General features: G+C 45.7%; 9 protein-coding genes and 3 long non-coding RNA genes across 22 annotated transcripts; 3 read left to right on the plus strand and 9 right to left on the minus strand.

Annotated features, from left to right (window-relative positions):
• Nucleotides 1–12,521: 12,521 nt before the first annotated feature.
• Nucleotides 12,522–14,172, minus strand: LOC133628828 (homeobox protein Hox-B1-like). The gene is made up of 2 exons (XM_062018456.1): nt 13,575–14,172; nt 12,522–12,847 (listed from the first exon to the last, which is right to left on the minus strand). Exons 1-2 carry the CDS (start codon nt 14,170–14,172, stop codon nt 12,522–12,524), a joined length of 924 nt encoding a protein of 307 aa, XP_061874440.1.
• Nucleotides 14,173–21,062: 6,890 nt separating this feature from the next.
• LOC133628829 (uncharacterized) lies at nt 21,063–23,226 on the plus strand. Its single transcript, XR_009820872.1, has 3 exons — nt 21,063–21,186; nt 21,519–21,827; nt 22,494–23,226. It is a non-coding gene; the product is annotated as an uncharacterized LOC133628829 (long non-coding RNA).
• HOXB2 (homeobox B2) lies at nt 23,095–25,893 on the minus strand. The gene is made up of 2 exons (XM_062018455.1): nt 25,355–25,893; nt 23,095–24,242 (listed from the first exon to the last, which is right to left on the minus strand). The coding sequence occupies exons 1-2, from the start codon at nt 25,740–25,742 to the stop codon at nt 23,629–23,631; spliced, it is 1,002 nt and encodes a 333-aa protein (XP_061874439.1). The 5' UTR covers nt 25,743–25,893; the 3' UTR covers nt 23,095–23,628.
• Nucleotides 25,894–30,555: 4,662 nt separating this feature from the next.
• On the minus strand, nt 30,556–70,813 carry HOXB3 (homeobox B3). 2 transcript variants are annotated; one of them, XM_062017237.1, is made up of 5 exons: nt 70,754–70,813; nt 53,388–53,627; nt 38,749–38,805; nt 32,559–33,112; nt 30,556–31,498 (listed from the first exon to the last, which is right to left on the minus strand). In XM_062017237.1, exons 4-5 carry the CDS (start codon nt 32,992–32,994, stop codon nt 30,735–30,737), a joined length of 1,200 nt encoding a protein of 399 aa, XP_061873221.1. In that variant the 5' UTR covers nt 32,995–33,112; nt 38,749–38,805; nt 53,388–53,627; nt 70,754–70,813; the 3' UTR covers nt 30,556–30,734. The 2 variants fall into 2 exon arrangements, with proteins under 2 accessions (XP_061873221.1, XP_061873220.1); XM_062017236.1 differs by having other exon boundaries at nt 30,556–31,501.
• On the minus strand, nt 55,547–70,789 carry LOC104552762 (homeobox protein Hox-B4). Of its 3 annotated transcripts, none has more exons than XM_062017238.1 (3): nt 70,754–70,789; nt 57,494–57,920; nt 55,547–56,696 (listed from the first exon to the last, which is right to left on the minus strand). In XM_062017238.1, the coding sequence occupies exons 2-3, from the start codon at nt 57,912–57,914 to the stop codon at nt 56,380–56,382; spliced, it is 738 nt and encodes a 245-aa protein (XP_061873222.1). In that variant the 5' UTR covers nt 57,915–57,920; nt 70,754–70,789; the 3' UTR covers nt 55,547–56,379. The 3 variants fall into 3 exon arrangements, with proteins under 3 accessions (XP_061873222.1, XP_061873224.1, XP_061873223.1); XM_062017240.1 differs by lacking the exon at nt 70,754–70,789 and adding an exon at nt 61,351–61,426; XM_062017239.1 differs by lacking the exon at nt 70,754–70,789 and adding an exon at nt 58,026–58,145.
• Nucleotides 70,814–71,229: 416 nt separating the features above from the next.
• LOC133628833 (uncharacterized) lies at nt 71,230–93,619 on the plus strand. 4 transcript variants are annotated; one of them, XR_009820874.1, is made up of 7 exons: nt 71,230–71,273; nt 81,013–81,159; nt 81,723–82,033; nt 84,511–84,624; nt 86,161–86,445; nt 89,171–89,279; nt 89,625–89,818. It is a non-coding gene; the product is annotated as an uncharacterized LOC133628833 (long non-coding RNA). The 4 variants fall into 4 exon arrangements; XR_009820873.1 differs by lacking the exon at nt 84,511–84,624; XR_009820876.1 differs by lacking the exons at nt 84,511–84,624; nt 89,171–89,279; nt 89,625–89,818 and adding an exon at nt 92,005–93,619.
• On the minus strand, nt 72,086–74,838 carry HOXB5 (homeobox B5). Its single transcript, XM_062018594.1, has 2 exons — nt 74,184–74,838; nt 72,086–73,244 (listed from the first exon to the last, which is right to left on the minus strand). The coding sequence occupies exons 1-2, from the start codon at nt 74,731–74,733 to the stop codon at nt 72,997–72,999; spliced, it is 798 nt and encodes a 265-aa protein (XP_061874578.1). The 5' UTR covers nt 74,734–74,838; the 3' UTR covers nt 72,086–72,996.
• On the minus strand, nt 77,018–80,085 carry LOC104563278 (homeobox protein Hox-B6-like). Its single transcript, XM_062018512.1, has 2 exons — nt 79,418–80,085; nt 77,018–78,098 (listed from the first exon to the last, which is right to left on the minus strand). The coding sequence occupies exons 1-2, from the start codon at nt 79,824–79,826 to the stop codon at nt 77,839–77,841; spliced, it is 669 nt and encodes a 222-aa protein (XP_061874496.1). The 5' UTR covers nt 79,827–80,085; the 3' UTR covers nt 77,018–77,838.
• Nucleotides 90,125–95,223, minus strand: LOC104558275 (homeobox protein Hox-B7-like). 4 transcript variants are annotated; one of them, XM_062018516.1, is made up of 3 exons: nt 95,004–95,223; nt 93,271–93,553; nt 90,125–90,436 (listed from the first exon to the last, which is right to left on the minus strand). In XM_062018516.1, exons 1-3 carry the CDS (start codon nt 95,079–95,081, stop codon nt 90,183–90,185), a joined length of 615 nt encoding a protein of 204 aa, XP_061874500.1. In that variant the 5' UTR covers nt 95,082–95,223; the 3' UTR covers nt 90,125–90,182. The 4 variants fall into 4 exon arrangements, with proteins under 4 accessions (XP_061874500.1, XP_061874499.1, XP_061874497.1 ...); XM_062018515.1 differs by having other exon boundaries at nt 93,271–93,624; XM_062018513.1 differs by having other exon boundaries at nt 93,271–93,870; nt 95,004–95,082.
• A 659-nt stretch (nt 95,224–95,882) lies between these two features.
• Nucleotides 95,883–97,709, minus strand: LOC104556518 (homeobox protein Hox-B8). 2 transcript variants are annotated; one of them, XM_010200416.2, is made up of 2 exons: nt 97,289–97,709; nt 95,883–96,528 (listed from the first exon to the last, which is right to left on the minus strand). In XM_010200416.2, the coding sequence occupies exons 1-2, from the start codon at nt 97,707–97,709 to the stop codon at nt 96,224–96,226; spliced, it is 726 nt and encodes a 241-aa protein (XP_010198718.1). In that variant the 3' UTR covers nt 95,883–96,223. The 2 variants fall into 2 exon arrangements, with proteins under 2 accessions (XP_010198718.1, XP_010198717.1); XM_010200415.2 differs by having other exon boundaries at nt 95,883–96,531.
• Nucleotides 96,227–100,948, plus strand: LOC133628748 (uncharacterized). Its single transcript, XR_009820819.1, has 3 exons — nt 96,227–96,445; nt 98,912–99,020; nt 100,873–100,948. It is a non-coding gene; the product is annotated as an uncharacterized LOC133628748 (long non-coding RNA).
• A 5,763-nt stretch (nt 100,949–106,711) lies between these two features.
• On the minus strand, nt 106,712–110,886 carry LOC133628793 (homeobox protein Hox-B9-like). The gene is made up of 2 exons (XM_062018166.1): nt 110,379–110,886; nt 106,712–106,947 (listed from the first exon to the last, which is right to left on the minus strand). Exons 1-2 carry the CDS (start codon nt 110,884–110,886, stop codon nt 106,712–106,714), a joined length of 744 nt encoding a protein of 247 aa, XP_061874150.1.
• Nucleotides 110,887–138,809: the final 27,923 nt, after the last annotated feature.

Raw genomic sequence — 138,809 nt, forward strand, 5'->3', positions numbered from 1 at the left:
ATCCCTCCTATTTAATATCTTTTGGTCCCTTGAACACAAGAACCACTTGACCCTTTTGCATAAACTCCTGTTAGCCCCTGCCAGCTGGATCCCATGTCCCGCAGCATTCTGTACACCGGGGGGGTATCAAGCAGAGCACAGATCATCTGCTGACTGCTGGGCAGCTACTCACCCACTGGAGAGCAGAGTGTGCTTATCAGGATGCTGCACCTCCAGACACCAACAGCACAATGACAGCAAGACCTGCCTGTGAAATGAGGCCAAGATAGATGATGTATTGCCCTCATCCCTAACAGTGTGGCCCAGACAGAAACCAGGTGGAGGGGAGGGAGCCAGCACCTTCTGTAAACAGTTCCCTGTCTCAGCTGAAACAGCTTTAGGCTGAGATGCTGGATTAAGAAAGTGATTCTTGCCCTGGACAGAAAGTTAAAGGGCAGGGGTGATAATACACTGATGGCCAAAGGTGGTTGAGGGAACTTAGTCATTACTCAGCAGTGGTTCATTTGACCTGGCAGGAGAATATCTGATATCTAAACAGTTCCACTCATCCTGAAGCACTCAGAAACCGCTACACTAAATATTTGATGCCCTTGTTTGATAATGTTTATTTTGCTTTCTCCCCATCTGCATGAGGCTAATATGCTATGAGTGGGAAAAACATGGGGTAGCACATACCAGAGATAAAACACTAATGTGTGATCTTTTTTAAACAGAGATTTATGAGACATACTGTGAAGCTGACTAGGCAAAAAAGTAGGGAATTTACTACAGGGACAAGTTCTGCATTGGTCTGAATGCCATCAACAATGCATGATCTCCCAGCTCATCAACAGTGCATGATCTCCCAGCTCCTTTGTTTCTAAGAAACTTGTGCAAATCATGACACACTCAGTAGACTCATGATTTAGTAACAGGATTTTGATCTACCTTATCTGGACACCAATTTCTCCACTTCTGCATGAGTGAAAAGGAGAAGGCAAAAAGTGAATTTAAGTCACTCTCATTTCCCTGTATCTGAGATAGTTCTATAGCCCCTCTTCACTCACTGTGAGCTTAAATAGTTTTGATACAGTCATGGTTTCTAGGTCATCCACTGAAGAATGTGCTCCCTACTTGCATGAATGTGTAGTTGATTGGGTGATGCCAACCTATACCAAGAATCAGAGCACTTGAAATTCCAAGGGACAACCAGTATCTAGGTCGTAGTAATCTTCATCTAAGCTGGTTGCCCAAAAGTTCTTTACAATCAGCAGAGATCTAGTCAACAAAGTCAGTGAAATCTAGAAGGTAATACACCTGACCAACCATGACCTTCTCTAGAAAGAGACGGATGGTGCCCTGTACTGTGCTCTCTCTCCACACTACAATCCCAGCCATCAGAAAGGGAAGCCAGCCCAGACAGAGGTGATGTTGTAACAAACACCCACATTTAGTAAAGTGTCCCTTTACTAAAGCTGTCTGAGGCTACTAAAGAACACTACAAATTACAGATTTGTAATTTGATTAGTTCTGAATTCAAGAGGCTCTTACAGACCAGTTCCTGGAGGCTCTCTGGCTCTGCCAGCTTCTAGAACAGTTTGAACAGGAAGGACTCCAGTCATCTGACATACTCCAAAATCCTACAAGGCCCAACTAGCACTAAAATGAGAACCACAGTCTTCTCTCTGGTGAGAACTGACATTGTCTAATAGTTACTTCTGAGAAACAGAAATAGTGGGTTTCTTATGATTTTGTCTCTGTGCCTGAAAGAGAAATCTCCATTCACATCTTTTGCCTCAGTTTCCTTGTTTGTCAGGGATATGGTAAAATGCTGTTACACAGGCTGCCCTGTAACCATTGGCCCGTAGTTCCACATTCTCAGATTCATGTTTAAGAACTCTTTGTTAAAAGAAAGAGCTGTCTGTCACTTTCTAACAAAAAGTAAATAACAGAGGAGATCACGGTGCTGGTTCTATTACTCTTGATCTGAGACAAATCTGTTTTTATCTGCTGGGTTATTAGAAGCACACCTTTACTTGTGAAAGTTCAGGTGAAACTCGGATAAAAGCTGGAAAAGATGTGGGTTATAAGTATGTTTAAAATGTTATCTGTTCTTTCTCAAACATGTCTTTCCAGCTCAGGTATTTACATGCTGATAACCTTTTGGTCTCAATGGTGCTAGAGACTTCGTGCCTTGTATTTCAAAACTGATAAGAAATTGAAAGATGTGGAGCCTCCAAGAAACATTATGAAAAACAATCCTCCTCCTTTTCCCCACATTCCTTGGGTTACTGTGCTACGCCAAACACTGCATTTCTGGAAATTATTTACTGTAGAAAATCTTTTGCCCCAAAGAACATAGGAAGGAGATACAACTTCGAGGAGTGATGGAGAAGAGGAACCATAACTGCTTTTGTTATTCAGAGGTTTGGGCTTTGCTCTTCCTTTGATCTGCCACTCTTGTAGATTCCTTCCTATCAGAAGATCAAGGAGAAATTTTATCTTGCTGGGAGCCTTTGCCTGTGTGCTGTTGTTTTTTATTAAAATCTCTTTGCAGTAATATCAGGAGAAGTTCTGTGGCCATCTCTGTTTTGTCCTGTGGAAACTGAACAGGAAAAAACCCTCCATATTTTTGAGATTTTAAATAAGTGAGTGAGTAAATGCCCTTGGAATGCTTCCCCCTCAGCCTTTTTATGCTGTAATGTGGTCACACAGTAGAAGAAGATTCAGCCAAAAAGAAGAAATTTAGCAATGTTGTACGTTCCTGAGAGGAGGAAAGCAGGGGAATCTCGTGCTACTTCTTGACTTTTGCCAAGCTAGCAGATATTGAGAACAAACTTTCTCTGATGTTATATAAAATGAGTTTGGCAGATCTAAGGCTAAGCAGAGGTGTGGTTTTGCTGTAAAACGATAAACAAACAAGCAAAACCCATTGCAAGTGATAGAGAGCTGAGATCAAGTGAAGTACTGGCACTGGATTCCCGTTTCTCAAGGTCAGGAAGGGAAGGAGCCTTGCCATTCCTCACCATATGAATAAACACAATGGCTCCTTCTCCCAGGCCCCTCACTGGCACCTTCCATAAGCTTTCCATTTAGGGAACAAGAATGAGGAAACTATCAGGGGATCTGCAATTCTGAATTTACTGTCAGAAACACCAGCAGTTTAGATTTGATGTTGTTGACCTCTGATCACAGCCTCCAGCTTTTATGTTCAAGTAGCTGGTACAAGCTCCATTGTATGAATTGGGTTTAAAAGTTGTACAAAAATCTTCATAAGGAACAAAAGGTAGACTGTTAAGCTGTTAAGCTGTTGAAATGAAGCTAATACTGACCTGAAATATTCTGATCTTGGAGTGGCAGTCCAAAAGGCACTCTAATGCTTCACATGCATAAGATGTATTAGTTCAATGTACATGTATCGTCTTCTGTGCTTCCATAAATGTTTCTCCTCACTGAGAGATGATGAGCACCAAAGACACTTAATACCATGTGCTTCATCTGGAATACAGTCCAGCACAGCAGGGTACCGAGGCCTTGGCACAGAGACAGTTAAGCAAGCCAGATGAGGTTCCAGCCATACCTTTCATAGCCAAGATTGTGTAAGTGATTTATGTCCAGAGCTGATGATGACAGAAAAGTGCAGGCTAGCTAAAACAGGGCTCTTCTTGTATTTCATGTATGACTGGACAAAGCTTAACACAGCAGGGCAAAGACATGGCAGAAATTCAGGCCTAAATACTAAATACTCACTCTGCACCTCACTGGAGGACTGCAGAGCCAATGACATTTTCAAGCTCAGTGCTGTCTGCAATCCTCAGCTTCCTGCCCTCTGGCTCTGTCAGTGCTGTACAGCATCACCCAGCTGACCTCAGACCATCTTCATCATCTCTTCAGATGGACCACATTCAGACTGCCTTCAGGGAGTGCTCAGACCACCCTTCCTGCAGGCAAAACTTACTGCACCCTCACTTCCAGCACCAGAGCACTCACAGGCAGCTGGGAAGCAGTCCACACAGCCGTGCCCTCAGGACCAGATCCTGGTCCAGCATACCTGAGGGTCCTCACTTTTCTCCCAGCTGCAGAAGTTACTGCAAAGGGCAGAAGCCACTGGAGAAGGCCTGGCCAGCTGTGGTATCTCTGACATCTCTGACTATAAAGCACATGAAGGAGAAAGTGTCATCCCTTCACAGCACCCAGCAGAGTGGGAGCCTCACCCTCCTGGGAAACAGTGGGCACAGTACAAAAGCTTCTCTCAGGCTTTTTCTTCCTTCTTATTCTTATTATCTAGAGGGGAAAAAAATGCAAACCAACAAACAAACAGATATTTTATTTTTGATGGTATTATTTATGGGTTGTTTGGGGGTTTCGTGGTTTTTTGGTTTTTTTTTTTTTTTTTGATGGAACAGCAGAAGCAATACAAAATACACAAAGAATATCTGCTGATTTTCATGGCACTATCAATTTCTTCTCCAGCATGGAGAAGAGGCAGGGTATGGGTCAAGGGAAAAAAAGATTTACTCTTCCTTGATACACACAGCCTTGGCAACACGGTTGTGAATGTACTGAATTCATAATAAGCCATGCAAAAAAAACTCCCCTAGAAGACTTTATAACTTTGCAGGCAACCAGCCTCCATAATCAAGTCTTACAACACAGCTCACTACTTCATAAATTTGAAATAAATCATAAAAAGGGCATATTAAAATAATTTGTATCAGTAGGGACTGATTTAAAGCCCAGCTCCTCATCCATCAACGAGATGCTTTCATTTGCTAGTATATTTCTCCAAACTGCAGGAAAAGCTTCGCCAGATCCATTAATAATAAAGAGAAGAGAGCCTTCACTGAGCAAATGGACAAAGGGAAAGTGGAGAAATACTCTCATAAACTTCTTTTTCTTTACAAAATCCTCTCCAAAAATAATTATGAGAGACAAACGCCACCACGACTTTTGATCTTTTACTGAAGAATAATTTAGAACAATATTTAATGCATGAAAACAACTTTTGGGACTTTTGCCATTCAGCTCCAAGGGGATAATACAGTAAAGAGGGGAGTGGATAAGGAAAAAAAATCTGGAAGGTAGCGAACCCATCCGTTTCCCTGTGGGAAAGCTGGTGAATAAATTCCTTATCCTTTGGAAACCACAAAAGAACCGGAGAGGAGTGATGCAAAGGGAAGGACTTCCACTTTTTTTCCGGCTTTCCTCACCCTTTCGATTGAGCCGCAGTACATACTTGAGTCTGGCCGGAGAACAGCCCCGTCCCTGGGCGGAGCGGCCGGCGGGGCCGCGGCGCCCGGGGCCGGCGGAGCGGTGCGTCTCAGAGCCGAGGGAAAGCCCGGCTACTCCGGGACTCCGCCGCTGGCTTTCGTGCAAACTGCAGGGAAACAGAGAGAAGCTATAACCTGCCCTTCGGGTGGGCTCCTTGCTCAGAGGTATTGCTCCAAAACATGTTGTTTGCACACGCTTGTTTATCGTGTTTTATCAGAAGGTGCGGCATTGCCTTTGAAATGTGAGAGCCTTAAAACATCTCCAGCTGCTAGAAGGAGCTATATTTTCTTCACTCTGTCAGTCGGCGTTTAAATGTGAACTATCTCTAATCCTTCATTGGGAAAGATAATTAAAGTACCATTAGGGAAGCATTTTTTTATCGTATCTCTCTCTCTAATAAACGAGTGAGACTCGGAGTTTCCGCGCCGTGGGATGGGCTGAAACACCCGGTAAATCTTTGGCCATTGACACAGTAATGAGAGCAACAGGGATTCAAATCGGAAACTGCATTTCATGTCCTGCTCCGTTTCGTGCCAGCAATGCCAATATTTTCATGTGTTTCGGAATAACTCACACAGAGGAGAGTTTTGTAGTGGTAATTAAAAGTATTTTTAATTCCTTCCTTTCTCCAAAACATATTCGTGTATATCCGAGGTTAAAAGCCACTTCTCTGTTTAAGGGGAAAATATTCTCACCTATGTTATGGAAATTCCTTGGGAAAAGATTTTTGTTGGCGGTTTTGATCTTTTAGCTTGGCAAGACCAAAGAACTCTTTGAAGTCTCAGTAAAAGGTACTTTTTAGGATTTTGGGGGTTTAGACAAGAAATACCTTCTTTTCCCTTTTTTTGGTAGTGTTACCTTCTCTGTTTGCTGTAAGTGACATATTGCTTCCTTTCTGTAACCCCAGCTTCTCACTTTTGTCCCCACATGTAGCTCCATGACTCCGTGACACAACAAAAAGATTGTGAAGAGGTGGGCAGAAACATTGAAGACTCCAGGCATCCGCTGCAGACAAATGCAAAGAGAATGATTTGGGCAGAATTGATGAAGGAAGGAAGAAATTAAATAAAGATAGCCTGAAGTAAGATTTCCTCGAGGTAATATTTCACTGAGCAAACTCATAGGGAAAAGACCAGGAGAATCACATGAGATTTCCCACCCTCCCCTTCGGGTTTTTGTAGTTGTTTGATTTTCATGTTTTCCTGAGACCAAAAACGTTTGTGTTTTGCCACTTCATGAGGCTGTTTAATCAACAGAGGCTGTGATAACCTCCAGAATTTTATAGCCATTAACAAATCCATTAAATCTCATCGAATTAGCTTTATGGCCACTAAAAGAGAGCTCACCTTCCTCTCATCTGATTTTAAGAGCTACCTCACACTCGGTTGTTTGGCAGTCCTGTGTGAAAGGGCTGTACATGCACATTCTCATTGCTCTCAGAGATTTTTTGCCAAAGTATTAACAGGGCAGGATGTAAATACTCTACAAGGCTGTAGATCCTCAAACAAAAGTTCTTGCTATGGGCTCTGAGAACAAAACCTGCCCTCCCCAGGACCCCGCAGCTCTCAGGCAGGAGCTTGTACCCCAGAGTAGGACCTCAAATACTTTGGAAACACACAGGCTTTTTGCCAAGCCCACAAACAGACAGCAAGTGTCCAAAAGAAAAGTCTCGTTGCTTTTATCAGAGACCCAGTGCCCCAGACAAGGGCAACTTCAGTTGCCACCATATCCTTGAGACATCTAAGATCTCTAGGACTGTCCCCACAGTTGCCTCAGTCACCTCACAGAGTTGGCCACAGAACTGGCCCAGGTACTGGCCCAGTTGTTATCTGCTTTGGATTTCACTTGTGATTCTGTATTCTTTCCTTTTAAGGGAAAGGTGTTCAGGTTTTGAAATAAACTCCTCTGAAATATCTCTGTTTTGCATCAAATCTTGATTTGCTCCTCTGATGAAAACCTTTCAGAAAAGTCTTTTGTTATTGTTGCTGGGGCAGATTTCAGTTTGTTGTTACCTAAACCCGTCTCTTCTGTCATGGCTTCATGCAGAAACATATCAGTATTTATTTTGTTCAATTTAGGGCTAAATCCCATGCTGTTGTGTATACTTTTACTTATTAAAAATATATATTTCTATAATATAGAATATGTAATATGTATACATGCATTTTATGTTTTATATAGCTTCTTTTACTATATATACCTCCCCTTTCTACCCCTGCTGCAGTTTTTATGGTTGTACTGAGTTTACAGGATTGTACCTTGTCACACAGACTCCCTGGGCAGAGTAAATGTCCATGAACTATGCACCCTCCCGGAAGGTCTGACCTGTGCTCTCTGCACTGAAAAGCAGCTCCTGCCTTTCTTGGTGTGTCCTCCCTGGCCCAGTGCTTTTTCTTTTTTAACCTCAAATAATTTTTCAAAGTAGCCTCCTGGCTGGGAGTGCTGAGTGCTGGCCTTCACAAGGGCTGGCTGGGATGCAGAGACCCAGGATTGACCCCATCTCTGGTCCTCAGGCCAAACTGGGCCCATCTTTGGGTGAATTCATTTCAGGCTGAACTTTGTGTGAACCTGAGCCCGAGGGGAAGGGAACCCGACAGAGCAAGGCTGACAGAGGCAAGTTCTGAGCAAACCCATCAGCCTGAGTAAATATTGAACAAGTCCATGTGAAGGCTGAGGTTGAAATGGAGCTGTCAGACCAGTGTAAACTGAAAGGATAGGTGAGGCCTCTGAAGAGCAAGGAAACATTTCATACACTTACTTCTACAATTGTTCCTTCCACCCGAGCCCTTTGCCCTAGACCTCATTTCACCTGCCTGAGAGGCTAGAGCAACCCTGAAGCTGATGTACACTGAAATATCTGTTGGTGGAAGCAAAGGGCTGAGAGGCAGAGGGATGAGCAAGGGGACAGCACTGTGGGGTGGCCCTTTCAGTGTAATGAGCTGGGAGAATTACAACTTGCATCGAACATGAGAAAGCATATTGGAGATCCCCTCCTTAAATCCAGGTGACCTATGCAGCATCATTCGTGAAAAAGTGTAGTGTGTAATTGATACAAATACAGCTGAAATACTTTGTCTATAAATATACATAATCAAAATAAACCCATATATACTCAGCTCCCAGAACTTAGCCCAACAAACTGTGCAACAGTAAGGGTGCCTAAGGCTGTTGAGTGTGCAAGCTCCTCTGCCCAGGGGAGATTTGAAGGCAGCTATGCTCACCCAGTCTTTAGCACAGTTGCAGGTTATTTGCCTGGTTCTCTACCGGTTTTAAGAGTAAAAATGTGTTCATGTCAAAACACCGAGAAAACTTGGAAGGCATGAAAACTCCTCCTGGTTTGCTCGATTTTGGGTATGTTAACTCTCTTGACAGTGTGTCTAAGCAGGTGCATGGGCACCTTGCTGCCTTGGGGCTATGCACAGAAGACAGATAGAACTGTTGCAGTTCTGACTCATTTGTGGCATGTTGATCACATCTCACCTTGGTCCTGCTCTGACTTTGCTGGGAGCTGGGGAAGGGGTGGCCCCTGACAAATTTTAATGTGTGAAATAAGTTGGGAGAAAACCAGAAGGCTTCTTCCCCTCTTATTCTCCACTTCAAGGCATATCAAAGGCTTTTGGGGGCTGGTAATAACCCAACCTAGCCACAGTACAGCCATTGAAGGAGGAGGTTTTACCCTGGGACAGATACCCCCAGGAACACCTAACACCTTCAGTGCAAAGAGATTCTGGGAGCAGAGTTCATAGCAGCCAGCAAGGTGGAGTTGAATATAAGGAAGTAAGTCTTCAGGGTGTTTTGTGGGGTTTTTTTAACAGAATGTCCTCATTTCAGATCAAAAGGGCCTCACATTGTGAGAACAAATGCTTTAGAGAGAGGAGAAACATTTCACACCAAGGGATAAGGAGCAAATGGCCCTGGCAGGCCATGGCAGGCCAGAGTCCCAGGACTCTGGGTGTTCTTGCCTATGTCCTCCTCCTGCAGAGGGACAATAGGTCCAACACTGACTACCATTAATAATGCACATGGTTACATTTCTTTAACTGGGAGTTTCCCCTTCCTCTGAGATATTAACAGAAAAAATCTCTCCTAAGATGTGTCTCTGTGCAAGTGCACAGGTGGACTTGTCTAATTTTGCTGCTCATGAAAAATACCAGGGACTCGTAGTCAAACCTTCATGAAGAGATGGGAGTATACCAGATTATAAACAACCATGTCATTGTGGATCATTTATATGAGACAAAGGAGTGTGTGTAGGCCTCCTATTTGTGATAAAACCCAACTATGGAGGTAGGGCTGAGTCTCGACTGGGACTCGTGCTCACAGGTGTGCAAAGAGTGAATCGTGCCTCCTTCTGTGAAAGCATAGTTCAAGTCCCATATGAGTACATTAGTACCTGGGGGGTTCCAGTGGTGCCTTCTCTTTTATCTGCATCTCTGGGTATTGGGCAGACACAGATGTCCCTCACTGCCTCACAGGAGCATCTAAAACCAGTCAAGGGACTGCCAGCCACAAATGTCCTGGCGTGGCCTTTCCAGCCAGCTTCTGCTTCACAGCAGTGGGTTTCGGGGTCTTGAGACAAAAGGGAGCGTGAGAAACTTGGAAGGAGAGCAAGGAGGGGGATGAGATTAGCTGTGTGCAGTGATCGTTGTTGGAGCAACAGGGCTTGGCAGTGAGGGGAGCAAAGGGAGCAAACCGAGTGGGACTCCAGAGGGGGTTACATATGTAAGGGCACATCGGTATCGGCTCTGCTGACTCTTCCGGAGAGTCCTTTTGAGTTTCAAATGGGAGCTGGCAGCCTTTGTTGTGCCCGACACACAGACACAGCAGTACCCTCTTTTTTGTCCAGCCTTTCCGGCCGGCCTGGCGCTGCCCTCCTCACCTGGGGTGAGCGGGGCCCCGGCCCCTTCGCAGACGATGAAGGAGCAGGATAGAGCATAGAGACCGAGCTGGGGTTGAAAATGCTCGAAGTGAAGATCCACGGCCTTTCTGCAGCGCAACGCCCCGTTTCTATGAGACAGGTTAAATCATATAGGTTCAACGAAACCTATATGTTAGATCAAGCTTCCAACAGTTTATAAAGTCAATCTGTTTGCCTCTGATTTTTTTTCTCTCGTGATGCTTTGCAAACTGCTGGTGTAACAAAATCCTCTTTTCACCTTCCCCACCCCACCCCCCCCGCCCCGCCTTTTCCTTATCTCTGAGCTAATTGGACACTCAAAAATCTTTTCTTTTGAGAAAGGGAGGTGAATTAGATGAAGGAAGATGGTATCTCCGAGGAAGAGCGATGCTCTGTCACCTAGGGACCACCGGATGGTATGAGCTGGGCCCGAGCGGCGCAGGGCTCAGGCTGCCAGCTCCAGGCTGCACTGCAGCAGGTACTTTGCTCCTTCCTCGCCCCATTCACGCCCTCACCGAAAAGGTTTGCAAATTGGACGAAGACAGAACAATAGTTTCTCCTAGCAGCCCCTGTGTTTACTTGTTTAGAAATCCCAGAGGCGTTTCGAGGTAAAAAGGTCAGAGCCTCTCCCCTCCCTCCCGACCCTGGAACGGTTCTGGAGCGCCGGGCCGAGACGTGGACTTCATCGCTCCGCAACCTCTGGTGTTACTTGGACTGTGGAAAACGGTCTTTCAAGGGGATAACTTGGGAGGCTGAAGATAGGAAACCAAATTGACACATCGTTTTGTGTGGGATCAGCCTCACAGAACTGATCAGTATAAATGAGAAACCCGCTCTGCCCCCATCGCAGACCGCAAGTCCGCTCCAGTTAACGCTGCTGCTTCACTAATGCAGTTTTTGTTTCCGTGCCGGAAAGAGACGATTTTCTGCTCTCCCCAGGCCTCATGGCACTGTGCGATAACTCCACCTGGGCAGCTCTGCGTTTCTACCCTGTGCTGTAGGGGAGACTTGCTTTGAACGCTCCTGAAGCGGAGGCGAGCGCCGGACCCGATCCTGCCGTGCCAGAGGGTGCCGTAGGATACCAGCAGGAAGCGGGATCGGGTGTTTGCTTGGGGAGCTTTGGCAGCAACCGAAGACCTTTTCCTTCCTTCTCCTCCCCCCGAGCCCAGGCTCCCCCTCCCCGTGTCGCGCATTTCCCTGTCCATTCCGCTTAAAGTCGACAGGTCTTGAGCGTGGAAAAAGTAAACTTTATTAAACTGAGGTAGTTTCATTTCGAGATACAGAGCACGGGAAAGGGAGTGGTGGGGGAATGGGAGATTCCGATTAAGAAACCACTATTTTTTTTCTACTACTTTGTTCCCCAACAACAGTTGCCGTGATTTTCAGTTTGCCCTACCCCAAGGTTTCTCATGGGGAAGGGAAACAATTTAGCTGTGTTTAAATAATGTTTTGGTAGGACTCCGATAAGCCTAAGGAGGAGGGAAGGACACGACCAGAAACCATGCTACTTCTCTCCAAGACTTCAATCTATCGAGGTGGACAATAAATAGCAGCCAGTGCATCAGTGCCGAGGGGGACATAAGTTTCATGCCTCCCTCGCAGCCTTGCACCCCTTCACTTTCACGCCTCCTACAACAGTAACCGTAATCCAAAGTACCCTCGAGGTTAATCTTCATCTCTTTTCGTTTTCTCCGAGAGCCTCCCCCCACACCGTCAACAGTCACCGTGGCAGAGCGTGTAGAAAACCCTGTAAAGTAGTAATAGTGCAAAATGGTAGCAGAGGAGTTGCATTTTTTGCTTGGTGTTTGGGTCTTTGCAGAGGCCGCTAGCATCTGAGACACCTCTGATCTCGGTCCAAGATATACAGACAGCAAACAAAAGCGAAACAAAAACAACAATAACAACAAAAAGTTTTTACAGTCTCGTGAGCACGAAAAATACATCAAAATACGGGATTCTTGCAGGTAAAAATCGTTGTGCACATATTTAAGACGGGAGAAAACTAAGTTCGTTTTCAAGTTTCTGTAGTTGAAAGTGCAGTTCCTAAAGGGAGGAAAGAAGGGAGCGAGGATACGTCCCTGAGACAAACACCGATTGCTACGGATGTACGGGGACATGGCTGCTCCTTTGGAGTCCAGCGTTTTACAAAGGGTCTATAAATTAAGAAAGAAAAATGAGAGCGTGAGAACTGGTGTCAGACGTGTGGAGACGGCTGGAGCCAAAGGGACTAGCGTGGAGGGAAGCGTGGCCTTGTTTCCACGCTTGTGTGCGGGTGGGGCTGCTCGTGGGAGGTGCGTGTTCGTGCGTTTGTGCCCGTGGGGGTCTGCAGGAGGGCAGCCCCGGGCTTATCCCCGCGCCTCGGTGGAGACGCTTTTCAAGAGGAGATTGAGCTGGGGGAGGTCTCAGGTGAGGTGCAGTTGGACTGATCCGAAGCTTCACCCACTTCTTTTGCAGACTTGGAGGCAGCTGCAGGGGTGAGTCCTTCCTTCTCCCTCTTCTTCTGTTTCATCCGCCTGTTCTGGAACCAGATCTTGACTTGAGTTTCGTTGAGCTCCAGGGTGGCAGCTATCTCCACCCTCCGGGCTCGAGTGAGGTACTTATTAAAGTGAAACTCCTTCTCCAGCTCCGTCAGCTGCTTGGTGGTGAAGTTGGTGCGGATGGTGTTGGGCTGGCCCAGCAGTCCGTACTCCGACACTTTAGCTGTTAAGGAGCAAACATCAACGAGGCAGGAACAGACAAAACAATTACCTCACTACCCCCGTGGGGGTGTGGATGCAAGTTTCCCCCAACTCTGGTCCCCTCCTCTCCTGGGCACTCGTGCTCCCTCCCTCATCCTCGACTATCCCTGCTCCCCTCCCTCTCAAACCCAGGGGCATTTTCCCTGGAGGGAAAGACCATCCTGGGCTCTGCAGAGCCGCCTCCCTTGTAACCATTCCCCCCGTTTCTCTACAAAATGCCGTGAGATTTGAACGTGCGTGGGAAGGAGTGGAAGGGGAAGGCGACCGTGATAATGGTAGGGAGGAGGAGGGAAGACGGTGATTTAAGGAACATTGTGGAGAAGGAAGTTGAACAATAGCGGAGATGGAAGCCACGACAGTGGAAGAAACAGGAAGCCTGGAGCGTTTCCTATTCCACGATGGGCTTAAATCTCATTTGGCCTACGGGAAACTGAGTTCAGGGATCCTCCATCAGATGTACCTGGAAAATCGATCCAGCTTTTCCTCAGCGCTGAGCTGGTGTTTTTAAAAAAAACAACCAAAACCCAAAGAAAACCAATCCCATGTTCCCCAGGAAGATGAGCCTGGTCACTTTGGATCCAAACCCCTGGAAAGGCAATCTTCCCCTGCAGGGCTGGAAAGCTACCCCCACCTATCTCCTTCCCCATCGGGGACCGTCCCTCCCGCTGACTTGCGCTTCCCAAACTCACCTGTCTTGGGCGGGTTCCTCTTCACTTTCATCCAGTCGAAAGTCTGCGTGGCGCTGGGACACGGCTCGGAGGGGCACGCAGGGTCTTTGTCCTCGTTTAAAGAAGGCGAGAGGTTGCTGTAAACGCCGGGCAAGTAGCCGGGCTGCTCCTGCCCATAAAGGTGGTGTTGCTGGTACTGCCCAGCCGCCCCACAGTAGCTCTCTGCTAAGGAGCCGAGGCTGGATCCCGCGTTGGCGGAGCACCCGGTCGCTTGGAAGTACACACCGTCCGCATCCGGCTGGCCGAGGTAGAGCTGGTGGTGCCCGTAGCTGGGGCCGCAGGATGGGGCCGGGTACCCGGCGGCTGGGGCAGCACCCGTGAAAGGCACAGGGCGCCCGGAGGAGGGAGGCTGGTAGCCGGGGCTTTGCGAGGGCAGATGGGCGGCGGCAGCCGCGCTCCCTCCCACGCCAAAGCCCCCGTCGCCGTTAAAAGTGTCACTGACGGGGCTACCTGAGCAGGAGGGGAAGGAAGGGGAGCTTTGCTCTAAATGATGGTAGGCGCCCGTCCCACGGTTACAAATTGCATACTCTAAGAAGGAGTTCATCCTAGTATTGTCCATCTGCCACTGATGGAGGAGGGTCAGCCTGTTTTGGGGGGGATGCCTCCTGCCCTACAACCTTTAGATAGTATGTCAAAGCTGTAAAACTTCCGTCCATGCATCGCTGGCCCTCGAACCCCGCAGCCCTCCGCGGGGCCGGGGTGGGGGCAGGGGGAGGAGGCCAGGAGGTCCGCCCCTAGCCCAATGAGCGAGGGGCTTCTGAAGTTTGTCACATCTCTGAGCTCATCCATCAAGACCTTGACATTTGCATGACAAAGGGGTTTCAATCAAACCCTGCCCATCAATCTGATAACAACACGAATATGTCAAAATCTTTCCTCAAAGACTTTAAAAGAGAGGAGGGAGGTGGGGTGTGGGGAAGTGAAGAGGAAGAGGGGCTGGAGGAAGAATCCGAATTATTCACCACTGGTTTAAGTGCTAAAAGGCCCCCGAGTTATGCGATTAGGCAATTTCAGCAGAGCTTCCCCTTGCCCCAATTGAAAAAGATTTTCCCCAACCCTAGTTCCATTTGAGAAAAAGAAAGATGGAAGTAAAAGAAGTAGGGAGGTCTGTCTCCTCTATCCCCTCAAACACAAAATAATGCTCTTTTCTTCATTTCGAAACTTTTCCCTAAAAAAGTGACTTAAACATGTTTGACTTTCTCTGGGCTGAGGAGTCTGATAAAGAAGTATACTCTCCATGTGGTTTAATTTTGCCACACGGGCTTTGTGTCTAGGGCCAGTGTGGGTAAAAGCAATGTAATTAAATCACTATTCTAATGAGGCAATGAAATAAAGTTAGGAAGACAGAATGTCTTTTGTTGGAGAAGTACCATGCCCAGCTTAGCAGTTGGACGAATAGGACTAAAAATGATCCATGTGTCTGCTCACGTATCTTCTATCCACCCATTCACCCATGCACCTACACATTTGTTGCTGAAAACAGTACATATTTTAAGGGCTTTAACCAACGCTGGAACCTTCAGCTCTGCTTTTCCATGGTAAACTTTGGCGGGATCTTCTCCCGACCCTGTGTCAGGCTGGAGCTTTTCCCCCAGTAGAGCTCAGCTGATGAGTAGGTGGAAAGCCACTGGCTTCAGGCTGGCCACTCCACTGCTCGGAGAATGGGAACATAGGTAGGCAACATTTATTTACTTGTTAGCAGAAGGCAGACAAGAGCACCCAACAATATGACGCCCACAGTCATTTGTTACTTGTCAGGATATTTACTGGTTATTCAGCCTCTAAGAAGAACCAGGAGGACTCTCTTTTTTTTTTCCCTCGGGCCAAAAGTTCACTTTGAAAGGCATAAACATGTCCTTCAGTTGGGAAGTTTGACTGATGCAACACGTTGGAGTAATAATTGTTAAGAAACTGCAACACAGCAGCTATGGCATCAACCTTCCTCCTTCCTTTAACCTCCCCTAGAGAGAAAATGTGAGATTTAGCCAATTAAGAGTCTCTTCCTTCAGCAAAAACGAATAAGAAGAAAAGTATTTCTGGAGATCGGCTCCTATTTATTAATTTATTCTGCCGACTATGCTGATGCTGAAATATTCAATGAGAAAATCTTTCTTGGTTAGAAATGTTCTCTGAAACTCACTACTTCCTTTCCTGAGTAAAACAACCAAAAGTGATTATAAAGATTCGAAGCAATTCTCATGTTATCCCCCCTGTGAGAGAAATCGGTTTCTAATTTGATTCCAGGAGTCCTTTTTATATGTTGTTGCACTCGGGTTTAAAAGAATGTATTATATTTAAACGATGCTTACAGTAGACGATTTATGGGTGTAAACCAATTTTTTTAAAAGAATACGTGTTAATTTCTCCCTTGAATCAATGGGTTCGTACTATCTGATAATTTCCCACCACAATCTCCCTCCACTGTTATGTTAAGAGGATGCTTTATGTTCTTAAAAGATACCTAACTTCTGAGGTTCAGAATCAGCTCTGAGAGCTCACTGCTGAGGAGTTACAGAGGAAAGTGTCACTATTCGACTAAATCAAAGGTTAGACCTGCGACAGCCCCAGCGTGAAAGCACAGAGTTTCTTTGGTAGATGGGAAAATCGAACGGAACGGGATCAAAATTTTGGCTACGAAACGCAGCGAAGAGGGTGAAATGCGGTCCTGGGACTACTGGAGCCGCTCCAGCCCCTACTGGGGGGAAAGTGGAGATCCTGGTGAGTTGAGGGGTTGAGAGTGAAGACGGAGCCAAGGGGGGGATATGCGGAGCTGAAGTTACTTTGGCAAAGGCACTTTTTTTTTTTTTCTCTCTCTGTGCAGGTAACTGTCAGAGAAAGATGGGTTGTTGGAGTCTGTTTCCTTCTTTTAAGGGTCGCTGCCCTCCCGCTCCTCCCAGGCAATGCGGGGCCGTTTGCCATCTCTACTCTGAGTAACCCGCTCAGGCCCCTCACTTCTTACCTGCTGTTGGAGGGAGCCCGGGCAGCGAAACCCCAGGCAGATTTGGGGAAGTAGCAGGACAGAAGGTACCGCGTTCCCGGCAACCCCGAGGCTCCCCCGCCACCACTTCCCGGACATGCCAGGCTGACAGCCCCGGGCAGGGCCGGCAGGGTAGCTGCACTTCAGCTTACACTGTCCTCTGGCTCCTGTTTCGTTCCTCAAAGTTACAAGGTCCTCCCCAAAACGCATGGCTTGTGGCGACTGCGTGATATTTTCGAAAGCCACAGAGTCAACATGCATGCAGGCGTATTGGGAATCGCTTCCCCAAATTTTCTGCTTAGCCTTTTGCTCTGGATGGGATACTAAATGACTGCTGTTGTTGTTATTGGTTTTAACTCCTATTACAGAGAAGGTGTAAGACTGTTTCAGTACAGACCCTCATAACCGGCGGGAGAAAGAAATACTAAGTAACTGTTAATCAGTCACAGAGTGAGCCTAAATCTATCACCGGCACATATATTTCTTTAAAACCTCCTCTTTTGTCCGTAGTTGAGAGAGGGAAGCTGATCACAGAAGAGGTACATGTATAGACTCAAATTCTCAGAGCTCTGTCGTACAACCCCCACTCTACTCGAAATACTCACTTAACTTTTCATTAGATCTATTCCTTGATTTTCGCCCATGTGTTGAGAGAAACAATAGTTACCCCTACCCCTTAAACCACAGACGGCACCATTTTGGGGGTGCTGCTTTCACTCAATAGGATTTAAAACAAAATATCTGGAGACAGATGAGGCTAGAGAGTGAGCAGGGAAATTTAGAGTTCTTTGTTTCCCAGAAAAGACACTGCCACCCAGGAGCGGGCCGGATGATCCCTGGAAGCAGAGGAGACCACGTTCTGGGCCGGGTTTCTCACATGGCCTGGAGGTGCAGAGCTGCTCTCCTGCTCCCGAGAGCTGCTGCGGGCCCAGAGCGCTTCAGGAACCACCGTGTCTGAGCCCCAGACTTTAATTGAGGAGTGAATAAGAAATGAGGTGGGCAGCAGCAGCGTAACATCGTTTTCCCACGGAGTTCTCCGTGACAGGGGACGTCCCATGCCCACCAAAGATATCCCGCGCCCTTGGCCCCTCCACCCACCCCGAGGCAGAGGGACTTGGTCTGACAAAATCCGGGGCAGTTCATCGACTGGCTGTCCCTGGTTGGACCCATACTCACACCCCCTCAATCGCTAAATTAGCAAGATGGGACTTTTGCTCCTAGAGAAGACTACATGTTTTGTTCCAACAGGATGAAGACATCTTATTAAAATAAAGCTGGTCTTGAGGGCAGTTTCTGCCTTTTAGCGGCATAAAGAGGTTCAGCCAAACTCTTGGCCACAGCAGCCGGGAGAGAGGATAGAAAAGGGAGATCTCACCCTTCCCTAAAAGATGCTTGCTTCCAAACGACTCTTCTTTGCGGGAATACGTCTAGTAAAAAAAAAAAATCTCACCAGAGTTTTCAGCGCAGGAGACACAGAAGGAATGAGGTATTTTCAAAGGCTCCAGAGTGCCTAGATTCTTCAGATGCTTAATTTTGGAGTTAAATATAACTCTCTGCAGAGAAAGTTTGCGTCGTGCTTAATAACTGTCACTTCTGGCTCCCGACAGGATGGTTTATATGAAGCACTACTGACTCTGGGGTGCGCGTTTGGCGTCGTTATCACCAAAAAGAACTTGTCCCTAGAAATTGTCAGAGAAATTTATAGTGTCGACATGTGTCTCAGTTACATTGTAGCCTGCTAAGCTATATTTGGGGCTAAAAACTGGAGAGGAAAAAAAATAGTATATGGAAAAATGATTCAGAGTTTGGGAGTCCAAAGAAATTCAGAAAGAAGGCTTTTCATGAGTTACGAGCAGCGGCCAATCTCCAAGCTACAGAATAAATACGAGACAATTTAGATAAGATATAACCATTCTTATCTGCCGTTCTCGAGTGCAGGGCGGGCGCATCGTCGAGGACTGTCCAGCCCTGGTGGGGACCGGCTCCAGTGAGGTGCCCTGTGGCTGCCTGGCCGGGGACGGCCCACAGGTGGTCATCATCCACCCGCCTGTAGTGGGTGGAAGCTTTCTTAAGCGGGAAGAGAGACATGGTTTGTGTAGTTGATCTCTGGAACAATGTTTTGAGCACAAGATTTTGTGCGATATGCCTCTTTTGATACTTTCTCGTTTTCACAGTTGCACATATATCTTGATCCCCCCCTCCTTCCCCTGCACCAAAAGATCGAATTCCTCCTCCGATGGCTCTGGGGAACCTGTACTGTTTTCTTCTGAGCCACATCGACTATTCCTATGTGGTTCCCAGGGCACAGGTGTGTTCTGTTAAGATGGGTCGTTTCACTAATGAGGCTCATTCAAGCCTCTCTACTCGGTGAGAGTGGGAATGAGAGGTCTGTATCTGCTGCTCCCGTGTGCAGCAGTGCCCTTTCTCCTAGAGGATAGACGTCAGAGAGGCTCCTCATTCCGGCCGAATCCCGCTCCTGAAGGTCCTCACCTTCCCCAGGACAACACGGTGGCCCCGAGGGACCCTCACGCGGGCCCATCTGGCTCTGAGTTCAAGACGGCCTCGGGCATCTCCGAAAGCTGCAGGGTCGGGACTGAACCCGAGGGGTCTCAAACCCTTCGCATTTCATTCAGATCCAGCATCCGGCAGGCCTGGAATGGGCTAGCTCCACCTAAACCCACTAAGTCCATGAATTAATAACTTCATCAATGTTGTTAATATTAGTAGGTCAGCATTATTAAATATCAACCAGCGTTAGTTTAAACAGCATCCCGCTGGGACTGAGAATTAGATTCAGAGTTGCAGGTATTCTGAAGTTAGTTTCTCCAGACCCGGCTGTTTGTATTTTCACCTTTGATGGATATGAAGATGAAAAAAAAAATAACAGGCAACGCTGGGATACATGCGAGAAGTGCCAGGAGGACGAGCAGAAGGTCCACTCTGCCAATCCTTCCTTTGACAGTGGAGTATCAGGAGCATTCCCCAGGCTCCAGCAGCAGAGGACCGGGATGCACTGGAAGAGGATGCTACAGCTCACTTGGGAAACGGCCACGGGAGGGATATCCCGGGAACCCGGAGCCTGTCACCGGCAGCTCAGGAGAAAAGTCAGGACGAGTCCCCAGGAAAAATTAACTCTTCCGAACTCACCCTTCCAGGCTCGGCTCCTGCCTCGCTCCTCGCCTACATATCCTTCCCGGAAGTTTTTCCACCTTGAGCCTTCACATGACTCCAACCGGTGGGTTCAACATCTTCAGGGCTTCGAGTAGCTCGTTAGCAAACACCTCCCCAGACTAGATCAGCACAAGATAAATATTACTTTAACATCCTTACTACACGTGCGAGCCTATCTCATTTGCATATTTCTAGGTTAATAATCGTGAGGCAATTGCAGTGTTTTGACAACGATCAAGAGCTGAATGCACTTAATATGCTTAATATATGCCCTCCAGTTGCTCAGAACAGAAGGGCAGGGTTGCAAATATGCATTCCCCATTTGTTTGACATTTTGAAGAAGGTAAAGAATGGCTGAACTAATGGCGAATTCTTACAGTCATTCAATAATTTAGATTTTATTGAATATTCCCCTTCTTTCCTCCGACATTTCAGTCTTGCTAATTAGGACAAATAAGAAGGGGCCTGCTGTTAGCAAGGATAATAACTGGAGAGCTTCCATTTATTAAGTCACTTTCCATGGGTGTAGAATTGATCTGTGGCTGTGACTGGCATGCTTTCTAGACCTGCAGCAACTTTGAGAAGTCATTATGATCTGCAGCAAGGCCCTTGTTAGAGATCTGTATTGATAAGGTGTCAGGGTTTACACTGGGGGGGGTTCTCTGAAACCATTTCCACGCCCCCATCCCACTCTGGCACTTCCTCCTCTGGGTGGTGGGGAGGGGGATGCCTCCCCCTCCCAGCCCTAGGCAAGGGAGAACCTGCAGAGGCCGATGTCCTTCCTGTCCCCTCCCCCTGCCTCTCCCTTCGCCTCCTCCCTTCCGCATGGAAAGGGCGTGTGTTGTGGAAATCTGCTGCAAGCTCGATTTGCTGAAGGATATATCTCCGTGCACTTATTTTTAAGTTGAATAAGAAATTCTCTGCTCTGGAGAGGCAAAGCGGACGTGCAGCTGCATGATTCGAACCAGAGCGGTGGGAACGGGGCCAGGCGGAGCGGGACCAGGTGGGACCTCCGCCACTGCGAGCCCGGCACCGCCGCTCCGGCTCTGGGCTGTCCAGCAGCTCTCAGGGCTCTTGGTGTCGACCAGCCCCAACTATCTGATTCCCTGCTCCTGCCACCCCCCAGCAAGCCTGTGTTCAGGACTGAGAGGGGGAGGAGGCGAGAGGGGAAATATGTAAAGCAATGGAACAAATGGCGCTTTGATAGACAACGTCTGGCAGTGCCAACGCTGCTGCTGAGTATGTTCCAGAAGCCGGAGATATTAAATAAACTTAAAGATAATGAATAGCCTTCTGTGGTACTTGGGCTGTGCCGGAGCTTCCCCTTCCCCCTCCCGCATGGCTCTGGGACTAGCAGAGCGGAGGGGGATCGGTGGGAGAGGACAAACGCCGGGGGTGCAGTGGCTCCCAGGTTGGGTTGCAAAGGTAACTCGGCTGCAGGCAGTGCGAACAGCGGACTAGACGCTTCCTTTTATTTATAGGAAAGTGTTAAGTAATGTTCACTGTGTATTTTAATTGCAATTTACTTTGATTTTCAATATAAACCAACTCCTTCCCAGAGTGAGATGCTAGCAGGTTTGAAAGATCTGCTCGTCTGGTAGGGGAAAAGGCTGTCAATATTACTCTGAGTAAAAAGGTAGCTGTAAAATCAACCCCCCTTTTTTTTACAGCAGGAAGAGATAATCCAGATCTGAGAACTGCAATTTCGAAAACATCTGTCCAGGGTTTTCTTTATTTCGTTTTATTTGTTTTTACAGCCCTCAGTAGAAAGCTGGTCCTGCCTTGATGCTCTTAATTCGAAACAAAACACCAAGTGTCCACGCGGAAGTTTCCCGGGGACCTGACGGAAGGGAGTGGATGGGAAATACTGGGGTCTGATACCACACAGGCAAACTCTGAGAGCCAAGCAAACCTGCCAACGGCTCCGCTCTCTGCGGAGGGAGGTGACAGCCACCGGGAGAACTCCCGAAGGCCAGAGAGGCCCGTGGGCCGGAGAAGGCTGCGCTTTCTTCCGTCCTAACCTTAAAGAGAGGGGCTGGTGTCTACTGCTCGTCATGTCCGCTCCGGTATTCTCCGTTGCTCCCTGCGCCATTTTAAGGCCGCCTCTGCGAGTCCGTCTCCCTCCCGGCCCCAGCCGCTCGCCCCCTGCCCCACATCGCCCTCCCTTCCCTCTCCACGGCTTGCCTTTCCTCATTACTTTCGCACAAACCCCGCTTGAACGCTTACCAAATTTCTACCCTGTCTGAGGAAACACCAATGACTTAGTAAAGACGTAATATGATTTATTTTGGGTGTCACCGCGATTGATTCCTGCGCTGACCCCTTTTCATTCATAAGCCTCCCCTCCGTTCCCCCCCCTCCCCACTCCGCTCCTGATATATGAGTTTTATATTTAAAATTCCATCTTGCGAGGAAGCTTTCGTGAAGGGACCCTCCAGCCGGGCAGAGCCGCTCGAACCGCCGCGGAAAGCGATCACAGATTTATGAGGCCGGGAGGGCTGGCTTGTGCTGCTGGAAAAGAGGAGGGGGAAAAAAGAAAGGCCTCTTTCAGGCTAATCTCTCACCCCTCATCCTTCTAAAATGTTTATTTGTTGACCACGCTGCCGGCACGCACCGCCCTCCCAGGGTGGAGGTTTTGTACTTACTCAAAACCTCCCCTTTTCGCCTTTTTTGTTGTTGGGTTGTGGGTTTTTTGTCTTTTATTTTAAATTTGTGTGTATGTGCTTCCACAGGACCTTTAAAACAGCAATAACTGAGATGTCCCCGCTCTATGTTTCCTGCTGCGAGAGACGAGAGCAGGAGGAGAGGGCTGAAACCAAAGGCACAGCGCCCGCCCTGCCGAGCAGGGCTGAAGAAGAACGGGGGGGTGGGCGCGGGGACCGCGCGGTCCCGCTGCCCCGCAGCGCGAGCGCGGAATGTGCGGGTGCTCCGAGCGCTGCCTTTGTCTTGCTGTCTGTCTCTTTATCCGGCGGTTTCCTGACGAGAGAGATTTTTCTGTGACCAGAAAACACAACGGCGAATGGTAAAATGGGAAACAAATATCCTGCCTTGATTTAATAAAAAGTTAAATAATTAGAACCCAAGCTCAAGGAAAATGAGAACGGAACTGAATACAGCGAGTATTTCTGACTCCCGAAGCTTCTTGAAATGTTGTCTGGGAGCAATCCCCTTTGTTTCCTCTCTCAGTGCACACGAGGAGAGTATTAGGATATCGTTAGTGCAAAGTAGGAAAAAGGAAGGTGAATGATTTAGTAAAAAAAAAATCTCACATTTTCCGATTAAATATGTAGCAACACAAGTTTCTCGGTTTTATAAAGACATTTATTCACTCTATGAAAATAATGTACAATAAATAATTTGCCATTTGCTAATAAAGGATTTTAATAAATAATCTACATCTAAAACTTAAGAAGAGGAAGGAAAAATCCTCTATTTTTTATTTATTTATTAAACATTATTTTATTAAGAAACCTAAAAGTCTCGTTCTGATTCCTGAGAAAGTAGCTTGTAGGGTTTACAAATGTTTTCTCTTGGGGACTGATGTCTCTGGTGTGTGTATGAACTAGTGGGTGCTTTTTAAATAATAAATAAGGAAAAGACCTATAATTAAATACCTGCATTTAGCAAAACTCGGGCTGTTCTTTCACGTGAGCCTTCTGGAATAAATACTGGGAGGGGGATTCGGTTCCCACAGTGTGAGAAGCTTTAAAAGAAAGCATCTGGAGGGGTGGATGGGGTGATTGAATGAGAGATGGCTTGGGTTTCTTTTTGAGGGTGCACTTCCTCCCCCTTTTCAGGAGCTTGGGGGGGAGCTGGACGGGGCTGGTGCTCCTGGAAAGAGCAGAGGCGGCGAGGCGGGGGTGGCTATTAGAAATGTAAATGTTGCAAATCTATAGTACAAAGTGCGCTGGTAAAAAAGTCCAGGTCTTCCTCAGAGAAGTGAACGGGGCTTTCCAGGGAGCCCTGTAGACCAGGGGAAAGCCCCTCGGAGAGCTGCAGGCAGGACTCTGCCGAGAAGATGCTCAGTTCTGGCAGCAAAGGCGAGTCCCGGCTCCCGGGGTAGGCACGGTCCGAAAGGCCGGCGGCCCCGCCTGGCTCCCCCGCGAACTGTGGGCTCTCCGGTCCCTCACTCCCCGGCGCTTCGCTTCGGTGGGGTCCGCCGGGCATGGGGGCCGGCCCGGCAGCGGGACTGTCCTCAGCCTCCTCCGCCAGGTCGCTGCCCTCGTCCGGGTTGGGGTAGGCGAGGTCCCCGTCGAGGCTTTCTTTGTACTGGGTTTGCCTCTTGTGCTTCATCCGGCGGTTCTGGAACCAGACCTTCACTTGCCGCTCGGTGAGGTCGAGTAGAGCCGCGATCTCCACCCGACGGGGCCTGCAGAGGTATTTATTGAAGTGAAATTCTTTCTCCAGTTCCAGCAGCTGGGTGTTGGTGTAGGCGGTCCGGAGCCTCCTGGAACCGCTGGTGTCCGCCAGCCCCTGCGTGTCTTAAACACATACAAAACCGCGCGTTGCAAAGCGAGGGAGCGGGGGCCGGCGAAGGGTCGGGATCCATCCCCTCCCTGTTGCGGGCAGGGCAGAGCCGTGCCCTACGCTACAGAGCATGGGGTGGGGAAAGAAGCTAAGGGAGAAAACAAATGGTTAATTAAACTCTTCTCACTGTGGAAAAGGGTCGGAAATCACTCTCCAGTTCCCCTGCCCCAAGAAGGAGAAAGGATATTGTTCCCTGGCCTCTCTCTTTAGAAACCCTTCGTCTCTACCGCCTTCACAGATAAGGGTAATTGGACCCATTTCTCCCTTTTTCTTTTTTTCCCCTTTTGCCAGCAGTTCGGGGGCGCGGCTGCCGAGCTTTGATTTCACTATTTCGGTATTATCTGGCCAATGAGCTCCGATGTCCGACCTTCTCCTACCCTAGCAGTTACCGGTGCCATTAAAACACTTAAAACAGTGAGTTGTGCCTTAAACGTTCTGTCCCAGGGGAAGGAGCGTTCCTGGCCAGGGGTCCCCGGCCGATGTGTGTCTCGGAGGGATGGGGCTAGGGGAGGGTGTGATGCTGTATTTATTTTTGCAATAGCTGGGTCCAGCTATCCCTCTTTCTGTCTCTCCATCCTGCTAGTAGCAGGCCCCGCGTCACCCACTCGTCTTTCTCCCCCCCCCCCCCCCTTCACTTTTCTTTCCAGGTTTGAGGTTTGTTTTTTTTTAAGGGGGAAGAATTGTTGTTTTGCTGGGTGGTTTTTTTTTCCTCCCTGTAGGCTGTAAAAAAAAATAATAATCCAAGACTGGAAGGGCAAGTCAAGCAAATGGCTGCCAGGTCCCTCCACTGGAGTTCAGAAATAGCCCACTCTCCCCCGATTGCCTCGGCTCTGGCCAAAGTTACAGCAATTTGTGCTTTTATTTGCGGGGCAAATAGTCAGGAGAAATATCCCCCCCTGCCCGGCTGTATACCTTGCTTCGTTGTATTTTATTGAGTGACACAATTTCGGGGGGGTGGGGGAGTCGGGGCTGGGGTAGGGCTGCGATGGGGCGCGGGGGGATCGTTTATTATTCGGATCCTCTCCGATTTCAGCAAGCACCCCTTCACCCCCTCCTTAATACGAACCTGCAGGAGATCCTGCGGCAGCGATCGGCAGCGAAGATGATAGGGGGGAAGAGGAGGAAGAGGATGGAGCCTGGATAGCTTTCTTGGAGGATTTCTTCTCCTTCATCCAGGGGAATTCTGCTGCCAGGCGGCCGGGCTGTGCCACAGGCTGGGACTGGGGCTGGAGCAGGCCATGAGATGCTCTTTTTTGGCTCCTCGGTCTTCCCTGGCTGCTGGAACAAGGATTCAGGCTGAGGACGGTTTGCTCAAAAGGAGGAGGAATTAATGTCGAGTCCTTGATTGATGAAGTTTGAAATGTCTCCAGGACAGCGGGAAGAGACGTCAGGCACTCTGCGAGCGAAGGCTGGCTATTTATAAACCCGATCTCCCTCTCAAATTCAAAATTCATGGCTTTTCCAGGGCCTAGGGTTTAATAAGAGGGAGGGGGGAGAGGAAGGAGGGGGGGGAGGGAAAGGAGTCTGAGGGCCTCAGTTTTTACGGCAGTGATGATGATGGTTCTCGGGCTTTTTATAATTGTTATATTGCTGATAATACAGGCGTAGGGGGACCTTGCTCTATTAAACTCGAGACTGGGGCGAAATTGCAGCCAATTCCTGGTCACGTGGCCAGCCCTGGCCAATGGCAGCCGGGGCCCGGTGCCAAACGGAAGGCATTATTTTCTTTAATTGGTTTTAAAAAAAGACGGGAGAAGATCCCCAGAAAAGCCCTCACTCCCCCTTCTCCCCTCCCTGCCCGCTACCATCCCTCCTCGGCCGGCCGCTGCCTGCCCTGCCTGCCCGAGAGGATGGGGGACACCAGGCGTGGGAAAAGTGGCTTTGCACCCCCACCCCACCCCGAGGTGTCAGCCAGCAGCCAGGGAAATGCCGCCTCAGCCTCAGACGGGATTCGATCTCGGCTCTGGCAAGTGAGGACATAGAGGTGTAGAGGCTGCAGAGGTGTATTGCAGTGTCATATGTATATATATATCTACATACCGCAGAGCTTAGAAAGTTCAAGGCAGCAGGAGGTTTAGTCCGGAGGTTTACGTCTGACGCTGGATATGAGCACTGAGGAAGTCAAGTGAGCTTGCAAGCCAGGTATAACCGGCCTGATTTACATCGTTAAACTACTTTTAAAGCAATAGCCTAATCCTTCTGCTTCTAAAGCCAGACTTTAGGGATCTTTTGCACTTTCTTTAAAGGCAAATCCCCTTTTAATATCAAGGATATTTTTTAAATCCTGTTTGTTCCTTTCCATCTTTTCCCCCTCTCCCCTCAATAATCACTGCTACTTACAGAGTTTACCAAATAAATAAACTGAAAAGTCATTTCCCAGGAAGATTTTTTTTCCCCCCTTTTAAAGTGCCCGGATCCACACCAACCGTAAAGAAGTGAGAAACGATCAATCTTGTCCTCGAAAGACTTTTGACAGCTCAGCCTAGTTCACTCAGCAAACAAATTCTGCTTTTGCTAGGGAGTTACTTCAACTAAGAATTTTAAAGTTTAATCCAAAGTCCTAAATTCGGGAAATCTAGAAAGTAAAAAATTCAGACGGAAAAGGGAAAAAAAAAAAAAAAGCTGTTTGATGCAGACTGGAAACGTGTCTGGTTCCGAATTTGCTTGCTCGAGCTTCGTTTCTCCCATTTTGCAAGGGAGAGGGGCTGGCAAGCTACATTCTCCCAGGAAGAAGCCTGGAAACTTTTGTCAGTCCAAGCATCTGTGTGGGTGGTACGAGTTTTTGAGAAACACATAATAAATCTAAAGCTGAAGCCGAGACCGAAGCACAGTTTAGCAAAAAGGGGTGAAGAAAAAATTTAAAGAGAGTTTACAAAATCGAAGGGATTTTTCCCTAGCAGATCAGGACTGATGTAAAAATTAATAGCTTAGTTTACGATCATTTCTTGTTCGTTTGGATTCAAGTGGCATTTTAAGAGTCTCAGGCTTTGTCATGGAGCTGGTAGATTCTCCTTTTCGAGGAGCTGGAGAGCTGGGATGTAGCCTGAGAGTTTTGTATGTGAAAAAGAAACTCTTCCAAGCCGCTCTCAATGTTGTCACTGGTTTTGACAACAATAAAAATGCAACTGGGCGGGGGGGGGGGGGATATAAATAAAAGAAGGAATAGAAGAAGAAAGAATCTCTTGGGCAACGAGGGTTTTTTCCCCATGCACCATGTATTAGCATGAGGGGGAAAAAAATCATCTTCCTACTGAAGGGGAAAGACACCGCCTGATACGAATGAATTCCCAGGGTCAGTGAACGGTGGTGAAATGCAGAAATTGTGAGACAAGCCGGGGCCTGCCTCCTTAATGCAGCGGCGCAAATTACTGCCTGGACGTGAGGAGCTGTAGGAGAGGGAATCCAGCGACACACTGTGAGGGGCTGCCCTCTGAGCCTCCTTTTCCCCATTTTTCTGAAGGTTTCTGAACCTTCTTTTTCCCCATTTTAACCAGTCCCTAGGAATCTCCAACACCAATCCCGGCAACATGGCGACAAGGATGCGAGACAGGAAAATATATTCAATGAGAGGGAGGGGGGAAAAGCCAAGGAGAAGCCCAAGCCTGACTCAAGCTCTTGCTTCTTGAGTCAGTGCCCACCAGAGCCCGCACGCTTTTCTGCTTTTAAATTATAGCATCACCGAAAGTAAATGGCTCTCTGCATGGCTGGACATCACCCAGCCCCGTCCTGGGGAGAAAAACAAGCCTTGTCTTTCTGTTATACTGTTATTTATTATTGTGCCAAGGTTATAATTATTAACCTGGAACTTCATTTATTAAGAAAGATCAGAGCTGGAAAAAAACAATAGGAGATCATTTCTCATGTAAAGCTCTACCCAACCTTTCTGTATGCATAGGTTTACCCCAGCACCTATGGATGTCCCTAGCTGTACACATCAGTGTACAAAACATTGACACACGCACACAACCTTCCTGTGTCTACAGCCCAGTGCTGTTTTTCGGTACCTTTTAAGGCCTTTCCACCCTATTCTTCCGACAGCAAACAGAATTCCCCTCTTCTTTCCAGCGCAGGGACCTTCAGCTCTCAAGTGGCCCCAGCAGCAGAGCAGTTTGAGCCCGTCAAGCATCTAACCCTTTTCCAGAGCTATAAAACTTTTATTAGCCCTCACTGCTTTAATATAAGGTTTTTTTAGGGCTTTAGAGCGTAAAAGGCAAATTATTCACGGCATTATCCCATCTGCTTTTGCTGCTGGTGTGGGATGATTGTCTCTCACCTCCACTGATAATGTAACCTTTGGCGTCATCTTTTTCCCCTTTTAATAACAATTTTAGATGCCTGTGTTAGTTTGAAAGGTCTGTGGGTGTGTTTGCGTGCATCTATGTGCATACGTATGTATGTATACTAATTAACTACAGTAAGTAATTTAATTTCTCTTCACCTTTAAGGTCCTCGCACAGAAACTCTGGACCTTCTTTCTTTCTTTTCTTTCTTTCTTTCTCTTTCTTTCTTTCTTTCTTTCTTTCTTTCTTTCTTTCTTTCTTTCTTTCTTTCTTTCTTTCTTTCTTTTTTTGTGATTAATCCTTTTCCTTTGTTTTCATTCGCGGCCCAATGGCATCCCGGCCCCGGCGCCACGTGACCCCCCTTTGTGGCTGCGAGCGCAGGGACCGCGCGGGGCCGCGGAAGGGATGGCGGGTCCGTCGTTATCCCGAACCCTCGGGGGTTTCATCCCAAAAGGGGACTCAGCAGAGGATCCCCCCGACTCGTGTTCCGAAATATCTTGCGCATTGCTCTCCCTGCGCTCCTGTCGCTGTTTTCACTTCCACGTACTGTATTTCTGCCCTTAAATCCGACTGATAGGACAAGATAAAATTGGTAACAGAAAGTTTATTCAAGAATTGTTCGACAAACAACCCTTCAGCAAGGAAATAAAATAACTACTTTAAGAACAAAGAAAGATCTCCAAAGAGGAGGGAGGAGGTGGGAGGGAGGGATTAGCTATAGTTCTTCTAATTCAGGACTATACAATTACAGTCTGGTTCTGCACTCATGCCTCCAGTAGAACTAATTACATTATTCATAAGTACGAAGGTAACATAAAACTACTGGTCTTCCTAAATTACGATAACTAAAATAAGCTTGTTGTACGATGACAAGGAAACACAATGTCCTTTACAACAAGTAAATACTAAAAAAGTACAATTTGATTCTTTTTTCCTCATATAAATACATAATATTGGGGATAAATAATACAAAAAAGGAAAATATTTTAAACTGGCTATAACCAATAAATATATATGAATGTTCACCAGAACACACACCTATGAAGGACGTCTCGACTGAGCTGGACGAAAGCCCTTCAAAGTTGTTTTTATACCCATTATATGTAAACTCCAAGTGCAACAAAGATGTCCAGACAAGAAAGCATTAGCAAATACGAGAGATCCATTCACTTCTGCTTCGATTGGAGGACATTCCATTTGTTCAAATATACCCTGTTTCCACATAAGTTCAAGAGGAGAAAGAAGTATAGGACTTCTCAGTCTTAAGATTGCTTTTCTATTAACAAACCCTAAGAAAAATACCCCCACAGCAAAAAACCCCAGCGTTGTCAAACGGAGACGTCATGTCATCAGAGGCAAAGGTGGGAAAATATTCAGACCTGTTGACTCTTTCTTCCTGTCTTTGGACTGCTGTTACTGTTGGGGCAGGGGGGTTTAGGCATTTCAAAAAACGTTTTTTTATCGAATGTTTTGCAATGCTTAGACCTTTGTTATTCTTTTTTTAATTATTATTATTACTATTTTTGAGAGGGGAGGCAGGGACTGGAGAGGAAGAGTGTGAATCCCATGCATTGGCAGGTATGTATACTTGCAGACTGGTGGGAAGTTACTCGGCAAAAAGGATGCTCTTCCTCTAAAGACTGGAAAGGAAAGCACAAGGTTTCTCTTGAGATGGAGTTGGAGAGGAGGATACTTTTTGACACTGTCTTTTGATTGCATATGTATATAGGCATACATGTCTAAGTAGATGCAGATACATCAGTTGTAAAGATTTCTCTGGCTGAATATTCTCCTTTCCAGTGTCCAAGGATTATTGGTGATGATCTATGCTTGGTTTGGAAATGAGGGATACTGCTGCTTAAAATCTGCTAAGTTCCCACAAAACTACCCCAAATCTGTTTCAGAAGCATTTGTGTTGAAACAGGTATAGCTCTTCAGAGAAAGCACTGCTTTTGGCAGTGAATACTGAAACGGTTGGAAATTGTGCTTGATATAACCCACAAATAAGAATAGCAAGCACAACAACCTGGTAGAAATTGCCCTGTCAAAGAAAGAAAAAAAATAGCTCAACACAAAAGTTCCTGAAGATGATCCTGCCCTTTTCCCCTCTCCTATGCCCTGTGATGGGGTCCCATCTGCTTCACCTGAGCCTGTCCCTGCTCTCTATCACAGGTGGGTCAGCTTGGGCGCCTCTTGGATTCTGCCCTGAGAAGAAGTGTGGTGTGTAGAAAGGTCTGTGTAGGTGGGGTGAGTCTCACATGGTCCGTGGTGCTGGCTCGGAGGCATCTGCGGAGGCCCGTTGTAGTCCATGTTGGCAGCCTGGTGATGTTGCAGGTGATTGAGACCATAAAGGGATGGACCAGAGGTGGGCATAGAATCCACATAGTTACCTCCAACATAGACGGGGCTGCCCTGCATGCTGGGGGTCCCGTAGGCCACTCCATTCCCTTGTAAGACGTGGGGGTCATACTCGGGGGCCGTGTTGGCATATTTCTGTTGGGAGGGGCAGCCTTTGATGGGGTTTTGGTAGCTAGTTGACATGGCATAGGCATTTTGGTGGGGTTTATTGAAGGAAGGTGGCGAGGGGGCATCGTAGTTACTGCTCATGGTGTGCAAGGCGTTCATAAATCCAGCGGAAGATTGCATGGTCTGAGGCGGGCTGCCAGTGGGGGAAGGTCCTCCAGAAGAAGACCCCATGCCTTTTGACTTCTGATCTTTCTTATACTTCATTCTCCTGTTCTGGAACCAGATCTTGATCTGCCTCTCACTGAGGTTCAGCAGGTTGGCCATCTCCACGCGGCGGGGCCTGCACAGATAGCGGTTGAAGTGGAATTCCTTCTCCAGCTCCACCAGCTGAGCACTGGTGTAGGCTGTGCGGGCTCTCTTGGAGGCTGAGGAGCCTGGAGGGCTTTTCTCACCACTGCAGGTTTCTGCTGTCCACAAAATGAAATAAAAGATAATTACTTACATGCAGAAATTGAATGCATCGTTTCTTAATAAATCCTGGAACAGGCACAAGAGTTCGACCCCCCTCTTCCCTCACCCCTTTGCATTAGCCTGTACTCCATAATCATGTCATTTATTAAGAGTTCTGTTCTCCAAAGCTGCCCCTGGTTTATGAAAATTTGATCATGTCATGTACAAAAGGATTCCAGGGCCATTTATTTAGGAGTCGATTATTTCCAACAGATAATTTTGAGGAAATAATATTTGGCAGGGGGGCAGTCACCACAAAGCCAATTAATACTAACACGGGTCAGTGTTGGGAGGCATTTTGTTTGCCAAGGTACAAATGCACACATACACACATCTTGTCCACGCCTTGTGTTTGTATAACACAAACACTTTCATGTACCTTGTTAAACAGCAAATCACACTGGTACCTACCTTTTCATGAGATAAACATGTTTATAGCAGGTAAATTATACTGAAGTACTGTGAAATGTGCGCCAAAAAGTTTATATTAGTATATTTGTCAGTGTTGTTTTCATACTGATTTGGTTTTGTGGATTGTGCAAACAATGTGTCCGTATGCATGAAAGAATATGCATGTGTTTATGCATATGCTCTGTACATGAACACAGATACTCAGAGCACCATGTTCACTGCTGTGCCTGGAAGCAGGGAGGTGGCAAGAGAACAAGTACTTTACCTTAGCATCGCTAAGTAGAGCGATGGGAGTACACTTTTGTGTATCTGTATCTACACAGTCAGGCATCAGCTCTGTACAACCACCTGGTTGTATTTCCCTGTGGTGCTCTGGACATGTTTAAAAGAAACCAAGTGTACACCATCGGTGCTGCAGGATGGGCCAAGGCTTGCTCAGCCAGGCCAGAGCATGTGTCTAACATTCTTGGGATCATGTCCAACACCAGGATCCTTGCTGGACCCTTGCTACACCCCCTCCGTCCAAACAAGACTACTCCAGTTGGTGGTTTCATTAACTCATTGTTTAGTAAAGTGGAGGGTTAGAAAAGCAGAGCAGTGTACCTGTGCTAGGGGAGCTGTTTTTCTGTTTGGAGTTTTGCCTTGATTCTTTCATCCAGGGGAAAATCTGCTTGGTGAGACTGGCATTTGCACTGAGGTTGGCTTTGCTGGGGGCAGTTTTATTGCTCCCCGACTGGTTATTGCTGTTGCTACTGGTGCTGTTGGTGGCAGGGTTCGGGGTTGGTGAGACGGGGGGAGGTGGATGGTGCTCCTGGGGCAAACTTGGACGCATGCAGCTCCCATTCAGGTCTTTACTTTTTGCGTGTGGGGTTGTGTTGCCAAGAGACTGGAGGGAACAGGCAGACCTCTGGTAGTCGTTCTCCACATGAGAAGCTGCCTGGAAGGACTGTTGGGGACCCTCGTAGCTGAATCCATTGGCACTCCCGTAGGAGTAACCCCCAAAGAGTGTGGAGCTGTCGTAGTATGTTGTCTTCTGCATCTCTGGGACTCCCCAAAAGGATTTTTCCAGCTACCAGGGTCTTGACACCCCTATGGCAGAACATTGGCACCCGAAGGCCACGTGACAGGCCCTTTCCAGCTGTCTATTGGAAGCTGACCTGAAAGGTTAGGAGAAAACACACAATAATAGTACTGGTCCTATGAATCCATCTTGGGGCTTGAAAGGCCCATGACATGAATAGGGTTCCACAGAACAGGGCAAACAGATGCTTTGAGCAGATTTTGTCCTGTGTGCAGCCTAAGGAGGCTCAACAAATGTTACGATGCAAAAGTGTTGAGATGATTTTGGGGAGCCAGTTTTCCTGGTTAGTTGCATCTTTTTTCCCCTTAGAGGACAGGATGTATAACTACACACATACTCTGTAAGTACACGTGGTTTCACCTGTATATATCTATTTACTTCTATATTTATCTACAGACCTATATATACACACAACCATGTGTACACATATACTCCCATATACATGTGTACATGTGTGTGTTGTGTGTCTGTGTACATATCCACGTCCAGATAACACACATGTTAACATAAATATATGAATCTAGAACAAATAGTTGCTAGCTACGGGCATGAAAGCAATGAAAGTCTTGCTTTCTTAGCCCTGACTTATTCAAACCAAACCTTCACATGCATAAAGAACAGGAAGATGTTATACCATCTGAAATTAAAAGTCCGATAAGTTTGTTATAAGGCCTCTGTTCAGTATATTTGTTTTAAACTGAAAACAGCAAACAGTCAACATATTTTATCCAGGTAATGGTGTCCTGACACAGTTAGCTTCATTTGCTTTCTGCGCAGGAACTCACAGTTTCTGTGGAATTCAGTGCAAATATTTTAAGCAGATTTGAGCAGGGGCATGAATTCAAGAATGTGATTCCCTTGGCCTGTTTGTTAGCCTCTGCCTCTCTGGTAGCACAGGTTATGTTTTGAAAACATGCCTTTCCATTGCTTGTGCTGCATTGTACTCATCAGTTCTAAATCGAGAACTTCCAGTGGCAAGATGTGATTCCAAAACCAGCTTCATTGCTGTGTTGGTTTTTGTTTTGTTTTGTTTTTTGCCTTGGAAAACAAACACATCACCAGGCCATTTGCTCTTAACTTTCTGCCCCTTTGATTTTCCATAGTTCCTCCCTCCCTTAATCCAAGCTGAAAAAGTCAAAAAACCCAGTCCAAAGCTTCAGATTACAAAATGAAACCTTCCTCTTTCCTTTCTCTCCTTGGCCTTTTAATTTTTCTGTCTATCTTTCTTTCTTTTCTCAAAGCATAAACTTTCTCTGTGATAGAGTAGAAATACCCTTTAGAAATATGAAAGCTATCTGGACCTGAAAATAATCTGACATCTGAGGATCAATAATGTATTTTAAAAAGTCAGAGACTTCTCTCTGCAGCTCAGAGCTTGCAAAAAGCCACTGTGCATTTTGTTCTGGAATTGATACCCATTGTAAATTTAATTGTATCTCTTGTATATTTAATTTTATCTAGACTCTTTCATTCTCTAAAATAAAATAAAATAAACTCTACGGAGATAAAGTCTAATGTGATATTTCTAAGTACCGGGATTTAACAGAAGCCACAGCTCAACGATAAATAACAGCTTTTTTTTCCGTTCTCTAACTGCTGTGTTCTCATGGCACATCATATGAAACCTCCGTGCACTTCTAACACAACCTCAGACAACGCACCCACCAAGGGACTGCTTTGCTTTTTTTTTTACATGAATTAAATCCCGTATGCATTCCCAAATCCTTATTGTATCTTCCAAGGAGATGTATTATTGTCTACCGAGAGGATGATATCCTTGCTGGGAGTTATTCTCATTTGCTTTCCTCACCATGATAAATTTGTCTTATTAAAAAGTAGACTCCACTGCCCGAGCCGAGAAGCTGTGAATTAATTAACAAACAGCAGCGCCTTTATTATGAATAGATTTTGCTGAAAATCTCTACGAGGGCAGAGGTGGGAATTTCTCCAAGGCCTTGCTGTCTGGCATGAGGTGCTTAAAAAAACAACAACACCAAAACAAACCCAAAACAGAACTGATCACAGAGGTTCAATTAAAGCACCTAAAAATAACAGCGATGTTTTGATTTGGTTTGTTTTTTTAAAATGTCCATAAAATGAATTTACGATCCCCTTTGCCCAAAAGCTCAATCGCTTGTGGCTTCCACAGAAGATTTGCTTTGTACCTCATCTTTTAGCACCTCACAAATGCCGCTCATTTGTCTTTTTCCGAAGACGGCTGTAACCCTAATTATTTACTCCAAGGAATTGCTTTAAAAAAAAAAAAAAAAAAAAAAAATCTCAGGCGGAATAATAAATATTCGATTATCTCCTGTTCCAATTAAACCCGGGCAGGAACAGCGCTGCGTGTTTCATCACGCTCCAAGTTTCACTTTGCGAGGCATTAACATTTAAGCACCAACTCTTTGCCTGCAACTTTTGAGTGTGAGGATTTAGAGACGTGTTAAAAAAATAGTGATATCTCTAAAAAAAATATCGGTGGGAAGGTGCGAGAGGGAAATGGTTGCGGGTAAGAGGATGGTCGCGAAAAAAAATCCGTCAGCCGGGGAAAAAAATAGATGAAAACAGTGTAAGACAGAGGTATCCTCCTGTAAAGTCATCCCCTCCATGTTGAAACCCTAAATTCAAACCTGCCCGTGTTTATGAAGAAGAGCAGCGCCTTTCCCCTCCCCCCGCCCCCTCCTAAGGTACATTTCCCACAGTCGGCGACACCAAGCATAGCCCTGCTTTTAATTTAAATTATTATTAATAATAAATATTCCAAACATGCTCTTAACAATAGGTCGGCTGCTCAGAAAGAGCTCGAATCCCAGCGCTTGCCTTGCGCTGGGTATGCCTGGAAAATAAAGACACATTCCTAAAATTTCCCTTTTCCCTTCCCCCCACAACCGAACCCCAATCACAACCCCCCAGTTGTAAAGCAAGGGGGGGGGAGTGGGGGTGGAAAGGGCCCTGGATGAGGGCTGCAAAAGAGCCTCTGCGTGGAAGGAAGCTTAAAGCTTGTGAACTCTTCTTGAACCGAGATTGGAGTCATATGGTCATAAATCATTGGGACATATACTCCGCCATTCACAAAGTGATAGCCTATTTGAGTCCGGCTTACCTTAGTCTCTGACGAGCAAAGCACGGGCAGACATAATATATTTTCACATCCAGCATCCACGCAATCAATAAGCAAGGAATGACCCCCTTCCTTTCAAAACGGTAAAGGAATATACGAGAGAGGGGGGGGAAAAATCCAGCATATGCACGTATATATGTAAAAAAAAAAAAGCCAAAACAGAGGGGGAGGGGGCTCAGCCAGTGGAGCTTTCGGTTACGGCAGCTCAAATTGTCTCTGTCTCCGTTTGGGGAAGGGAAAAAAAAAAAAAATCAAGATGCTTTCCAGCTTCCAAGATGGGGAGAAAAGCTGAGGGCTTTGAATGGACAAACCCTGAGGTTGTGGTTGCCCTATAGACTGGTACGCGCTGCTCCCTGATAACAATGGCCTCTGCTTTACCACGGCAAGGGGGAAGAAGGGAAAGGAGAAGGCAAAAAAAAAAAAAAAGAAGAAAGAAAAGCTGAACACAACACCCCCCCCACCCCCCCCCCCACCCTTTTAACTATGCAATGCTTGGCTGGGATTAAAATAATAACGAAAAGAATCCAGGCTACGGGGGAAGTGGGGGGTGGCGACGAGGGGAATAAAGCGGAGGGAATATTTAAAAATAAAGATTTGGTTTGGATTACCGGGCAAAGACAGCAAGCCTCCCAAACAGCGTCACTAGTGAAAAATTATGCTAATTGCAGACGTGGTGGACAGAGGCCTAGGCAGAAAGATAGCAAAGCTTGCCTTTGATTCACGTGTTTAACAATTAGGTGTCAATTTATGCTAATAAACCGTTTCAACATAGTCATAGTCTCCCCCCCTCCCCTCCGCGGCGGCGAGTGCGGCTCTTTGAATCGCTGGTGTTTCTCCTTCCCTGGCCCTTCGCTGCGTTTGGCTCCTCGCAAACACCACCCACCCCAATGAAACCCCCTTTTCTGGACCCCGAAGAGGGGAGGAGGAGGGGGAAGGAGCCACCGGCCCTGGCGTTTGCAAGGATGGAGAGGAGGGAGAAATCTCGTGTGTTGCTGCAACTCTGCAGCACCGCGTAAGTTCGGCGTCAAGTTTGTGCGTCCCAAAGTCTGGGGGTTCCGCTCGCCCCTCGGCCTCCACCGGGGAGGAGATGTGTGGTTTGGTGAGGTGTTCAAGGTGCAAATCACCCCTGGGGGAGGCCAAAACAGTGAGATGTAGAACAATAAAGATGATTATTATTGCTGTTATTAATAAGGCCGTTATTGCTATGCAAGGCGCTGTCGCCAAGAAAGATTTATGCCTTTCTCCTCTCCCACGCGGTTGCCGAAAGCAGAAACTCGCCAAGATGCGTTTTAGGGAACGTCCGTGACGAGGAGGGGCTGGAGAGTGGGAGGAAGGCCGGATGAGGAATTTAGGTGTCTGCACTTTTTTCTTTCTTTCTTTCCTTCTTTTTTTTTTAAGTGCTACTTTTGTTTCCCTCAGCAATTATCTCCCCGCCTTGAATTCTGGCACTGGCTACTTTGGGTGAAGTGCTGACGGGGGGGGGATTCCCTCTAAGCAAAGCCAGAGAAAGAGGGACCCAAAGGCTCTTTGGACTTCACCGGGAAGGTATGGCCAGTTGGCGGGTGAGGGGAGAGGGGGTGTGCATCATTTTTTTTTCTGTGTGTATGTGATAGGTTGATAACTCTGAAAAGAAACAGAAAGGTGTCCAAGAAAGCGTTTGACTCCTGAGAGAACTTGCCCTCGGCCGGACAGCCCAGGTTTTCTGGATGGTGGACGAAGTCCTGTCCCAAAGACCACGGTGTTCGCAGCTATTGTCCTGTCCTCAGCCCTAAGCCCCAAGGCGGGAGGGTTTTAACCAGGGGACACCACTACTACAATGTAAAAAAATATATATATATTTTTTTTTTCCATCTCATCTGACTGTTTTATAAACTGCTCCAACATAAATCTTCTGGTACAAGACAGCTCCCATTTTGGAGCCCCGGCGTTGAAATTCTAGGGAAGGAAAATAGGAGGGGACTATTCTTCTAAAGACTTCTCTGTAGGTGAAGTACCGTACAGGTTTCTGAATATGGATCTCCACTGAGTCATTCGGAGTACCTAAGAAATCACAAGTACCTCGGATTCTGCAAGTAACTCTTCTGAAGTGCAAAATTTAGTTTTAACTTTTAACTAGCAGCCAAGAAACTCACTCCAACTTTCTTAAGAAGGTCGTCGCAGGTTTTTATCTCAAGCTCCTGCACACAGGGATCTTAGGCTCCAAAAACATATTTTCTTTGGTTGTAGCTTATTTTTCTTTAAAATGCAATTCCCTCTCACTCGTCACGAAATCAGCAGCAAATGTGGCGATCTGACTGGGTTTCCCTTCAAAGGGAGTACAGGAAATATCTTCCATTTCAAACACTCCCTCGAAGTTACGGCCATAAATCACAAAGTTTAAAGACAAGCCAGTAGCAAAATGAAAATACTCAGCTGAAATCCAGGGCAGCCATACTTACTCTGGGGTTGGAGGAGGGGAAAGAAAAGAAAGGAAAGGGGAAAAAAAGTCACGTTGGGTGACTTTAGGAAGGGAATGGCTCCAAGCCTGATGCCGAGAGTGATACGGAGACACACACGGACAGGGACCAGGTAGGACAGTCAGCAAAACTCACCAGTTCTCAGATGTCTGGTCCAGCAAATACGAGGCAGCGGTGGAGATAGGAGAAGAACTGGGGGGGAAAAAAAGTATGAAACTTCGGTCAGAAAAGCGTGGACAAGGGGATTCATCATAGGGAGGAAGCTTTGGGTGGGAATGGGGAGAAGATAGTCTCCGATGAACAAAAGCCCCAGCATTTCCTCCGAAATATTCCCCATCCAAACACCACAACACTTCCCGGGGCTGCTCGATCTCCTTCCATCGAGACCCCAAAATTCTCAGAAGAGGCGGGTGGCACCGGTTTTATTTCTGTAAATCTGATGCAATCCCTTGTCTCCCCAGTGTTTCTTTCCACCTTCTCTAGTGGAAACCCCCCGGCCAGGGTAACGCTTCGCCCCCTCTAGGTCTTGTGTTAGTGATGTGAACGGTTTGGAGTGAAGCGTGGGCGGTTTGTCCATGGCTGGTGGGGAACTCTGAATATCATACAATATATATATGTATATAGAGAAGGGTCTTGGTTAAATTCTGGTGGTAATTTCAGAGTTCAATGCTTTTATGACAGTAAATACGTGCAGTTAGTTAGCTCTGGGATCAACAACAGGGTAACAGTTTGGGAAATAGGATAGCAATATCCTGAAAGGTAGAAAAGCCTTTAGGACTCCATTCTGGGATTTTTTTTTTCTTATTTCTCCAATGTGTTCGGAGGATTGCCACGAAGAGGGGCAGAATGGAGATGCCTTGCAGCGTATGAGGACACCATTCACACAGTAGTGATATGGTACCAGAATTAACGGTGTCGAGACACAAACATTTTTAAAGCCACGCCGAGATTTATCACCGCAGCTTTGGCACGAAGGCCTCAGAAAGGGAGAAAGAAGGAGAGAAAGAAAAAGCAATCTCATTTAAAAATATTTTCGTTTTGGGAAACATTCAGTTGCTTTAATAATCCTGTTTCCGTTCTCTATGTTGATGTTATTAATCTCAAATAAAAATGTTCCCCTCACACCCCTGCTCTGCTTGTGACAACATCCCTGAGTCCATAAATCACCCGCGGATGCTTCGTGACCTTCTCCAGTCGGCGGCCTATAGCTGTATTTTTTATTAGTATTATTATTACATGCGCGCACGCTTTAATACACAGCTTTGGCAATATTCCACTGACATCACAGCCTTCCTCAGTTCCCTCTGTAGAGTACACACAGTGATTTGTAAAGAGGAAAAAGGAAAAATAATAATAAAAAAAAAAAAAAACAAGGAAAGAAACCAGCCTTTCTGCACAGTGAGCTCAGCAAAAGCAGGCTGAGTCTCGGTGAGATCCTCCCACGGCGGGTCCGGGAAAACGTGGGCAGCCCGAGAGGAGGTGGAGAAAAGAAGGAAAATCGCCTTTATTTGGAGTGGATGTGCCAGGGAGGAGGGAAAAGGGGAAACAAACACACAATCAAAAACAAGCCGGCGTAAATAACGGCTCCGGCAAGGAGGGCGAGGCGGAGTTTGGGAGTGTTTTTCTTTGTTTTTCGTTTATTCCCTCACAGTACAGTCAGAAAATAGATAGAGTGAGATTTTCTTCCTCCCCTCCCCCTCACAATGGTCTTCTTTGTTTTTGGGATGGGGTTTTTTTGTTTGTTTTTTCTCTGCTCTGCATTATTTTTCCTCGCAGAGGCGGTGCAGGTCCAGCCCGGCCCCTGCTCGCCCCACACCCGCCTATGGGCTCCTGCCCCCGAGCAGGGTGGGGGGAGCCGTGCAGCGCCCACCGTCTTCTCTGGCCTGGCTTCTCACCCTCCCTTGTCCCCTTTTTCGGTCTAAAGGTTTTCTCACTCAACAAGCAGAGAGTTCGAGGGAGGGAAGAGCTTCGAGGAGAAGTGGAAAATTATGGAGGGTCCCGGACCTTCTGAAACCCTGAACAGAAGCCAGTCGGGATAAGAAATCAAAATGAAACAGACCGAGCGGTGGGTTTGCCTTGACAGATCTTTTTCTCTCTCTGACCTTTGCTTAGAAAAGCAATAATTTACCAAGTTAATGATTCAGTGGAAGGGCTTTGAAATTGTCCCCAAAAAACCGAAACAAAACCAACACCCGGCTGGACACAGCTCCCAGCCTGCTGCCGGGTTGGGTCTCCCCAGCTCCACAGAGCTCGTGTCTCGCCGCTAAACCCTCTCCACACGCCAGGGAGGGGTGGGGTGTGGATGGGGAGGGAATGGGGGGAGGGGGCGTGGGGAGTGCGTGGGGGTGAGAGGAGGAGGCAGTTTGCGGTATCAGCGTGTTACAAATCGATATTTTCAGAGCAGCCCACCAGAGAGGGGCTGGAAATCACCACCCCCCCCATAACCAAATGCCAAAATAATAGCTTGAATTATGCACTCACGTGACTATGACACGTCAACCTTTTGCCCGTTTTATACAGAATTGGTCAATGGCTGGCTGCCCCCTCCAGTCCCACTAATTCCCCCATCAGCAAATTCCCCAAACTTCGTGGCAGGCGGGCGAGCGATACCCCCGGCTCCCTCCTACCTTCAGCTGCCTTTGGGGCTCTTTGGGCTGATTTTTAAATTTTTTTTTCCTTTCCTTTTTTTTTTTTTTTCATTCCCCCCCCCTTTTTACTTTTCCTCTTTTAACCTGAAGGCAAAAGAAGCAAATAAACACTAACGAGAAAAGCGCTCGCAAGCAGCCACCGCTCCCAAAGCCTCAGCGTCCGGACAAATGGCAAAGACGACGGAAACGGAGGGGGAAAAAGTAACGGGTTTGGAGAAAAGGGAAAACGGAGAGGGGCAGCGGGACAGTGACCAGAGGCCTAGGTTCCTCGTCACCTCGCCCCCTGGGCCCAGGCCCGGGCGGCTGTTGCTAGCCCCGCCACCAAGGACTCCTGTGCTCACGTCCAGGCTCCCTGTTTCTTCCCAATTTAACCGTCCTCCTCCTCCTCAAAAAAAAAAAAAAAAAAAAAGAAAAGTAAAAGAGAAAAGAAAAAAGAAAAAAAAAAAAAGAAAGGGAGGAGGGGAGAGGAATCAAAGTTTTTCTCCCACTGCCCTTCCCTCGCCTCCTGGGAGGACCAGGCACCCACACTACCACCGTGGCCGTTTCTCTGAGAAAAGTAAGGAATGTAGTTATTTTTTGCAATGATACTCGCCTGAATCCGGGCCCCGGCTGGCGCTGGAGAACGAGCTGGGCATGGGGAAGAAAGGGCTTGAGAGAAGAAATGAGTTCCATTTTACCTGCTTCCTTCTGATATTTCATAAAGACTAGCAATTTCTGAGGAGGGAACCTCAGGACAAGGAAAAAGAAGGGATTAGATTTCTCTATTTGGGGATGTTTACACAGGATATTTATCTCCTGTAGGGAACCATGCGGATACCACCGAGTCTCACATCCTCCCTGCACTGTGCATCCCTGCAAAAACCCACGAACACAAGCACATGCCCAAGCCATACCCTCTGCTAAAATCCTCCGTTACTGTAAGGGTATTCGCTCAGTCAGTCTCATCACCATATCAAAGGGCTCCCATCCATCCTCGGCTCTTAGTTAATTTTTAATTAGGCTGGAAAGCTTTGGGAACAGCAATGTTCAACGCTGCAGAAGACGTGATGGAAGCGGGGGGATTAAATCCTATTTCTAATTTTTCACATGGATCCAAGCAAGGCGGTGCAGACTCTGGCCAAAATGCACCTTGCTGCAACACACGTGTTTCTGACAGAAGTATCTAACCCCTATGCCTGCCAAACCCCGAGCAGAAGCCATAACCTGCCAAGGAGTATAACCTGAAGAAAAACAACTGTGCCGTGCTCAACGTCCCCAAAAGCCTCATCCTCGTGGTACTGGCTTTGCCCGCTGCTGCAGTGCCACAAAGAGAGTCGAGCTCTCAGATCCTCCTCCACACCCGGGATCAGACTCCCCACGATGGAAAAGAAGTTGTTTTTTAAGGAGGATGAAAGAAAGAAAAACTAGAAAGGTAGAAAAAATACTTCTGCCCTAAAACCTCCTGGCCCAAAACAGCAGCAGCAGGAGCATCAGCACGATATAGATCCATACAGCTACGTTTCAGAAAGTGTCCATTAATATCAATTTACTTCAATGAAAACTTTGGTTCTTCATGAAGTTGATGATTTATGATAAAATCAATTAAATTACAGCCACTGAGGGCCTGCGGTTTCTTCTCAAATTTCATTCACCAACAGATCAAGCACTTGGTGAAAAAAAATCGAGTTTAGCTAGAGGCGAGTAAAGAAAATTCTGAAGCTGAGGAAATTTAATGCAACGCAATTTTCAGGGAAAAAAAAAAAAACAAAACAAAAAACAAAACCCAAAACCAAAACGCCAAACCAACAGCCCAACCAACAACCCAGACACTTGAGTAGCTGAGTTACTGCTCTCTGCCAATATACTACCTCGCCTCGGGAAATATTAGACACTGAGTCAAAACTTTTCCAGTTTCACAATGCATGAGGATATTTTTAGAACTGGCAGCTTATCCCGAGAAGATATCATCTCGCTCGAAAGGGAAGTGGGCTAAAGGCGATCAGAGAGCACAACTACGTATAGATATATATTTAGAATAGTTTTCCAGGTTTAATTCGATTTCTCAAAGGTTTTGGATTTTTTATTATTCCTCCATACAAACAATTTTCTCACTCTTAAAACATACACCAGGTGTTCACGGGGGAGGAAGTGGGAAGGGGATTTGGGGTTTTTTTAGCCAGAATTTAATAGCATAGAAAATAACGCACCCAATATTCCCACACGAAATCTCGCCCTCCCAGCAGTTTCCCTTTCTACCCCAGAAACTGAATATGAGTGAAATGACCCATTTTCGAGGACACCACCCCCCCCGAGCCCAAACAAACCTTGAACCTTCAAAAAACCCTGATATTTTCATCTCAGACTTCACTAACAGCCACCTTTTATGCCCAATGTTTGCGTCCCACTCTTACCCATTTCAGTCAAATGCACTGGCCGGCTGAAGGTAAAGCAACTCAGTTAAACAGATGTTTGTTGGTCACATCTGTCCGTGGAGGGAAAATCCACTATGGACTTTACACAAAGCTTGGGAAATATTTTTTCTTTTCTTTTTCTTTTTTTTTTTTTTCTTTTTTCCCCCCCTTTTTCAAGGAGCCCTTGTAATTAGGGTCTGCTTCAAGTAAACAAAAAACTTTGTAAGGCCATAAATCACCATCACATACATTCTCTCGTTTAACATCGCGGTTTTCCAACGGGCTTTTGTAGTTTCTTTTTCAAACAAGAGAGAGGTGCTAAACCTTTAACAAATGTGTCCCGGACCAGTTCTGCGGGAAACGCGCCCTTGGAGAGCGGCGATTCACGGCCAGTCTAGGGTATGGAGCCTGCCAGGTCATTTTTACTCATCTTCAGCCTCCCTTATCCTGCTCCCGAGGCATCGATCAGCAGTTGTTACCACAGGAAAGTTAGCTAGGGAGCGGCGAAGCCTTCCAAAGCTTTCGGAGCAATTAATTTAACTCACAGCGTCAGAGGTGAGAAGGGAGGAAAAGTAGACATGAATTATCCTTTATTTTTTTTAACTTCTTACCTGTGATACTGTACGACCCAGGACTTCAAGAAGAAGGAGCGAAGACAGATCGGGGTGGTGCACGTTCACAACTGAAGCAGGCAAAATAAGGAGAAGAAACTACTTTATTGCACCCCAGTGGATCTTGCTGACAGCTTTCTCGGACGGTTTGGATATTTTTTTTTTCCCCCAAAGATGCTTTGAATTTTTTTTTTTGCGGGGGGGGGGGGGGGGGAGGTGTACTCGCTCGATTCAGCGGAACTGACTTGACGTGGAGAAAAATAGAAACTCTTCCAAACCAGCTTAAAGTACTGCAAGAACGCGGGTCCTGTTGCAGAAAGATATCGAGCAGAGGGGAATGAGATGGGGGTGTTGGTGGGGGGGAATTCCACTCACATTGCCCTTTAAAAAAAGAAGGGGAAAAAAAACCTCCAAAAACCTCCCCCCCCCCACCTCTCCTGAATCCTTGGTATCTGTCTGGAAAGCTGTTTCTCTTTATAAAGACTTAAAATGTTGCAAGACGGTTATAATACTGACTGACAAGGGGTGCCGGAGAGAAGGGAACCAAATGGATTCTGGTTTTTAGAGCCAGTAAGAATTGGCCAGCCTTCAATGTCAGGATTCAAAATTGATTCCATATGTCTGGTCCGGGGAAAGAGGAAAAACCGAAGGAAAGGAAGAAAGAGAGAGAAAGGAAGGGGGGGGGGGGGGGGGGGAAGAAAAGTTATGCAAAGCCCACCGGGTTTCTTTCTTTCTTTCTTTCTTTCTTTCTTTCTTTCTTTCTTTCTTTCACTCATAGCCTTCCTAGGTTGATACTCTGTCGTTACATTTTCAAGGAATGTTTTGGACTCTACGTTTGCAGCGCAGAGCAAGAGAGGTACCGGTAGCAACAAAACAGATCCCGGAGATTATTTTTGGACTGGGCTTTGTTGCGCGGCAAGAGGAAAGATGTGGCTGTGTGCCTGTGGAAGGGTGAAGCGTGACATGGCGACTCCCCAAAACCGGGAGAAACGGGAGGTAGGGGGCAAACCCTCCCCCCACACTAGCTGGGCACAGGCGAGCGGCTGGACCTGAAGACTGCCGATGGGCGCGCAGCCTCCGGGCCACAGAGGTGGTACCGACGAACCTGGGCCGATGGGACATGGGCTTGGAGGGGTGACCGCCAGTCCCTGTTCCAGTGTCCGTCCCCTCACCCTTCCCCCCAGAACCCAGAGGCTGCGAACTGCCATTCGTTGTTAATTTCACCGGGACATGCTCGGAAAGAATTTGACTCGAAGTTTTTCAGGCTTCTCTCCTCTGGGTACCACTGCCAATAAAGCACTGATACATTTCTCATTGAGTCAGATATCAAAAGGAAGTGAAACTGCAGCGAGTGGAGATTTCTCCTCAACCCTTCCCCTCATAACCATGTAAAAAATTAAATAATAAAGCGCCAAATCTCCACCACTGCCTCTGATTTATAGCCCTCCTTTTCAGCTGGGATGCTTAGGCTGGGGAAGTGTTGAAATGTAGTTGTTGCCTTTCAGTTCTTTCGTCCCTCTCCTCTCCTCTCCTCTCCTCTCCTCTCCTCTCCTCTCCTCTCCTCTCCTCTCCTCTCCTCTCCTCTCCTCTCCTCTCCTCTCCTCTCCTCTCCTCTCCTCTCCTCTCCTCTCCTCTCCTCTTCAAAGTAAACCGTCACCGTTGCCAAAATTTTGCCAGTCTAACCAAGAAGATACTGAACCCTTCCCTTTTTGTCCCAGCCTGCGGCTCGTGATCGCCTCCCTTGTTAAGTATGAAAATGAAGAGACATAATCAACACCAGCTCTGGGCCCCCGGTGCGGCTCCTGCAGCGAGGTGAATTTGGAGCTGATGCCGGCTTTCTCATGGGCTGAGCCCCTTCGCTGCCCGGGAGTGATGCTGGGAGCCAGACAGGTCAAACACTGCCTTACCTCCCTTTGCAAGGGCAAAAAAAACCGGTGCCCGCCCTATAGCAGCCTGTGCTCTCCGCCTTTCAGCGTCTCTCTACAGGTTTCCACTTTATCCCGCTCCGCTCCACTCCCTGATCTCCACACCTTGCAGTTCTCGCCTTCCACGATGCTTTGATCTTTAAATAACTCTCTCCTACTGCCTGCAATAAATTATGAATTAAGGTGCTGTTGACTCATATTTACAACGTTAATAGCTTCCTCTTTGGGAAAAGAGAGGGTAGGTCTGCTCGAGAGGGGAAGGGAGGGAGGATTCTTTGGGGATGAGATCTGATAAACACTGATTCGCAGCGCTGGAACTTCTGAAGGGCTGAGAGGGAAGGAAAAAAAGGCCTATGGCACAGCAACTATTGAAATAGTGCTTGCTCGAACTACTTGAAATAGCTCATTATCCCCTCCTGACTCTTGAACGTTATCTGTCGTTTTTAACTATAAGGCACAATAGCTGTTCGGTGGTTGTTTTTTTTTTTAAACCTCGGTTTCATCGAGTTAATAAAGAAATACAGCTTAAACGTGGTAAGGAACGATTTGCTCGTTACTTTTAGGCGTTACTTTTAGGTCTGGGAGAGGAACAAAACTTTTGAGCTGAGGTGAGCAGCGGCGGCGGGGCTGCGCGGAGAGTGCGCGGGAATTGCGCGGAGGATGCGTGGGAACTGCTTGGGACAGGGATTGCGGATCTCCTTTCCCAGCTCTAGACGAAACCAAGCTCTTTCCCTCGTGTCATAGCTAACCGCAGAGAGGAGAAACTTGGATTTTGGGGAGAATGCAGCTGACAGGAATGCGGATAGCAGAACCCCGAGGATTTGAGGCAGAAACAAGGACTTTGGGGGTGCACCGGAGTACTGATACCCTCTCATCCCAGATCCTGCAAGGAGGGAGGTTTTTCATCATCCAAGCCCCTCTGCCCCGATACTCTCCCAGATTGGGTCTAGGGTCCCGTCCCGGGTCTGAGTCCTATGCTGAGTCTGAGGTCCTCTCCAAGGTTGGAGACACTTCTCCCAAATTTTTGGATCCTATCGCTGTTATAAGGTGCCCTCCTGAGTCTGGATAACCTAATTGTGTTCTGCGTCTCTTAATGAATGTGTGGGACTCTTGTCCAGGATCTGAGATGCTATATCCTCTCTCCGGGATCTGGGGCTCTTACCCACAGTCATATTTAGAGGCTGGGCTCTGCTCCCGGGGTCGGGGCAGTGTCCTCAGCACGAAAGCTCGGCCAATACGACCCGGTAGCCCTCGGCCACCCCATCTCCTCCTGACATCTGATTATTAAGGGGCGACATTCGCACAAAGGCGTCTGGACTGGGGATAAATAAAGTCCCGGTATTGATTTAAAGGGGGCTGTCGCCCAGGGCGGAGGCTGCGGGGTGGCTCTCCTGCACAGAGCCTGCAGCCGCTCCTTGCCAAAGGCCAATTTCTCACGCCCAACATCCTAAGCCAAAAGCAAAAAAAAAAGAGAAACAATTAAAAAATCCCCATATAAAAAGAAACCAAAAATATCACCTAATAAAATGGGGGGAGATGGGGGGTGGCGAAGAGGGAAAGGGTCTGCAGCCGTTTGAAGGCGACAACTTCAATTAATACCAGAGCTGACAGAGAATGATGCCGTATTTCTGGCTCAGTCACCGTCCCTGGATCTCCCTTAATATTTAATGAAAGTCGCTGAGTTGCTCTAATTTTGCAACATAAAGGTTTACGGTAGCAGACAGAGTTAAATATCCCTGCTCGGGTGGTGTGGGACTTGGCTGGTGAACGGAGGGGAGGGGAGGGAAGGGGGAAAAGCGGTGAATTCTCACCCGAGAATCCGGTGCGAACATTTAATCTTTGCTCCTGTTGTCAGTTTTATTGACTTCTCTCATGTTGGAGCTTGTAAAATATTTAAAAACGCGATCTCCCCTTTCCTCTTTCGCTTTCAACACTCCCTGTTAGGACCAATTTGGTCCAGTTTGAGGATGGGAGGGGAGGGCAGTGCCTGACGCCTGACCTCCCATTTTCCGCGTAGGATGTGGTCCCCAGGCTGATGGCGACCCAGGTAGCGGTGCCCCTCTTTTTGGAACACACATCTTGTCTCCAAAGCTTTAGCTTCGCTACCCCATCTCCATGGGTTCAAAGAGATTTCCCTGTTACAGCTCGGTTGTATTTTACGTAGGAATCACTACAAAGATAACAGCTGCCGGCGAGGTTCCGCTGGTATTTCAGCCTATTTTCAGTGCTATTTCTCCTCAGGGCTATGCTTTTCCCGAGATTCGTAACAGGCCGAAAAAGAAGGACATTCCTTCGAGCCCCGTCCAAGACATTACCCTCTCTTTCTCCATCCACTGCCACTAAAGCCTTAGCAGTACCCAGGAGCTAGAAACCCACGCAAAGTTCTCTTGCTAGAAAAGCACCAGGAATTACTCGCATGGAGTTTCTTCCCCATTCTGCTGCTGTCGGCGGCGATCGAGACAACTCGTCGCGACTAGGGTCTCTCGGCAGCGTCCCAGTTCCCGTAGACCCCCATTGTTCTGGATTTGACTGGCAAATCCCCTTCCTGCCTGGAACCAGAGCCATCCCTCTCTCGGAGGCGGTTGCCTTGTAGCAAACACTGCTTTATTTTATTTTTCTGCATTTTAAGTCGGATTTCCGTGTCTGGTTTAAATGGAGGCATCTCCAGAAATTGCCTTGCTTGGCTAAAGCAACCTGTGCCTGTTCTCCAGTGAGAAGTCCCGCCAGGGATGGGGAGAAAATGAGTTATCGTTGATAAAGGGATGCTGCAGCTTAGGACTCGGAGCTGTAATTTCGATATTAAGGTCGTGCTCTTTTACTAGGTTTATATGCCAATGAGGCGTTCCCGGTTTACCAAATTTATACAAATCTCTCCTTAATTGGTAATCACAGATGCTGTAATTTAAGACCCCCAGCTACAGAGCTTTCATATTAGCTGCTGATCTATTACTGTAAATCGTCTGAAATAATCAACTCCAGGGAGTGGGGTAGAGAGAGATCCTCGCTCTAAAATATCATCGCTTGCACATCATTTTCACTCCAGAAATGATTTATCTTGGACACCACTATAAACAACACAACTCTCTCACAAACACACACACAATGGCAGCCGCACTGCTGCTGACATGTTTATTGTAATAAATCAAGAAAGGGGGAAGAAGGAAAAAAAAAAAAAAGAGAAGGTTGTGAGGAGGGAGAGGGAGAGGGAGAGAGAGGAATATCCCTAAAAATATCAATGAAATGCCTCGATGGGTATAAACACACATACCACCCTGTGAAGAGAAATGGGAGGAAATGAAGACGGCTATTTGTCACATTTTACGACAATAACATTAATAACAAACAATAAATTTACATGGACACATAGACACGCTAGGAATTGGGAAGCCCCTGCTACTTACAATAATCCAGCCCTCGGCGTGGCTTCGTGGTTCCTGAGAATTGTTTTATTGCAGCCTGCTCTCCCTCTCCCCTCTCCTCCTCTCCCCCTCTTTCTCGCTCTCCCTCTCGCTCTTTCTCTCTTTTTTTTTCCCCCTCAGCTATAGGCTTGTTTTTTAAAGGACAGTTGAATTTCACGTCAGACACAAGGAGACCATGTCTGCGATTTTCCTGACGAATACATATCTATTCTGCAACCTCTGCATTAATTATTTAATGAATCACGTGATGGGGAAGGGGGAAGGGGGTCTCGCCGTTTCATACTCAAAGGACCACTGTGACCTTCCACCGGAACAGTGTTTTTTTAAAGAAGTTTCCAACTGCACGAAGCTTTTCTAGGTGGACACTCCCCACACGGGACTGCCCGGCACGACCTGGGATGAGAAGTGATAGGGCATCCACCTCTGATCCGTTTCTCTATCAAAGGGCACGATTTTAGCTTTATTTCCCTAGCCACTCTCCTGGCTGGCTCTGAAAGCATTTAAACTCCTCTCTACACACCTCCTGAAGATTGGCTTTGTTGGACCTTGGTTCAGCTAAGCCACATCGTGCTTTTTTCTTCCCTGTTTTTTTTTCCCCTCTCCCCTCATTGAGATTTTTATTACAATCTTATAGTAAATAGCACAACTGTTGTAGAGCCTAAACCAGCTTAGAATATCTATACTCCCTATCTTCAAAAGCTCAGCTCTCCCTTCACTTCACTTCCAGGCCTTTTCTCCTAGCTGTTGTTATTGCTTGGCCAGCCTTCATTGAATTAAAAAAAAAATATATATCATTAAATGTTGACTCTGAAGAGAGCTGCCAAGTTATAAGGATCCTGGGGGAAAAAAAACCCCAACAACAACAACAAGAAACAAAGTCCCCCAAAACAGGAAAAAAATCAGCAAAGGAAGTCGCTGGGAACGGCCGTGGAGCCACCACTGATCTCCCCACGTCCACGGGGGAAAAAACCTTCACTCGGCGAAAGACAGTGAGGAGAGTCTAAAAGCCTCAGGACCATGTCCTAGCCCCTCGAGTCTTCCTGAGCCAAGGAGCACTCCAAAGCAGAGTCCTTCTCCCCACGAGCACAAGCACTCCAGTAACCCTACACTCCCCACCGGGATGGATACACCGGGAACCGAAATGCATCATCACCCCCCCGCGGGTAAAGTCTGGAGTGAGCTCGTTCTAAACGTGAAAATTCATTTTAAAAGCAGTTCCCCCTCCCCTCCTGGCTTTAAGCTGAGGCAAAGGGACCGTGAGGGCGGTCCGGGCTCCCCCTGGCCAGGAAGGAGGGAGCAGGGAAGTGCTTCGTTTTCAAAAGCTCTCGATTATTTCTGAATTGATTTTATCGAGTGAAAGTGGTTGTCGGTAGAGAGACGTTTGGTCAAGGTGTGAGAGGAAGTGGGGGAAAAATCTGATTTAAAGGGGCTTCCGTAGCTGTGGGGGAGGGGGTCCCACGAGAGAGAAAACTTCGCAGGGGGCGAGGGGCTTTTATGGGAACTTCAGGTCAATTCAGAAGCCACAACTTTCGCTTCACACAACCACTTCTTTTTTTGGTTTGTTTTGTTTGGGGTTTTTTTTTCACCTTATCCACAAAACGAACTGTCCGTGTGAACGGGGCCGGGGAAATAAATAAAAAAGTGAGGAGAGGGGGTAAGCAGCAGAGTCATCCTAGGCAGCAAACGGGGCAGATGCCCCCCCTCTGCACCTTCTATGACATTTTGGGGTCTGTTTCATGCAAAAGAAACACTCATTTCGTTTTGCTGTGTTCTTTTTTTTTGTTTTTTAAAGCCTCTAGTTCAAAGGGTGGGAAACGCGGCCATAAACGGCGGCTTCGCCTCCGAGGTGCCGTGATCAAAGCTGTTTTCTTTCTAAAGATAAAATGAACGTTTATATAGTGAGAAAGCGAGATTGATTTACGGATTTAAACCCGCCGTTCTTATTGCGGATCATAAATCTGTCACCGGGACTGAGAAACCCCCGACCCTGTCCCCCAGCACAGCAGCCTTTAAAACAACCCAGCACTATACTAGGGCAGCAACCACCCCAGTCCCCTATACTGGGCAGGACTGCACACCCCCACCACCAGTCCTTGCATATATATAGATAGATGTACATATATATATTTATTTTCCCTTCCTCTATACCCTTTCTCTCTAGTAACTACATCTAGAGTGGGGCTGGATTGTGTGATTTATCTCATACAGAAATCCTTTTTTAGTCTAATTTTGGGACCAAAAGGAAACAAAGGGGTTCAGCTGTTGACTGCTTGGGGAGCCTAGGATGAGAGTCCCGGATCAGGGATGCCGGGGAGAGGTCGCCCGAGCGTCCCTCTGCCCGGTGGGATCCCCCACGCCCCTCCGCGCAGCTCCGCGCCGGCAGCAGGCAGCTGGGCACAGAGAGGCTTTTGAGCACGGCGTGGACAGGGGCGAAGTGGGAGGAGGTGCGGGGGGAGGGGGGAGTGAAGAGGGACTCGCGGAAACAAAGGAATTTCTGAAAATAAAGGGCGAGATGAGACGCAGGCTGAGGGATGCAGCGGCGGGTCCGGGGCTTTGGCCCTTCGATAGGGCTTCAGGTTGCTTCCCCTCATATTATTTGTAAACAACACACAGCCTTCTCTGTGGAGGCAAATCCTTGCAGACACACATACACACATAAACATTCCTGTCCGTGCCTCTCTCTTCTGTTTCTTTCTTACAAAGAAGCAAACAATCAAGCAAACACAGAGGACTTTGCGAGTGAAATCAGAGGGGAAACCTTCTGGGCCCAGACTCAGAAACAGAACGATTAAATAGTGAGCAAACAAATAAATTCTTCCTTGAGTCCTCTCTCGGCTCCTTTTTCCCTCTAGCCTTTTCCTCCCGCTACTGGTTCCCCACTTCCACCACTCAAGACTGCGGTGAGGGCCGGGGTAGGCGAAACCCGCGCACGCACAGTTTTGCAGAGCTGCGGACTGAGCTGCTGCCCAGCTCAATGTCCAGCCTCGGCGGGGTCAAGGGGTTTGCGAGGTCAGTCCCCGGCTGCAATACCCAGCTAATCGCCTAGAAAACGTGTCCTCTGCGTGAACTCTATCCCCCGACCGGGACTTGCTAGAGCTGGATTTTGTCTGCCTAGTTTTCATCCTTTTCCTTCGGCAAGTTATTCCCGCATCACTCCCGGAACGGGGCAGCAGCTCCCCGAGAGCACCAGTACGGCCAGGACACGAACACTCGTGAGACACAGATACCCGGAACACTTGCACCCCCGGCACTCTGTCCACTTTGGAATATTCTGACAGTCCATTCCCCGAACCGGCCTGTGACTCGGACAGGGAGATCTCGCAAGGAAAAAACACACACAAAAAAACTAATAAAAAAAACAACAAAAGAGGAAAAACATTTTTACAAAAAGGAACCGTCAGAGTAGCTCCTTAATCCCCACACGAGAGTCCCCGCTGCTGTCCCACCGTTCTGCCCTGATCCCGCAGCAAAGCTCAGCGGGGCCGAGCCCCAAACACGCACAACTCCGAACCGAGGAAAAAAAAAAACTCCTCTCGCCACAAGCCACCCGCCTGTAAACTTTCTCTGCCAGTTCCCCTAGCTCGAAATAAAACGAGAAAACAGAACGAAAACCTCGCACAAGAATAAACGTGTTGTTTGTTTTTCTTTCTCTCTCTTTTTTTTTTTAAAGTTTCTTTTTTCTTTTGCTTTCCCCAGCTTTTTTTTTTTTTTTTTTTTTTTTTTTGGTGAAAGGAGGCAATAAACCGATCAGAAATGCATGCCAAGAGAGCAGCTCTGTTACCTGGTTCGCTCCCACATCCTCTTTCCAACGCCCCAGAGACGGCCCTCATGGTTTGGGTGGTTTCTTCCAAAGTGAGAGGTCTGGGGGAGGGGGTAGCTTGGGGGGGTTTTGGTTTTCTCCCCCAAAAATAAAACTTTCACCTTTACGATCCAGATTTTATTATTAATATTATTATTTCCCCTGAAGATTCTTGTAGGACTCCGGGTGCTTTTTTCCCAACAGACGGTCTGCGGAGATTTGCTGTTGAATAACAATGGGAAAAGGATAAGTATTTAAAGAAAAGAAGTGATTAATGATTTTCTGTATAATTCTCGCATTTTTCTTGGCTTCTGTCTGCTTATAATGGCTGTGAACTTTTAGATCCTATAGAAATCTTCTTTTCTCCCCCTTCTATCCTATTCATACTTTCCAGCTTTGATTTGCTTCTATAGACCCCGCATTCCTGGAAGCATATGCTTTTTAAAAAAACAGAGAACCATTTTTTGCCATTCTTAGGAGCACTATCTTGAAAATAACACCCTCTTTACAACCTCTGCAGATCAAAGAGAGAAACAGTAAAATAAAATGCAGAAACAACAACAAACTACCCCAACCTCAGCCTTTACAATAAAATGTAGCCCTTGCCTCCCTCCCTGGAAAACAAAACAAAACAAAACAAAACAAAACAAAACAACAATAACTTTAAAGGTTTGTTGTTACTACCTCTAAAAAATGCGATAGTTAACCAAAAATACACCCATAAATACATTTCTTCTACATCAGATCGTGTAACAGACATGTACCGTGTGACTACATAATAGTATTTTAAAATATTAAAATGTCAATAGAAGGAAAGATCTGAGATCCCTTTGTCTGAGTGGGGCAGGGGGCTTTGAGGGACAGTCTTTGCAAGGTGACAGCGCGGTGCTTCACCACAGCCGAAGGAACAACACACAAATATACTCGGCTTGAGATATTTCAAGCCCTGTCTTTGTTTCTGAATCATGTGGGGGAATATTTCAGCCCTGCCGGAGGAGATCTCGGAGAATTCCACGGACATTGAACAAATAAGCAAAAGCTTTTTTTTTTTTTTTTAAGGCAAATATAAGAAAATTACTATTTTCTTCAGCTGGTGCAGAGGTTTCCTGGCCCCCTGCACACAACAGTCTTTTATTTTTTATACTTCTAACATAGAACTGGAACGTTATTTCATCCTGAACAGTATTTTCGATACTTTCTATGAGAAAGAAAATGAAAATTAATACAAGAGCTGCGGCTCACAAAAGAAGCCATTTGTCTTCTTGATTATCTATTTGCTTGTCAGGCTATGAGCTATCGCAGGAGCCAGGTCTTTTGTAATATAAAAATACACAGAAAACCTGCAAACACCGAGAAACATCTGTGCAAAAATTAGACTCATTAATGCATTAACTACCTTGGAGAGGGAGATTTATTTATTTATTTATTTATTTTAAACCAGAACTCTCTAGAGAAATAAAAGGCTACTTCCATTTCTTACAGCAAAGCAAAGTGCTAATGACTACCTCTGTTTTGTTGGAGACCAGTTTGGGAAGAGCATATTAATATATGTTTAGAACAAATAAATCATCATATGTAAGGCTTAGCAGTACTTAAGGCTGATAGACCCTACTCAAACATCTTTTGTTTTCATTAGGGAGTTGAGGCTGTGCCATTGACAATAGAAATCCCTGGAAAAAGAAAAATAAAAAGAGAGAGAAAATTTTATTTTTTTTTAATCACCAGAACAAAAAGACAACACTCTCCAAACGAAAAATAACCACACAGGGTCAGATTCACAACGAGAAACTTTATTTCCAATTGCGCGCTTTTTTTTTTTTTTTTTTTTTTTTTAGTTTTTCTTTTTCACTGCTATTTACAGGTAACGCTGGACACCACGAAGAACAAAGGGAGGGGAGGGAGGCGGGCGAGGTGTCGGGGGGAGCCTCGTCAAGCTCCTGCCCCCCCATATCCCCATGCTCACCTCGCCGGCCGAAATTCACATTTTCAGTACAAAACTGAGTTGGACAGTGGGAGAGGAGCCCCCTTCCCCCATCCCTCCCCCCCCACACTCCCCCCAGGAGTGGGGGGAGTGAAGATATCTCTGTTTACCACCCAGTTTCTAACCTACATCCCCACTCTCCCCTCCCACCCCCCTCTTCCCAGATTCACAATTAACCTGCTGGCCTCAAAAAAAGAAAAAAAAAAAGTCAGGGGGGATCCTACATCCCTCCCCGTCCTCTCGCTTTCTTTGTCCATCACCCGCTTAATCTAGTTTTCCTTATTTTCTTTTTTTTTTTTTTTAATTTAAGGATGTCCACCACTCCATCCCCTCCCCACTCCCACGCATGACAAGCGCAGTGTCTGAGAGTCCCCCTGCCCCCGCTCCACCCGAGGGGTGATTTTGGTTGGGTTTGTTGGTTTTATCATCCCTAGTACAGCGGGGTGTACTAGAACCCGCCGCATCTTTGGGCTGGCTGGGCAGAAACTTTCCGTTTGCGGCTGGTAGGCGAGAAAAGAAAAAGAGGAGGAAAAAAAACCGGTGGGATGGGGGGGTGAGCTGTGGGGGGAGAAAATCCAGTTCGTCTTGAAGAAACTGAGCCTCATTTATTAAAGCGAGCGCTGGTTGTCGAGGTAATAGCAGACATAAGGTCCATCCTTTGTACGGGAGAGTAAACATGACAAATGGGGCAGAGCTTGGCGTGATTAAAGATGAAACAAGGATCCATCTTAGCCAAATCTGAAAACTACTATCTGCAGCCTTCTTTTAATGGAAGAGAGGCACAACAGCACGGCTCTGCTTTGTTGCAGCTGAGTCTCCCTCTGTTCCCTTTATAAATAAAGAGCTGCCCTCCTTCCCTCTCTTCTTGGAGCATTAAAAAAAAAATAAAATTACCATGTGTCTCCTACTCACACACAAACCTACACTCACAAACATGCACACTCCATCCATCCATCCATCCATCCATCCATCCATCCATCCATCCAAAGACAGTTATAGGCTGCTGGCTGGTCCATGCACTCGGGTTTGAGATCCTCCTTGTGGGATCTGTAGGCTGGCAGAGGAGCTGGCAGAATTAGACCTGATCTTGGTATTTGGTAACTTGTGATCTTTTTTCCATTTCATCCTCCTGTTCTGGAACCAGATTTTGATCTGGCGCTCGGAGAGGCAGAGGGAGTGAGCAATCTCGACCCTGCGCCTCCGGGTGAGATAGCGGTTATAGTGAAATTCCTTCTCCAGCTCCAGGACTTGCTGCCTGGTGTATGCTGTGCGGGAGCGTTTCGGTTCCCCTCCTGAGTAATTGGGGTTTACTGAACAAACACAAAGGAGGAAAGAGGAAAAAAAAAAAAAAGAAAAAAGAAAAAAAAAAGAAAAGAAAAAAAGAAGGAGGAAAAAAAAGAGCAGAAGTAGAATTACTGAGCTGTTCCTTTAATGGATCCTTCCCCTCCCCCCTATCCCCCCCAAAAGCATCACACATTCTTTTGATGGGGGGATATACTAGAAAAAATACTCCATGAACCTTCTAAAAATACACCCAGAGCCTAATTCCAAATCTCCACCTCCATCCTCCCTGCTTGACGTGTATTCCTGCAGAAAGGGTTTTATAAGGTCCCCCAGACATATTTTCTATGCGCTTCACGAGTGTGTATACACGTATACATACACACCTCTACTTGAGCATCGCTCTGTTATCCCCAGATCTTTAAAGTTCCCCCTACATAGATGTAAACAGGCAATCACAGACACTCCTTTTTCCTAAATATATCAGACTTTTTTTAAAAAAAAAGGGGGGGGGGGAGGACACAGTAAAAGTTTACTCAACCCGCCACTTAAATACAAATTACGAAAACATAAAACTTAACTTATGAAGATTCAACAGCCATAAAAAAAGTAGCCTGTAAGAAATTGGAGGAGGATGGTAACAGAGACTTCAAAGGCACATGGCCAAGCAGAGCAATAAAAATTTATGGAGGATGTAATTATACCGCTCTGCAAACAGGCGATCGTAAATCTCCACGAATGGTTATTTTACAACTGGTGCAATAAGATTTCTACAAGACTTTGAGGTGCTACTTAGTATAAAGCAAAGCCACTTTAGTTCACTTACCCGTGCTTACATGGACTTTTTTCATCCAGGGGTAAACTACCGGCTCTTTGCCCGAGGAATCGGAAGGGCTTTGGTTCAGAGAGTTTTGGCTGCAAGAGGGTGGTGGGCTGGGGGTGAGCGGCTCGCAGGGCTGGCTTGGCTCAGAGAGGTGGCTCTGCAGTCCGGCCGGAGGATGGACATGACCCCGGGGGGATAACACCGCTGCTTGGTGGCCGGAGCTCTGACAGGACGAGTAGAGCTGCTCCTTGCAGGCTGACCGCGGCTGGTACATCGCTTCATGGTGGAAAGTGCTCTCTCGCCTCTGGCTGCTGTAATATTCCGGCGAGTGATTGGGAAGGTAATCGCTGTGGGAATACTCTTCACAGGGTGGGAACTTGGGGTCCACATAGTTGGAGTTGATCAAAAACGAGCTCATGGCCATTAATTTCTTAGAATTGCACACACGAAAAAAAAAATATATATGTCTCTCCTAAAATTTATTCCTGTCCCCCCCTTTACTCGTTTTCCTGTTTCGTGAAACCCTCCTACTTACTGTCAAGTGAACAAAGTTGAGTCCATGTGACAGCGCGGGCCAATGGCAAGGGGCCCTGCGATCCCCGGATCAGGAAACCTGCCCAGCCCGGGCTCTCTCAGAGCCCCCAGCATCCCCGGGGAGACGGCTGGGGGCCCTTGCTCCCCCCCGACCCCTCTGCCGCTGGGTACCTCCGGCCCCGGGCTCCGCAGCGCCCCGAGGGCGAGAAGCGGCCGCGCCGTACCCCCGACTCACACCCCTCGGGGGTGTGTCCTGGGTCGAGGATGGGGGACACCGAGGAGAAGGGGGATGGCAAAAATAAGATATTCCCCCCCGGCCCAAAGCAAAAAAAAAAAAAAAAAATTAAAATAAGGGATAAAAATGCTTTTTCAGGAGAGTCGAGGCGACCAGCCGCTGCCCCAGCACATGATCCATGGCGGTCCCTCCGCGTGGCGCTTGCATCTCATTCCCTGCTAAGGTGATACGAGAAGGGACATTGCGCCCCGAGCCTGGCAGAGATGAATAGGGCTGGGTTGGGATCGATAAGAAATTCATCAGCTAATTCGGGGTACCCGGACTCCTAAATCACATTCGGCTGCGCTCCGAGATTGACTCGTTTCCCACGCACCGATGGGGAAAAAAAAAAAGGAGCCCATCCTCCAAGCACGAAATCAAGGACTTGATGAGCAATTACAAAAGCGAATTAGCCCAAGTCCTAATGCATCTTCGCCTCACCCTTCGTGTAATAAAGACGCTTTAAAAGACAGAGCTAACCAGCAGGCTGTCAAAAGCCCTCCTTAATTCCTCAAATCCGTGTTTAAACCTGCAGCGCGCAATAAGCTCGTCGCAAGCGGCAGCAAAGAAAACAGTAACATTTTGTGTCGGTATCAGTGCTGAGATTACACAAACTAAAGCAATAGCAGGATCGTGGCTCTCAAATCGGGGCTATAACACTCCTGATCTCCCCACCTCCCTTTCGCCTTTGCAGGTCAGATTTTATCTCGAAGTGATGATAAAGTTTATCGCGGGAGCGCTGGAGTTGAGCTAAGGTCAAATCCAAAATATTTCTTTTCAGTTATAAAGCATTTTTCTAGTTAAGACCTTGTTTTAACCCTTTTATTTAGGGTTCTAGGGGTGTGTGCGGTTTGGGTTTTTTGCTGGGAGGGAGGTTTTTTAGTTTTAATGCCGTCTGGGATTGTGACCTGTAGTGTTTGTGTCAACTACATATTCCCCTAGATACGAATTTGTGACCCAACTTCCTTTACACAAATTCGGATCTACAGGGTACATATAGAAGACAGATGCATCCTCCTTGGTCAGAGATCTTCGCCTACCGCCATAATTATCTTCTGGGGCACGGGGGTAAAGTTTTGTGACTCGAGAGATCAAGAATTTATCTATACGTAAGGGTAGTTAAAAGATTCACTCTTCAGAGGGAAGACGATTGATTAAAGCACCAGCTCAGTAACCGAAGAGCTGATTCTGGGTTAGAGAAATCAGAACTTTTCTGCTTTCCCCACACCGCCTAATACATTAGTTTACCGTTAAGCTAAAAAAAAAAAGATAAGCATCTCCTGGCCTGGGTACATCCCTATAGACACACAACGAGATCCAAATCCAAATATTGGACGTTTAAAACCAAAATACCCTAACTCCCTCTGCCTCCGTCCCGAAACCCTCCGGATCAGTCCCTAATCCGCTGCGCCAAGATTTCACCCATTTTTCGTTCTTGGAGGTCAACCAAGGTTTGGGTTTATACTTGCGTATGTGGATAAATGGTATGTTAAAAAAAAGGAGAAAGAAACAGATGAAAAGAAATACAGAATGTAAAGGCAGATGGGACGACAGGTTTTTTTTTTAATGACAGGCAATTCTTTTTACAACCCGAGAAAAAGATCAAAAGCGTTTCATTTCCGAAAAAAGGGATATAAAGCAATAAAATATTCATCCTGTCTAGGTAATGAACCTTCATTCGGAACTAATGAGGGTAGCATCATGTTGAGATTTCGTTTAAAATTACAGTTGCCCGAGAGATTAAAAGTATAGCTTCCCCCTCATTTTTTCCCCCTTTTGTATTTCAAAAGACAGAGTATTTTTTTGGTCAAGTATCTCCCGAATTAATTGCATTTAAATGCCAGAGCAGAGAGGCTCTCCGACAAAAGCTGTTTTCCCCAAAATTAAAATTCCTGAAAAAAACCAACCAACTTAAATGTGTTTAGGAAGCTTGTGCATTTTTTTCCTAACAAAAAAAAAAAATAATTACGGCCAAGAAGGAATCTCTCGGAGTTTTCCCGGACATATGATGCCCAGAGGATTTTTCAGGTACTTTTAGGTAAATAGTCGGTTTTCCTGATAACACGTATGATCCCCAGAAAAACGGGAAAAGGAGGAAATATTTTAAGAAATAAGCCCAAATACACCTAGGACATTTCTCGAAACATTTCAGACACGTAAACTAAGCCCGAGTTTCCAGCAAATGCAGATAGCTCAGAGAGTTTCCCACCTCGACAAAACAGCCCCCATACTTTGCTGGGGATCAGACAGCAACTCTAAAATTTACCTTCCCTTCGAAAACCTGCCATAAAAGTAAGAAGCCAAATCAAATCTGCTTATATAAGGTGTAGATGGATGCTATAAAATAATTCGACAGAATCAATCCCTTTAGAGCTATTTTTCCCCTTCTCTCTTAAATTTTATTCCTCCTTTCCAATCTTTTCTCTGATTTATTTTATTGTGTTTCCTCGCAACCGATATCGTGGCGATCTCCTAACCGAGGAGCATGAATAAAAATAACTAGGCCTATTCCGGATTTTTAACCCCCTCCCACATCCTTTAAAAAAAAAAATCGGTTTTAATTTTCCTTCCCCATGACCCGAGCGGCTGGTGCCAGCAAACCAGCACCCCTAGCGTCTACCAGAAATTTTCCCCCCAACACACCTCCAAGATATCCACCTCTGATCCCAAATTAAAGCCCCTCACCACCATCACCCCCTCCTCTGCACACCTTTATCCCTTTCGCTGGGAAACCGCCCCACGTCGCGCAAATTTCTCACAGCAAATTCCACCAGAACTCTTTTCCATTTCAAAGCATCCTCAGTCTCGGGGATGGGGCAGTGTTCCCCGCCCCCCCTAACCTGTTCATCACTTAGGAGGGAGCACCCAAGCCTCCCCAAAAGCCTCTCAAAGACACCTGCCAGAGAGGGCGGGGGGAGGAGGGGTGGATATTAAACTGCTGCTACTGCTGACTATCTCTTTGGTGGCCCCCAAAGAAGGATCACTAAGCAGGGAGTGCTCTTCCCCGAGCCTGGCCGCACCGTCCAGGTGTAACGCCGAGAGCGGTACCTACCTTGACAAAACGTGGGTCCCTTGCTCGGAGTAACCCCCGACGAGGTTAGGATGCTCCCTCAAAACTCGGGAAGGCTTTGCAGGCGGAATCCTATCGAACCCCCCCCCCACTCCCAAACCCCTCAGCACCCCCCCACCCCCCTCCCCAGTCCACCGTGGGCTATTCTCCTTTCGCTCCCCTGTGTTGCTTTTTCATTGAGATTATTTCTCTGTAAGAACACTAATTTCTCTTTTTTTTTTTTGGTGGGGTTTGTCGGTGCCCCCCCACTCCCCCACTAAAACCCACTATTGTCCTTAAAGGCGAGCGGAACTGCTCCTGGCAGCTCCGGGAGGCCCTCTGAGCATTTTGGGGTGGGAAACCCGCAAGTTTTGGTATTAATCTCATAGTTTGTCAGTCTTTGTTAAACAGCGAGGCGTGTCCGCAGCCGAGAGCCGCGCTGACCCGCGCTTCACCCCGCGCCGCGCTCCCTCCGCGCCACTCCGCACTGACATTTTTAGGTTTGGGTTCCCCCCCCACGGGTATTTTTTTGTCCTTCCCCTGCTCCCCCGGAGATCATACTCTCAAGTCAGGCAGGAATGAGGATGGGGATTTTTTAAATGTAAAGGGTTTTTTTCTTTCCCTTTCGGAAGCGGAAATCTTTCGTGTTTGTGTATTAAACTGGGATTTCCCCCCACACACCCCCCCAACTCCCCACCCGCCGAATCTCCCTCCCCCTTGGCAAACTGTGCTTCTTTAGGGTAGAACTTTGAATGAGGAGCGACCGGCTCTTCCAATGCATTTGAGCTGTATTGCTGTGGCTGCAGGGTTGGGTGGAAATCAGCCCACACCTGTTTTGCAAGAGGGAAAGGAAGATTTAACCCTCTTCGTGTTTCCCCAGCCAGCCCCTCCCAGTGCTCTTTTCTAATGAACAACACCCCCCGGTATTTTCACCTAAAACCCTCGAGGCAGTGCACTAGCAGGGAAGGAGAGCTGAGCATGCCTGCCGTGGGCTGCGGGGAGTCACCGCTCACCCCCGGGTTACACCACCAGCTCCAGACCCTTGTTTCTCTTCTCCATAAAGAGGTCATTTGGATAGGAAATCGGGATAAAAAACCACATTCAGTTGATTGTCTGTTAGGGAGGAGGAAAACCCCAAAAAAGGAAATCCCGCCCTGAGTTGTGTTTGCAGCGCCTGGCCGGTGCTCAGACATCCTCACCCTGCTCAGGCCAGGCCGAGTCCGTCCTTAGCAAGGGAGAAAAATTAAAAATATCCTTGAAAATGATACTTTTAATTTCCTCCTTCCCGCCTTGCATCCCTCCGAATGAATCCACTTCAAATCAACACGCGGCCTCACGCCCCTAAATTGAAAGTTAAACGTTATGATGGAGGAGTGAGTATCATAAGGAAAGTTGGGAGGTGGGTTTGTAGGTTTTTTTTCTTTTTATTGCCGTGAAATTATACCTGCTTGTTTTAATACCCCGAAAACAAATGGCCTTTATTATCCATTACCTGTTCTATAAACCTGGAGTAGAAATGACTGTTCTGGAGAGATAAGTGTAGTAATTACAAGGGCGAAGAGATGGATCACCCAAGTTACAACTAAACGGTAGCCCTTATATAGAGATATTTTATAAATACCAAGCAAATTCATGGCAATTAATTAAACCCGAGCCTTATCACGCGAAACAAAACACTTGACGTTCTCTTGAATTTCACCTACTCCATGAATATATCCGCATCGGGAAAGCAAATGGATTTTCCAGAATGCCTTTCCCAGGGCTCTAATATTCTCTCTTTCTCTTCCAAGAAAAATGACCCTTGTTATAAGTATTTAGTCACTGAAAAAAAGGGCAAATTTGTGAGGCTTCCCCCCAGCACACCCCCCCCCCCCCACCCCCCCCCCCAGTTTGCCTTGCTCCGACTGTTTGCTTAAGAAGCTATTGAAAAGATCTTCCCCGGTCCCAGTGCAAATAATATTTAGAGTTTGGAGGGTTCAAAGTCTGGCAGCGTAGAAATAACTTTGAAATGCCAAGGGAAATATTTATTATATCAGTTCATTAAACTGTAGCAGTGACCAGAGTGGAGTCACATTTCAAGCAAGAAATAGAAAACATTTCATTCAAATTCCGACGGAAAGCGGGCTGCAAAACAAAATTAGCTACTTTAACCGGCCCGAGCGACGAAAGGGACGCTTAAAACTCCTTCAAATACACACACGGCATTTTTTTAAAGCCGTCAGTCCATTGATTTTACCTATATGTCATTACTCTAGATTCCCCACGATTAAAGTAGAAAGGCAAACAGTAAATCACGGACGTTATTTCGTGCAATTCTTGGGGGTTTTTGCATGAGTGTTTGTGCTCACACCGAGCACGTATCACAGTGTGTGGGGCTGGGGCTCCGGCGCCGGGACGGGTCGGGAAGGTTTGCAAGGGAAGATCTTAGGAGACATTTTTACCAATTGTGTCATTAAAAAAAAATTGTTTTTCCTTTTTTTCACTTTCAGTATGATTTCAACCCTATCCAAAATTATTTTTTAACTACTCGCTCTAATATCCTAGAGAGACCTCCACGTAATTTGATTTAATAAATGCATTTCCCTGTATTCTGTTAATTCTACTCCAAATAGTGTTTCGAGGGTTATCTTGGAAAGATACTAAAAAGTCGCTCGGTGTTTCCTCACGTGAGATCCAAATCAATTCATCTTCTTTTCTACCATCCCAAATCCTGCAGTTCCCCCCGCCAACTCCTCCAAAGCTCGGCTCGTGACTGAAGGTCGTTCCCACCTCGCCATCATCTTCTTCCCTCTCTGCCCATCAGCAGACTTCCTCCCACCTCGCTCCCCTCCCCACTTTCTTTCTCTCTCCTTTTTTTCCCTCGCATTGACATCAGTCTATCAGGGTTAGACACAAGACTGAGTCACGCACAGCGTAAACTTTTGACCCTCAACTTTTTGACCCCTCTAGCTATAATGCTGTACTAACAACCCCCCCAAGACCGTCTGCCTCTCTAGAAACGAATGCGGCGCTGATGTCCATACTTTATCTGTGTTACTTTAAAAAAGAAAGAAAAAAAGGACATTTCTTACTCGATTTTTTTTCCCAGGGGAGAACGAAACAAAACAAAAATCAGAGGTTTGCAAACACTACATATTTATCTCTATCTCTCATTGATGTCTTAGCTGATATTTTTTCCCTTTTGCAGACCACCGTTTTCGTATTTAAAATAACAGAACAAGAACAGCAACAAAAAAAATCAATTAAAACTAAAAACATAAATTTCGGCTGCGTTACACGATTTCTCTTTTATTTGGGATTTCACCTAGGCGAGTTGTTAGTTGCTGCGACTATCCTGTTCTGATTGTTTGGAGGGTTTTTTTCACCTCCTTTTTGGGGGATGAAGAAGGTGGTGTTCATAGATTTTTGCTCTTTCGGAGCTAGTCTCTCAGCGGCGCCGCGGCAGCCCGGGGCGTACAGGGCTCTTCTGGGTGCGGGGCTCTGCGGGCGCGGAGCCGGGGCAATGCGGCGGCCGGTGCCGCTCCAGCCCGACCCGGCCCGGCCCGCGGCTGCCGGCAGTGAACTTGGTCTGAAGCGAGCTCTGCTGGCTGCTCGGGGGCGTTACAGCCCCGCCGGCTGCACCGCGGCCCCTACCCGGAGTCGCCTCTTCGCAATTCATCCCCCTTTCCTCTTCCCACTCCATCCAGAATTTCTCCTGCCCCAGTTTTAAAAAGTCTCTCTTCACCAAACAAACGTCTTTTACGCCAAATCCCAGGGCTGTAATTTGTTTTGACTTGAAGGGTATATATGTATGTGTGTGTATACACATACACATACAGCCACATGTTAAAAAGAGATAAATCAAATGGGGGGTGGGAAAGTCCCCTCGTACTAGTCTTATTCTTTCAACGCTCGCTGTCAAAATAGTTTCTTTTTAAAGCTATTTAGGGTAACAGAACACGGAAAAACTATGTCAGGTGGACACCTTTCGAGTTAAGTTATCAACCTCCTTCCAAATATCATTTGTTTAACATTAGGAGAAGAAAGAATGGGAAAAAAATCAGTTCAGACTACGAAGTAGCCATGCTCTGAAAGAAAGTGTCATTCTTCAAACCTTTCTAGGACTGCAAAGAGACCCCCAGAGAAGGGGCAGACTCCATGAAAGTCCTTTTCGAGTTCCCTAATTGAAGAGAGACCTTTAGCGAGAAGATTTAAAATAATCCCGTCAGCTCATTCCCTTCAGGATGGACATGTAATAAGGAAAAAAGGAAGTGGTTTGGGTTGGGGGAAAGAGTGAGCCATTTCTCAGCCTGAAATTCAGTTGTGGGGGAGGGACAGCGGCTTGAGAAGACGAGCTGGAGGGAAGGGGCTGATTTCCTCCGAAAGCTTTCCCTTCTTGGGGAGGTCACAAGGCGGGGGAGTGTAGGCTGTAGTCATTTAGAGGACTATTGCAAAAAAAATAGGTGAATAATCAGAGTCTTGCTCCAAATAGAATGAAACACAAGAATTTCAGCCCGAGTAGTGCCATTTCCAATCCCCACCGCCAGCCCAGCCCCGTCAAGGCAGATAAGGACCCACAGCCTCTCAACCTTCAGTTTTATGGTCAGAAAAAGGAAAAGGGAAAAAAAAAACCAAAAAAAGAACATCCTTTTGGCTGCTCAAAAGCATAATTACCATATTGTTGTTGTGTGTCTGTACTGGAGCAACACGAGCCACATCCAGTCCTTCTCCAGCCCTCCCCCTCTCTTACTGACAGTCACCAACACTCCCGGCAGTGGGAATTGGTAAATTAAAAAAAAAAAAAAGAGAGAGTAAGAGAGAGAGAGTAAGAGAGAGAGAGAAAGGGAGAGAGAAAGAGAGAAAGAGAGAAAGAGGGAGAGAAAGAAAGAGAGAAAGAGAGAAAGAGAGAGAGAAAGAGAGAAAGAGAGAGAAAGAAAGAAAGAAAGAAAGAAAGAAAGAAAGAAAGAAAGAAAGAAAGAAAGAAAGAAAGAAAGAAAGAAAGAAAGAAAGAAAGAAAGAGAAAGAAAGAAACCACCCTGGAGCTTATGTTTTCCTTAAAGACGTGACCCGGCAACCCCCGGGGTCCGTGTCGTGTTGCGATACGATGCTCACCCGCTCCTCCAAGAGAGGAGCCGGGGCTGTACAAGTCTGCTGACCTCGGAATGATCCCTCTTTCCTATGAATTATTGATGAGATATGAGCTCTGATTTCTCTTTTCAGTATGCAAACCCCATTATACTGTTAAAATGGCGATTTAATCGTTTAGAATAGCTTCGCTTTTTTTCCAACTCATTTGTGCCCCTTCCTTTTCATTTAATTCTCTTAATTAAATCCTTTAACAGATTTTAATCACTTTTTGTTGAATAAAATAAGACATCATACACATCTGTAACTAGGTTACCTTGGCGAAGTTTGTTTTTGGAGGGGTTTCTTTGTTTTGGTTTTGTTTTTAGATTGGTTTCATTGCTTTCTTGCTTGACTTTTTAAAACCTGGGTAAAAAGAAGTTTAATTTTGCCTCACACGGTACCCAGTGAGTGAAAAAGATCTAAAATGCACAAAGGCGCTTTTTTAAACAAATGCTAAAAAGAAACAAAAATAAATAAACCCCTGACATTCAAGATGGCTTGAACACGGCATTGCAGCATTGAGCTGCCTTTTGCATCCAAGCACTCCGTAAACCTCTCTGTCCCTCTTACAAAAAGCACTTCTACCCCTTCCAGCCTCATATATTGCTGAATGAACCTGAGAACCAAATGGGTCTTTTGAGGGTCAAATTTCAACTTTTTCACCCTTCAGCAACAGCCTGGGCATGGGGAGTCGCGCCTACCCTGGACCAGGGACCGGGGGAGACACCCCAAAAGGCAGCTTGAAGGGAGGATATAGTGAGTACAGATATTCAGCTCGATTTTTCGAGTCTGTGGAGCTTGGGCTGGATCCTGGGGGAAAAAAAGCCGCTCTTGGGTTTGAGTTTTTTCTCACTCCAGAGTACCAGGGAGATTTATATACTATTTACTAAACAAAATAGGAAATCTTCAGCGGTGAGATGATGAAAAGACAAGGCAGTCAAAACAAACAAACAAACCCAAAACCAGAGGGATTTACAGTTGTACCGATATTTAGTAAGTGAGAGATGCTGTGAGCCAGGTGAGCTCGCAACGAAGTTCCTCTAGGTTCTGGTAGACTTTGTACATTTATGGCAAACCGCCCCCATTGGCTCCAGCCACCATCGGACTTCCTTTCGGAGAGTCTTTAAACCAGAGGTTTTCTTCCTCTGTACTCAGTGTCACTGTACAGAGATCTACAAGTTTCCCTTTTAAACTACAAGTTTAAAAATCGAGATTTTCCTTCCCCAAGCAGTATTTGTGTCCCAGAGATTCTCCATATTCTTACACTCAGTATTACAGCATTTCCTATTTATTCTGTCTTCTACAGATATAGAAGAACTAATTGTCCCAAGCCTGATGTATGCCATTAAAATGGGAGGAACGATGAAAAATGCAAAGGAAAATCCCCACCTACCTGCACGGTCAGAGCCCCATTTTCCTGTTTATTCTCCTTATGCTTCCTTTGCATCAGCAACAGGGAGATTTTTTTTTTTTCTCTCTCTAAAGGATAAGGAGTGGAGGGAAGCCTGTGCTAAGCCTATGACCTCGTACAGACTCTAAAACCGTAGCTAGTTATTCCTCCTTATGCCTTACAGGAAGCTAGAGGTTAACATCACGTAGGAAAAAACCCAAACAAACAAACAACCCAAACCCACAAAAACAAACACAATACCAAAAAGAAAACCCAACCCAAACCAACACACACAGAGAAAACAAAAACAAAAACAACAAAAAATTCCTCAAACCTCAAAACTCAACTCGGAAAAGAGAGAAAAAAAAACCCAAAAAAACCCATTCTGTTACAGGCTGCAGGTAGAAGGCAGACCTGGTGGGCAAACTTTGTTATGAGCAACGGAAAGAGAAGAGTAACATTATTATGCCAACGAGAAAATCCAGTCCCTGCTCCTTTGCTGTGTCACAGGCCTGGTGCCACCCCTGTGCCGAGGATGCTCAGACCAAGGAGTCGCCACAGGGTTGTTACCTGTTGTGACACACACACGCATCTCCTTGCTGCAATGACATGGAGCTAAACTGCATTGCAAATTCCACTTGCTCTGACTGTCTCACTCTGCTATTTTTTTTTTCCCTAAAATAACGTTTCGTATATCAAGCATTAGAAACGTTGGTATTTAAAGAAAACACCAGACAAACAACCTTTGTGCCTTCTGTGATCATAATGGATTTGGAAAGAAAGTTTGCCTGGGACTGTGTAAAAGAACACCTTTGAGTGAGAATCGGACAGAGATGCAGACGATGCATAGAGAACAGGTGGATAGGTGGATAGATCTATCGATATGTGGATGGACGCAAACATCTTGGAAAGAAGGTGTTTGTGTGTAGATGTGTGCATTAAACGTTTCGGTACATACATGAAGGGCGAGGGGTATCACTTTTCTGACCTAAATAACTCATTATCATTTGAATGAGGAAAAATAATTTCTAATCACCAGCACAGACCAGAAAGGTAAGGAACTAGCAGGACATCATTTAGTCTAATCCAAACATCACCACACACCTCTCCTCAAAACCCCTCTCCTCCAAGGATTTCTAACTCTGGATAGACAAACCATCTGCAGCCTGTTGTATTTGTGGGCTCAATTTCCCTTGAAAGACTATGGCACTGATGGCTTTCAGCATCCTGTAAAAATATCTTTATTATCAACTGGAAAACAGGCGTCTACCTTTCACAGAGAGTCTGAGATTAAACCAATCTGCTGAAGAGGAAAGGGTCGCTGCACCCTGCTTCCCTTCCTTGAATTTCTAGCTTTTGCTTAGTGTTTACAGGTTTTTAGAGTAGAGGTTTTTCAGGATTGCCTTGGCCGCTTTCTGATCAGGGAGAAGCCAGAAGTTCAAATGATGATAGCAAAGATATTAGGAGACACATGGAGCAGGGCAGGAAAAACAGCCCAAGGAAGAAAAAGCAATCTCCAAAGTGTGTTAAAGGGGGACATTCTGCTTTGTGTAAAAAAAAAAAAAAAGACGGACATGTGTCCACCAAATGTTCTTACCGTAAAAAGGGCGGGGGGGGGGGGGGGGGAAGGACTTGTGACTGCTCCAAATTCTAGAAACCCCTCCTCACTCCTCCCAGTACCTTCGCTTTGAACTATGTTTTCAGTTTTATAAGGAGCGAGGAGGAGGGGAGGAATAGATGTGAGTTGGTTCAGGTGTGGATAAATTGTTCCCCCACCTCTGCTGCAGATGTGGCAACTTGACTTTCAAAAATACCCAGCCTCTCCAGGGGTTGAGGGTTTGGGTTTTAATTGGTTGGGATATGATTTGGTTTGGTTTTCCCCCTCTATTTTGCTATATCTTTCCTATTTTGCTCTGGTTTGCTCTCCGTGAGTGGCCGCGGAGCCCGAGACCTCGGCCGGGGCCACCTGCCTGCCCTAGCTCGGAGCAGGACACGTAGCCCCCGCACAGCCCAGAGCCCCGGACGGCTCTGCTCCCCTGCCCTTCCTCGCTAACTTGTTTATTTTCCCAAAGAAAAAGGCTGCTGCATGCCTTTTTCCAGAACGATGTCATCCTGAGAGAGGGGGAAGGAAATCTGAGAGATATCGGGGAGTTCAGTAAGGTTTGGAGGGTCCCTCTCTGATTATTTTTCTGTAACGCTTCGGGACAAGCTGGAGACGTAACAGCGGCCATTCAATGTCTCCATATGGTAGAAACGAGCTACAGAAATAGAAGGACACTCATTTGTATTGGAAAAAGAACCAAAACGGAAAGGCAAGAAGGGGGGGAGCAAAAAAAAAGAAAAAGAAGAGAAAGAAAAAAAAAAAAAAGCCTGAGGGAAAAAAACCCACCCGGTCTGTACACAGGCCGAAAGGAAAACCCATAAACGCATACATTTCTTTGCCAAGCAGGTGAAAATAACTCAAATCAAAAGTGTTAACAACCTGAAGAGTCCAGACAGAACATAGCTAATTGAATTGCAAAGGCATGTGTCAGATTCGTGGCTATTTGCGAGAGATATAAACCACCCCGAATCACCTCCAGAAAACGAACAAGAGCCTTTTTTCCATGGCGAAGGACAAATGCAAACTTTGTCTGAAGTACACGTGCCCCGGTAAAGACAGGATGGAGTTTGCCTTGCAGTTGTAATGAATCTACAGATTTTTCTATTGCTCCCGCTTCCACAAAGTTTACTCGCGGGCCTGGAAGCTGTAATGCAATTCCAGCTCTCGGGATGGTAAGAGTTAGGACCTTCTAAAAGTGAGAAATAAAGCCCTGAAGGAGAGACAGACCCTCTTTCCTCCCCACTCAGCCTTCAGCTTTATAAACCGTTTAAAATAGTTTAAGGAGATAATATTTCAGAGGAACTTACTTTCAGGACTCCAGTCTATTGTCTCTCTGGGCTGAAAACTGGACCCGCAAAACATGTTCCCTGCAATTGCAACGTTTATCTCATCTGGAAAAGTGCTCACCCATTGCTGCCCCTTACAAGCCAAACCAAGCAGTTAAAGTGTCACTTAACATTCTAGAGAATGTGAAATATATTGTACATTGTCAACTCCCCAAAACCATAAAACTAACTTTATGGACCTCACGTGACTTTTGAGAGCCAGTGAGGGGTATCTGTCTGAGGTCTGGGCGATTTTTACGATCTAACTTCTAGATAAAACCCTATCCATTTGACATCTAAATGTCATACTCACTTTTGGTATAGTTTGCTATTGGTAAAAAAAAAAAAAAAAAAAAAGAAAACAGGAAAAAAAAAAAAGAAAAAAGAAAGAAAGAAAAAAATATCAAGGGAAGGCGAGCAAATGGTTTGGGATCTGACAGTCCACTTCACATCCCTCTCAAAATCACTTAAGAAGTACCTAAACAGTGGGAGATTAAGTTTGGTAAGTTTAAAGCTCCAACTTTACTTGCTACGGACAAAAAGCGTAAGCTGTATTGTAGAGATATCAGTGGCGTTTTGCCAAACCGAGAGACTTTAAACCGGAGTATCTCGCACCTTGTTGGATTCCCTGGGTAGCGAAATGGCAACATTTGCCATCTTTGATGATGTTAAATTGTCTGCAGCCAAAACGAGTCGTTGTTAGCGTCAGTAGTTAGAGAGCTGTGAGCTGTTATTTACATGTTGAGCCAGGGACGAGGAGGTAAAAGCAGTTTTAAGCACAATAAACCGAGGACGAGAGATAGCGAGAGTACAGCTTAGCACAGAAATGTGTGAGATATAAACATGCTTTTTATATCTATATATATAATAAATATGTCTATACAAAAACATGGATCTGTAAGTCTATAGAGGATGGGTTTGAGTGAATATGTATGTGGATATAAATGCCTCTATCTTTTAAAAAGTGCCTGTGTATATTTATGTCTGACAATTCCTGAAATGCACGTAAATCTGCCGGGGAAGCGTTTATACTGTGTTATTGCAACTTGCAGTACTTGAAAACTGTTTGAGACGGTGGGCTGTGGGGGTTGCCGGTGTTGTTATAGAGGAGATGGCTTTTGGGACGATATGGAGGGTTATGATTGACTCCCGTGCGGTGCCAGAAGGGTTTTGGTGTGAATATTTGGTATTTCTGAGCTCCCAGGGAGCTCTGCTGAGCAGTTCCAGCACAGGCTCAGTTCCTCGCCAGGCACCACTCGGGTGCAGCGTGGGCTGAGAATCCCAGAGGTTGAGAATAAAAGTGCTAGAGGAGCCTTTGTGAGTAGGAGAAACGTTTATTTGACTTCAAGTAAAGCTACAAACAAATACAAAAAGCGTATTGGCAAAGTACTAACAGGCAGCTAGACATGACAGATGCCATTTTTACACAGAACATTGCATTCACTCTGCCCACTACGAACCGTCTATTAGTCACATCAGAAATATTTCTAGTATTTACAAACATTAGAGCACTCGATTCTTGGTCCGATTTTATACATTTTTTAAAAATTATTAGTAGTAAAGTTTACCCACTTCTAAGAGTATGTCTTGGAATTAGGCTGGGACTAGAAATCCTGGCCTGAAGTTTGAACTAAAACACAGACTGGACAATCTTAAGACAGAAAGATACAAGAGGTTTTTCTTTTTCTTTTCTTTTCCTTTTTTTTTTTACATTTTTGTTTGGTTTTTCAGATTTTTTTTACCCCTGTGACTGCAGTGCAGGAATCCCCGATTTTAGCTTAGGCAGAGAAGAACTCACCCAAAAGCAGTAAACTCAGGAAAGGGACAAAAAAATCCCAACAAATAAACAAACAAACAGTCGTATCTGTTCTCAATTTATAAATAAGTTAGAACATTTAAAGAGCTCACATAAAACATGCTAGCTTTCCAGAAGGCATCAAGAGAGCACGGACATATACATTTATAAGAACAACAAGAGCATGAGGAGCATCTGGAAACAAAATTTAATTAAAAAAATGGTTTTAAACCCCCAAACAGAACACGACATGGACTCAGTCCTTGGCTAATGGTACCATAACGCGTTGTTTTAGAATATCAACAACATGCCAAAAAGAAGGTGCCTCACTGTACAGTACTCCGAAACTCAGATCTGCGATGCTTGATTTATTCATTTATGTATTTCTTTCTCGCCTCCTCTTCTATCCCCAATATCACTCCTCTAGAATTTATGGCTGAAAGGCGCTGCCCGCCGAGGCTAAGCTCATGCTTTTCAGTTTATTATCCTTCTTCCATTTCATCCTCCTGTTCTGGAACCAGATCTTGATCTGGCGCTCGGAGAGGCAGAGAGCGTGAGCGATCTCTATCCTCCTCCTGCGGGTGAGATATCTATTGAAGTGGAATTCCTTTTCCAGCTCCAGGGTCTGGTAGCGAGTGTACGCTGTCCTCGCCCTCTTCCCGTCTGGTCCAGTCATGTCTGGATAACACGGACAACAGAGGGGTTTGGGTTTGTGCTTTTTGCTCGCTTTATCTCTTATCCATAAGGCTAATTTTCATAATTTTTTTAAGTTTTAAATACCGAAGTAAAAGATTCACATTCTTTGGGCAGCTATGAAAGCTGCTTATTCCCCAAATAGCAGCCCCCCCCCCCCGCCCCCTCTTTCTCGCACACCCCCAGACACGTGTAAACCCCCCCACCCTTGGCCCCTCCAGAACCCACATTCGCAACTCAATATTCATAATTTAACTGGAGAGACGAGAGCTTCAAATTTCTCTTTTTTTCGCCTCTGCTTGGGTGTTTCTAGGTCTGTTTGCAGAGGCATCAGGCTTAATGCTGCTTTCTTTTCTCCAGGAGAAAACCGGGGTGGGGGTGGTCGTGGTGATGTGCACTCCCTATTCCCCTTGTATCTCTCCGAAATTGGGTTTGATCAAGAGGAGATTGTAAAGAATATAACCAGCAAAATAAGGGTAGGAAAGGACTGAGAGACCCATCTATGCATAAAATGCCATTTTAATGGTCAATTCTTTCCTTTCCTCCCCCCTCCACAGGAATACCCCTTTCCCTAAATTTTTAAATTAGCTTCCCCACCATCCACATACAGAGATGAGCTTGAAATAAACGCACATTTCGCGGCAAGAATAGCGAAAGTAAAATAAAATCACCTCCCCCCCCCAGCCTCCAGGCGCCAGAGGCAGCTTTAAAGCAGCGAGCAGAGCAAGAAATACAAAAGCAATAAATAGCTGCGTTTCTGATCAAAGCGCCTCCACCGAATAAAAGGAAGGAGAGGAAAAAGGGGAGTGGGGTGGGGGTTGGGGAGGGAAAAGGGGGGAAAAAATAACAACACGAGAGAAAAAGAGAGGGGTGTGCGAAAATAAACAACAGCAAGGACAACGACGGAAAAAGAAGTAGCTGTACCATGGCTAATGTGAAGTTTCCTCATCCAAGGGAATATCTGAGGTGCCTGCCCTTCTGGTGCCGCGGTGGAGGTTGCGATGGGCTCTGCCTGCGCTCGGGGGATGCTGCTGCTTATTGGAGTGCCCTCGTCGGCTCCCGAGGACGCGCTGGTCTCGTCTAGTTCTGTGAAATTTGTGTTGGTGGTGCTGGCAGAAGTAGCTTGGTCGGAGGGGGACGGGGCGGGTTTGCCTCCATGGCTCTCGCTGTTGGAGCAGGGAAGGGAGTCGGGAGAAGATAAGGAGCAGCTAGACGCCTGTCTAAACCTGCTCTCCTGAGCTGGAGAAGGGAAACCGCGGGAGCTCTCCCCCACAGCCCCAAAGTGACTAGAGGAGGCTGAGAGGTTGATGCTAAGGTCCATCCCATTGTAGTTGTAGCCATAAGAGCTGGAATGCATGGTGCTTGAATCTCTGTAAGAACCGTTCATGGAACTGCTGGTCCCATAATTTAGTAACTGATAGTCGGGGCCATTTGGGTAGCGCCCTGAGAACGAGTTTACAAAGTAAGAGCTCATTTGGGTTATTTTGGAGGGCTTGATTTGTGGCTCGTGGTCGTTATAACCCTGTGCTTGACGATTTATGATGTATTAATGAATTATAGCAATGCACTGTACTTCGTTTTTGCTATGTATGCGGCCAAATATGGGGGGAGGGTGGGGGTGCGTTTGGGAATCACGTGCTTTTGTTGACCAGTCGTAAATTCTCACTGATGACCTCAAGAGGTAATTCATGCTCTATGGTTACAAATAATGACGATCGCGGAGTCGTTTAGGCCCAAGTCGGTGCGCGGCGCCCCAAATCCCCGCGCGCGCCGGCGCCGCGCTCGCCCCCCACCTTGGCGGAGCGCGCCACCTGCCGGCCACGCGGGGACGACGCACCGCGCCCGGGCCGGGGGGGGCGGGGTGGGGAGGTGGGGGGAGAGAGAAGAGTACCCCCAAAGCCTCCCACTCCGGCCTCTGCTTAGCATCACGCAACTCCGATTTATTTTCATTTTCCTTCCTAAAAAACAATGCAGAGGTGAAAGAAGGAGGGTTCTTGCCGCGGAGTGAGTGTCCGCGCTCCTCTCGTGGGTCTTCTCGCCCAGTTCTTTTTCTTGATTAAACTCTTAATTTCTTCCTTTGTGACACCGTCGGGGAAGTTTGAGAAGCAGCGAGGGATGAGGTGTCGGGTCGCTGTGAGGCCAGGCACTCTTCTCGCTTAATATCTAAATTGTGGAAGGGGGAGAGAGACACAATGCAAAGCTTCTACGAGTGGAGGGGAGCGTGGCGGCTTGGGTTTGTTTTGCGTGGTTATTGCCAGAAAACTCGAGGTTTCTTGCACGCTGAAAGTGGAGCCAGCGATGCAGCCGTATCTTAATTCTGGAGGGGTGGAAAAAAAAGTGTACGTGTGTGTGTGTGTGTGTAATAAAGGAAAAGGAGGGAAAATCCAGCCGGTAGAACTGGTTGACAACGTTGCTTTGAAAATATTCTTGTTCCTGAGCGTTTCACGTCGTCTTCAAACACAGCGTTGTGCTACGCGGGTTTTCTTTTCCATTTGCTAACCTGCAGGGAATATTGGGGAGCAAAAGCGCTCCGAAATTGGTAAAAACGTTGTGGAAGAGCTGTGCTTTGTTAAGCATGACTTTCTTTCTTCTTCGTCTTCTTCTTTTTTCTCTGTCTTTTCTGTTTTTTCCGAGGCAGTTTAGGAATTTCATATGCTTGTCTGCAACTCATTGGAAATTATGCGCCATATTGAAAGTGACATATAATTATAATAATTACGGGCAATGAAAAGCGTGGCAATAATAGTAAATGTCCTACAGCTGGGAAGCTTCTGCATGAATTGATTTTAAAAGTGACTGACATTAAACCAGCTCGTGGCATGGGGGAATGCTTTCATACATAGGTATTTCTTGTGGGTAGTGGGGAAAAAGAGGTGGGAGGCAGGAGACATTGCTTCATCGCGTTTCCCCCCCTGTAAAGCTGCAGCAAACGATATCCGAAGTAGGCTGTGTTGATCGCTTGCTTCCAGTCCCAAATTCCTACCAGAGAAAGCGCTTCCTTTCGTTTCATTCCCAAAACCCAGGAAAAGTTTGCTATTTGCAAGCACGAGATTCCTCTTTACTATGGAGTAGCAACGTCCCCCATCCCGTCCCGAGCACAGGCAGTCTCTCTGAAGGAGACGGGGTAAACGCTGCCAAGCGAAAATAAAAATCTATTATTTTCAAAAAGCTCATTAGATTGAGTTTAGCATTTTTCTTTTTACTTATTCCCCCAACCTATTTTTTGCTCCCTTTAAATGGAGGCTGTATTCCTGGAGTTGAGGAGCGACTCGTTTCACAAGGCAAATTCCCTTGAAATCTGGTCTTTTTTGCAATACACTTCACTTTAATTTGGGAATATGAAGTAAGGGACCAGATGTTTGAAAGATGTTAGGCAAATGTTAGGTATCTTTGGTAGATAAATGAGAGCATTTTTTTGCCCGTTTTCTTGATTTATTATGTATATGGAGAGAGTTTCGTCATAACTCTTTGTACTGTAACAATAAAAAAGAGCGATACTAAAGCAGAATGTCAGCGAGGAAATACTCTTGGTGAAAGGTCTTCCATTTAAGATTAGACAAAAAGAGGGGAAAACCAGATTTATCTCTCCACTGTAACTTCCGTGTGCCTGGAGTTGCTTGTCCTCGCAGATTAGGAGACATTGTCACACAGAGAGGAGCAAAGCTTTCTTTGCAACCCTCTGCTCCTTAGGAATGGCAAATTCCCCTGGAAAAGGGAAAGATAATCATAATAATAATGACAGGGGGATGTGCAGGAGATCGAAGACTTTGTTTTTATTAGAGAATTCCATGTTTATACCTAAGACAAGCTTCAAACACAACACGTACAAAAATTAATAAAATATAACTTTTTGTTGTTGCTTTTGCATCCTTTAGGTAGTACTCGTTCTTTCAGTAGACTGAAACGAATCCCCAAAAACTACTTCTTTCAGGAGCAAATCCCCAAAAACCTGTTTACGAAGACCCCAGAGCTTGATTAATTTACCAAAGGAGAAAAAAATAAAAAGAAACATAAAAAAAAGATGAAACAACCCTATGTCAACCGTGCATGAAACATTTTTACAAAATTAAGACAATAAACACCCCAAATGACATATATTGCAGCACTTCCATTAAATACAAGAGTTAGCAGATTACTAACAGTGACACCAAGGGTAGAAACAAGGGTAGGAATCCTTTTTTTTTTTTTTTTCCTTTTCTTTTCTCTTTCTCTTTCTTTTCCCCCTTCTCTCTCTATCACTTTACTTGTTTATTATTATTATTTTACCTTGGGGGTGGAGTGGGAGGGGATGGAGGTCTAAGAAGGGAAAAAAAAAAAATAAACGCAACTAGAAGCCTGATTTCTTTTTTTTCCTGGACACGACAGATCACTGGGAACACGAGTCCATGGGTATCGGTGGCCCAAACTTTTTAGCTGTTGCTGCTGCTGCGGAGGGCATGTCCCACCAATGTGCAGGTTTTCCATGTGCCCGCAGCCAGCTCACACATCCCTCATTCTCTCAGCTCTCACACACACACACACATTCACTCACTCTTTTTTTTCCCCTTTTATTTTTGTGTGTATGTTTTAAATAATACTTTCACTCCGCTGTTTTCTCCTCCTCCTCCTCCGCGCTCAGTTGCGAGGAGTTGAGCAATTTATTCTCTTTTTTCCACTTCATCCTGCGGTTCTGGAACCAAATTTTGATCTGCCGCTCCGTCAGGCAAAGGGAATGGGCGATCTCGATCCGCCGGCGCCGGGTCAGGTAGCGGTTGAAGTGAAATTCCTTCTCCAGCTCCAGCGTCTGGTAGCGGGTGTAGGTCTGACGGCCTCGGCGGCCGCTGGGCCCAAAGGAAGAACCTGTGACACCCGGAAAGAAAAATAGGAAACAAATAGGAAAAAGAAAAAAAAAAAAAAAGGAAAAAAAAAGGGAAGGGGAAAAGGGGGGAAGGAAGAGGAAAAAATGGAGGGGGGAAGGAAAAGAGGGGAAAGCCCTGATGTTTAGTGGAGCCGCGGAGATGTCTGATAAACAGCGGAGATGCTATGCCCCACATAGTGCCTGTGTGTGGAGATGTGAGACCGCTCCCCTGCCTCTAAAGGCTTCGACCAACCCCAAAATAACCCCTCTGGACGTGAGCCCCTCCAGGAGCCCAAGGAGCTTCCCTGGCCGGGCCGCAGCCGCGGAGGATCCGCAGCCGCGCTGCAGACAGGGTTAGTTAATGCAGAATTTGCCAGACTGCAGGCAGGGCTGGGGAAACAGGGTAAGATCTATCTTATTCCGGAATGAAAAATCGCAAGGTGTTCTCCCCCCTCCACCCGCCCTCGCTATTTTCCACCCTACCGGCAACTGTAATAGATCTGAGCATTTAAGCAATAATGAAGTGAATCGATCTGCCCAAACTCTGCATTAAAGAGGACACAACACTTTATGTCCCTGTGCTAATGGACATCAATTTGGAACTTAAAAGGCAACAAATGCATCTAAACATGGGAAGGAGGGTGGTGAGCCTCTATTATTTTTCTTTCCCCCCTTTTTTATTTTATTTCCTTTTTTTTTCTTCCCCCTCCCCCCGGATTGAGGAAACAGCACTTAAAGAAGTCATATATCACCAGGGGGAAAAAAAATCTCCCTGGGCAGACTTTTCATTATGTGCAAGTTTCATTAAAAATGTAGCCCCCTCTTTTCAAATATTTAAACACTTCTATATCATTTAACTCCAGTTCGGATAGCCAGCGAGAGAGGGAGCTGCGTAGGGGTGTGGGTCCGTGCGTGTGTAAAGTCATCCAGATCTGATTTAGCAAAGATATCTCCCCGTGCGTGTGGGGGAAGGACAGAGATAAATCGCTGTAGCTGAGTGACATGCAAACTGGAATGTGGTGGGGGAAAAAAAGGGGGGGGGGGGGAAATGGAGAAATACTGTATCGGGGTTTAAATATGGGGCAAAGTTTTTAGCTGGGGGGTGTTCGAAGAAAAATACTTCCGCGGCGTGAAGTTTTGGTGCGTATCAGGAGCAAGTTGGAGCCTCTCGTGTCGCCTAACTTCCCCACTGGAAGTTTGGGCTCTAGAGTGAATCTTATTCCTGCTTCCCTCGCTCGCTCGCTCTCTCTCTCTGGCGGTAACAAATAAGAAAGGGGGGGAGGAGATTGATGTATTTATTTCTGTAAAAGAGTAAACTCACTATTGCAAGAGTTCATCCGCTGCATCCAGGGGTAAACCGGGGCGGAACACTTTTGCTCCTCGCTCTCTCCGAACCCCGTTTTGCTCTGTGCGCAGTCCGACTTGCGCGGCTCGGGGGCGAAGGGCACCTCGTCCAGGTTGGGGGGCCCGCAAGCAGGGTCCTTCTCCCTGAAAAACCCGCCGGCCCCATAGTCACAGGCGGAGCTGCGGCTGTAGGCTCCATTGCTTTGCTGGTAGTAGGGAGAGGAGGTGTAGCCCTTCTCCTGGACGCCCGTGGCTCCATAGGTGGTGGGGTAGTGCCTCAACGGATCCGCATAGCCCGAGGGATACAGCGGGATCTGTCCCAGGAAGGGCTCCTGCCCCGCCGCCAGACTCACCGGGAAGGTCGAGTTGACAAAATAAGAACTCATTGGAAGGAGCCTTGCCGTCCTTTCCCGGCTTTATGATTTGTTGTGTTTTATAGTCCAAGTGGTTTAGCTATTAGTAGTATATCGGAGATTGGGTTTTAGCTGAAGGGAGATGGCGTGGTGCCAGCGAGGGACACAAGGAAATACAACCATCTGATCATGGGCTGACCAATAGCAGGCGCCTGAGGTTGCAAAATAGCACCCATGAGGAGCTGAGATTGCACCAGGGACCCCAAGAACAAACCATCCACCCCCTTTTCCCTCCCTTTTAAACAACAGAAATGCACCCCCTTAACCAAATATATAATATCTGCCGAAAGAAACATTCCCGGCGCGCTCGGAGCTTCATAAATAAATAAACATGTCCTTCCCCCCTCCCCCCCCCCCCCCATTCCCCCGGAGCTCAGCGCGGGGGTGTGCGAGAGCCCATCTGCACGAATGGTGGTGTGCGAGCCTATATATATTTACACATATATAACATATACAAATAGCCGCTGTAAGTGTGTGAGGCAGAAAGTTAATTATTCGCGTTCGGAAAACTTTAACCCCTACTGCTTGCGAACCGTCCTGAAATGTCTGGGTACATTGCGATAGTTAAAGAAAAAACAAACAAACAAACAAAAAAGAAAAACAAGGAAAAAAGTTTGTGTTTGTGAACTTTGCAAGGAGGACATCCTGTCGAGTTGATTAACTTAAGTTTTCTGTAGGAGAAGAAATCGGTTTTGACAACTTAGTTCAAGTCATGTTTGCCTAGCTACCACAGATTTGCAGTCTCCGTTCAGGAAAGCTGCGGTCGCTTGAACCAAACCTTCGCTTTTCATGAGGTACACCTTCTTCCTTTCTTTTCCTTCAAAAGGTCCATATCCAGGAGATAAATGGAAAATCGAACTATTTCCTCTATCCTTTGCTAAATCCCGATTTCCTTCGGAGTCCGGCACCGCATTGTGCCCTCTTGCGTTTTTTTGTTCATTCTAAATCTGTGTCCGATATTTTATGGCTAAAAGCAAGCCGTGGGTTACGGTCAAAAGCCGAGTTTATTGATCGTTACCAATTGAGATGCTTTTTTTTAACTAGAGGAAAGCTGGCGGTATGATGGGGATGCTGCCTGTGAGGTGTGCAGAGATTCCGAGGGTTTGACACCCCCTTTTGAGCCTGTCCACACTGCAAAATATATTTTTTTGTTTCTCAGAGTTAAAAGGCTAGAAAGAATCATGTCGAAAATCTCAAGCGACTCCTGGTCACCCCCAAAAGCTGCACTTTGCTCCGGGGTTTGCCCGAGATACGCTCTGCTCTACCTGGTGCATCCTTTCCCTTCAAAGATCCCTGTTTGCTCAAGGTAAGAGTTGTATCTCTAACAGCCGCCTGCCCTGTTTTCAAATGGGGAAAGTCAGAGACATTTCACAGGGTTAAAAAAAAAAAACCGACAAAAACCAACCCAAACAAACTAAAACTGCCCCTAAATTAATTCCAGGACTGTTCTCCAATCATTCGCATTTTATCGAGGATTTGTTTCCTGTCCGAATTTGTAGCCATCTGTCTGTCGGGTCTTACATGCAATGAAATGAGACGCCTTATAATACCCACTCCCTTCTACTTGAATCTGTGAATGTGTGTGCTACAAATCTAGAATTACATATATTACATGATGCCTGTAGAGCTGCCAATGCGGCACTCTGTGATGGAGCTTTAAGTATCTACGAAACCCGTATCTTATTACGACCTAATTTATTTTAAACATCGTGTTTACAGCAGCAAAGCCAAGATTGTTTCATGCCACGGCTGCAATGAACATTTCGACTGAAACATAATCCTTATAATTCAAGGAAATAACATGTAAAGGAAGTAGTTTTAATCCTCCACCCCTTCTCTGACTGATATCTCTTGTATTTGTTCTTGCAGAGTTTCCCTTTGTATATGGAATGGACCCAAACTTACGTAGGCTTGCTTTATTGGTACGCAAAAAAAACCCACCCAAACCAACCCACAAGTGAGATTGAAAGGGAAGGATGACTAGAGAAGAAGAAGGAAAAAAAAAAAAAGGAAAAGATGAGAGCCAAGAGTTAACTGCTTTGCAGGAGCCGAACAACTCATTCATTCCATGAGAGAGTTATGCAATATTTGTAGCTCTGCAAAACCAGCGATTATCTGGCAGCATCAGCTCTGCATGGAAATTTTGGGCTAAGAAATGAGATGTCCTGATAATTCAATGCGTGAGTACATCTGCTGAAAATGTTTGCTCTAATATTTTCTCTCACTTCTCGTGATTGCTCTGCAAATAAATCCCTTGAAATAGTTGGAGGGGAAATAAAATCCTTTCCTCCAAGTTTTACCGTAAAATACGGTTCATCGCAGCACCTTTGTGGCTTAACCAGCCTTTTTACATAGTTTTACAGTCGACATTTTTAAAATAAAATTAAAATACACTAATTGAATATGGCTGCTTGCTAATTGCTTATTGCTGACACCTTAGACACATCATAGATAAAAAAAATAATATGTCTTGCCTCTTAGAAGCAGGATAACACTATAGATGGTTATATGGGGGGGAAAAAGAAAGGAAGAAAACTTGGTTCCCGACGTGAAAAAAACACCAACCTAAACCCCAAAGCCTGTCATAGTTTTCATCTTCCGGAGAGTCAGACTCTCGGTCTAATTGATTTGCCACCTATAACACATGTAAATGTGAGCAGAGGTCTGAAACCCCACTAAATCTCAGAGAACTGTGTTTAGCACAGGGGTATCTCGGACCCCAGTTCGGCAGCTTTAAAAAATACTTCTTTTTTTTTTTTTAATTACAAGTGTTTGGTGGTTAGTTGAACAAACGCTCTCCTTCCTTGCCCACTAAAGTCCGAAGGTAAATATGAGACTGAATTTGCGAATATATTTTCTTTGGACGCCTCTAGCGCCAGCCTAGCTGGGAGAGAGACAGACAGGGAGCAAGAACGGTTGCAGAAGCTAGGTTATACAGTAGCCACGAAGTTAGACTCGTCTTTCAGGGCACCGATGGGCACATCTTTATTCTTTCTTTGGCCTCATCTCCTCAAGAGAAAAAAACAAACCACCAAACACAAAAACAGGGGCAGGGTTTGCTAAGAAGGAGGCAATAAAGCGAGGAAGTATCAAGAGGCACCAGAAGGTAGTATAGAATGTTTCAGTGAGCTGGGAAGGCGGCTTTCCTCTCCTGACAGACATCACTCAACTGGCAGGGCATAAATACAGATAAAGAGAAGTATTTACAACATGTACAATCCCAGAAAGGTCCCACTTTTTCTCGCTTTGCTTTTCTGGCCAGCAAATGGCAAAACCCACCAAGCAGAGCCAGGCAGATAGATGAGGGGATTAAAACAACACCCAAATATTTCGAAATGCAAACAGAACAGTGCATTGCTTGTGTGAAAGCTAAAACCGCTCAGAACTTGGTAGAAAGTTCAGTGCAGTTGGTTCCAATAAAAAATGAAACTCTCTTTTTTTCATGTGGAGCTGGAATTCCCGATCTCTCTGAAGTGAGAACACAGCGGGGGTTTCCCTACCGAGGGACTTATTGCAGCCATAAAGTCAAGCCAACACCACGAAAACACTTGAAATAACCCCTTGTTCCTGGAGTCAGACATAGAGAGCTATTGGCAGCAGAGAAGCCTCCTCTGTAATGCTCCTGCACCACCCAAAAATCACATTGGAAAAAAAAAATACTCCCGAGCCGTGTAGAGCTCCAGGGTTGGAGTATTTAAAACAATGAACCCTGAAGGTGTAAAAAGAAATACTCGCTCTTCTTGTGCAGAATCGCCTGAAACTTAATTTCCAGCAATTTAACTTTAATTTACCTGACTTCCCGTGCGGTGCATAATAACCTTGTTAATGGGATCTTTGAAAAGGAGCAATAATAATATACCATTGTTCCATTAAAGAGTGCAGCTAATTATTAACACACACAAAAAAAAAAAAGGGAGGGGGGGGAGGGGAGGGAGAAGTGGGGGAAGAGGAGCGTTGCAGGATTCAAAATGCATGCAGACCGAAGTATTTCCGCGAAAGCAAGCCCTGGGAAGGGGAGAGGGACCCCGCTGGTCACATAATATTGGGAAAGCAGAAGAAGGAGAGAAAAAGACGAGTTGGATAGTGTAATGTGGAGAGTGAATGCTGGGAGGTGTTGGGAATTACAGCATGGAGCAGGTTAATCACAGCTGTGGCTGGTCAAAAGAGAGAACTTTTTTTCCCTACTCTTTCTCTCTCTCTCTCTTCTTTCTTTCTTTCTTTCTTTCTTTCTTTCTTTCTTTCTTTCTTTCTTTCTTTCTTTCTTTCTTTCTTTCTTTCTTAATACATAGTGTCTCGACATCTCACTTTCTTCGAGAAAATGTCTCTAGTCTAGACGTAAACAGTTGCCAGGAAACTGTGTGGTAGAAGCAGAAAACGAGAGGGAAAAAGCGAGAGGGAGGGAGGCCGAGAGAGAAACCTTTTAAAATCACAGACACGCATTGTCCTTCTCACAGCCTACAGTAACTTAAAAGTAATCTGTCGTCTGCCTTTCCTCCTCGGCAACCACCCCAATTCTGTGTGCGTGAAGTGACATATCTTTTCCAGACCCCGCCGAAATGACCACTCTACGCAATAAATAAATAAAAGCTCCTCTGCTTTTTATGATGAGCTGAAATTCCCTTCGCCTCGTGGGTCATTATTGCATTGCTTTTTACAGCCCCTCGGCTTGTGCTCAGCCTCAGCCACCAGCCAGCTACCTTTCATCTTCCACGCATGCAGAGAGCTGGAAGCCCGTCTGTGCATGTTGCATGTACAGATTTGCACACACAAGGTACAGAAGGGCTGTATGCGCTTGTCAGCGTAGGTTGGGGGATGTATAGATCAATACGCGCGGACAGGATGTCCATAGCTCACATATGAGTATCCATATATGTACGAGTCCGTCCCATATACATCCCCGCAGGCACTTCAGGGCTGTGTAAGATGAAAGCACAGCTACCACTGCAGCAGCATTGGGCCTCCGGGATGAAGCACAACCCAGAGTGGGGTCGTGTTCTGCAGTCCCATGCACTAACTCCTGACCGGGGAGAGGGGAAGGCAACCGGGACAGGGTCCTCCTGTCGGCCCCTCCCGCCGGGGCACCGGCTGCGAGAGCCCCCCGGGAGCCGTCGGCCGCCGCCGCCGACGGTAGATGGCAGCAGACGGCGGGGAATGGGCGAGCCCCGCGGAGGCGGTGGCGGCACCGGGGGACGGCGCGGCGGGGGGCTGCCCCGCTCCATCCTTTTTCGTTTGATTTTACGAAATAACCAAGCAGGGCAGGGTACCAAGAGGGGAATTCAGTCAGGAACAGCGCGGACACCTCCCATCCCGCCTCGGCCACACACATACACAAGTGGGTCTACACAGAGGTTTCTCGGTCATCTTACCCCAACCCGGCCTGAAATGGTTAAAAGACCTGTCCGCACCGACGTGCGTGGTTTCCACAAGTGCTTACACACGTAGGATATGAAAGAACCAACATATAAAGGCGTTTTCGAGAAAAGTTTCAAAAATAATTTTTTTACATTTTTCTTTTTCTTACGAAGAGCAAAAAACCACAAACGGGCGCGACGAGACTGAGGGAAAAGGCAGAGCAGGCATTTGAACCGACGTCATTTTTTTTAAACTTCGTAATTTATGAAAAATGTAACAGGTTCTGGAAGAAATAGCTTTTTTTAAATGACTTTCTGTTTATTATTTCCACGGCTTGCAGTCATTTAATCTTGTCCGCACAATATTCAGGCACAGTCAGTTTCGGTGAGATAAATCGTCACGTCATAAAACGGTTTATGCTTAAGTAATGAATCCCTTCTCACTCAATCTCGCTTCACATACACAGGCTCTTACATTATCTTATTTAAAAATCACCTCGTAACAGTAGCAAATAGTAGTATAATTCAACACTTCACTTCCTTGAAATCTTAAAAAAAAAAATCCCACATTTAAAATGACGAGTATCTCCGGATAAATGTTATCCTAAAGACCAAGGCAAGCTTTATGGGTAGCAAAGAGGGAGAGGAAAGGGAAATTTGTACATAACCTGGTGCGGACAAGCATCGGCACCCCGTGGGGCTGGGAGCCAAGCCGGTATCCCGGTCGGGAAAGCCGTAAAGCCCCGTTAACACCGCAGAATGCAATTAAATATACGGAGGTTTATTGCATCGCAACGTCAGCTTCATTTGGGAGTTTCACGAGAGGGGGAAGAAAATGCGAGAGCGCTGCGCTGTGGGTTGGTTTCATTCTTCTTAGCCTTTTTTTTTTAAAATCGTTTTTGTTTGTTTGTTTCTCTCACCCCCCCCCCCCCCCTTTTTTTTAAATTGATTTCTAGAACCTTATATCCGAGGACTGCCGCGAAGTGCCCCCTCCAAATAAACCACCCACATAATAATGACCCTGGAGAGCAACGCAAAACCCAACTGGCTTCCACACAAACTTCACCAAATTACTAGGTTCGCCTGAAGACAGGGAAACTGGCAAGAGATCCTGTGAGAGGGGTGGAAATAAAGCACGACAACTACCCACAAAGGGTTTGGTATTTTTTTAAAGGCAGTATCTAAAAGCTTCCGCCATCGAGCTACTGCAAAATCCTTCATTCCAAGTCTACTGTCTCCAGGTGACCTTACAGGCTTTCTTTTCTTTCCGTATGCCATTATATAATTTTACTTTCTGTTTCTTATTTCCCTCTTCTATTTCGTTTTCACATTATTTCTAATATTTTCTCTATTTTCTCTCTTTTTTCTTTACTTCTCTCAATTGCTTTCTTTACATTTTCTCCATTCTTCTTTCTCTCTCCCTTTCTCTCTTTTCCTCACCTTTACGCTACACTTTTTTATTTTTCGGGGTAATTGTCGGGGTAATTGTCACTTAAACAGATTTCCACCACCCCTATTTCTTCCAGTGCCTCCCTTCTTCATCACCCCACCCTTTTCTTTCTATTTCTTCCCCTCGGATAGAGGGATGACGAAGATGGTGAATGGAATAGAAAAGGCAGATTGACAAATGCATTTTCTCAAAGAAAAACAAAATAAATAAAGAGAAACAGATATTATTCCCTTACCTTTTGACGTTCATTTCTCTGGTATAAGCAAAATATATAGGGAGAGAGAGACAGCGTTTGCTTATCTGTTAGCTGACAAATATTGTCCCAACCTGATAGCCGTCGGTTGCCTCTCTGACTTGTGAGAGCTTCTTGCATTTCTGTCATTTGCATAGAAAATGGAGTAACTTCCCTCTTTGAAAAATGATAGCCTCCACTCCGTCCAGAATCTCCTTTGCCCCTTCATTACTACTGAGATTCCAAATCAGCGGGCAAATTAACAGAGGAATTACGGAAAAAAATTAATAATAATAATAATTTTTAAAAAGCCTCATGTAACTCTTTTGCTATGTGTGTGCGCGGACGTGGGTGTCTGGGTGCGTGTGGATGTGTGTATGGGCGTCCCCCCTCCCCTCTCCCCTGCTTTAGCCCTATCGAGCTTATACACAAAAGTAAAAAAATGTAAAGAGGCGAGAGCCCTATAGAGGACACTGATCCGACCCAAGGTGCAGCGGACAGAAGAATGGTGCAATATAACCACATGGGAAATAATAAAAAGTTCATGTTCACGGTTAGCAGTCCACATGACCGGCTCTGGCCAATCCCAGAACCCAGCCACTCATAAAGTTCTATCACAAAGTTGTAAATTTTCATAAAACAACAAGGAATTTATTGCATTTCTTCATGACCGGTTTAACAGCAGTCTTTTTCTTAGCCGCCATCTTTTTTTTAAAACAAAAATAAAAGAATATGAAAGGGGGTTCGGGTATATTTTTTCCTCCTCCCTCCTACTTGGTTGCATGTGGGGGGGTGTTGAAGAGAAATAATCGAATAACATCTCACACGTTAGGCTATGAACAATGACAGCCCCCCCAGAATAAAGAGCTTGGGCAGGGTTTTAAATTGGGAAAGGCACAGTAAAACAGTGGGGTTCGGTGGCATTTTTTATGTCTTTTTTTTTTTTTTACTCAATTGGGATCCTTTCTGCTGAAAGGGGCAATTAGCAGGTACGGGGGGGGGTGGGGGAAGCGGAAGAGAAGGGGAAAAAAAAAGGCAAGTAAAGGCAATAAAAGCGGGGCCGGGGTGCCCATGACCTGGGCAAATCCGAGCCGGAGGGGGTTCCAACTTGCGGGGATCCTTATGGCTAAACAGCCCGAAGGAGCCGCCGAAACATGTTCAGGTCCCCCCGCCGCCGCCGCTATAGAGCGCGAGAGGTGAGGGGTGGGATGGGGATGCTCCTGCAAGGTGGGTCACCCCGCCTGTAAACCGCTGCTCCTCGCTTCAGTATATTAAAGCTTTGCTCTTTTTTATCACTGAGTTCTCTTCAGTCCCTGCTTACCCCGCGACCACAGAGATCCTTGCCAGGGGGGCAACCAGTCTGACCACTGCGGTCTGGAGGTGGGGGGAAGGAAATTTCTGGAAACGTTGCTTTTTTTTTTTTTTTTTTACACAGAGCATTCCTGCAAAGAGATTGCACCAAAGGGGTTCACCAAGGAAAAAAAGGAAGATTTCCCTCCCTTTTTCCTTCCTTTCGAGTGGGAATGTTGGTGTGCCAAAGCCATCATAGCTGCTGCCTTTAATAATGCGATTCCCATAATTATTATACGCTGAATACCCTGCAAATCTGTAGTACAGGCGTGTGCGCGCAAATGCTTGACGTGGCATCTTTCATTTGCTAAAACCTGCTAACGGATGCCCTGCGCGCCTTAGCTCAGGGCATGCAGCCATCGGCGGTGGTGGGTGGTGGAGATGCAGAGAAAGAAGGAAAGGGAGATGGGGGAAAACTGTCATCACCGACACCTTCCAAAGCTGCCTATTTCTTAAATTTATTTATTTACTTATAAGCCCTGTGCATCTTGAGCAAGGCATTTGTGGAGTAAATTACGTGGAGCCTCCGCAGGAGGATTCCGCGTCCTTACTGCCTGGCAATGTAAATAAAGAGGCAGGGGCGGGAGGAGGAGAGAGCGGCGGAAGATGCTCCCCCGCGCAAGAGCTTAAATTTAGTCGTCTTTTGTTTTGCATTGTTGATTTTCCCCTGCATTTAACTGCTTTAATTTATTTTATGCGTGCTTTAATGCTAAACATTATTTGGTGCTAATGAAAGAGTTGCAGCCCGCAGTAAAGTAACTGAAGGGTGGAGATAGAATCTAAAATAAAATATATATGCTAAAGGTACAGTAAAATAGATCGGTTTCCTACAAATTAGTAACAAGAGCAAGAGAGTTAAAACGAGAGATGCAAATATTATTTGGACTGTTTCTGGCTTTTTTACATTCCTCCCTGATGCTCTTACCTTCTTCAGTTACAACCCCGACGCAATCGCAGAGGGAGAGAGGAAGGAGAACAGCCCGCATTTCTAGAAGCCCGAATATCTATTACATCTCAGTATATTCGCCAAATCTATGGAAAAGGTGATAATTTTTTTGAAAGGAGTAATTGCCCTAAAAAGGAGAGAAATTCAGAATGATAGGTCGGGGCATGTATTCATCTAAAAGGATTATCTGATATATTTATTTTTACAGGAGAAAAAGCAACTCCTATAGACCGTGTGTTATTTTTAATAAGAAAAGGGGAAGGAACCCAATGCGATAGTAGAGTGTTGGAGATTTCTTTTTTATTTCGGAGAATAATCATCACAGACAAGGGAAAAAAATAATAAAAAAGCAACGCATCGCCATTAAATAATTTGCTACTTTGATATACAGCATTATACGTAGCACAATATTAATTCCTCTTCTTCTTCTTTTTTTTCGTAGATTTGAACAAGGCAGAAATCCAGATGAAAATATACAGAGACAAAAAGAGCATGGCAGGGAGAAAAAAAAAAGACGGAAATTACAAGGAGAAGGTGTAATAATAATACGTCTTATGTACAGGACTATATACGCTAAATATCATCTGCATTCAGACTTTCAGGTCACATTGTCTAAATTAAAGGTGCTAAACACGACCACGTTACTTCATACCCAAAAAATACACAGCGAAGTACAAACGGAGATTTACAAATTACTTGTACTATAGGAAGACTCACATAGAAAAATGTGTCTATTCGGACTCTAAAGCCACATTTAATAGGTAGATAGTCATTCTATTGGAAAAAAAAAAAAAAAGAAAAGAAAAAAAGACTTTAATATAGGTAGTATTTTTTTCAGTGTTAGGAAACACAATGTATCATTCCTAGGGTTTTTAATTATTTATGCACTTATCATTTCTCTATTTTAATACATAGTCTTTTCCTGATTTTTTTGTTTTGTTTTCCCCTTTTTCTCCTTGCGTGGGTTTCCACGCTTGTTGCATCCCCTTCTCTCCACTTTTCATTCCTCCTCGTCGTCCTCCGCGTCTGCTTTCTCCTGGCTATTGGAGCCAGAGCAGGCAGTTTTATTTTCTTTTTTCCACTTCATGCGCCTGTTCTGGAACCAGATTTTGATCTGTCTCTCCGTGAGACACAGGGCGTGGGCGATCTCGATACGTCTCCTCCTTGTCAGGTAGCGGTTGTAGTGGAACTCCTTCTCCAGCTCCAGGGTCTGGTACCTGGTGTAGGTCTGGCGGCCGCGCTTTCTGTCCGTGCCTGGGAAATAAATGCAGGTTTAAGTCAAATGGGGAGTTGGGGAAGGTGTTGTGGGGTCTGCTGCTTTTGGTTGGTCTCTTGCTGTTGTCTTTGGGTACAGCCTAGCAAGCATCCATACAGTCACATAGAGGAATAAAATCCTCGGAGGATCTGTACAACCTTAGATGGCCCTTTTTATTTGCAAAATCATCTCCTTTTGCTCTTTCCCCACATCACTCTCTCTGTTCATAGTCCCCAAACCACCTAAGTTCCTTCGTCTAGGAAAAGCGTGTAGTGTTTTTGTATGTGTTTGTGTGCCTGCGCCTGTCTCCGAATGAACAGCAAACTTGAGAAAGTTTCCTGCCCTCGCAGCACTGTTCAGACTCTGAGTTCCTGCTTTAGTTTTCCTCTAGACAAGAGAAATTTCGGAATATTTGGGAATTAATACGGATATAGGGTAGAGTCAGAGCGAGAGAGAAATCTGCTACCTACACAAATCCAAGTATTTGTCCTCTCTTAAAGCTGTCATCAGGGTGACTGTTTGGAAGATGTGAAATAGTCTTAATTATTTAATAGGATATTTTGGGCGAAGAAGTGACTTCTGGGACTGGGGCGGGGGGGGAGCTGCTACCCCCAGGCGTCTCATTCGGGGATGTGCATGGATAAGAAACACCTCAACATTTACCCTTACCTCCCCCAACTCGCCCCAGCTGCCCGAGAGCGGGGTTTGGAAAAGGCCCAGCTCCTTATTCTTCCTTCCACTCAACACTTCCTGGAGTCTGATTGGAAACAATTCTGCAATATGGTGTTTGTGATCCTGACTCTGTTTTCTATGTAAATGCTATGTACTTCTGTGGCATAATGTGTCCTTTCCCAGAGCAGTTGGGATGGTGAGCAGCAGCCCTTGGCCTCTTCTCCACACATTCCACCGGACTTCTTCATTTCCCCCCTCCCTTTTTCTTTTTTAAAAGAAGAAAAGATCCAGTCATTAAAAGGGTTGGGGGGGGGGGGGGGGGGGGAGGAAAGCGAAATAGCCAGGCTAGCTGTAAAGTAAAAATGTGCAGGTCGTGGAATGTGGGTTGTAAAATCCGCTGAGGGAAGAGCCATAAACTGCTGCTGAATAGGAATGACAACTCTATCTCTGCTCGCTGATGAAATTCCACAAGCACGATCGCACAGTGGGCATGAGGCACGGGGAGGGGGAGGAGGGAGGCGGGAGGGGGGACCCCGCTTTTACGACCGAGGTCGAGTTTCTCTGATTTTAGGCTCAAGAGATCCCACAGAATCCAGGGTTTTTTTGAGCACAGGACCCTTTTTCCAAACGGACTGTAATGTTGATCCTCGCAGCGTCACAGGCTAAAAGGGGGGTTTGTTGGGGGGGCTTATTAAATCTAAAGGCAGATAAAAGCAGAGATGAAGTGTTTACGACCAGAAATATTTGGCCTTTGATAAATCCACTGTAAAAGTGAATGAATTATGGAGCAGGTAATGGAATGAACTGACCACCAAATAGTGTAAGGGTAACTCCTGCGTTTATAAGCCGCTAAACATTGGCTGCCTCTCTGTTTTCTTTTTCCTCTGTCTTGCAGGGAGCCTGGCCCACACTCCAGATTTACTAACAAGCTCCCTTCCGAATTTTTGGTGGTGAAGGGAGGCTCTCTGGCACGGATGCTCTCAAGTTGCAGTCTGACACGGCAGAGGCAAAGACGGGGTGGCTGGAAAATGAGCTCACGCCTTTCCCTCCACTCCCAGCTGGGACAGCAGCTCCTTTCTTCCCCTTTCTCAGGACTACACGAGTGTAAACACCACCACGCGTGCTCACGGACACCGGCAGGGCTGCTGCGAGATTGCGGAGACCGTTCCGGAGCGCCCAGCTCGGCCCCGTTCACCTCCGGGCTGCGCGGCCCAGGGGGAGCCGGGACTCTCTGGGACCGCTCACACGTGGGGGGAATGGGTGTTTATTAAATATTAATTGACTTTAATGCTCTGAGTTGGAGCACGACCGCCCAGTTCGGATTGGAGACACACGTGCAGGGACAGTCTACTCCGGCTTAGGGCATTCTCCGCTCCGCTCTCCAGCTTTCCGTGGAGCTGCGCTTCTCTGCGCCGCGGTATCGTCCTAGTCCCTCAGGACCATGCTGAGCACCTCATAGTCCCTCAAGAGCCTTACCAAACTTGCAGAGTACATTGCACACGTCAGCGAGAGAGAACACAGATAAACGTGCCCCTCTCGCTCCATCCATCCATCCATCCATCGTGCCGAATTCCGGACGGAGTGTCACTGTTTTAAGAGGGAGTCTTTTAATTGCACCGGGAATTATGTTCTGCTGCGTCTGATGGCAACACGCTAGGCTTAATTGCAGTGTCTGGGACATTCTGGGGAGGGGCTGGTAAATGAAGGTTTTGCAGTTTAACAGAAAACAATCCAAGCTTGCAAGCACCCCCCATAAATAGTTTCTTTTAGAATCTATATCTGTATCTACATGGGGTTAGCACAATCTCCGCGATCTGTAAATATAGGAGAGGAAGGGACTGGCCATTACTTCTGCAGCTCTGTCTGCCCCCTCTAAGACAAACTGCCTTCTGCATGGCACATACGCAGCCCCAGCAACACCAATAAATATTTAAAGCGAAAAGGATGGCTTTATGGCGGGACGAGGGGTGGATTTCGCTCTCTCCCTCTCTCTTTTGAAGATGCGTTTTCGGTGAAACGTCATGAAAGGAGTTGGGGACAATTCCCCCCCACCCCTCCCCCTCCGCCACCCCCAGAGCACGCCATCAGATAATTTACACTCCCCCCACTCCCCCGCCAACCCCCACCCCGGGCTCCTTTCTTTAGGGAGGCTGGAGCTTACCTGTGCTCCTCATCCAAGGGTAGATACGGAAGTTACTGTCGCTTTGCAAATCTGAGTCCCTCTGGTCCGTTTTGCTGCAACTCTGCTTGGAGGCATCTCCCGGGCACATCATGGAGAGGTTTTGCTCAAAAGGGGAACAGTGCATGTTGAAGGAGCCGGGCTCCAGGCCGTAACCGGAGGAATACATGCTGGGGGGCTGGGGGTGCACGGCGCTGCCACTGGAGTAGAGCCCGGGCATGGAGGCGGCGAAGGGAGGCGTGGATCCGGCCCCATAACCCGCTCGCTGGGTATTGGAGGCGAAAGCGCAAGAAGTTTGCTCGGGAAAGACTCCGGATGGGAAAACCGAACTTGCGGCTTGATATTTAGAAAATAAAGCATTCGCATAATACAATGAACTCATAATTTGGCCGGGTGATTTGTAGGTCGGGACGTTTTAGTGTCGGTTTTACGAGGTACCGTGATATATTACGGAATTAGAGTCCAGATTTACACCAAAAAGGAGCCCTTTTTCCTCCCGGCCCATGTGACGCGCGGGCACGTGGCTCCGGCGGCGCCAATCGCCGCCCGCTCCCTCCTCGGGGGCAAAAAATTGTGGTGCTGCTGGATTTATAAAATATGATAAATAATTGATGCGATATAAAACCCTCCGCGATCTATGCTGGAAGGGGTGAAATTGTGCTGGAGTCGATAAGCAACCTGTAATCAGTTTTCAGCTCAGACCGAGGGAGAAAGAGAAAAGGAGGCGGGGGTGGGGGGGTGGGGGGTGGGGAGTAAAAGCACGTTGCTGATAAACCAGAGACTCCCTCTCGGTCTCTCTCTGCTGGAGGAGAAGGAAGGGAGCTCTATTTATCCCTTTATTGATTCTCTCTAAAATTCCCTCCTTCGCACCATTTCCCCATCTCCGAGGTGTTTTTTTCGCAAGACTGTACATAATTCCCTCCCCTCTTGACCCTCTCCCCCTTCCCCCACCCCCTCAAAAAAGACAAATGTCTCATTGATACCTAATAGTTTCAGGCTTCTTTTTTCCCCCCAAATGCCATTCAGCTCTATATCTAATTTATTCCAGTGCCACAGGCTTTGAGCTTCGTATTAAGCTGGCATTTGCTTTTCTTGTTGTGAAAAATAAAGAGTGTACAGATCCCTTGTTTAGCGTGTCAGCGGTTCTGCAGGACTCAATTACAGTTAGAAGTAAAACCTTACCAGCTGGCTGATTTGCTTTCTGCTGGAGAAGCAGAGAGACCTTCCAAAAAAGTGATCTATATATTTTCTTTTCTCCTTTTTTTTCCTCTTTTTTTTTTTTTTTTGGGGGGGGGGGGGGGCATGAGGGAAGGAACTAGAAAGAAAGGGAGGAGAGGGGTTAGAAAAAAGGAAGAGGAGTTAGAAAGACAAAGTCTCACAGGCAGGAAAAGCAGCTCAGATAATGGTGGATGTGCATCTAGGGTCTGTGCTGTTTCTCCTTTCCCAAGGTTATGTTGCAAGGCGATGAGTGTGCGTCCCCGCACTCCTCCATTGCCATGACAGGGCAGCTCGGTAGGTGAAGGAGCAGAAAGGAGATCAGCTGCGCGAATGACAACACGTATTTATTTATTTATTTACCGAGATTGGTGTGAGGAAAGGAAGGAGGACCCAGAGCTGGGCTTCATCTTGTGGGGATAGTGAGGTGAGCGAGGAAAGAAAGAGAAAGGAGTAAAGAGAAAAGGAGGGGGAAAAAAACACGAAACAAGATACGTTACCTTTAAGAACGATTTCCATACAGCCTCACAACCTGTCACCACCCAGGAACTGCTAGAAACAACAAGAGCAGAAGCCATGGCAGTTGCCCTGTCCCCCTACCCTTCCCCACGGCTCCCAGGCAGCAGCTCCCCTTCCCCAGCTCCTGCCTCCGCCCGTCCCAGCAGCCAGCCAGCCCGCCAGCATCTCTCCAGGCAGAGAAGGCTTTGATGGCCAGCGCTGCAGCTCCCACACAATTGACTTTTATTTCCTTTCTATCAAAGTGGTCCTGGAGGAAATGGAGCAGGGTGAAAGAATGATGTCACGGAATTCTCGCTTGTAAACTTTATTGTAACTTTCTTCCGCCGCTTCCAGGTTTAGACAATAGAACAAAGTGATGAAAGAACAACAAAATATATCATTAGTTCCCCCAATAAAGTAATTCACGTATACAGTATACATTCTTTTTCACAGTTAACCTAAAGATCACTTTACAACTTGCTTCACTGTGCGCATGCTAACTAAGGGAGAGAAAAAACGCTTTTTTTCCTTGTCCTTATTTTCTTTTTTCTCTTTTTTTTGGAAGAGACGTTTAAAAAATAAAAAAAAATCCCCAAATGCCAAAAAAGAGAAAAAAGAAAATCCCGAGCCAAAGGAAAGGAATAGAAGTCAGGAAAGGAAAGAGAGAGAGAGATAACTATAGCATAAATAGGCAGTTTCATGTTGTTGGGATGCTCGTTTCAATAGCTACCTCCAGTACATACAGATAAACCACAACAAAAAAAGGTGGAAAAAACAAAACCAAAAAAAAGTGCACAAATATAATTTCACGTAACTCCTATAGCGTTGAAAGCTATGTTAACCAACCCACCCCCCCACCCCCCTCCCGGAAAGAAGAGAGAGACAGAGAGAAAGATAGAGAGAGAGAGAGAGAATTTCACAGTCATGTTTTACATAAGCTATTGCGTTACACTACCACTAGTTAATAACTGGCAAAAGGCAGGAGAGACCTCCCGATCACTTTTGCATACTGTTCATTGTATCAAAGGATAATCAGGAAAGTGGTGCTTACAGCTATATTGTTTTACAGCAATAAAAGGGTTTTTTTTTTTTTTCTTTCTCTTTTCTATGCATTGTTGTTTTTTTTTTTCCCCACCCCTCCCTTACATTAACTGCCATTAACGTGGGGCTCAGGCGCTCTTCTACCCCAGCAGCGCTTGCCTTTCAGTCCTTAAAAATGCTTTTATTTCTTGTCCGCCTTCTGTGCTTCCCCTTCCTCGTCCACCTCCTGGGCTCTTTCCATTTTCTGTTTTTCCAGTTCTTCCTGCTCGCATTTGCTGCTGGGAAACTTGTCTTTGTTGTTTTCCTTTTTCCATTTCATCCTCCTGTTCTGGAACCAGATTTTGACCTGCCTTTCTGTCAATCCCAGGGCATGTGAGACCTCGATCCTCCGTTTGCGGGTCAGGTAGGGATTAAATAGAAATTCCTTCTCCAGTTCCAGCGTCTGGTAGCGGCTGTAGGTTTGCCTCCCCCTCCTCCGTCCAGCGGCTGCTGGGGAATTGCAAAGGTTGGGTGGAAGAAGGGGAAGAAGAGAAGGAGGTTGAAGGATACATAAACCAGGCTCGGGAGTAGGCAGACACAGGCTCACACCCGCTCACACACACTCACACACACACTCACACACACAAGCACGGGAGGGGGAGGAAGAAAGGACTCGCAGGAGCAAAAGCAGGAAGCAAAGAGGGAGAGGGAAAGGCTTCTGGAGAATATTATACAAGGGAAAATGGTTATAAAGGAAAAGGGTGATGGTGCCGGGGGGCGGGGGGGGGGGGGGTCATCCACCAGCCCACTCTGAGAAGCCCAGCTAAAGCCTGCACTTGCACATTTACTATTACCCGACAACAACAACAACAGAGTCCGGCTCTTTGAGATCTTCCCCCACCCCCCAAAAAGAGAGCTTAAGCCCGGAGAGAGCAAGTAGCAGCACCGAAATCCCAAATCAAACGCAAAACAAAAATGAAGGGGCTTTTTAAGGCTATAAAAGTGCCATAAACTTTAAGGACGCTTCCTTCCACAGAAAGCCCGGCTCGCTCAGCCCCTAGAAGAAAAGGTCTCCTTCAGGGTAATTAAACTATAAAGCAATTTACAAGTGCAAAAGTTTACCCCCATAAAGCAGTAAAATACAGTCACTGGGGAAGAAAAAGGGAGTGAAAGCAAGCAAGCAAGGAAGAAGGGCAGAAAGAAAGAGAGAGGGCTACTTTCTGGGCTCAGGCAATGTCTCCTGGCTGTCCTTCCCATCTCGCCTCACCTTGCGGTCGCATCCAGGGGAAAAGCTGGGTCGGAGAAGGGCTCTGCTCCGAGCTCTCCGCCTCTTCTCCAAGGCCGCTGGCAGCAAGCTTGCAGTCCGTGTACTGCACCAAGTCCGACTCCTGGGCGCTGAAGAGGCTCTGCCTTTGCAAGGGGTCGTAGCCATAGAAGTTGCTGGGGTCCCCATGGCACGCCACGGCACAGGGATTCTGTTGGTAAGGGGAGCTGGAGAGTGAGGATGCTCCGTGGTAGAACTCCTGGATTTGAGTCGGGTGCTGGAAGGTGCCCCCCGTGCTGGGTCCGTACACCACCGTGGGTCTGCCCCCAAGATCCTGAGCGAACCCACAGTCATAGTAATTGGGACGCAAGGAGTCTCCGGTTTTGTATTTGGAGAAGAGTGAGTTGACAAAATAAGAGCTCATTTTAATTTAAATAAGAGTATTTGTTTGGAGGAGGAAGAAAAAATTAAGGGAAAAAAAAAAAGGCAACCAAAGCAGACCACGGGAATCTATTAGCAAAAAAAGAAAGCGCTAAGATGCTAAGCAACGACAGTTTGTGATTTCCAGGAATATAAAAGGAGGATATAATCAAAACTCTAAGCCTGCATGATATTGAATTCTTTCCTCCCCCCCACCCCTAAAAAAAAAAAAAAATCGCCACTTAAAGAGTTCTCGCTTTACATTTCCAAGAAGAGATGCCAGTTCATAAACAGTTTTCAGTGATTTACTTCAGCGCAAATGAGTTGTTTCATATTTTGCAGTGTCTTTTCATGATCATTTGCATCTATTACCAAAACCTCATCCTATTGGCTTCTCCTTACTCCACACGGACTCTGCACCGCATGATTGTGAAAGGAAGAGTGTGAGAGAATAAAGAAGGGAAAGCAAGCGAGGGGGAGCGAGAGAGGGAGAGGGAGCGAGCGAGAGGGAGAGAGAGGGAGCGAGAGGGGAAGGGAGAAGGAGGTGGGGTGAATATACGGATTAAATATGTTTAACTACCTACATTAATGAGATACCGCTCGCCTCACAACAAATCACATACCTAGACCACCCAAAAGATTGATTTTTGGGGAGTGTTGGAAAATTAAAGAGGAGCGCTTGCAGTCGTTAATTTCAAAATTTTAACGAGGCAGTTTTAGCCTTTTTAAATGTCAGGGTCGCTTTGGAAAACTGTAAAAGAACACGATTTAATTGCTACCAGTTTTAAAAGGTCCTATAAATGTAATTGGTATTTTAATACAAGTTATCAAATCATACAGCTTCTTACCCTAAACATATTTTAAAACAAACGAGGTAGTCATATTTAACATTTTAATGATCAATTTCCTTATTATTGATAAAGGTTTAACTATCACATGAAGGGAATTGCATTTGTAATAGCCCCAAAAAAGGCTGTAAACTGTTTAACAAACTATAAAACGCCATAAAGCCGGTGATGTTGTTGTTGTTTATACCGCACTACATAAAAGCCGTTAGGATTTTACGAGTTCGTTCCTCTACTGCTATAAACCAGAGGTTTCGATTGGACCCGTCCGCATTACAGCGAGATGTTGAGGTGTCAATATTGAATTAAAATGATTATAGTTTTTCATATATAACATTGACTTTTTGTGTCTCTCCCGCAGCCCCCTCCCTGCCTCCTCCCCCGCCGAGGACTTGCTCAAGATGTGCTGGGGGATGATGGAGAACTCAAAGTATTGTCTCGCTTATCACATCCAGAACAGAACCCTCATGGTCAGTAACTGATGGCTGTTCCCTACCTCACCCCCTACCCAATAACTTCCATTTTTTGTTGTTGGGCTTTTTTTTGGGTTCTTTTTTTTTTTTTTTTTTTGCATGAGACTTCTAATGAAAACTGGGGAGAAGAGGGGGTGGGGTAAAGGAGAGAGGCGAGAGGCTTTCTATTTTATTGGCATTTGATAACAACGGAGCAAACTTACCCCTAAGATGCCAACGCTGCGATTTTCCACCATCTAAACACACAGGGGGTAGATTTTGAAATTCATTTATCGCAGTCAGCAAATATTACCAAGGCATATTTCAGCTAATAACGACACCAAACCCTTCAGCCCAAAGGCTGCCCCAGCCTGCCCAACATCCACGAAGCCCTCTAAGTACCTGACGATGCCAGATCTGTTTTCCAGTCTTTCAAAGGAGCTAAATAAACTCTTTAAACCTCTATTTTGAGTTCTTTTCCCCATTTTTGCCCTGGTTAGATTTCATTGCATCCCTCTGTGTGGGTTAGAAACGAGAAAGGTGAAGATGGTTTCACTCGTGCCTGCCTTGGACTGACAGACAAATTTCGAACACCACAACAAGGAAAAGAGAGAAAAGTTCAAATGTTTCAGTTAGTCTGTCTAGCCGTGGCTTTGGTAAGAAAAATACTTAGATTAAAATTGGCTGTGGGAATAGGCAGGGAATTAAGAAAGAGAGAAAGAGAGAGAGGGAAAGAAAACCAAGATAGTAACGGAATGAAACTTTAAACCCATCCTTAGAGAAATAATTTAAGTAAATACGTTTCCTTTATTCTGTGTGGGGATCATTTCAGTCGAGTCTAAGAGCCTTTTCAAGTAATTATTGTTTTTGGAGTACTTGCAGTGGTATAATTAAGGCTTTTTCCCCCCTTAAAGACAAGCTAACATTTTATTTTTCTCAACACTTTTATTGTCGATTGAGCAGATTTTGGTTTCATCTTTGAACATAAAACCCCAGAAATGGTGCACACAAGTAAATAGAGTTTTGCAGCCTGGCGTGGGGATGCTCAGTACTCGAGTTTTCAAGAAAGAAAGAAAGAAACAAACAAAAAAGAAACGACTAAAGTATTTTTAGAAAACAAGCTTTCTTCTTCTTTGTGCCTTTGTAGGCGCGCTCCCATCTATTGAAGTTTGGAAAGTTAAAAACAGTAGGATTTTCCCTTCATACATGGACCCATAAAAGGCGGGAGCAAAGTTTTTCTTGGAAGTTAACATTTTTATCAAGTGCAGTAGGATTTTATGGTCACGATGTGATGGTAACTCACCAATGCACCAGGAATCAATGGCTGATCTTAAATCATTCCTTTACTGTACTCAGATTCCTGATGAAAGGAAAATGTTTCTATTATAAGAAAAAACAAACGGGGATGTATGTGCGTGTGTGTCTCTCAGAGAGAGAAGATAATTTATAAATACCCAGCGGAGGAAAGATTTATTAGGAATTCTTTTTTGGTTTTTTTTAAGAAAAAAAAGAACCGTAACCTCTTTCCTAGGTAAACCTTAACTTTTGTCCAACTCTGCCTTTTGCTGAATGCACAAGGACGGGATTTTTCTGTATTTCTTCCATTTGTTTACACTTGTATTTCTTTTTATAGCATTTGAACAGAGATTTGAGATGTTGAAACTTTGCCTCTCAAAACATCACATCCTCTTCTGTTGGATTTCAGTTTAATTTCTTACATTCTTCCCCAGAAAGCTGCTGATGGGGAAACGGGTGTATTTGCTGGAGTTACTTTGGAGAAGCACATATTAAGAAAATTCCTCGTTGTAACGATTAGAAAGAAAACCTATAATGAAATGTTTGTCACCATTCCTTTCTATTTTGTTTGTAGCTGAATGTCTGGAACGTCAGAATCATTTTCGTCTTGTAATTTGGAAGAAATAAAGACCAAAATAAGCATGAACTAATGGAGTTGAAAGTTAACGTTTTCTTTTTTTGCTACTGCATCAGTGGAATATTTATATGTCTCGCAAAACGTGGTAAGCTGACAGCGTTTCGTTTAATTTGCTATACTGTGGCATTTTAAAATATTTCCAAGTATGTTATGGGAAGATCTCCGACAAAGACCCGTCGCATTACAAAAGGAAGGAGTAACTATGCCAAAAAAGACAGGTTCAACTTCTAAAAAGGAGATACTGAGCGGTTTTCGGCGATGGCTAGGAACCTCAAACATATCACATAAAGAGCTGAGAAAGCACAGAGCATTCTAACGGTTAAGGAAAAAAAGAAAAAATAAAAGCCAGGGGGAAAAAATGTCCTCATTCTCTCTTTCTCCCCCAAACCTGGGAACCCCTCTCTTTTTCCATCCTGCAAACGTAAATCTTCACTTTGGGGATAATTAAGCTGTCCTCCCACCTCAACCCAAACCAACAGAAGACAAAATCCGATAGGGTTTTTTTTCTCCCCTTTAAATGAACAATTAAGAGATGCATGTCCCACCTCTCACCGCATCCCATCAGAGTCTCCAGATTAACTCTTTCTTAATTTTTTTTTTACCTCACATAATTTACCCTGGCAGAGGAAGGGGGGAAAAAATACAGTAACCTATAAAATCGGCAAAATAGCTATAATTAACCCTACATCTTATGCCTCGGGATTATTCATGCTCGCCATCAAACAGTCCGGTTGCTGCCGCTAATCAAATCAAGGTGTTTGCGCGGAGTCCCGCGGACCCAGCGCAGCCCACGCGCGTCTAACGTGGAGCAAGGGCGCCACCTCGCGGCGTCGCGCGGAGCTGCAGCCTGCGCCGGGGGGTGCCGGGAGAGGGGTGGTCTTGAGGGGACAGAGATTTCGGGTGGGAGGGAGCAGAAAAAAAAAAGGGCTCTGACTTGGACCCGGGGCAATAAAAACAGCCAAAAGTGAGGGGGGAGGAAAAAGAAGGGGAAAAAAGTAAAACCGTGTTGTTCTTCCTTGCCCCGCAGCGCTGCGGCTTTACATGGGGAAAACTCCACCATCCAGTCACTCTACCCGGCAATAAAAGAGGCAAAATGGTTTTGCTTTTGAAAACCGCTATTGTTTCAAATTCCGAGACTAAACAATTGGTCATTCTGCTCTGGAGGGGGAAGGCCAGAGCTGTAAAGCGATCAAGAGCCCAGACGTCTCGCCAGAACTTCGAGTGTGTGGGGTGCCTCTGGGTGTGTGTGGGGGAGTGTTGTTGCGGTGTGGATGGTTCAGTATTCTGGCAGCCTGGGATTGCTTTAAAGGAAAAAGGGGGGGGGAAAAGGAAAAGAAGAAGGGGAAAAAAAGAAGTAGGGGGGGAAAAAAAAGAACAAAGAGAATCATCCAAGAGCGCTGGTTTTTCACGGCATCTGCAAGAGAAGAATAAATTAGCAGAAGTCCCTCCCTACCTTTTCTCTCCCTCTCTTCTCCCCCCTCCTCTTATTTTTTAACTACCCCCTCCCTTAGGGAAAAAAAAAAAAGAAAAAAATGGGGAGAGAACTTTGTATGTGACTAAAGCAGAAGTAAGATCTTTTACACGTTGAGTTTCCATACATTCCCAAGTCGTTGTAGTAATTTAGGAGTTCCTGAAAGTTTTCTTGCACTGTTTGCTTTACAGCCGTTTAGTTCCTTAACCTTCAGAAATTTATACCCTATAAAGTTTTATAGCGGTCATATTCTTTTATTGCAGCACACTGCACTGAATTTTCCTTTTTTTTTTTATGACAAGTTACTTCCCTTTCTCTCTCTTCCCTCAGTAAGCTCCAAATATCTTTCTTCGTCTTTTGTTTTCTTTTCAGAGCTGCTCCAAAGAAAGAATTTTTTTAAGAAGTGAAATATTGCCCTTTAGAGTGTCCATTATGTTAAAAATTAGTGGAAGGAGATTCTCGGTTATATTTCTCACTACCTGTTTCCTGGCTGAGCAGGTCTTGGGGTTTGTTTGTTTTTTAAATATAGAGATAGAAACACTTTCCAAATGCTTGTATTTCTTCACGAGCAATAAAATGTCAAACGAATTTAGAGATAGGATTATCGGAACCTCTCCTTGAGCCCTAGGAGAGAGGAACCGCGTGTCAAATCCGAGGTGATGCCGAGGAGGGAGAGCAAGGAGGGGATTCCCCTGTTTGTTTTGGGTTTCCAATTTTTCTTAAACGTATTTTTCTTTGGACTATAGGAGAATCAACCAAAGGAAGTCAAATGAAGCCAGTCCACTCCGCACCTTTACTTCTGGTCCCCTAAGGCTGAGGCGGCAATGCGGAGATTAAACCCTCAAAAACAAACAAATAAACAATCCAACAAACACATAACCACCGGGAAATGTAACCAGAGAGTAAACGATCACCGATTCATAAATAAATAATTAAAAAAGGGAAGATTTGGAAACGCAGCAAGTTTGAGTGGGACCAAGGAAGCACTTGCTACACCGGCCAGGAATTCTTTCCATTTATCTCTGGGTGCTTTTTTTCTTTTTTTCTTTTTTTCTTTTTTTCTTTTTTTCTTTTTTTCTTTTTTTCTTTTTTTCTTTTTTCTTTTTTTCTTTTTTTCTTTTTTTCTTTTTTTCTTTTTTTCTTTTTTTCTTTTTTTCTTTTTTTCTTTTTTTTTTTTAACTTAGGCAAAAATTGATTCTTATAATACACTTAACGAGCCACTAAAGAACGCAGGAAAACACAATGAAAATATTTCTGAAGTTTTAGATGAAGCAGTATAACACAATGACATGTAGGTGCTGTTGTTCTAAAATCGATTTTTATTCTGGAGCATTAAACATCTCTGGAAAATACATCCGGTCTGGTGCTACAGAAGACAGTTTTTTTCCAACATTTTTTAAGTAAACATATTTCCTAATAAAATGAACTAACATTTTAAAATCTATTTTAAAAGAACCTTATATTGTCATCTTAAAAATATCCGCTCTTTACCACAATTCTAAGGAAAGTGAAAAACATTGCTAAATCCTAGTGCCGATGGGTTGCAAACATCAATTAAGTCACGGAGACGTTTCTGAAAAAATAGAGTAAGGAGGATTTAGGCAAGTCCATACTCGTTTCGAGATAGGAGGAATATACTGATTGAGCATGAAACAGATGTGAAATTCATCCATCCTTGAGAAGAACCAAATAAAACTTTTCGGCTCCCCATCTCTAACACTTCTAAATCACCTAAATAATATTTTTCGACACATTTCAGTTTGTTTCTTTTAAAATAAATCCAGATTTAGAGAAATCCTACTGTCACCAACTTTTTTTTTTTTCCCCAGATCAAAATATCCCTGAAACTGTTTTTAAAAATAGGTTTCGAGGGAGGATATGTGAGACTTTAACACGGGGTGAAGTTTAGTTACATTTCACTCCCTCTGGCAACAGAACAGTTAAATTTTGAAGCCCCCAAGGAGCTACTTTATGATGGAAAGTTTTACAGGAGAAAGTTTAGGCATGAAAAAAAATCCCCACACCAACAAAAAAAATACAAAAACCTCTCAGCTTTCTGAGGAATTATCTTAAACACTTAAGGTCTGGTTTCTTATCGAGTGGAAGATTTGCTCTACCCCTTTCCAGGGGAACTGAAGTGCTGCACGAGGCGCAACTACGTGCTGCTTATCTCGGGATCATTGGTGGGGGGGGGCGGAGGGGGAAAGAAGAGAAAAAAAAAAGGGGAACCTTTCCAAAAACGCCAATCTGCCTATCACTTCTTCCCAGAGCAACCTCTGCTCAGCAGATAACAGTGGTTCTCCAAAAACGTGACGCTAAGGATGCACAAGTTGGTCGCCTCTGAAAGTAGATTTGTGATAATTCGTTCAGACATGCAGCACAAATGAATTTATTTTCTCTATTTTTTCCCCACCTTATTAAAACAAACCACCTTATTATCCCCTTGTTCCTAGAAAGCCTCCTGGCACCTAAATGCACAAATTTGCACACGAAGAAAATGAGAGAGGTTTATTTCGATATTTTCCATCCACTATCAACTGCAGGACTCTTCGCATACTTAAAAAGCCACAATAGAAACAGAAAACGAGCTTCAACAGTCACAGAACACAACCACAAACACATTTTACAATACCTACCATATAATCAACTGGTACTAAATCCCCCTGGTCTCCCCTCCCGCCCCCCCCACCCCCACCCCCCCCTCCCTTCCCAAAACAAAGTTAAGTCTTACAGAGATAAAGGGAAACCAGCCCCTCACGGCCCGGTTGGAGAAACCTCCAGCGGATCTGTCAGATGAGAAATCAGCTCCAGCCGGCATGCCATGAGACCGACAAGGTCTATATTTGTTACTCTAATCTTCTTCGGGTTGAGGATGAGGATGGGACGGGGACGGGAGAGGGGGGGAGAAGATGCAGCGTGGAACCGACGCATCCCTCGGTGCCACCCGGGGGACGAGGTTCCTTCCCCGGGGACATGGCGACTCCTGGCCTGGCACTGGGCCCCGGAGAAAAGCGGGTGGCAATGGGAAAACATGCCGGGAGCTCGTTTCAGGCGAAAAAAAATCCCCAGAAAACAACCCCACCCCAACGAAATCTCATCGACATTCAAGTATTAGAAGCATCTCAGCAAACAGGAGGGGAAGAAATACAGCCAGGCTGGGGTTGGCACTTTATCTCTGCAGCAGCCTACTGCTTTAGGAAAAGTCAATTCACAATAAATTATAAATATGCTAGCACTAAGAACACAACCTTCCCCTCCCTTATAGCTCTACTAAGGTAGTTTTTTTTTTAACTAGAAAATCCCATTCTTCCTCTCCTCTAAAAGTTAGGAATAAGTTGGCAGGGGTTCTTCCGTCCCCTTTTCTCCTAAATAATTTACAATGCGGCTCTGAGAGTGCCCCCCACACACTCTCTCGCCTCCCTCCCTGTCTTTTCTCCTCTTCCAAGTAACCCAGTATAAAACTACCAAATCAGACGTTTGCCTGTAAAGATCCTACTAAACTTTCAGGTCAAAGTCAGATATCTGCCATGGCACGATTCAATGAAAAAAATCCTGCATACTAAACAAACTATTAAAAAAAGGGAAAAAAAAGAGGGGGGTGGAGGAGGGCGGAAAGAAACCCAGCGCAGTTGGGCTGTCATGAACCGACTACCCCGGTATAAAGTTGGCGAATTGAAAATGATTTGTAGGGTGCAATTAAACGCAAGCCTTACGAATGTGTCTGTCTTGCGGTAGTTTAATTAAATCGTCTGGTTCCTTAGCCACCTCAACGTGTGAGTGTGCGTGTCTATGTGCCGGGGTGTCGTTGAATGTTATAGAGAATCATTGTCCTTACGTGGATAAAGAAAAGACAGCGACGTTTGGTGGGGGCCTGGGCCAGGGTTGTTTGTGGCCAGTGGTGTTTGCCGTCTTACTTTCCACGGAGAAAATGCAAGCAGAGAAAGCTGCTGCCCACACAGGAACCTGTCTCTATGTTACACTGTGGGGAGAAACTAAGAGAAAGGAAAAAACAGAAGAAACAAGCAAATAAAACTCCAAGAGGACAGAAATAAATGACAGTATATATCCCCAAAAAGGAGCTGTAGTTTTGGCTAAGTTGCTCCTATGTGACAATACTAAGGGGAGAAAAAAAAAGAAAGAAAAGGAAAAAAAAGAATAAGCAACATCTCGCATGCAAAGGTGGAGATAGGAAAGGACGAGGTTTTCCCCTCGTGTTTGGGGGATTTGGCAGCGCGGATGCGTGGCCGTGAAGGGTGGGAACTGGGGGCGAAAGGGGGTGGAGGGAGATGTTGCTTTTCTTATTTTTCATTCTTTGCCCTGTTCCTTGTTCATTTTCTTCATTTTCATCCTTCGGTTCTGAAACCAGATTTTAACTTGTCTCTCACTCAGGTTGAGAAGTCTGGCCACTTCGTGTCTACGGTCCCTCGTCAGGTACATATTGAATAAAAACTCCTTCTCTAGTTCCAGGGTCTGGTATTTGGTGTAAGGGCATCGTTTTTTCCTGGAGGAACGGGCGTGAAGCCAGCTGGCGGCTGGGTTGGCTGAAAGAAAAGCAGCAAGATCAATACGGTGCAGCTTGAGTGTTTCTCAGAAGGTTTGAATCATGCCATCAAATATTGAGATTATACACGCGCATATGCACGTCCGGTGAAAAACGTCGCTTGCCATAGGAGTGAGGAGAGGAGGCCGCAGGAAAACCCTGCGGGATGGTCAGGGAGAGGCTAGGCTGCGCAGATGGGGAGGGGGGCGATCCCCAAAACCGCCACACACGCACCGCGTCCCTCCCAGGCTGAGGGGGAGCGAGGATCTGGGACCCACAGACCCGTGGGTCAGTACACACAGACTTGTGTCCGCTCACTCAAGCTTCTACACACGTGTGTCTGCGCACACAAGTCACTACACACATGTGTGTGAGCACACGCGTGTTTCCATGCGCACACGTATGTTGGGGTGCACACGTGCCCTTCGCAGGGCCCCCCTCCCCTTCCACAGGTCTGGATGCAAATCTATGTGGGTGTTTACCTGGTACTTAGAGATTTGCATAACACCCATCTGCACATTGCCCACGCTATATACAAAGGCAAAAAAAGAAAAGGATATTCATACTTATATTTTTCGGACATGTTTTCCCACGTGTCTGCAGATTTATTCGTATAGACACATGGTGCGGGAAAAGAGCAGGGAGAAGGGATCTGGCGAAAGCTTTCATAAATCCTGCCTATTTTTTTGCTGTGTGGCAAGAAACAGTCCCGATACGATAAACATCCTCTGAGGGCGGCAATGGACTCTGCTGCTGGAGATCTGGACAGTGTTACCCAGAGACACAGACATTTGCAGGGCTGCAAATGCAGCCAAAAAAGAAATAACGGGCTGCCCGTCACCCTCGCGTGTGGGAGAAGTTACGTGGGAACCTTTTGTGAAAGACATTTCAGGAATTAGCCTACTCAAGCGGGGAGGGGGGGGGGGGGGGGGGCAACAGCATTTTGAGAGCAGATACCAACCCTACAGACACAATAGTGCTGAAGGTCTCACCCGAAGGTGAAGTGGGTTTCGAGTAAATAATAGAGCATTTACTAATCACATGCAAATATTAGCTGACCATTCTCTAACTGAGAGGCGGGAAAGAGCAAAATGAAGGGTTATAGGCAGACCACGTATTTCTATTTTATTTCCTTTGCCTCCTCTGAAATTATGACTGAAGCCATAAACCTTTACACCAATTAAATGGACCATTATCAATATATACATACACACACGCTCGCGCCATCAGAACGTTTTCTCTACGCAAAATGAAATATATTGAATATTTTTTAAAAATAATCCGGTTAATCTTCCTCTGTAAGTACTGGCTCTTACAAATTTGCACGGCTATTTCCTTAATGTAATTGACTTGATCTAATATGCAGAATTAAATATTAAAGAGGAAGATAGCTATTAATAATTGATACTGTTAATCCTGCTACCCATCCTTTAATGGCAATGGAGGGCTCTGCTTCGTAACAGATTTTTATTCGGTTTGGGTTTATTTTTGGTCATATTTTGGGTCGTTAAAAAAGAAGACATTTTAAATGCCACCGTGCTTTGTCTATTCACTACACACAAATCCCTAAACAGGGAAGTGAATGGGAAGAGGTTCTGGCACCTCTTTTCTTTAAAATCAAGTGAATAAATTAACAGATCCTTGTGCCATACACAGGGCAGAGATTCATTATTAAGAAATACTTTCAAAAATTGAAAGAGTCAGTGAAATTGGTGGGAGTACTTTCTGCAAAACAGCTCCGTCTTCCAGCCCTGGCAGGCTCTCAACATAGCCCAAATTAAGCTATTATTTAAAACAAAATGTGCGTCGTAACCACACGCCATAGAAACCACACAGCATCTTCTTAGAGTGGGTCCCTGCACTTACTTATAACTTAATAACGTTTTCTTGGACAAGATTTTTATATATTCAATTTCAAGGACATTGAGCATAGAACCTGGATATTTAATTCTCTCAAATCATTCACCTCACGGTTGCAGTTTGTTCTGGATCCCTGCCCAGTACAATAGACTGGGACTTTCTTTTTGTGTGTGTGTGAGTGTGTGTGTGCCTGTCTGTCTGTGTGCAAGCTAAAGGGGGGGGGGGGGGGTGGAGGGAGTGCAAAAAAAGTCACCATAACATCCTGTACGAGGAGGTGAGGAAATCATGAGGGGAAAGAATATACTATATCTTTAACCATGTAGAGGTAATGGAAATCTCTGTTGCAATTCCATATTGAGAGGAGGGAGAAAAAAAAAGTTAATTCCACGGGAAAAGGAATCACTGTGTTAGTGTGTCCTGCATAGACGCCGAGGAATTATATCCTCGGCGGGGGCCAATGCGGAAAACTTCGGCTTTCACTGCAAAATATTTACCATAGGGGGGTGAAGCCAAGTTTCTCTCTTTGCCTCTTGCTTGAGCTTGGGCTCCAATTTACCTTTCAGATGGAAACCAGGTAACAATCGGCTGTGCACAAGGTGAAGATATGGATTCTTTCTTACTCAAAAGCCATTATTATTATTAAGTATTATTATTAGCGTTATTATAATTACCAATAATAATTGTATTATTAATAACGTTATTGATAGCATTATTAAATATATTCGAGGTGAGTGTTTGGGGGGTTTTTTGTATTTTAGTGAGTTAAAAAGACAAGCCAGCCCCCGGAAAAAAAAGAACATGCTAAAGTGTAACTGTTTCCTCAATCTGGCTACATTACAAATAAAAGCTAATTAAGTTGGAAGCACATCCCTACTTTTTTTTTTTCCACTAGGAAGGAGCGTGGCTTTGAAATATTCATACCCTGAACGGTTGCATTTAATAAACAATTAAAAGCCCACCAAATACACAAACAAGCAAGAGGAATACAAGCAGGTTACCGCCAGCACGGACGGCGAGGGGCTGAGGAGGGGAGCGAGCCCGGCCCCGCGTCCGCCGGGAAACACCGGCGCGGCGGGCATGGAGAAGCCCCCGCTGCTGTGGACTTCCCCCCACGTGAACTTTTTATCCACAATTTCTCCTCTTTCCCCCTTTCTTCTTCTCCTCCCACCGACGCCCTCCGCTCCCCTTCTCTACCTTCCTCCCCGACAGCCGCTGGCTCCCCCCCGTCTCTTCCCGTCCCCATTGCCCGCACCCGCGTAGATTTACTCCCGCTTACTAAAGTGGTCTCTGCTGCCGGAGCCAGCGCTCTGTAGGAAAGAGTGTGACTCGCTCCAGCTTTTGTCCTCTCTGGACACTGTTTAAGCTCAGAGACGATGCTCATTTTTATTTTTATCTTTATTTACCGGCAGAGACAATACCACCCCTCTCCCCTCCCCATCTCTCCCCTTAGGTTGGCTCAGCAAGCTGAGACTTTTCTTTAAGCCCTGATTTTAAACTTTACGCAGCATTGTCCCCTTTTATTGCACCTCCTCCAGCTTTTATACTGTTTACTTCCTCACTTTTATAACTTACTTTGATCTGTCCTGTCTTTGTCTTCGCTTCCTTCACAAACTTTATTGTCCTCGAAGCTGGGCCTTTGATTGGAAACGATCCCTTCCCTTGCAGCAGAAGTTTCTAAATTGTACTCCTGTGTCCCCTGTTTATGGACATCCCCGGGACGGCCCAGCAGCGGCTCTGCCTTAACAGACCCCTGCCCGGGGAGGTTCTCTGCTCTGGGCACTGGATCCAGCCAGCTCCGTAGATACCTGCTATCAGATGGGACGCTTTGATGTTGAATATATGGATGGTAGACGGCAGGAAGGGTACCAGAAGAATGTGGATTCAAAGGAGTCCAGGAGGCGCTGAAAACTGGAGGTTTTGGCTGGAAACTACAGGAGGGGAATTCTAGATGCTCATTGTGCCCAGCTTGCCTGGAACTTGTATATTGCCCAGATGAAAATTTAGCTGAAGGCGAGTCTTCACTTTCATGACTTATAATAGAGTCGACATAATAATTGCTAAGAGTCCCAGAAATGGACATTCTCAGACATCATACAAAGCACGGTTCAATGAAGGGAAAAAAATATATAGGACAGATCTAGATTTGTACTCTACCCCCTTCTCCAACTTCCCAGCCAACAAAGTACAGTTGGGCTGCTGTGTTGTGAGCTCCCAGCAAAATGATTGGTCAAACTTTTTTCGTGTGCCTGATAAAGCGTCAGCCTCGGCGTAAATCAATCGCAGCCGAGGGGGCTGCGCTGCGCTGTCATCCGCCCTTGCATTCCATATCAAGGATGGATTGTTTTATGTTTATGCAATGTTGCAAAACGTCAGTAGTTCCGAAAAGCCACCAAACGGGCAAAGCTAGGGCTGATATGCCTTCCCAGATCTGCTCCCGAAATATTGTTTAGGGGGACTAGGGGGTGTCCGGACAGCGCGGGGGGGCGAGGGGTGTATTTAATGGGATTTTTTTTAAAGATGCTGATGTGCTCTCTCTGCCTTTAATAACCACCATGGGGGAAGAGAGATAAAAGCTATTCTTTGCTACTCGGGTTCCAGAGTAGGAGAGCTGAAAACCAGGGAATAAGTACAAACAATTCACATCCCCCCCCCCCCGTAGTGATTTCATACACATACAGATGTGTGCGCGCGGCACAGGCAGATAGACATACACTCACACAGATCTGCACTTCTGCGAAGGGGTGTATCTAGGTAGCAAGAGTAACGGGGAGACTGCTGTAAATAACTAACCAGTTGGGATTATTAACATGGTAAAATAATGTGGATAAATATGAAATTTAAAATGTCGGTGTCATGGAGGTGGCATTGCAACTTTGACCAGCGAGCTGCCTAGTCACAACGCTTGTATGCATCCAAAGCCTGCCTGCGACTTTATGCTTTTATATGTGTTTGTATAAATACCTTAAGAAGTCGCTGTACCTAAGCATATGTTCCCATATTTTGCAGCATAATCTCAGGACTGCTTTGCTTGGACAAAAATAGTTTCCCACATTGCTGAAATCAGAAGCCTTCATTTAACTTTACAAGGCTAGTAAAATACAGTGCGCCACTGATCCGGCTTTGTTACAGAACGCCTTAAACTTGTGATGGCTAAATAGTTTAATAAAACTTACATTAGCTTTCTTTGATTTTTATAGCCTTGAATTTATTGCCTGTGGAAAAGAAAGGGGGCAAAAAAGAAGTCCCTCGCGTTTGCAGTCACCGTACCCCATCCCCCCGCCTCGTTGCACCTCACATGTATGTGCCCACGATGTGTGTGCGTGTCAAACAACACCCACTACCACCCCTCCTTGTATTTTCCGTGTGTTTTCGAAAACCCGACGGTTTGGGATTTTTTTTCCTCCTTCCACCGAAGGGACAGATTGACACAGGATTAGGACTCAGAGTGGCTCCCAGCCTGAATGATGTGGGGTAACAGAGTCAGTTTTACCAAGTTATGATGATAAATCCCTTTATTGCACGATGATCCGATGGCGTCGTAAATGTTGGTTAAGGAAAAGGTGCTCTCCATGATTACGGCAAAAGTGTTTCTCTGGACTTCAGCTGTAACAGTCTGGATCAATTTGCCTCCTTTAATCTATTGCCCTTCTCCCTCTCACCCCAACACTGAAGGATATTTAAGTGAAGGGCAAAGAGATTTCTAGGTATGATAAATCATCACGAATCTTTCTTGAAGTGTATAGAGATGGAAGCCTATATGAACAGGCTAATAATAACATTGAGAGGTGCTAATAGCCGCCTGAAATGAAGGAAAACATATATTTGGCGTTTCTGTCTGCCTGTAGGAAAGAGTGCATGCGTATGCATCCATATGTCCGTGCCTACACAAAATGGATGTGGGAAATTGCCATCGGAGGTGGTTTACTGGTACTAGAATAATATGAAGGTGTTTAAAAACCTACCCCCACAGTCTTCGGTGTTCCAATATTCCTGTAAGCATTTTTCCATTAGCATCTGCCCTGCAGACTGGTGAAGGGACATGCGGTCCCAGGTCCAGGAGTAGAGCTCCTCTAAATGAGACTCAGATGATTTTAACGGAAAATAAATAAATAATACTTTAAAAAAATGTAGAAGGTCGGGGTGATGGGCAAAGAGAGATAGAATTTAACATCGGAGGTCAGATTTATTTGTAATTTTTGCATCCGTCAAGATAGCAAGAGCCCCCAACCAGCTCAAAATCTTCTCTGTGCTTGAAAAGCAGAGTCAGTCTGCAGGCTTCAGGCAAGGTAAGGTCTGAGTAGTGGCTGGGGAGCCCTCTCCATAAGATCTTGCCAAGCCAGCCGCGAGGAATTGTCACCAGGTGAGTACTCCTCACTGACCTACAGCCTCTCCACTCCTTTCCGGTGGGGGGTCAGTGCAAAGTAACTCTACTTCTCCTTTTCCACATTTAAACCGGTGAAAGGCAGAGAAATCTCCTCAGTAAGCAGCGCGGGGCAGGATCGCTGCTCTGCTCGGTCTGTCTCACACGAACGGGGGTTGTTTGAAGCCAGGAGAGAAATTCCAGCTTTTGCCAACTTTTCGTATTTCTATCTAATCCCCTCCTCAACTTTCTTAAGAGTTGGGGAGGTTTTGAAATGAAAAGACTCTGTGTCACCAGACATAAAATGCAAGCTGATTGCTCACATTGTCAGATTTCCCGGCTTTACTGCCCTTCAGAAATGATTTTTAATAATCAGACTATTTCACAAGAAATTCGGAGGTACTCGGCAGATATCTTGAGAGGTCGGGAAAGGAAAGGACTGATTTAGGTGTGTTGTGGAGATTAAACTCGCTAGGCGCATGAAAATTTGTTTATACAACTGATGGATAAACAACCGTGTTGGTAGTAGAGTGTTGGTGTTGAATAAGTATAGATGGAATTATTGAACGTTAATTGAAGCAAAACACCTGTTCTCTGTTTGCTGGATAGATTGGCCATGTCTTACCTGTAATAAATATATTCTTGGAAAAAATCCTGGTGCGCCTCCTATAAATAATGATGAACTATGTCAGCATGTGAGTATATAATTTTCTGTAGTATATAAATTTAAACCAAGAAGACTCTTAGAAGTGTGGCCGTGAGGCAGAAACCAAGGAGTTTCAGATCCCTAGTGAATGGAAACCTCACAAGAAGATCTGCAAAATCCATTTGCTTTTGCTCCTCTGGAGGTTTCCGTTTGTTCAGTAGTTTATTTTTTATATATATCCCCATAGCTCATCTCTTTGTAGCCTTTTCTTAAAGGGGCTTAAGGCAAACTACAGCTTCATCCCAGGTCTGCCCGCCCGGAGAGACCACATTGTGCAGTGCTGTCTGCTTCGGGTAACACTGTATAGGCGCTTATATTTTCCAACTCCAAACAGAACCCATCAGGAATTAACATGAAAAGCTCTTCTGTTTGGGGAAAAAAAAAAAAAAAAAAGAAAGAAAGAAAAAAGGAAAAAATCTTTAAGAAGGAAAAACTAAGGAGAAAGTGATCTCGGAGCAGAGTCTAAATGTCTGAAAGCACGAATCTTGGGGAGAGAGGAGGCAGGATGTGCGAGTTTTGCTCAGTTTGCAAACTGGATTAATTTTAGATATGTGATTGTTGTGAGCTGGTAAAGGGAAGTGGAACTGGAAATAGTTATTTTTTAAAAAAAATAGTGCTAGATGAAACCTTTTTTCCTGCTTTCAAGACCAGCGCCAAGTGTATTTGGCTGTGAGGAAAAATTCGGAGTATTGTCAACTTCCAATAGAAAGCCAGAGGCTTCCAAACTCAGACACTGTTGATAAATTATCTTTATTATTTAGAAGAGAGAAGGAATAATTTCCAAATCCTGCTTTGAAATTCACAACTGCCAAAATACATCCTTAGAAACAGCTCTTTGTGTTGGCATTTCTAAGCTGAAAACAACTAAACATAAAGTATTTTCAAAATGTGCAGATTTTAAGTCTGTGCAATTGCCTCCTTTTACTGATTTATAAGTTTTGGCCTAAGGAAGAAAAATATGCGGATGAGCCATTTCTTACTGCCAACAAGCTTAACCACTTTTTAGAGATGGTTGTTATCATTTATTAGCACTGGCACCTTCTTCCAGCTGATTTTGCCACTTTATCAGCGATGTGGAGAAGGGTGGGGGAGGGCTGGGGATGCGGAGCTTCTCCTCACCCTGCTGTACGGACGGGGCAGGACGTGGAGAGCACCAGGATCCTTACACCAAGGGGCCGACACGGCGGCAGGGTCTAACCTGCGCTACTTGAGGCGTATTTACTTCTTCAGTTTAAGTTTGGAAGCCGATAAGGTAAGACAGGATAAAAGCTGAGAGTGAACTTCGTGGCTATGCAGAGTCTGGAGACCAGATTCGGAGATAACCCAACTTTCAAAGGGCTGAGCGTTTATTTTAACCGATAGAAAGCATTCCGAAATTATGCTAACAGTAACAGTAGTAGTGATAATCACAGCAACAACAAGAAAATAACTCTTTTTCTTCTTTTTTTGAGGGTCAGGAAACAAATAAAATCCCAGCATAAAGCAAACATAGTTAATGAATTATACATTTAGACAGGTCTAAGAGGTTATGAAAGAAACTTCAGTCACTGACCCCTCCAAGCGCACGAAAGCGCAACAAAAAAAAGAGTCCTTCCTGAAGAGTAAAACTTCTTTGTTTTTTTTTTTCCTTAAAAAAGGTGAAATAAGTTTCTGTGGGCTAAAAGCCGAAGCATCTACCTTTGCCATTTCCTGTGCTAGCTCTCAGTTTGAATGCTGCCGTCTGTTAAAAATCCGTAAGTGGTGAAGAGGGAGGGCGGGGAGGGGGGGGAATTCCTTGTCTGAAGAGAAGCAAAAACAAGTTACACATGTGGGCAATTTTCCAAGGACTGAAAGTATACTCGGACTAAAAACCCCAATTCCAAATGATGATTGTAGTCTCAGCACTTACTAAAGCATTTCGATGCTCCGTAAAGTAAAAGAGTATGCGCATTTGAAAAGGGAAGCTGGAAGGAGAGAAACTTAAAATAAAGTTTACTTGTTGTTCGGGATCCCACATTCTGGCTACTAGACTAACTCCATCCCCCACCCTCCCTCTCCCCCACCTCCCTCCTTGAAATAATATTAAACTCCCATGCAATAACTGGACGCCTGCCTAGATGAACTGCCCTAGATTTTACACCACGGGAGCTACTGCAGATTATCCTGACTCGGCTTTGGGGTCACTACGATATAACTGATACATCCATCCCACCCCACGGGCCCCCCCTCAAAAAAAAAAAGAGGAAAAAATATTCCAAATAGCATTAGTCTGGAGGAAGGGAAGTAACAGCCCATAATGGTGAGAAATCTGTCGCTCCTACTCAAGGCAGGGGAACAGGGTGGGAAAATGCGAGCGCAGGTACAAGAATTAAGTTTCTATAGAATGGTTTCCATAAACCCTATAGCATGAGCCCCAGTAAAAAAAATAAAAGCGGGTGTTTCCTTCGCATGAGGTCTTTTCACAGCACTTTGGTCCGTAGTTAAATCTCACCCCGGGTCGGGGTGGTATCAGACAGGCTGTCCATTGGCAGTAGCGCTACTGGGGGAAATGTGTTGCCTTCACCGCAGTTGTTCCTTGTCTGTAAGCACTGAAATGTTCAGCGTGTCGCAAACCAGGAAATTGCTACGCGGAGGATAATTATTTATAATTTTTTTTAGCTGTCCTCACGCAGCTGCTTCTCCAGGTAAGGTTGCTTTTATCTTTCTAATTCGGAAAAGAAGAGAAACAAACCACTCCAGAGGCAGCCATGCCCGTGGGACAGGCAGGACCCCCTGCCCACCGCACCCTCCGCTCCCCACTCCTTTCCCAAAGTCTTTGGGAAATGAGTCCTAATTCCCGTTTTCAGGCCTCAGCACCAACCCCCCCGGGCCTGATTCTGATCTTTCCCAGCTCTGTATCCCCCATTCTCCTCCCTGGCCCTTGTTTCCTGTATTTACGTGGGTAGGAGGGAGATCAAAATCAGAAGCCCAGACATTTACAAGGCAGGTTAGTGGTTGCCTATGGGGACATTATTACCGAATAGTTTATGATTAACTTTCCCAGATTGTCCTTTTCCGTTTAAGGGCTTTGAGTTAGGGCACAAGCAGCACGTTGTTTCTCAGGAAGGAGTCACAGGCTTGTGACTTAGGTAGAAAACTCCGAATTATTTTACGCTATTTGACTTTCCCTCTCCCCCGCCTTGAGCGGCTGTTTGTTTTATAGGCGAGATAGCCACGATGCCTACAAGAATCACTCAGTTTATAAACCCATACAAGTTTTTTGTTTGTTGGGTTTTTTCTTCTTTTAACACTGTGAGTGGAGAAAAAAAAAATCCCCACCTCGACCCGACATAACTGAAATCCCACTAATCCTCTCGGCCACAAAAAGGAGCAGCAGATGGTGGTTTAGACCCTGGATATGGTATCAAAGTTTAATTCTTCAAACCTCGAAAGGAGATCCACTCCCAGGCTTCTTTAGCCGTGGCCTGGATCATGTGAAATTTGGTTTTATGGGTATTTGAAACACCAATGCAAGGAAAAATCACACACACACACACACACACACACACACACACACACACACACACCTCGACGGACTTTCAGTTTGCAGAAAGTGGGATGAGTGGACTTCATCCAAGCACACACTCAAACCTTCAGAGGCCTCCTCGCTCCTCCTTTATCATATGGATTTGTAAAAAAATGTTGGTTTTTTAATATTTTATTTAAAACTCAGTATATTCCCAAATTCCCCACTTTGAGATATGGAGGAAGGATGTGGTGAAACGTGGGCATTTCTAACATCACCTCTACTCTTTTATTCTGTGAACTTCGCAGCCATGGTCCTCTCCCAGGTTCACCTACAGATTGTATATTTGATGAACTTACAGATCAACTCCCAGCAATGAGCACCAGCCACGCATCTTTGCGTGGTTGTGTGCGTACAAACCACAATTGTCAGTCTCTCATCATGCATTTATCAGTCTCTAAAGATGTGGGCATGTTTCCTACGACATGCAGGAGCTCCTCGATAATTAAATACTCCAAATCCAGCCCGTATGGCTAAACCCGGTATTTATACCTGCATATGAAAAGCCAAAGACTTGCTCGTCATCCCGGTCCCTATAGATATTGCCGACAAAACCACAACTGGGAAGCGCTGCGGACATGTGCAGCAGGACTTTCAATAGTCAATGGGACGACTAAACTCGTGAGCCGGACACAGTCTTTTTGTGTTCCCTAAACCCCCATGTTAGCCTTCACATGGAGCTGTAGATAACAGCTACCAAAATAAGACACACTGATATTCTTTTATAGCTGTGTCTATATTTACAGGGGTAGATTTTGATGCGAGACACGAACTTTCTTGCACAGAGAGAGGTTTGCACACGCGTGGCTGTCAGATCCTGGGGAGGGAGGGTTTAGCCTCTGAGAGGCGCCGCAGCCTAATTAGACCTTTAATAAGCTCTTGATGATTCGGGGCGTGACTGCGTTGTCTAGCAAAAGGTCCCTGAAACGGGGATTTAAAACAAAGAAACCATCACCCCTGCCACAGTAGTGTCCGGTGCAGGGGCTTGGCGACTCTGTGACCTGAGCCGGGCCTTGTGCGGGGTGGGGGGACAGACACACGGACCCGATGGCTCCGCGCCCGGTGTCGGTGCAGTCCGGGGGATGGAGGAGAGGGGTGTACAGAGATGTCAACCTTTCCCCATCCCTCCCGGGGCAACTGCCCTCCGCAAACAAGGCCGAGGAGGATAACTGGAGTAAATCAGGTAGTTTGATGTTCTTGTGTTTAAAATTAAAAGCCCAACAACATGAAACTACCTAATTCACAGAGCAGTTCTAGTTCAGCCTTGGGTCAAAGGCTAAAATTCCCTAGAAAGGCGCCTGGGCGGCCATTTTGTTTGACATCATCTGCAATCTGAACTTTTATAATAGAAAACAGTTGCTAGGAAACAAAAGCAACAAAAGGATCTTTTCAGAGACGAAATAAAACCCCTCCGATTGCACGAAATAACTATTCAAATGATTTCCTATGTACAGTGTCTGGAGCGGATCCCTCCCGCAGGACTTTACAAATAGTTTACAAATAGACCAGAGGAAACAGTAAAATGCTATTGACTTTGAGAAACAAGCGATTATCGCAGCTATAAAAAAAGGGCCAAAAAATCCTGAAGTTCTTCCCCCGCCTCCTCTGAAAAGCTAATTTAAAGCATCGTTTCCGATATGAAGCCGATTTATCACGACTTCCTATTAAAACACTATTAACAGATTTTTTTTTTTTTTCCCCCAAATCTGCCAGAGTTTGGATGACTTTCTGCACGGAACAGAGTTAAATCAGTGATCTCCAGAAAAAAACCCACCCAACTCAAATTAATTGATGTTCTTCTCCCCTGAAAGCAAGTATAACATGACCCATTTAAAGAAAAAGAAAAAGTCAAGAACATGTGAATCAATTAAAGCAAGGAAAAAAATCCATCACTGAGTATTTTATAGGTGGAAATAGCAGCACAGAGAAACTTATTGTGTCCTTTCCTCCCTTCAACGCGCTCCCCGAGCTGGAAAAGCGTGTTATAAAATAATGACTGGGTGGTGCTAAAAGAGAGAACTAAAGCCGAGGAGAAGGGCTGGGAAGCGGCCAGGCCCAGGGGCTTCGCTGAGCTGCGGGCAGCTCAGGAGGAAGTTTTGCGAAAAACCCAAACCAAAACAAAACAAAGCTTCCAAATTTCCATTTGAGAGGAAAAATGGAAAGGACCATACGCCCCCAGTCCACTGAGTGAAGCCACAAAACATATTTATAGGGGTATATACACGTATATATATGTAAGATAAAGTCAATGTCTTACCTTGTAAGATGGGAGTTTGTCCTCAAGTGGAATAACTAACTAAACGATATGAGCAAAAGAAATAATAAAGGCTGGAAAGACAATAAGCAGAGACAGCCCTGTCTCAAAAAGGAAAGTTTAGGGGAGTATAAAAGTTCGTTGAAGAAAAAACGTTCCAATTCAAGAGGTGCATGGAGGAGCCAGAAACTTGACTGTAACTTAGCTTCATTTAGTTTGAAAAGCCCTTAAAAGCCTGGATGGGACGGTATATAAATCTATTGTACCGGAAATACAATAAAACTTAGCCATGTTGTTGAACTTCAAACAGTTTACACCAGGTCGGGTGGGGAGACAGGGTGGAATCCGCAAACAAATAAACAAACCCACAAAGAACAGCCATCCCCTGAAAAACCAAACAGCTATTCGTAGGAGGGGGAAGATTTATATATATATTTTTAATATTGACAACCTGAGAGTTGTTTGTGTTTTTCTTTTGTGCGAGGTCAGAGCTATCTAAATGAGTAGAGGAAGGAAAATACCGTCCATTTCCTCACCTTTGGTACAGGCTGTATTGTAAAATACATACAGAGTTCCCATTATTTCATCTTTTCTCTCTTTCTCTCCATTTTAGTACACAAATGGCAGCTTCAGGAAAAATCAATTAAATCAATTCTGCCAAGAGACAGAACTTAAAGTTTACTCTAAAACTTTGGTTACGTTTACCCACGAGGGGCCTATAGTATGAAATGCCTTTCTCACATACATGCGACGTGTTTGCAGACAGACATACGTGCAAACTGCTATAGTCACACGTACCTCACCGATAATCGGTTAAAAAAAATGCTAAATAATTTATATTTTTCTTAAAAGAGGATTGATTTCTCTATCTCCAAACCCTCTGATTAACTTTTTATGCCAATGTAACTTGTAAAACAAAAGTCGTGCTCACACTTGAACTCATGGTACAAAAAGCTCGCTCTTTCAGATAAAACGGGCAGGAGGGATATATTTTAACAGAATTTTCACCGCTGCAACTTCGGAATGACCCCCCCCCCCCCCCCCATGCCAAATTGCAGATTGAAAACATAAATAAAGAAAAGCACTCAAGACAAGCGTGCAAAAAACCCCTGCGTGTGCCGTTTAATTTCAGGCTGAAGTGTAAAATAAATAACAGCAAGGGGGGAAAAAAAGAACCTCAAATCTAAGTAGGTGATGTATTAGATTTAATTCTTGGGCTGGAGTAACATTTTAAGGTAATGGGATTTTTTCCTCCCCTTTCTGGCTGTTGCTAAAGTTTTAAAAGTCGTTTTAAATTCAGACATCAAAGATAAGTTAGAGCTTTTAGACAGTAAATGGATGTTTTAGCTGAAAGATAACTTCTAGTTGTCAGGGGAATAAGTGCTAAAATAATTAATAGTCTGAGATGGGAGGGATTTCAAGTGTTTGTGTGAGCATATATCAGTAAATGTATATATGTGTACATATCCATTACACACACACACTCACATAATAGAAGAATCTATTACAGATCATCCAAGGGAAATAACATTGAAGCTCAAGATCTCATTATGGGCTTCTTTGTGACTTACTTAGATCTTCACAAAGTGGCGTTTTTAATAAAATATGGTTATAGCAGCTGGGTTTCGCAGCTCGCATTCATCAGTATTTGGAAGCATTTGATGTCTGCTTCTTAGAAGTCATGGACATATTCCCAAGCAGAATCCGTCACAAACTGAAGGTGCTTGTCGCATTTATATGAAAAACACTAAAAAGTTGGTCTTAAACCCTCCTCATCCCTTCACACACTTCCTCCCCATGCGGGAAACAGTGTGAGTGGGAAACATCTAGATGTGGGATCTCTCTCTTCCTCCCTGCTATCCGTCAAGCCAAGGGACATAACAGCAACGAACACAAAACTGCACTGGGATATTTCTTAACCACCCGTTGCAAAAAGAGAGATTTTCTTTCTTTCTTTTTTACGCGAATGCTCGAATCATTACGGCTGCGGTAATCGCCATAAGGTTTTTGGGTTTTTTTAGAAAAAAAAGGAGAAATAGCCAATATGCCTCTCCGCTGGCTGGGGCCGTGCTTCACCGCTCGTCTCGGTAGGCGCGGGCGGGCAGCGCCGGCACCGGGAGGCGGCGGGGCCAGTGGCCTCGGGGCGGCGCTCGCCCGCCGGGCTGGCCCGGGACCAGCCTGACCTCGGCTGCGCGCCGCCGAGCCGCCAGCTTTTGTTTCTCTGCCTAGGAGAAAACAAACATTTTCTTTTTTGTTTTGTTTTGTTCTACCGCTCCCCCCCCTTTTTTTTGTCTTTTATTTCTCTCTCTTTTTTCCTTTTTTTTAAAAAAATATTTTGTTTGATTTCTTTAAGATGAAAGGACGGATAAACAGAGAAAAAAAAAATAATAAAAATTACACTTTCTACCTTAAATAAAGTCACATTACAACACAAAAAAAACCCCTGCTCATCCCAAAACACATTTCTATGAGACCCCGTAGGATTCTTACGACATATACAAAGAGTTTTACTACGCCAGTAGTTCCGGGGAGGGAAGGAAGGGATGTGCGAGGCACTCAGAGTGCCACGGTCCCGAGCTGCGAGAACCGGCAGGGCCCCGACGTGGTTGGGCAGGTACAGAGGAGGGCAGCGATTCTCACACCACAGCAGTCCTGGGATGACGGGGGGCAGGAAAAGCCCCGAGAGGTGTTGTCCTGCCCAGGCGTAAGGAGTAAGACTGCACCATGGGCTGCCTAAACCACGGCCAGACCCTACTAGAGGCTCCCAGGGGTGAAGCAAAACCCCGGAGGCAGTAATGCCCCGGTTACTTGTTGCTACAAGTAAAAAAAAATCCTACCCAACCAACTTTTCCTCCGGTGCAAGGGACACACGACTGGGGTGAATTCGGGGCTCTCGACCCGGCCTCCTATCCTCCCCATTGAGGCCGGAGGACTCACTTTTCTATGTTCGGAATTCCTGCCACCCCCCTCCCTGAAATCACGGCTGCTGCGTTCAGAGAGAGCTGGAGTCCCTGATTTTATAAACGAAACCCGCAATTAGACTGAGACATTAGTTCTGGACAGAGAAACCCAAATAATGACCCACGTGTGTCCCCGAAGCACCTCGTTCCCTCTGCATCCACTTCCCGAGGAACTGAGGGAAGGCGAGCTCTTACAAAATTCTGATCTTAAAAGTAGCCTCTGAGCAAAACCAAACCAAACCAAAAAGCCGTTCCCTTTGCTGCTCCAATGAATTGTAAAACTACAACTTTCTGCCTTACTTGGAAAACTCCTGCACTTTCGCCTCGTAATAAGCCCCTATTTATTTGTAGGCCTAACTGGGAAGGCAGAAGGAGCAAGCATGGCAGCATTTCCTCCTAGCAGCCGAATTAATTCGGGGTGTCCGGGGATGCCAAAGACGCCTTTGTGGGCTCAAGGCTGAGTTCACTCCCAGCCCTACCCGCCCGCGGGTTCCGGGATCCACCAAAACGGGAGGTCGGAGGAGAGCTGCTTCGCTCCGAAAAAAACCCTATTTAGACCCCAGACAAGCAACAAAGTTTCCGAATTAGTCAAATAAGGTTTCCTTTAATTAGCTATAGAGGCTTCGGGCGGAGGGGTTGAGGACTAAGGTTTAAAAAGTAGGTATGAAAGTGTCAGAAACGTTATGTTAGATGCCATAAAAGAAAAGTAGCAAATTATTTTCAGCAAGCCGATGATCAGGCAAGAAATCGATCGGTTAAACTTTCCTGGATTAAACCTCTAGCTTTGCCAAGAGCCTTATAGGTCCAGCAACACGTGTGAGAATTTATTTTACCGCGGGTACTCGTATGCCAGCAAAAGATTTCTAAAATCTTCGTTTTAACAATTCTCAGAAGAGTTCGTGCTTCATATTAAGAATTCTTTCAGATGCTATATTTCGGAGTATTTTGAATTAGACTGAAATCTTTTCAAGAGTTCTCTCTTAGAAAAAAAAAATAAATGAGAAGGAGCAATATTGAGAAAAAAAACCCTCTGAAAATGAGCAACAGAAATAAATCCAACATCGGGGTGCCCTTTCAACAAAATACTCCATTTGTTCTTATTCCACTCATTTGTTGGGAAATTCAATTAAACCCGGCTACCTTAAATTGTTTTCCATAAGCCTTCTGTCCCGGAGACTTTAATAGAATTCTTCTCTGGTTTTCGGCGTAGTTATTAGAAATCCAGGGCGAGGAGGGAACACGATGACAGGAAATTAAATGTAAAGGTACCTCATTGCGGCACAACCGCTTTCCCTGCTCTGCCTCTCTGCCGCCGGACGCGAGTTTGTGCAGCCGGAGAGAAACCCATGGTGACATGGAAAGGCTGTGTCCCCTCAGCCAGTGGCCTTGGCAGTCCTGGCGAAATGACCTTTTAGTTTCACGTCTAGTAAGCAGCCTTCCTCGCCATGCCAGCGGCGGGCTCTGTGAGCCAGCAGAGACGGGGAAAGAAAGGAGAAAGGAAAACCGTGCAAATGGTGAAGCCACGTAAGTAGCTAGCGTGGGATGACTTATTATTATTATTTTGGGACACGCTGAAATGTGAAGGTTGTCGCAGAAGGCTTTCCTAGCCTTGGAGCCAAGGGGGTTTCTCTGTGATGAGCCGAAGCCGCGACATGGCCGTCTCCGATCCCCGGCTCCATGGCGCAAGGCAGTGGTTTTAGGCAAATAAGTAAATAAATAAGTGATACTAACGATGGAGAGTCGGATCAATGACTAGAAAATAGACAGTCAAAACTCCCAGGAGGGAGACAGGCAGGTGGAGAAAGGGTAGGAGCAACACGATTTTGTCTCCAGTCTTTGAGAGAGCTTGAGGGTTTTTAGAAGACGGAGCATGAAATTATCATGAAGGAATAAAGAAGAAGGAATAGAAAAGAGTCCCTCCAGAGAGTCGAGCTCTCCCAAGAGTGCTGTCCTCTCCAGAGAGTCGGCGAGCGGGTTTCTAGCCAGATGTCTGCAGACGATGAGTGTTGCCGGTAAGCTACACGTGGGAAATTATCAAAGACCATCTCGATACGGAAAATGCGTCCCTCTCCAGCACTCACTTACCTGTTCATGCCTCTCCTCTCAGTTCTTTTGTTTGTTTGTTTTCTTTCTTTTTAAAGCAAAAGCTTCCCTTCCGCCTTAAAAATACCAAGGAAATAAGTAAAATAGCTGCAGTCCCTCTCCTGGTAGAAGCATCCTTCCACCACTTGTTACAGGAAACCTTCCCCAGCGCCGGCTGATTTGGATTTTTTAAGTTTTGGATTTTGTGATCCTAGGGATTCCTTCTGGTTGAATGTTAGTCTGATTTGAGAGCGAGGGTGCTGTAAATTAATTTTTAACCAAAGGACCATTGTGTTAGCAAAGGAAAAAAAAAACCAAAACCAACCCACCTTCCCTCCTCCTGTCTAGACCGAATCACTGTTTTGACGGCAAACTGCAGACTTTCCCCGCTCCTCCCTAGTTCCTCCTTGTTTGCCTTCTTCTGCTATAAAGGAAGGGAGGGGAGTTTGATTTTTATTGATTTGTTTTACCCACCTTCAGCTGCTCGTGCTGTTTTAGCATCATTAGACCTGTCTAAAGATGGAGCTTCCTGCCGCGAAAAAAAAAAGAGAAGAAGAAGAAGAAGAAAAAAAGAAAAAAAAAGAAAAAGAAAGAAATAAAAAGACTTTGTCTTCTCTTTTACTGCCCCTAATCCATAAGCCGCAGCACAACGGGCACCTCGCAGTGCCCCTCGGCACACCCTGTCCCAGACGGAACCGAGAGCTCCCTCCCCAGAGAGCGGCGGCCACAGCCGAGGGGACTCGAGAGGTACCCGAGAACCTCCGGCATGGACCCCTCAGAGACGGGGAGATAGCGGGGGGTAGCAGGGGGGTTCCAATCTCACTTCCCAAGTCCTCGCTCCTCGTCCATGCCACAGGAGTGGGCAAAGCTCTTCTGGGAGGTGACCCCAGACAGGGTGGAGAGGGGCTGCAAGCGCATCCCTGGCTGCTGAGTGCTCACTTCCATTCCCAAAGGAGATGCGGGGGGTGGGAGGGTGGGGGGATGCGGGGAGACGAGGACACACAACCCCCTCTTTCTCCCCATTTTGGAATAAGGTGGAGGGCTGGATGGAAGGAGAGACGACGGGTAGGTGAAGGAGCGGCTGGGGCTTCGCGAAGCAGATATTTTGGGGTAAGGGAGCGGGGGGAGGTCTCTGACGATTGACTTATCTATTAGAAAACGCGTCTGCAGGGGAGCTCACCAATCCGGGCGGCCGAGGCTGCTGAGACCATCCCCTGATGCCAGTTTTAATGGGAAACTTCACTGCTTTGCAGAAGGCAGGGGGGATGTATTTTTTAATATAAAGACCCGCAGCTACCACCAGCTTCCTTCTCGCCCCTCCCCACTCTCCCAAGCTCAGGCAGTGTACTCACACCTCTATTTCCAGCCTCCCCGTTTTTAGAGTGGTTGTTATTTTGGGAAAGCCCTTTGCAGAGATGCAAGCGGGAGCCTGTGGCCGTGCCAAGGCATGAAGGCTCATCACCAAAAATAAAAAATAGGATACAGAGTCTTATGGAGAGCTGATGTCCACCTTCCCTCATTGAGCTCGGTGTTTGCAAGCCGTGCTCAATGCCTTTGCCTCCAGACAGTGCACCTTCTTTGCAGGCTGCACAAGGCTGCGTGCTGAGAGGGCAAAAAAGATATAAGTATTAGATTGTATATGTTCAATAGTAAAAGTAAAATAATAAAAAAAGTGTAAAATATTTTTAGGGAAGGTAAAGCCTTCTGGCTGAGGTTTTATCCCCAGAGAGATGAGCCAGGAGGTAACATGGAACACCCCAAAGGACATCCCTCTGCCTCTCCCTGCCCACCTCCCTCCCCTGCCTATTCCTCGCCCTTCCCGGGGCCAAACAGGAGACGGAGTCAGGTAGCTCCCGCAGAAAACTGTCTCCCCGGGGGCTGTGGCCCATGCCTAGGCCTGGTAGGGCTGTACGAGGAGTCGAGAGGCAGCAGGCAGATCAGTGCCCCCCTCCTGAATTTACCCCCCTGTGCTCCGACCCAGAAAACTACTTTTTTTCTACCGCCTCTCATAAGAACAAGTTCTTGGCCCGTGACTGGGTACTGGGCTGACGAAGTGAGGGTCGGGGGCTCTCCCAAATTTGAGAGTTGCTTGAGGGCATGGCCAGCTCAGAGGGGTTTCCCAAGAGGCTGATACCCAGCTCGCTTTCTCTCTCTTCGGAAAGGATTTACATACAGGATTAAATGGCTGTCCGCATAGGACAATTTAGCAATCAGCGCGAATTAATTCTGACTCCGTCTTTAAGAAAAGTGATGGTTTGTGGCGCAATCCTCTGCAGGGCTGTCATTGTAGAGAAGAAAAGAAACCAAACCCCGACAGCACCATCGGGTTTCCAATGGCTGGAGGAGGAAAAGGGAAATTTGTTTTTTCCATTTGTCCAATTTCTTCACTTGTAGTACACTTTCCTTTCTGGAAATGATTCTGTGGGAACAGGGTACTGTTGGAAATCTATTAAAGCTTACGTCAGTCAGAAATATTTTGCACTTGCATCTGATTCTATGTTCGCTACACGGTCCCAAAAATATAAAAACATACCGATTTAAATAGCTAGTAATGGACAATGCTAGGGGAAAAAAACTATTTTAAAAATCCAAACAAAAAAATTCCCAAAGAGCAACAGGATTTTACAGATTTGAAAATCCAAAATTATAACCTAAAACTTAATATAGAAAAAAAGAGAAAGAACCCAAAGTAAACCCAACCAAATCTCTGCCATAGAAAAACGGGAGGAGAAGAGAGGACACATTGCCGAGTGCTCTGAGCCTGTCCAGCCGCGTCCAGCCTGACGCTTTCCCCGGCCAGGACTGACCTGGGGCATATCATAGTATGCGCTCCCCGCACTGCTGCAAGCCGCACTCATGAGCTGAAACTGGGATGTTTTTCCCCATAACATTTCTTTTTGCTTCTCATCACCTGCTCCAACCGGTTCCCCCCTTATTCTAGTAACGGCCCTTTGCACGGAGTCCTTATTTAAAAAAAAAAAAAAAACAAAACAAACCCAACTCTTTCTCCACCAGGTCTTTTCGGCACCGCGGTTCCTCGAGGGACCTTCATCCTCATCTCCTTCCCTTTCCCCCGGAGGCCAAAGTTCAGACCCTCTTTACACATTGATCCTGCTGTCCGAAGGGTCACAAAGGTGCTACCACCGAGCCGGGGGACAAAATCAGACCAAGGAGGACCGGCTGTGACTGTCCTCCCCAGTCACCGGCCCCGCTGCAGCCCTGGCCCTGCTCTGCGCACTTGCTCTCTTGTCTTTACCCCACTACCGTCAGTCGTGGGGGAATTGTGGAGGGAAACTGGGCTAAGTAGAAGCAGAACTTTTAAAGAAAAAGCCTAGAATTGAGAATTCAGGGTGTCTCGGGTAAAAAAAAAAAAAAAAAAAAAAAAAAAAAGGTGAAGATCTGTCTTTTTGGGTCTTTTTTTTTCTTTAGCAAAAGTCTGTTCGTGGAAAAGCACAAAGGAAAAGGCAGCTGGATCCCGCGAACTGCACTCTTCGCAGGGAAGAGGGCAGCGGATGCCATCAGCCCTTGGAAAGGACCCTCGGCCCTCTCGAGAGATTTTCTTCTGGACAATGACACAGAGACCTCCCCAGAAGGGGCTGGAGGGCACTAGGCGTTATCATCGCCCGGGGGAAGTCTCCGAAGGACCCAGACTAAATAGCCACCGTTAATATGGCTAAAGTGCCGTCTTTACTGCCTTTTACTCTGAGCCAAATCCTGACATTTACTCCTCCACCTGATTTCAGCCGGAGGCTTCCTGTCCTCCCCACCCTGACCGGCTTTACTGAGTTTACTTCGCTTTCACGTTTACATATCGAAGTCCACCGATTAGGATGGTGCACGCAATGAATTTTGCCACATGATGTGCATAGCATTAGAAGTAATATCAAACCGCTGCCTCCCCAAATTTGCTGCTGACAGATATTAACGGACTTCGCCGCCGGTGCCCATTTGAGCATCTCCGTCCTGGTCTAGTTGGCCGGAGCACGGGATACCACCGGCGACAGCCCTTGTGTCCCCGCTTCGTAAAGGAACCTTCCTTGTAAAAGTCACTTTACATCTCCTGAGCCTGAAAACCACCAAGTGACAACTTTTTATGACCCGACTCCCAGGACACGGTTTCATTTAATTCCTTGAACTCTCCCTCCCTTTCTCTCCTGGCTGCATTTCCCAGCAAGACATCCCCCCGGGTTTAGCATGAATTTAAACACTCAAACCTTGCAACGAGAGCTGATTCACGACCTGGGCTTAAACCGTCGGATTTTCAGACCGTCTGGAGTTGAACTCTGATTCCAGCCAGGAGGATTTTCGGCTTTTTAAAAGTCCCTGGGGTGCCCGTGATGGTGGGGAGAGCCACTTTGCCAGAAGCAGCTCTGATCTCTGGAGCAAGATGCTGAGGCTGTTTTGTCCAGGTGGTTTCCTGGCCCCAGGACATCCCTAGAGCCACTTTGCTCCCATTGCAGGCCCAGAAGAAAATTTCTGACACAAAGCCAGTTTAAAGCAGCTAGAGAAAATCCTCAGTGTTGCTTTGTTGCTCTTTCATTCTAATTACTTGAGCATTTGGAGTTCAAACAAGGAGCTTGGTGGGGAGAGAAGGAGGTGAAAGAAGGGGAAAGTGGCACTGGAAATCCAGGCAGGGAAAAAAGCAGAAGAGAAAATCCATGGCTTAACTCCCCTTGAAAGTGGATGGATGTGAGCCTTTCTGTCCCCCTTGCTCTCCCCTAGCTCTTGTTCAGAGACACCTTTGACTCCCAGGTTTACGGTTCTCCTCTGTGCAGTGTCAGCCTCCATTTTTTTAAGTCCCACCGAAGGCTTGGATCAGAAATAGAGAAAAAAGAGAAATAAACCACAACAAACCAAAAGAAGATGACTTCTGCAGCTCTGTGATTTTTTCCAGTGCTTGGGAGATAGTGTGGGTCTGCCCACTAGTCCACCAGTTATTCTTTAGATAAAGAAACATAATAAAATGGCAAGGCCTCAAAATCAAGAGGTGAGTCACAATAGTAAAATGAGACTGTGGATCCCAGCAGTAGAGTTCAGTGTCTTTCCCCTCCAACAGAGCAAAGACAAGTAGTGGCACCATCCTGAAACTGTTTAGTTTGCATCCATGGGAGATGGGGGCTTTTTAAGGTCTCTTCTCCCTACCCCACCCCCCAGAGCCACTACCCCTCATATATTATTTTTACTAATGTAGTGGGCTTTTTTCCCTCATTCTTGGAGGAGGAGGGATTTGTGTAGCCACATCCAAGGAATTTGGAGAGAGAGAGAGAGAGAGATCCCCCTGTTGACTAGAGAGATGTTGTTCTTGGGATTAGAGATGTCTGACCTTGAAGGTCGCAGGTCATGGTCTTGAATAAGGAGCAGGAGTGTGAGGCTGGGATTGAAACTTGAGGTGTGTCTGCTGGAGATCACAGAGAAAAGTCTTCCAAACAAAGAGGAATGCCTTGGTCAGGGTGAGAAAGGACAACTTCCCCTAGAATTATGGGCTCCTCTGGATGGTCACATGCCTGCAGACACCCCCAAAGTATGTGCCATGGCTGAGGGAGGGGAGAAAGGAGGAGCAGGATGGCTGGAGCCAGAAGCCCCCATTATTTATTACTATTTGCATTCTGGGCAGGCCCAGGGGCCCTGATACTAGTGGAGATAGGTGCTGTAGAGAGCAATAGAAAGAGCATCCCACTGTTGGGGCAGGGGTTGCTGCCCAGAAGCTTCTTTGCAGTAAGAGAAGAAAGGAAGAGATTCCTCCAAAGGCAGGGAAGTATCACAGGTACATAGCAAGAGTCTGAGGCTCAAATCTGTGTCCAGCACAACTACTATGAAAGTCTCGTCTCTTTGAGATCCTGCAGAGCTCTGGGAAGTTGCTCAGTTATGTCCCTCAGTTTCTCCCCAGGAATAGCAATCAGAGAAACAAAGAGCACTTCAAGCCTTGTTTCAGGGCAAGAAGAGTAGAATAGACTACAAAAATCTTACAGAATAGACTACAAAATCTTATTTGTCTGCTAGGGTTTCTGTCTATGCAAGGAAAGTAACATATTTAGTGGTCCAGAACCATCTGGCTTGTGCCTATGGACTGCAGAGATGCAGTTTTGTTCATGTCTGCTTCTGAGTATCTGTGCACAGGCTGTGTACCTGCTCTGTCCAAAGGATGAGGTGATATGGCTGGTGTGAGCAGGATCACAGCTGATATCCCCTGATGAAGGGCTGCACACCCCACCAAACCAGGCAGCACTGCAGACATCATGCATTGCTGGCAACAGATCTCTTGAGCTGTTCAACGTGGCTTTAAAATCCATGTTCACATATATACAAATGAATCCACGGGGCCAAGAAGAAAAAAGCACACAGATAAGGGTTTGAAGAGAACCTTCAACACAATCTCAGCCCACTTCCCTGAAGCCTCAGCATTTGAACAGACAGCTCCAGGCCCTTTGCCCATGTGACCTCAAGGATGATAAATCCTGACTGTATTTCAACATCTTTTGAAGATGCACTTCTGGCACAAACTTTGCAGGGAGAAATCGGGAGAAAACTCCACAGGCCAGGTCTCGCTGCGATGCTTAAACCCATCCTTAGGGCCCTATCCTCCCCATTTTCGGGAAGGGAGAGGGTCGGGGCAGAGCAGTCCCCTGCCCCCGGTGCGGTCCCGAGTGACGCTAGAGGGAGCCCCGGCCTCGAGTAATTAACGAGTGAGAATGAACCGAGGGGGAAGAACGTTAGCGCTGGCAGAGAAAGGGAAAATTAATTCACCTGTGCTATTTCTGGCATTTTAACCAACATGTGTATCTGTATATATATACACACCTACGTATGTAGCAACGAGATTACACTAACCTGAAATGCAGCGGAGAACACGGTTTTGTATGTTTGTGTTCTAATTTAAGACAATTTGGGCTCTAATTGATTTAAATTGCTGTCAGACCCACTTTCTCTGCCTAGGTATTTATTCTTCACTTTGAGGCATTTGAAGGAAAGTAGAAGGTATAAATCTGTCTCCAGAATGCCTTTTTTTTTTTTAATGTTGGTATTGAATCTTTAAATCTCTCGAGGAAGGGGAAATGTAAGGAACAAATGTTAAGGAGTTCAGTATTTCTCAGCCTAGCCCAGCTGTAAGCTCATGACCTGGGAGGTCAGAGCAGAGCTGCTGTAGGGAAGTCCCCAGGCCTGATCCAGAGCCTACTGAATGCAATGGAATCACAGCCAAGAGGCCATGGGGGAGGTCACAGAGGCCAGAGGCACTGTTGGGTATGATCTGAGCAGCTGCATCAGGGTTCCCTGCTTTTTGGGGTTCTTGTAGGGTGCTGCCTGCATGCCTGTGTGCAGAAGGGTCTTCAGACCCACCCTGAGCCCCAGCCTCAGTTTTCCCCTCAACTTTTCTTGCTCTGGAGCCTTTTATGCATGGTGCAGAGCTCTGTTGCATGTCTAAAGCCTCCTGAAGGCAATGAGGTGTTTCCAGGGTGTTTTCAGGGGCTGTGGCAGACTTAGGCAGAGCTCTCATGGGTGGGAAAAGGGGAAAGCAGCCCCAAAACACATCCCCATGGCACAGTGGAAGGGCTGGGTGCATGTGGTGGATGAACTCAGGCTTAAGCATGAGCAAAACTGAACCAAAAGGAAGCTCAGCAGAAACAAGGTCATAAAAGCTGTTGTTTGGCTTATTTATTATCATTTTAATCTTCTTTGCATTCCTTCAGTGGCTCTTTGGAGAATAAAACACTGATATTGTGTATTTATCTTGACAGAAACCAACCAACCTTAATAAAAATGAATCACACAATACAGAAAAAAAAGGAAAATCAAACATATCTGAAGTTTTATACTGTCTTTTTAATTAACTATAATATTGCCTAAGTGTTGGGGGGGACACACGACATGACACTAGAAAATATCAGATTATGTAAAGGGCTTGTATCCCGTGTCTTAGGTGTAAATAATGCTTCTGTTAATCTAAAACCAAGACTGTCTGTCTTTACTACTTCACTGCACTCCCATTAGCTCTATCTTTTTACTATGTCATGGGTGCAAATAGATTGGGTTGAAAACTTCCCCCAGAGCCACTTTAAAGTGACTTCTAATCTTTCCCTTTAGTGGTGTTAATTCAACTTCACAAGTGCATTTGAAGCACCATTAGGCAGAGAAATGGACCTTCTCTCCTGCTGGTGCCCTTATCTAAATAGCAACATTACCAAAAAAAATCTATTTTATATCGGTCTAAGACTCTGAGACTCCAGAGAGCAGCTGAAGGAGATGTGGGCTACCTTTTTATGAGGCTTAAATACAGAAAGGATTTATGCTTTGCATTTCTGTATCACTACCCCATGGAGGTCTCTGAGCACCTTGGAAACCTCCTGCCTCAGAACATGCAGGACAAGTGTCAGCAGCTGCTGGAAATGAGGACAAAGAATGAGCTGCAGACACTGTCAGGGAAAGAAAAAAGGCCATGTAACCCAGGCTGGCTACATGGCAGCATTCTGCTAGGATCATGGACAGTAAGGAAAGGTGGAAAGTGAGGTACTGGGAAGTTGTACATATTTTGTGGTAGGCAATAATTATGTCTATATGCCTATCTGGCATTGTACAAGTAGGTGAGAGGAGTGAGCAAAAGCCACAGTGTTACCAGTCGTTAGTGGGAATGTGTTTAGGCATTGGCAAGAAGCTAACATTACAAATGCTGTGGGACCCAGAAGCACTAGTGTTACCAAGTGGAGTAGTTTGCCACACACATTACTCCAGAGCACCATCCAGCTCCATATTCAGCTCCAACCCCAGCTTCCAGCACAGCCCAGGAACAAATATATAGAGGAAAAGGGGCATGCACAGAGTGCACCTTTGCTGGGGAGAGTGTCACAGCCTCTGGCAAACAGCAAGGTATCAAATTTTCTGATCTGGATGCTCTGCCTGGACTGTCATGATTGAGAGCTGAAGTTAGATGTACTCCTCAATAATCTGCTTCTACATCCTCCAGTAGCAGTGAATTCATCAGTACTTGGTGAGAAACAACCTGTCTATGCTCTGAAACAGAGCATAAATATTCCCCTGGACCCTTCCCTTCACCTTCCAAGCTGGGACAGACCTCTCTCATCCTTCATCTCATCTATCCCTCTGTTCCTGGCAGCTTAGTGAGCAGTGAATGGTGAAGTTATCTCAAGTTTTTGTGGAGAAAATATTGAATTACAGGACAACTGGCCCTAGGAAAGCAAATTTGTCCCAGGAGTCTGGCAGGTGCAGGGATTATAGCAGAAAGGAAGGATTGCAAGGTCATGGGACTTTCTCCTGTCTTCCAGGAGAGGGCAATCCCTGGCTAGAGCTGAACTGAGAAACACTGCTTAAAAGACATCCTTGGGAGGATGTTCCTATTTTACTACTCCTTCCAAGGAAAGGCTCAAATTACCATGATGCAGGAGGGTTGTAAAATGGAAAACATAGATTGGGGAACTTAGAGAGAGTGTGGGTTTAGGGTGGCCGATGTTTCTTTAAATCATGACATTCATTAATGCAAACTGACTCTACAGAAAAGGGAAAAGCAGAGTTAAAAACAAACAGGAGTTTATTTTTAATCCATCAGAACTTTATGCTGGGTGATCCAGCCATAAGCATATATAGCCATTTATTCTCGTTAGACTTGTGTGGAATTGATCTTCTTTAATCTTTCTTTCTAAAACCCAGACAGAAGATGCAGGTGTATGTTGGGTAAAACAAGCAGATCTATATACAGCCTCTCTCAACTTCTTCCAAATACTCAGTTTCCACCACATACACTGTTTTATTCACACCAACAAATATACTCTTTACCTGCTCTGTGGGGACAGGCTGGTGAGCAAGACCCTGGAAAAAAATTATTCAAAATTTTCTGCTATAGCAGCAGGGAAGAGATGAAACAGCTCAGTCTCTTCTCTGATTCAGATCCTCATCAAAACAAGGATCCCAAATCTCTAACATTTTGCAAGATGTCACATTGCAGAAGCCATGAATTAAACATAATTTTCTTCAGATGTCCTCTTTCCTGAGGGAGGTGAAGATCCAAACCAGTAGGGGAAAGTACGGAAAGGGCGTCAAAATGCTTCCCAGTAAAGACACAATCCTGTTGAGGACAGTTGCTCAACACCTCAGTGATTTCCTAACTGCTTCCAGGGAAAAGCTTTGGAAAACCTAATATACAAGTATTGGAAGAGAAATGGGCAACCCACCTGGTCACTTTATCCTGGTAAAGGTGTATGGCTTAGAGAAAGAATGTCTGGAAAACAAATGAACAAAATCTTGTTAAAACAGTCCTTGGAGCATTCTGTCTCTTGCTACCTGTTAACTACAGAAAAGAAAGAAGGAATGGAAAAAAAAAAACCACTGAAGCCTGAGGGAACTGGAATGTGGAGCTTTTTGGCACAAGCTGAGCAGGAGAAGTTTCCAGAAGAAACAACATGAGTGAGAGGATTATTACAAAAGGCCAGAGTGTCAAATCTGCGCTGGGAGTTAAAAGGAGCCCATAAAATCCACTCACCAGAAATGGAGCCAGAGCAAGGTCTGGAGTTAACTCCTTAAACTCTACAAAACAATGATAACCATCAGGAGTCACTTTCTCTCTGTGAGGTGCAGAGACTGGGCAAAGTCCCATTTTAACCATCATCCAGAAAGCTATAAAGAGGAAAAAGGCAGGTCAAGCAGGTTGATGAGTGTTTTATGCAACACAATAAATCCAATATCCAGAGCAGCTCTCTCATTTAAACTTGCCTTTCATAGCCATTTCTAATGATTCTTTAAAAAATAAACTAGAATCATAACAATATAATATTATAACAATATAATCCATATACACCTAATTTTACTGTCATTATTAACTAAAATGCACTTCAGTACCTCTGTGAGGCCAAACTCTACTGGGAACTTGCAAACAGATTCCAAAGTAGGGGGGAAAAGGAAATTTAAATGGCTTTTAGGGTTTTTTTCCTGTTCAAACCCTTTGTAAACACTGAGCGGTGAATCCCTGTAAATTGCTCCTCTTCTGCATAAAACCAATGAGTTCTTGCAGTGTTTTGAAGACTTAATAGTCTAAAGAAGTAGAGTCTGAAGTGAAACTTGAAAGCATTGTTTAATTAAAACATGTAAGTGGCCGCAACTGGAGTGTGTCATATTCTTCATTTCTGTGATAGAACAAGAAATGAAGGGTTGAGATTGTAGCTAAAAATATTGATATTACAAATATGATAAATATTCCCAAAGATTTTGTATTTGCAAGGAACTGAAAGGATGGATTTGGAGCCTGAAGGTGGCAGGGGATCTGTAATGCTGGATGAGTGAATACTTCATGGTGGTAACAGTGTAAAAGTGTCTGAGATGATGTGGCAAGCTGAGTCTGGGACTCCAATCTTACACAAGGGGTAGCAGATACATTCTTACAGCTCTTACCTCCTGCTTTTCTTTCAGAATGTATTTATTGGCCTCCGATCCTACAAGACGGGAGCAGCTGATTAGCAGAGTAAGGACCAGCCCTGGCCTGTCTCCACTTCCCTTTCTGCATTTGGCTTTTGATCCTGACTCTGCTCTCCAAACGTGCAGGATGAAACCTGTCTGGAGGGAGTGAGAGGGAGGACCTGGTCACACATGCACTGCCCTCCGTGTACAGATTTGGCTCATCCACACAAATCACAGAGACAAGAAAAAGAAGAGGAGATCATGAAATGTTGACTTGAGAGTTACTAGTAATTCGGTCCTGTTTGGATTACTGGTGTTCAGAGACACTTTGGGAGAAAGAAGAAAACATATGGCTGGTATTTTCAAAAGATTTTGGGTGCTCCCCTCAAATGGCAGGTACTCAGACAGAAGAAGTTGCTTCAGTTTAGCACACACCAGAACAAATATCATGTCTCCAACTCAGAGGGGCAGAGCTTAAAGGGGCAATCAAACTGAAGTGCTTTGAAAAGACAGAAACAAGAGTAATACGGAAGCAAAGGCAAACTAATGAAAGTCAGAATGAGTTTATGAGGTACCTTAATGAAACACAAGGACATGCAGAAGGATTCATGATGTTTAAGCTTTTAAGTCTGCAGATAGTATGGAACTCAGATGATTACAAAGGTAATAAATTTCTTAGCAAATGGACAAGATCATATTTGCACAGAGAAAACCTTTGCCCAAAGCAAGCGTGTGCAGTTAGTGAAAGATTCAATTAGGTTATTTAATGTCAGTTGCACAACTGTCTTGTTCAAAGACTTGTACTATGTTCTGTCAAAGGTTGCACCCCTTAAATGTTAACATTTATGGATTAAAGTTGAGCAGCTTTACGCTGCCCGACAGATGGGTCTTGTTCCTTTGATGAGAAAGATCACAGAGAAAATGATAAACAAATCATGTCTGACTCCATACCCACAGTGACAGAACATAGATAATAAATGTTACTTTTACCTTAATTACCTAGAAACTGCACAGTCAATACCAAGGCTGGGAACAGGACATGGATCCACCAAGCAATGATCAGAAGCTGTCAGTATTTGTCAGCCATCCCTCAGCAGCACACCTGCCCAGATGCATCTCAGGGTGTTTCCCTGCCACGCTGCCAGCCAGGCATGAAGCAAGATCATGTCCCGGTGTTAGTAGGGTCCCGGGGACCCCTTCCGCCCAGCCGCCGGTCAGGCTGCTGCAGCCCCCACCACCGGCCCTCGGGGCCGCCCTTGAACCCGGGACCGGCAGCACCGCGGAGAGCTCCGCGTCCCCGACGGGGCGGCCGGTCTCCGGCCGGGCGGCCGGGGGGAACCCGGCCTTCGACAGGCCCCTGGGGATTCGCAGCTATGTACACATCTGTAAATCTGGAGGCAGCGTTCCACCTGGGCTTTGGCATCGACAGGTTTTCTAAACGAGGGTTTGGAGGTAGCCGTGCTGGCTCGGGACAAAACCCCCCCACGAGGTCTGGGGGTTCTTTTCCAACGCCATCCTCTGAACATCCACCCTTGTGACGGACAGCAAACACTACTGACAATCATGAGCAGCAGGAGCTGTGCTAGTTGTGATTCCTCATCAGTCCCCAACTGGGAAGGGTCGTCCCTGCTCTGGGTGCAGCCACGCTCTCCTGAAGCCGCACAGACATTAAGTAAGCCCAGTTATTCAGGCTGATACTTTACTTCTCTTCCGTGCATTTATTGATAGTTGTACGTGCAACTGCATGGAGGCACTGTGCAACAAGACAGACTTGCCACTAGTTTAAATTGCAAGAGTAAAGTAACACCATCAGCTTGAATCACAAAAATAAAACAAAGCAATACTAAGTTTCACTCTCCTGAAGTGATATTTATACAAAGGGACAGAAAGTGTGACTTCTTCTCATGGAGGGGGGAAAATCTAGATGTCAAGCAGTAAAATCAAGATAGCAGAGTCCTGCAGTGTATTTGTGTTGTCTACAAACTGGTCAGGTGCATCTCAAAGCAGCAGAACGAGGGTACTATTGCTTAGGAAGATGCTGAATGTGTGGCACAAGTGACTTCCCTTCCCTGTGCTGTATTTAAAAGGTATTTTGTTGAAGTGAAGGTTTGAGAAGTGGCAAGTGGTTCTCTTGGCAAGTCAAGCAGATACACAAGGAAAATTACCAAAAAAAGCGCAAAGTTTTGTGTAGAGAAGAAACAAGGTGTATTGTTTTATTTTGTTTTCCATAGCTATAATAACAACTTTCCACAAAACAGAAGGTGAAGATGATGCGAAGCAGCAACACGAGCTGTTACAGCATGAGAGAATTCACTCGCCATCAGCGAAAGCAAACGTTTCTTTGTTTTCCCTTGAGAAATCTTGGGCTTCTGGACCGGTTTTATCTTCAGTTATAACCCCATATTGTTATTTAACTAGGTGTATCAAATTCGCTTTACCCTTCTTCAATCTAGCAGTGAGCAAAGAAAACCTCACACAGACAGAGAAACCGGTACGAAGAATTTATTTGACTCTAAGGGAAGTGTATTTGCAAATAGAGACAAATAATAATTTGTAGCCTAAAAGCTCGGTGTCTAGATCTTGGCAGAGGTTTATTTCTGATTCTAGAAGAATAATAGTGGCTGGGGGTGTGAATTAGTACATTTTCTGCAGTGTAAGTGGTTAATACGAACGTGAATGTTTTCACAGAAATATTTTCTA

This window comes from Colius striatus, chromosome Z (assembly GCF_028858725.1).
Source record: "Colius striatus isolate bColStr4 chromosome Z, bColStr4.1.hap1, whole genome shotgun sequence".
Classification (NCBI taxonomy): Eukaryota; Metazoa; Chordata; class Aves; order Coliiformes; family Coliidae; genus Colius; species Colius striatus.

Coding starts and splice junctions, on each gene's coding strand:
- HOXB5 (XM_062018594.1), bottom strand. CDS start 74,733: ATGAGCTCTTACTTTGTAAACTCGTTCTCAGGGCGCTACCCAAATGGC. Junction 73,245..74,183: donor GAAACTTCACATTAGCCATG/GTACAGCTACTT, acceptor CGTGTTATCCAG/ACATGACTGGACCAGACGGG.
- HOXB2 (XM_062018455.1), bottom strand. CDS start 25,742: ATGAATTTTGAATTTGAGAGGGAGATCGGGTTTATAAATAGCCAGCCT. Junction 24,243..25,354: donor TGCCGCAGGATCTCCTGCAG/GTTCGTATTAAG, acceptor TATGTGTTTAAG/ACACGCAGGGGCTGGCGGAC.
- LOC104558275 (XM_062018513.1), bottom strand. CDS start 93,670: ATGAGTTCATTGTATTATGCGAATGCTTTATTTTCTAAATATCAAGCC. Junction 90,437..93,270: donor CCCTTGGATGAGGAGCACAG/GTAAGCTCCAGC, acceptor TTTATTTCCCAG/GCACGGACAGAAAGCGCGGC.
- LOC104556518 (XM_010200415.2), bottom strand. CDS start 97,709: ATGAGCTCTTATTTTGTCAACTCACTCTTCTCCAAATACAAAACCGGA. Junction 96,532..97,288: donor CCCCTGGATGCGACCGCAAG/GTGAGGCGAGAT, acceptor GCAATTCCCCAG/CAGCCGCTGGACGGAGGAGG.
- LOC133628828 (XM_062018456.1), bottom strand. CDS start 14,172: ATGGACAATACTAGGATGAACTCCTTCTTAGAGTATGCAATTTGTAAC. Junction 12,848..13,574: donor GAGGAACCCGCCCAAGACAG/GTGAGTTTGGGA, acceptor GCTCCTTAACAG/CTAAAGTGTCGGAGTACGGA.
- LOC133628793 (XM_062018166.1), bottom strand. CDS start 110,886: ATGTCCATTTCTGGGACTCTTAGCAATTATTATGTCGACTCTATTATA. Junction 106,948..110,378: donor CAAAGACAGGACAGATCAAA/GTAAGTTATAAA, acceptor CTTTTCTTTCAG/CCAACCCAGCCGCCAGCTGG.
- LOC104552762 (XM_062017238.1), bottom strand. CDS start 57,914: ATGGCCATGAGCTCGTTTTTGATCAACTCCAACTATGTGGACCCCAAG. Junction 56,697..57,493: donor AAAAGTCCATGTAAGCACGG/GTAAGTGAACTA, acceptor GTGTTTGTTCAG/TAAACCCCAATTACTCAGGA.
- LOC104563278 (XM_062018512.1), bottom strand. CDS start 79,826: ATGAGTTCTTATTTTGTCAACTCGACCTTCCCGGTGAGTCTGGCGGCG. Junction 78,099..79,417: donor GCGGATGAACTCTTGCAATA/GTGAGTTTACTC, acceptor CGGGTGTCACAG/GTTCTTCCTTTGGGCCCAGC.
- HOXB3 (XM_062017236.1), bottom strand. CDS start 32,994: ATGCAGAAGACAACATACTACGACAGCTCCACACTCTTTGGGGGTTAC. Junction 31,502..32,558: donor AAACAGCTCCCCTAGCACAG/GTACACTGCTCT, acceptor TTTTGTGGACAG/CAGAAACCTGCAGTGGTGAG.